Source organism: Ornithodoros turicata, chromosome 7, assembly GCF_037126465.1.
Source record: "Ornithodoros turicata isolate Travis chromosome 7, ASM3712646v1, whole genome shotgun sequence".
Classification (NCBI taxonomy): Eukaryota; Metazoa; Arthropoda; class Arachnida; order Ixodida; family Argasidae; genus Ornithodoros; species Ornithodoros turicata.
In genome coordinates, this window is record NC_088207.1 from 55,548,516 (window position 1) to 55,664,114 (window position 115,599).

The 115,599-nt window shown below is 46.9% G+C and overlaps 2 protein-coding genes across 6 annotated transcripts; one reads left to right on the forward strand and one right to left on the reverse strand.

The window, feature by feature from the left end:
• Positions 1–6,414: 6,414 nt before the first annotated feature.
• On the reverse strand, positions 6,415–70,688 carry LOC135401631 (synaptotagmin 1-like). Of its 5 annotated transcripts, XM_064634137.1 has the most exons (11): positions 43,004–43,022; positions 39,868–39,931; positions 32,104–32,293; positions 29,731–29,909; positions 28,519–28,647; positions 28,154–28,321; positions 26,305–26,478; positions 11,028–11,145; positions 10,062–10,195; positions 9,448–9,642; positions 6,415–8,230 (listed from the first exon to the last, which is right to left on the reverse strand). In XM_064634137.1, exons 3-10 carry the CDS (start codon positions 32,285–32,287, stop codon positions 9,451–9,453), a joined length of 1,278 nt encoding a protein of 425 aa, XP_064490207.1. In that variant the 5' UTR covers positions 32,288–32,293; positions 39,868–39,931; positions 43,004–43,022; the 3' UTR covers positions 6,415–8,230; positions 9,448–9,450. The 5 variants fall into 5 exon arrangements, with proteins under 5 accessions (XP_064490207.1, XP_064490208.1, XP_064490209.1 ...); XM_064634138.1 differs by lacking the exons at positions 39,868–39,931; positions 43,004–43,022 and adding an exon at positions 70,670–70,688; XM_064634139.1 differs by lacking the exons at positions 39,868–39,931; positions 43,004–43,022 and adding an exon at positions 57,542–57,718 and having other exon boundaries at positions 11,028–11,136.
• LOC135401630 (phosphatidylinositol phosphatase PTPRQ-like) lies at positions 67,909–109,370 on the forward strand. Its single transcript, XM_064634134.1, has 29 exons — positions 67,909–68,185; positions 78,367–79,354; positions 82,032–82,313; positions 83,496–83,774; positions 84,359–84,655; positions 86,949–87,254; positions 89,252–89,557; positions 91,040–91,345; positions 92,196–92,483; positions 92,717–93,004; positions 93,163–93,456; positions 94,528–94,655; positions 95,730–95,913; positions 96,018–96,176; positions 97,119–97,220; positions 97,852–97,987; positions 98,643–98,707; positions 99,489–99,609; positions 99,730–99,810; positions 99,888–99,986; positions 101,181–101,262; positions 101,321–101,411; positions 103,526–103,602; positions 104,485–104,619; positions 105,237–105,350; positions 106,638–106,804; positions 106,984–107,119; positions 107,183–107,264; positions 107,835–109,370. The coding sequence occupies exons 1-29, from the start codon at positions 68,075–68,077 to the stop codon at positions 107,882–107,884; spliced, it is 5,754 nt and encodes a 1,917-aa protein (XP_064490204.1). The 5' UTR covers positions 67,909–68,074; the 3' UTR covers positions 107,885–109,370.
• The last annotated feature ends 6,229 nt before the right edge of the window (positions 109,371–115,599 follow it).

Genomic DNA, 115,599 nt, shown 5'->3' on the forward strand with positions numbered 1-115,599 from the left:
TGCTCATGAGCATATATAGTAAAACCCCACATCATATAGGCGCCGACTGCGTGGGGTCTCTCAGCTGAGGGATACCCGAAGAATCGCATGCTTCGTACGAGCGAACTTGTAAAAATCTTGTAAAAATTTGCCTCTTGAGTCTTGACACGGAATCCCAGACATCCTGCCCGACCTCTGTGTATGGAAGGGAGCTCGAGGGGGGAGGAGTACCTCGTAACCTGAAGCGCTGGGAAAGGGGGGTGAGTGGTCGTTATTCAATAGCCCCCGCCGACAGATTGAAAACTCGCCGCCTATGCCCTATACATTATCAAATGTTACATATCCTTGTCCTCCTTTATTGGCTCCATATCAGCCGAGCTGCAGCTAGGGTTGCCACCTTTCGTAGTGAAAAATACCGGCTGAGGGAGAGGAGGTGGAATAGAGGGAAATGAGGAAATGTTCGCGGGAAAGGGAAAGTGGGTGAGGGGTGGAGAGTATACAGAGAGAGAGAGAGAAAGAACGAGCGTACTCGCTCAAGACAACAATGGTACTAATAATGAATAACTAAGAAAACGACTGGTGACTACGGAGTTGGGTCTGTGCTCCAGATTTATTCAAGCTGTAGTGGAATGTTGAAAGGAAAACCACGTAAAAGCCCCTATGAATGGTGTTGAGCCACAAATACCGGCAAAAGGCTGCCGGTATCACCCTCCTACCGGCAACCGGCAGAGCGAGCAAATAACCGGCCGTGCCGGTATAATACCGGCCTGGTGGCAACCCTAGCTGCAGCTACGCTGATGTTCTATCGAACAAACAACCAGCTGTGAGCCATTTTTTTCACCCAAGTTTATTGGCAATACAAGCTGAAATGTCAACATCGGAGCAACTTCACTCGCAGTTGTGCAACCATTCAAGAAGATATGTACAAATTACTTTACACTCCTACGACACTCTCGTCTCCATGCAAGAACAAGAACCCAGTTGAAAGAACTAGCCTTTCGTGTATGGTACAATATTTGCATTCGCATGCAACTCATGTGGTACTCTTATATCACGAAATCACAACACTGGTCCTAACGTAGTATTGGATTAATCGACACTGGTCTCCCTTCAAGGTAAGATATCGGATCCAACGTGGAAGCGAGAGTTTACAGCGAGTGGGTTATCTACACTTGACTCATGAAGGCGTTTTTTTGTTCTTTACAAAGCGTTATACATATATATATATATATCTGCAACCTCTCTTACTCGTTGGTGGATACGCCGTTGGAGGGCGTACACTCTAAAAACATAACAACTGACACACGCACTGTGATGCCAACCATCGCTTCTGATTTGAGAAGAGAGTGGCAGTTAACATATATCGAAATCAACTTCTCTTTTTAGAGCGGACAAAAAGAGAGGGAAAAGTGCTGCTGGATCACAATTTTGGGAAATTATATAGCTTTTAGGTGAACGGAAATCGTGTTTTCTACCCGAAAACCTACCCCAAAAGAACTCAACTCACTGGATCTGGATTACCTTCATTGCAATATCCAGGTTTCCAGTTACAGATCCACTCTGAATCTCACGTGACCAGTGATAAAGTAACAATACTGGGACACGCGTAAAATGTTCAGGAATAGCTTAAACGCTCAGCGGGAAAGTGGGAAAGCTAAGGTTCGGGTGAATGGATCTGGATCAAGTTGGTCTATAGATCGTTGCAGGTCATTGCTCTTCGAGCTTGAGGTGCAGAATCAGGCACGCCAATGGGCTTCCAAAAGAAAGAAAAGAAAAGATGCCTCGACGATGCTTTTAGACTTCAAAATCGCAGACGCCGCGGGAATGCACAAGAAAGCGAAAGATGTTTGCAAAGACGGAGAACTCAGTACTCTGTTATATCGAACAACACCTCAAGCAGCACACGAAGCGAATATGTATCGCGATTGCATCCTTATATCACGTTCGTTCGCGATGGTGGGGTTCACGTTCACGCATGTTCTTTTTTTTTTTCAGTTCGGAAGAAGCTTCACGAACTGTACAGGGTGTTACCCTATAAAAGTCTACCCGCGCCGGCATGCTGTGCTCGCCAATTACTCAATGCAGGCGGTACAATGTGTTGCCTACGTATAAAACTCATAAGGACATTCCATCAATCAATCAATCGAAGTGATTGAGCACCGTAACGCAAAGTTATAGCGCAAAACGTGAGGTTCCCGTAGTCAAAACAGCCAAGATGGCGCCTCTCAGTTAGCAGACGACATCCCTTTTGGGTGTCGTCTGTTTAGTATGCGTTGGCCTTTTTCGTTCCTCACGTTGCTTACTTCTGAGCAAAATACGACAGTTACACGAAAACGAAATGAAAACTGCAGTTCCATCCGGCTGGCAGGATATGCGACACGTTGTCGTGTGGGGAGCAGCATGTCAAGTGCTCTTCTCAACGCCGCCATCTTGTTTGTTTTGACTATGGGAATTGCACGTTTTGAGTTATAACTTCGTGCTGCGGCACTCAATTACTTTGAAATTTACCAAGATTAAATGTCCTTATGAGCTTTGTGTAAAGATCGCACAATGTGCCACCTGCATTGAGTAATTGGCGAATACGGCATGGCGGCACGGGTAGACTTTTATAGGGTAACACCCTGTAGTTCAAATTAGTAGTCACTGATCCGTTCCCCGTACCTTATCACTTATGGCATTCTAACACCCTTATCAATATCCAGTCTTGCAACTCCGCAGCCGTCGAGGTGTCAACCGTCAATACTACTGAGGCTGCAAAACGGACATATAGATTGAGATGCATGTGCAAAAGAAACGTGTTCCAATTCCACAAGGCAGGTACCTATAAAAGTTGTATACTTGATATGCGGCAGATACAGGAAGGCCCATTGTTGCCACCTGACGTAAATACGACGCCGGTCAGTTTTTGAGGAAAAAGTTATAGCGCAAGAATTTCTAATGGCCGTCTCTCAGAGACAACGCCGTTCCGAAGCAGAAACGCAGGAAGGCAGCAAAAAACACAACCAATTTGGCAGACACTCGCTGGCGTAAAACACCGTAAAGCGGCAGACAAAACAGATTATGTTGGCGGAGTAGTTTAACAGCTTGTTGCTTGTAAACCCAGCACAACAGGTCATACGTATGTGACAGAGAAGGCTAAATATTTTTAATCTGCTAGTAAAATTGGCGGTAAAAACGGCTCGGGGCCACGTCTGGTAGGAAATAATCCTCAATTTGTCAAGCAACAGTGATCTATGTTCCTGATTGGCTTACTGGCTGCTCACGATGACTACGTAGCTGACACGTAGCCGACTTGTTTCGTTTTAAACACAGTGTTATGCGCATGCAATGTGGTTTTGCCGCCCTACTTGGCGAGCAATCCGCAGTTGGTGGCGACTTCGACACAGTGTTGCCCGTAATTTTAAATTTCAATTTTCTAAAACAACAATGAGCGCAATTGGGACGAAAATTGGGACGTAAGAGTACTGAGTGCTCTACTGCTTTACAGCACCTTTAGGGACCTTTTTCACACAACCTGCTTTTATCATCCGAGCTTCTTTTGCTCAGCAACAAATTAATTCGACCGCGATCTTTTCTATCGGATTTGTGAGCCGCGAAAGAGCTCCCTTTTCAGTGAAGCATCCTCTTTCTGTCGGAGCGCCGAACTGTCTGTTCGGAAAAAAAAGAAAAAGAAAAAACTCAATCGTTGAGTGGCCGCTTACCGAAAAGTTTGCGACTGAGAAAGAGAGAAATAAGCACCTCAACCAGTTCCAAAACGGCAGCATCTGAGATCCACATATACAGTCAATTAGATGCATTAGTTTTATAGTAACAGCCTAGTGATATGAGGAATACATTGACGGTGGAAGGCCAGTTGCACCGAATCCAACAGAAGGCTACATGCTGAGGGGTCTTCGTTTACAAACTTGGGGACGAAGATCAGAGAGAACGCCTCGGCCAAAAGGTGGTCCAGGTCCGGAACCGGTCTTTAGAACCATGTATGAAAAGAGGCTCTACCGTGGTATGTGCAATTAGGGGAGCTCTCGTATATTCCATACAAATAGTTTGATAAAGTAGTTCTCATTTTTATACGTTTTTGTTTTTCAATTGTTGTAAGTGTGTTAACTTCTGATATACATCCTATCTTGGATGCAGAATTTCAAGGCTGCAAGCAGGAAGTGTTATTTTGCATTTTTGTTCGTTCTAGAGTTCCTGTAGACTTGCTACGCCTGATGAATCTCCCCAATGGTGGCGCCACCGTTGAGCCGAGGTGCTGCGCGTGAGCTTGCGTACTCTCGGACAATGAATGAGATCATTTGGAGCTGTGGATCGCGCTGCAGCGGCGTTGCACGAAAGATCTGCACGACTGCCGAGGCGACGTTCATTGTCTAAGAAGCTGCTATAAGCATAGCTGCTGAATGCGTCTGCTATACAGCGGGGACAAAGCGTCATTTTTGCGAAGGCTTTTCAACATGACTGAGAGGATCGTCAAAATACTTATACACCTCCACCTGGCTCACTGTTTGCTACACAGTTGTCTCAAGTCTCGGAACGCTCCGCAGGCGCCCAAGAAAAAGTGGAGACGAGGACGGTACGCAAAGTGCCGTGCCAATGAACCCTCGTCGTTCACAGCGTGCTCCGCTTTTAGTAGGCGACACGACCACCAGGGTGCGGCTCGAGATTTGGGACAAGTGTGCCGCTAGCAGTACAGAGATGCTTTGCCTAAACAAGCGTCGAGTCATTTGTGACACATCGAACCATCTAAAACGTGTTATGCTAACCATTTACCTATATTATGCGCGTAAAATTTATTTTTTTGTTTCTTTGCCCGAGAAACGACACAGTGGGCTCCTATATATTAGTCGGCATAGAATATTGACATTCTCCGAAGCAACAACAATAAAACGTGATTTCCACAATGCGTTACATAACACCTTAAAATTACGGAGTTTCCCCCCATAACGTCTTGCGCTTCGGTGCGACCACGAGAATGAAGAGCGTTTTTATTCCGAATAACTTCCAGCGTGTTATGACGAGGAAGCTCTGCCTTGTAAAGTGCGTTCCAGTCAATGTCGTGTTTCCGAACACCAAAGTGAACGAGTATGAATCACGACCTACTAGATTATAACGACCATGTCACAATCAGCAACCCGTATATGAGGAGCCTGTCCGCACGATCCGCCAGGGGCGCTCCTCATCGGGACGCCCACGATTGGACGATGGAAATTTGAATTCTGAACGCGCAGAAGCGTATGTACGACTACCGTAGCAGACGACAGCGATAGCTCCTATGAAAACGCGTAGAATGACGATGATAATCAACCTCAGAGTGAAACATCTGTGGAACATCCACCGCTTGTACAGAAATACTAAGGTAAGCTGAAGTACAAAGTATTGTAGCAGTTGAGGAAGCAATAACTGGGACGATGGGAAGCGCCACCGCTAGCTTCCAAAAATGCGGCGCTGGGAAGGGGTGCCTATAACCATGGTCGTTATAATCTAGTAGGTCGTGGTATGAAAATGCCACCAGCGCTAGCAGAACACATGCAAGCTGCACTCACTTGTCTAGTGTACAATGTGTCACAATATCGTTTAGAATCTCGGGTTACTCTGTAACTCGGGCTCGTAAAAAAAAAAAAAAGGGAAAAACTAATAGGCTTTAAAAGCAGCTTTAGGCAAACACAGCTAGGCTGTTGCAAAAGTGCCGTACATGTAATTAAACGTGTCAAATTCGCGTTTTAATTAATTTATCGGCCATAACATATATTTGTCGTCTTCAGCCGAGCCACCTAGACCAAAGTCGGCCTGCCAGATACCTCCTTTCCATCTTTCACCACGTGACCACATCTTATATCGCGGTGACGTCTGTTTCGGCGAAGCCTCGCAACAATTTCAAACACAGGAGGTCCGCGGCTACGTATTGACAGGCCCACGTGGGTAATGGCAACTCGTTTGCATGGTTACCGCCGCTAGAAGCCTGTCTGTAATTGGTGGAGCTCCTATGTCACGTGACCTTGTTTAGTCTAGGGTGCGTTGGTGTGAGACAGCGACGTTGTTGCAGCGGAAGCGTTTAAAAATCTCAGCCTAGCCTATCGCGCGCTACAGGGATTTGGTAAAATATGTTGAAAATAAACGAGTACCTAAGGCACACACTAAAAGGCGCATGACCATGCACCGTCGTCTACCACGGATTCTTTTCATCAACACTTTTATCAAAAGAAGAAAGAAAGTACCCTGCGGTACTCATCGGTCACAAAAATGTACACGCAAGACATAGATGTGTCGTTGAAGTCTTACAGCAGCCACACAAAATGTCCGCATGGTTTGTCTGAAATTCGATCTGTGGCATACGGATCAACGGCAATAACGGATTTCATTTTGAATCTATGTAAAAACTGGTAGAAAGGAGAATTCCTTGTCAAATTTTCTTTCCGATCGATGACTGGACAACTGCGCTGAAGACAAAAACGAAATTTATTTTACGAAGACAAGTTATTTGTTTTTGTTTTTTCTTTTTGTTTTTTTTCTTCGAGCGGCGAAATATCGAAAATTGCAACGATACATCCAGAATTTCAGACAAAGTGATCGGTTCCGATTTTTACGTGGAATTGTAAAAGAGAATTAAAAGCCGAAAACTAAACTAAGTAAGAAAAAAAAGAAAAGAAAAAGTAAAACAAACCCTAGAACTTAGAGTATAGTTCAGCGTACCTAGAGTAAACCTTAGTCAGTTCAAGTTTGACGTCAACCTAATTAGTACAGCTTTCCCTGTCCAATATGGCGCTCACTACAACAGTACAACGCTGAACGGAACACTTAACTGGAACTGCAAAACCTGATTATCCCTCTTGCTGTACATCATGAATGAAGCAACGGCGGTGGCTTATTACGAAAGGAGGGGGGAGGGGGCGGCCGCCATGTGACACACCACTGCTAATTTCCTGTATCGGTTTTGCAAATGTCAGCACCATGGCTTTAGAGGTTAGTTTCGGAATTCCTGGAGAAAATGTACCCGTCAAACTGACCCCCAAAAGTGGCGTGTGCAAAGCCTTCTCATTGGTCACATCATGTAACGTGACGCAAGAAAGCTCTTCCACTATTCTCTTGCTCTCTCTCTCTCCTTTTCTCTCTCCTCTCTCCTTTTCTCTCTCTCCAACAAACACCGGACGTCCACAGAAACGTGTGGCTGAACAGAAAAAGGGACGCTGTAAGCTTCAACGTGAAATTGTAATTAAGAGCGGTGAAAAAAAACTTTTTTCTTTTTTCCTTACAATGCATATTTGTTGCGCCACTTATTTCTTGTCGCCAGCGACCGCAAAGTACCTACAGGGATTTTCCTGAAATCCCACACTCAGAAATGTATACGCTAATGCATCGATAGATTGAAGAACCAAAGATGTCACCAAAAGAGATTTCGTGTCACCGTCGATGCCTCGAATAGCATGGCACAGATAGAGATTCACGGTTCTGATTTACTCACAAGGAGAGACAAGCGAAACACCGCTGAAATGCAAGCGGCCTGGATTACAATTCACGCCATGTGTCATATGGATCTCAAAAAGTCTAAGCGAAGGTGCATGGTAAGCTGCCGGTACCTCGGCTTGGCTTAGAATCCTACACATTGTACTGTACAGATCTCAAAGGTCTAAGCGAAGGCGGTAACATACCGGCATCTGTACCTTACCATGCGCTAACACATGCGCTTACCGTTACCGGTATAGCATTATTAAACTGAGTACTGCCAGTGACACGCAATTTGTCATGGCGCTTTTTTTTAGACTTCGACACTTTGTACGTAAAAAAAAAAAAGAAATAATTAAGGTTCGTCGTCGGTTTTTGTTTTTGATAAAATTCAACAAAGCGTACTTTGGTATCCTAAAAACGCAAGAAAAGAAGCGTTTAGATTATTTCGAATACTAGAGATGGTCCATAGAGTTTGCTATATCTGCGTAAACAAACTTGTTCAACCTATCAATGAGTTGCTGTGCCCGGAGGTTGCAATCAAGCAACCCCCTTTCAGGCCTTATCTGGATGAAATATTATTTATGATGCCTTTTTTTTTGTCAAAATGGGAAATTTGCCTTGAATCCTAGTTGAGGAATGGCCCTCTGGCGGTGTTTCCCGAAGAATGAAGTAGTTCCACTTTGGGTCATTCGCATTACCCAGGAGGCCCCCAAACTGAGCGGACTATTATAGTCACGTGCAATTAACATACAGGAAGAGACGGAGGAAGAAGAGCAGGTCCCTGCGACAAAGTTCTCGGCCAGAGTCGCACCTGGAAAGGACAAGGTATCACATGGTATCACCAATGGTATCACCAGGCGTACTAGTGATACTGCTCACAGCATCTAAACGCCGGGGAATGGCGACGTCTTTTGTAGCGATGATATTACCAAATGTGGCAGTATACACTCTTAAAAATGAGGTGGTGGTGGTGGTGGTGGTGGTGAACTTCACCACATAGCACGCACCTAGCCAACCATAATCTCGAATGATATCGTTATATGCCCTGATTTGTTCAAAACTGGAGGCGTACGCCTTTTTTTTGTGACACTTATGCTGTTCATAATTTCACAAAAAATGCGTACGCCTCCCGTTTTCAGCAAATCAGTGCAGATAACGATATCATTCGAGGTGATGGTTGGCTAGGAGCGTGCTGTGCGGTGAAGTTCATTTTTAAGAGTGTAGGATAGAGCCAACAACGCGCAACGCGATCACGTGAGCAAGCGTGTATTTAACCATTCCAGGGTTGTTAAAGTTACTTTTAAAAAGTATCTGAGTTACAGTCACAGATAAATGGGTTTAAATGTACCTGACTTATATAGCTAGATACCTCGCGGGAGAAAATACACCGATACAGTTACAGATACTTCCAAAAATGTACTCAATACTTTTACAGTTACTTTCTTCCATATGGGGTAATTTAGCAAGCTCTTATTAGTTGCGTTGCAATTAATAAAGCAGATTACCTTAGAGGTCACATGACATGGTAACGCATAATGTTTTTTTCGTTCTTTCTTCTCTTTCCTTATCTTATGGATTCTGCACTATGAACCACTAAATATCTCTGTTTCGAGAAAATGGACTGGACACTGACCAGATAGCACACAGACTGCACACAAACCGGCAACTTATCTCAGCCGTTGGCTTTCCTGCTTAACATTTCCCTTCACTTGCGTACCTTCTGTTTGCGCTAAGGAGCACAGTCATTTCAAAATTAATCTCCGTCATGCCGGCTCGACTATTTATGCTGACGAGACACGCTACGATCATACCTATTCAAAATCGATATTATGCTATGCAGGCAAGTACGCATGAATGCAAAAAAAAAAAAAAAGCCTGTTCTGACACTATGATCTTCCGAGACAGGGGTGCAGTGAGGTATATACGCTCGCGAATATTTAAATTGGCAAAAGTCAACGGTCAACTTTCTATCGTGAACTTCCTCTTGTAGTTTGAGAAGCGCCCTGATCGAGAGGCAAGGACAGTTACCGTTTAGTTGTCCTGACCGTCGCTGGGATCCTTAAGTGAATGCCATTGGGCGATGGGTCGCCTCGGAGATGCTAGCATGTCCATCCAATGGCGGAGCTCCGTTCCCGTGGCGTTGCACCCGAGCACAACCTTCCCGATGGGTTCCGATGTCCCGATGCGGTCATAGTCGACCACCGTCACCACCAATTGCACCTTCTGCATTCCAATACATATGCCATGTACCTCGGGGTTACGTAGGGCGGGGTACAAAACAGGAATGGAAAATGTGACCATATACCTAAAAAGTACAGGATTTTATCATTTGCGGGTGCTTACCCGTTGCTTTGAAAGCTGACGGGACAATGACGTCGTGAACTTGTATTGTTTCATTACATTATACCCAGTGACTCTAATTCTACCCAGGGCTGTCACGCGGGCAGTCGTCAATGATGCCCGCGTGTGTGTCAACTTCTCAAAGAGCACTTGATCTAATGTTACCTGACATGTTGACATGTTACACGCGTATTCCACGGCCGTTCGCTTCAATCATCATTGAGAGGGTATTGACATCTTTCTTTTCCCGTTGTTCGTTGCACTTAATTTGCTTGCGTCACGTGGATGATACAAATACGTACCTGTATTTGTTCAAAGGGCACCTCGAATGTGAAGGACTCATTGTAGTAAGGATTCAATGTGCATTTCTTGATACTTGTCTTTTTCTTTTTCAGCCTTTTGCCGTTCATCATAAGGGCAATCTTCACGTACGGATCTGAAACGGCATTATAACGATCATATTAATTGCTCAGATTAATAATTAATTAATTAATTAATAATTAAGCTTCAGAGAGCTACTACACGTGTTCCAAGGTAGGTGCTACAATGCGGTGTCCTACTCTGTTCCATACGCTAGAGATTTAGTTTATTCAATGTCGCTTCGAATACACTGGGTAGGAAGTAGCACTGCTTCAACGACGTCAAGGCAGTGACCCCCTTTGGGGAGAAACATATGTTTCCCACGATGACAACGAGAACACTATTGCATATACTACACAACCATAAAGCATTTTCTTAATTATAGTGTCTCTCCACGATTAAAGTTTACCTCCTTTCAAAATGCTTTCTGGACCCTTTGGCGTACGACACGCTTTTTTTTTCACCGTCTTTATGCATGCATTTACTGTTACAGGTTCTATTCACTGGCGTCAGCCCTGTAGAGGGAGCTATCTTCGAAAAGACGAGACCATTTAGCATCTCTTGCCCTCAGGGGAAACGAACAGACCTTACACCTTTAATCAACCCTGAGACTGAGGGACAAAAATAAACTAAAATAAAGACACGGCACGAGTCTCAACACCTTACACGCATGTCTTTCCCCGAGGTATTCTTAAGTGATGTAACAAACAGGTATAAACGGTATAAACAGGTATGAACAGGTATATACATGTATAAACAGTATTAAACGGTATAAACAGGTATGAACAGGTATATACATGTATAAACAGGTATAAACGGTATAATAGACAGGTATGAACAGGTATATACATGTATAAACAGGTATAAACGGTATAATAAACAGGTATAAACGGATAGCTTATAGTCACCTGATAGTCCGCCAACGTCCATTTTCTTGAGGTTCTTAGCTTCAAGTACGACGACTGTAAGTTTTCCAGCCGTCGGCACATAGCGCAAGGAGAAGCAGATGTCGCCCAGCTTGTTTTCCTGAGGACACAGGGGACATAGCAATTTTGATTTCACAGGTACACTCTCCAACCTTTCTCTTTCACTCTGGTTTTATGAAAGCCTCAGGACAGGAGACTGTTAGACCTTGCCTCGCCCGTCTCTGTTCTGACCTGAAGCTTCTTCCACCGAATCGCTCGACTTCCCATGTCGACACACGCTATGACGTTTTATTCTCCTTTGAAAACGTTCATTGAAACGAAAACGAAATCAAGTACTTCCAGTCAATATGCGAAGCCATTTTATTTAATACATTGTGTTGGCATGGCAGCGAACAGTGCCAGATACCTTTGACATAAGAACGCAAACTCCAGAGGCGGAATCAACAAATTATATTGTGAGACGTGTTGGAGGATGCCTATACTGACATGTTTAGGCATAATATAGCCACTGACGCCGCTTCATAGGCTTCGCTCAGACGAGGTGAGTTTGTTTCTGCATGCGTACTGCTGATACATGAGGAAGACAATGCTTAAGGGCACACCATGTTCAAAACAAATCGACACTAGGTGCAATGGTCTTGCTCATTCGAAGGCACAAGTTGTGGCAACTAGTGGCATGACTCGGCTCGATTTGGTTCGTCTTGCAGAATGCCACAACACTGCACCCTAACGGGCAACTGAAGTTGCTGTAACTGTAGCAAGGTCGCAGAATGAGGGACGTCACGGTAGCGTTTGTGATTAGGCAAACCTATCCTGTATTCCCGCATGTATGACAAACGACAACGCCATCTGGACCAATGGCCTGCACGCTACTCGCTAGCATCCTCTCCAACCACAACGGCGCTTTCAACGACCGTAGCCATGGTAACGGGCCATCAGCAGAGGCACAGGCCTCGTATAGTCGCGGGTTTCCTATGTCTGTAATCGTCTGCGACCACTATCTGAAACAGCCGCCACCGGAACTGTATGTGTCACCTGACAAGGAGGTGTTCTTTACGACCTATCATTGGAGCTTTCCACTGTATAGGTTAGTGCTTTCTAAGCGTCAGTGGCTATAGCTTGATCAGGATCATGAGCGTACAAGTAATGCATTCCATATATTTTCCACCTTGCAACAATGACATTGGGAACAGTACAAACGCATCAACACCACACACCCAATCAATATTCAACCGTCTATACAACTGGTTCATCATATAGTAGCCATACAGATATAAAACAGTATACACAATATCGAAGCCACGACGGTATCCATAACACAGCACCACTCCTCCGAGGCCTACTCCAGGTGCGCGTTGCCAAGAGGTCAATCTCTACGTATCAATCAATCACTCTCTATCAATCACTACCCGACCAAGAGGTCTTTGGCCAATGACAAACAAAATGCTAGAAAGCGATTCGTCGTGTCAACGTGCTTCCCCGACTGCGACGTCTTAAAGTCACCTTGTCGGCGGCAACCGTTTATCACACCTTGATATCGTTCTGTCTTCGTCGGGAATACAGTACCTGTTTTCTCCAACTTAATTTTCGCAGAAGGGCGTATGCCCCACTTTCGCCCCACTCCATTTGTCGAATCACGCTATACGCTCTGTCTGAGAACCGAATTGGAGGGCAATCACTGTGATCAGAAGAGAGAACGAGGCTTACACTGGTAGAGGAATTATGTCATTGTCAGCTCTGAACAAACGTATCCTGTACAGTGTAGAGCCTCTTGCTTTCGAGAGCAGTACTCTAATGCGTAACTTTTCGCTGCCCATAACACGGAAGATTCTCTATAGAGATGACTATTCCGCTCACTTATTAAGGAATAGCAAGCCCTCTATTCTGGCTGACGTTTCCTGCCAAAATAGGTAGATCCCCCATCAGTTACTATACTTACTGTCCGTTACTAACAAAGAAGCGAACGACGCGAAAATCGAGCCCAACACATTGATCCGAGCTTGAAAAGTACTTCCTGTATATGGTGTACTCCCTAAAGCAGGAACGCACAGCACGCTTACGAGATTAAGTGAAATTCAGAGCGATATTGCTTTCAATTATTGAGAGCGTACGCCTTTTTGCGACCTCACCGCATCACACGCTCTGCGCCAATCGGTGTCGTTCTGGACAGCTCCATTTTTAGAGTGTACATTATGCGGATATTGTCGCAGCAAACTGGAACGGACTGCATTTCGTACTGGGCGTACTACTTTGAGTGTGCTGGGCGGTTACTCCTTTTAAATCATCACCCGCTTCAAAGCCATAAGAGCTTCTGGCATAATCACCGCGTTGATAGATGCGTACCTCGATTAATCACTATTACCACCACTTGTAACTTGAACATCATTATTTCAGAGTAGCTGAGCAAGCTAGGCGTACGCCCTTCTGTAAACATGCTCACACGTTCAAAGTGTCACAAAAAAAAAAGAATGAAAGAAAAAAGCGTACAATCTGCATTTCCAACAATTCAGAACGGAACGACGGCTGGACCCGAGTACGGTAGAGTCCCTTTTTTTTTTATTCGTCGATCGTCACTAAAACATCAAGTCAGAAGGTCTTGACTGTGTGGTTGTTTTCTTAAAAAAAATATATATATATATGGCCATTTTCGTTGTGTAGTGTAGCAACGACGCACCTGCAGACGACTTCGAAGGCGGAGGACAGAGGAGGTATGTACAACACCACGACGTCACGACAGACAGTCCAGAGGATGTGCGCCCGGAAACCTTTGTCTCACCCGGTCTCCGGTCGGTAGGGAAGGAAGGCCGACACATTAAACTGCGGGAGGGGATGCTGTGCAAAGCGGGACATGCTGTTTGCGTATGTTACGTGTCAAAGCTTTTCTTCTTTTTTCTTTTCTTTCTTTTCTTTTTTTTTCTTTTTTTTCTTTAGTAAACCTTCATATCACCCCCTCCCCTTACCCCCGTGCAACACTCAGCTGTGTTGCCATCATTCTTTTTTTTTCTTTTTTTTTTTTAAGTGCGCTCGTCTCGCTCATACACGCTATAAAAACAGAACTTCACCTCATAGGACGCTGTGCGCCAACGATTGTCGCGAATGATATGGTTATCGCTTCTGATTCGAAGAGAGAGGAGGGCGTACGCCTTTTTGTGGCAATTTGGGTATATGAAAATTGCCACAAAAAGGCGTACGCCCCCCTCTCTCTTCGAATCAGAAGCGATAACCCTATCATTCTTGCACTCTTAAAAATGAACTTCACCACATAGCACGCTCCTAGCCAACCATCATCCCGAATGACAACGTTCTCGCCCCTGATTTGTTGAAAACGGGAGGAGGAGCCTATTTTGTGCCATTATGCATGGCACAAAATAGGCTCCTCCTCCCGTTTTCAACAAATCAGGGGCGAGAACGTTGTCATTCGGGATGATGGTTGGCTAGGAGCGTGCTATGTGGTGAAGTTCATTTTTAAGAGTGTGGCAATGGTTGGAGCACAGCGTGCTATGCGGTGAAGTTCTGTTTTTAGAGTGTACACTCTTAAACATAGCTTCACCACATTGCACGCTGAAGGTCAACTCCATTCCCCAGAATGATACCGTTATCACTCCACATTTGTGGAAAACGCGGGGCGTACCCCTTTTTGCGACAGTTAACGTAACCGCATAAGTGTCACACAAAGGCGTACTTATCCCGGTTTTCAACATATCGGAGGCAAAACGATGTCATTCCGGATGGGTTGGCTATAAGATCGTACTATGCGGTGAAGTTCTTCTTTAAGAGTGGAACCGAGGAATATGGTATATGAGACAAAATTATCTTCTTTTCCTCTTTTTCTTTTTTTTCATTATTTATAAAATTTCCGAGAAATTGGGAAAATCCGTGAAAACTTTATTGTTAGGTTTACAACGGATGCACCTGCACCTCGCTACACTCCACACTCTATAAAGACAGAACTTCACCGCATAGCACGCTGAGCGCCAACCATTGCCACAAATGATAAGGTTATCAGTTCCGACTCGAAGAGAGAATGGGGGCGTACGTGTTTTTGTGGCAATTTGGATATATGATAATTGACACGAAAGGGCGTGCGCCCCCTGTCTCTTCGAATCAGAAGTGGTAACCCTATCATTCGTGGCAATGATTGGCGTGCTATGCGGTGAAGTTCCGTCTTTAGAGTACACGCGCGTGGAAGCTTCACAGGTGCGGAAAAGTAGGCTTGTGTATACTCACGTGCAAGCTAAGAGATGCAAGGAGGAGTCTCAGATCGAACGCTCTCATTGGCTCAATCCTTCCTTCGTAACACGCTTGAGCCAACCAGGATTCTGAGTGATATCGTCCTCATTTGTTGGGGATACATGCGCCCTTTTATGACGCCCTTGTTGCTTTTCGTGTTAATGCTTGGCGCTCTATAGGGAAAACTAGGGAACTTGACCGAACCATTAATCTCTTTTGTGTTTTGTGACAAGTCATCCCTCACTGGCTCCACTCAGAGCTATACATTCTAAAAACAGAACTTCACCGCATAGCACGTAGTGCGCCAATCATTGTCGCGAACGATAGGGTTATCGCTTTCGATTCAAGGAGAAGGGGAGGCGTACGCCTTTTTGTGGCAATTATCATATACCCAAATTGTCACAAAAAGGCGTACGCCCCCCCCTCTCTCTCTTCCCGAATCAGAAGTGATAACCCTATGATTCGTGGCAATGGTCGGCGCACAGAGTGCTATGCGGTGAAGTTCTGTTTTTAGAGTGTATAGTCTTTCGGTGGGGGTGCTAATACAAACTTCCCAAAATGATTCTCGTCGTCCACTTCTCCGTGATTCGTGCGTGATAAGTCACCGAAATAAGCCTGTTTCCTGCGTGAGGAAACGCTGTTTTCTCGTTCCCTATATCCTGTGGTAAACATTATATAAGGGGGCGGGGGGGGATGATGTTCCCTTCCGACATCCTTCCCGTCTGGGGTCCAGAGATTCTTGAGACCCGTTGTTTTATTGCAAGTTCTTTCGATAACGTGAGCCAAAGACCAGTAACCCCTTCATGATGTTCAATGCGACATTTCCTATAGTTGAATGCTCACCGTGTGTGCATGTGTGTGTGCTTCGTCCCTATATACGTGTCACTTCACCTTCTGACACGTCGTAGGGCAACAACATCGATATAAGCTAGCGTGCAACTTGAATGACCATCACAACCGACTCGTCCGTGCATTCCGGAGCAGTGTTGCTGACTCTACCAGCAGTTTCGAAGCTCTCTCTCTCCCTCTTCATCTTTTCCAAGCGCCGCTAGGGAGTCTCTGCTGCAGCTACGCCTGCTGAAGCTCTCTTTGGAGCTGCACAAAACCTTTCTGGCATGACCCACTTATCCTGCCCGAAGGCCAATCTTCCTACAGCCTCAATCGTACTTGTGTGCGACCTTTGAGAACCCGGCGACTAGATGTGAAGCTAGTTTGTAGGGGTGCATCTGTTCATGTGCACTGGAGACGCTATACGAGACAAATAATAATGTCATCGGGCATGGACGTGTTATGCAGCCTCATTTTCCCCCAAGTTCCATTTACAAGTGTGCCATTATCACTCCTTTATTTGGAGAGAATGCATTACTTACGCCTTTTCCTGACAGCTTACGTGCATCTGAAGTGTCACATAAAGGTGTACGCGCTGCATTTTCATCAATTCAGTCATTTTGAACGACGGCTGGACGCGGTATATGTCCCATTATTATTTGATTGTGCCTAATCACCTCTGGTTTTGTCTGACTTTCCGATAGTCACAGTTTGGCAATTGGAGTAGATTTACGCGTAAGGGCTGTCACAAAAAGGCGTACGTGGCACGTTCTCGACAAATCAGAGGGCAGGACGATATCATGTTGAATAGCGGTGGACTCTTAGCGTGTTCTGCAGTGAAGTGCTTTAAGAACTGCAGCGGATTCATAGACTTTCATAGGTACTTCATAGCACCGGTCGACAAGAAAATTGTACGTAGATCGGACTCAAAGTGCAAGCTACACTCTAAAAACAGAACTCCACCGCATAGCACGCTCTGTGCGAACCATTGCTACGAACGATAGGGTTATCGCTCCTGATTCGATGATTCGAAAAGAGAGAGAGAGAGAGAGGAGGGGGGTGTACGCCTTTTTTGCGTCGATCTGAATATATGGTAATTAACATAAAGAGGCGTACTCCCCCTCTCCCTATGAATCAGAAGCGATAACACTCATTCGTACACTCTTAAAATACAACCTTACCACATAGCACGACGAAGGAAGGCCATTGTGCAGCGTGATACCTTTATCACTCTTGATTCGCGCCTTGGAGCACGCCTTTTTGTGACAATTAACATAACTACATACGTGTCACGAGAGAGAACCATGTCATTCGGGATTATGATTGGCGATCTGCGTGTTCTGTTGGTGAAGTTCTCAAGGGTGTAACACGGTTGGCGCAGAACGTGCTATGCGGTGAAGTTCTGGTTTTAGAGTGTAACTGCTGAAACATGACGAAATGTAACCCCGGGGTTAGTTTTCGGCAATAAAATTGTGTGGAACCCAAACGGGAACCGTGGCTGTGTTCCTCCTCTCTCAGAAATACATCCGTAACCGTGTGTTCACACTAGCGACATTTCCTCATAGCGGAAGATGCGAAAAACGTCATAGCTTTCTGCTGTCACGTGAGCACGAGCGCTCACGTGAGCACGCTGCACAGTGCGCTCACGAGCACGAGCGCGAGCGCTCGTGTCTTCACGTACATTGGTAACCGTGGGGAATATCCTGCGCCACAGCCACAAGATATTCCGTAGCAGACGACAGGAGAACACGCTGACGGCGTCGTCTGCTAAGTGTCGTCTGCTAAATGCGCAGTACGCTATACTCCCAATATTCCACACGGCGTGAATGCTCAACACGACTTCGGCTCTGTAAGCAGTGTTTTCGCTTTTTCTTCCGCTAGAATATTCCGTGAGTATGTCGCTCGTGTGAATACATCCGTAAATGCCATATCCCGTCACCATATCCGGAGCTAGGACTTGACAATGGTATATAGGTGTGATTATATACGGCGGTGTTTGGAGGAGAAGCTCCTTCTTGCATCGTGTATAGAAGACAAAGGGATTGTCTGCGGCTGCATGCTTGCAAAAGCTCTTTAAGGGCACATTCAAGGCTGCCAACAGAAAGCAGGAATGGGGGCCAAAATGGTACTTACAGGAAATGCCATGGCAGAGCGAAGGAGCCCGAGAGTAGATATGAAAAACAATTGCCAGGAACAGTGCGGGAGAGAGAAAGAGAGAAACAGAACATGACGTTCCAGAAAAAAGCACTCCTCCCCCTCATTCAACCAGCAGCAGGGGTTCACATCTTCCACATCTTCCCATTCACCTAATTCACACATTTTCATCACAGACTCTTCAATAAAGAGTTCACCGTTTCGACGCTCCGTGCTTGCTCCACATTTTATCATTGACATCCCCCTATATAAGAGTTCACCTGTCCCGTTGATCCGACGTTTCGACACTGTTCACCTTTCGTCGCGGGTCATCGGCGTTTGAAAGCGAGTTTGTGACGCGCGTGTTGCTTCATCGTGGTGCGATACACCGAGAGTGTAGAAATTAATCCGTACGCTGAAATCAAAATGGCAGCAGATCCCAAGCTCAAGGGCACCGTATAAAAGGGGGTGCGATAAGGTGGGTTGGTTGCTAAGAGATGGAGTGAAGAACGAACGAAAAATATCCACAGGAGGTGCTACGATGGGAGACCTACGGATGGCTAGTACCCATACTCAATGTCCGCGCTCTGGAAAGCTTCTGTTATAACAGGCGAGACTCTGCAAAAGCCGTCATCGCATTGTGAAGACTATAGTCTACGAGCTCTGTCGCGTCGGATCGAAAATTCCTGTATGCGAACCGAAGTGAAGCCGAAGTTACTCAACAGCGCTCGAACGCTGTTGGGGGAAAAGGAAAAGACTACAAGATAGTGCGAGAGATTAGATAAGATATGAAGATGTGACTCCAGACGGTGTATCGACATTAACTGAGAGCTTTTGCTTAAGTTACTCAAACGAAATCGAGCCTCAAAGAAAAAAAGAAATTGTCCCTGAGCATTGTGGGTATATAGCCGCCGCGCAGCAGTCACATCGCCATCGTCCGGCATTCGACCACGCGCACCGTGCCATCGTTATCGTTATTATTATTAGTTCTAGAACTTGTCCGGCGACGGGATGGTCGTGGCGATGGGACGGGATGGTGGTACTCGGATGGTGCGGCTGATGGTGACGGCGCTAATGCCACCACGCACAGCGGGGGAGGTCGTACTGTCGACGAGTCTTCGGAGGCGGGCATCAACCAATATGTCGGAAGAACTTGAAAAGTGCGCGCCATGAGGAAGGTCGGCGTCGATGAAGACCCGTCGGAAAACTCGCCCGAGACCAAAGTTGAGAGTGACTGAGCGCTGACCATAGATGGCAATCTGCGACGCGGTCTGCAACGCCGGGCTACTCGAGTCGACGGCGACGCTTCTCGCTCGGCGGTGGAGGAACGGTACTGACATCGGCACCGGTATTAACTGGAAGCGGTACCGCGGAGCCCATGATGAAGAACAGACTCTCCTCGACCTGGGCAGTTTTGTTTCTGACTCGCTGCTTGGTGGGCGGCAGCAACGGCAGGCGGTGTCAAAGGAACGGTGGTACCAGGGCCGGCGTCTACTTTTCGCCTTCAAGGGGACAAGTGGGAAATTTGCGGGTCCCCTCTGTATTCGTGGTTTTCTTCCGTCGTCCTAAAGCGTCCTCTTCCTGCACGAAAGGTGTCTTTTTGGCCCCTCTTCAGGCGGGCTCAGAGTGAGGCGGCTGACGGGAGCAGATGGTCGCCGTGGTCGCCGCGTCGCGGATGTCAGATGGTCAACCGTGGCAGACACGGCCGGCACAGCAATGGTTGGAGAACTGTTTAATGATCTCGGAAGCAAAAAACACGGTGACGCGTAGCCGAATGCCGGAAGATGGCGAAACGCTTGAGAAAGTGGCTATATGGGAAACGCTGTTTGGGTTCTCGGCATGCTAGTGACAGACCCTTATTTCTTTGGGTACACAAGCGGCTCCAGTGAAATTAGGGGTTCATACTGCGCATGCCCGGAATCGTTTAGAGGCTTTGAAAGCGCACGTTTTTTCTTTTGTCTTTCTTAAACAGCGTGGTCGCCTAAATTCGACCAGGAAAGAAGTAAAAGAAACGCATACCGTGTAGTGTAGCAAAAAGTTTAGTGGTGAATTAATACAAAATTAATACCGTGTCTAATACTTGACTGTGCCGTATGCGCAACGTTTTAGGTTGGGGGACAGAACTTTACCGCATAGCACACTTTTAGCAATCACCATCCCAAATGGCATCCTTCTGCCCCTGACTGGGGCGCACGCCTTTCTGTGACGCTTATGCAGTTAATTATCACGAAAAGGCGCACTCCCCGCACTTTTCGCAAGTCCGGAGTGATAACGGTATCATTCAGTGCAATGGTTGACCTTCAGCGTGCTTTGTGGTGAAGTTCTAACGTTGATCGATCTTTCAATTTGGTACTCTCTTAAAAATGAGTTTCATCTCATAGCACGCTCCTAGCCAACCATCATTCCGAATGACAACGTTCTCGTCCCTGATTTGTTGAAAACGTGGGGCGGAGCCTATTTTGTGACACTTATGCTGTTCATACTTGTTACAAAAAAGGCGTACGCCTCCCGTTTTCACCAAGCCAGGAAAGATAACGATATCATTCGAGATTATGGTTGGCTAGGAGCGTGCTATGCGGTGAAGTTCATTTCTAAGAGTGTACTTGAAATGCTCCTCTGAGGAAAGAAGGAAACGTTGGCCTTCGCACAGGGACCCCTTGGAAACTTGACGGTACGCTCTCGCTCTGGCGTCACAGAGTCACAAGCGGAGTCGACAGAGGACCGAACCTTGGGGTACACCGCGGACCATTACGCTAAACGATATTGCAAATAAGCTTGTCAACCTTTCCTGGTGGTATGTGGTGGGAAATACCCTTTTTTTTTCTTTCTTATTGTGTATTGGTCACGTCCTGAGTGGCCCAGGCACACGAACTGGATCGAGTTCTTAGTCGAGGTATTACTCCGATGTTGAAGAGTCATTAGACATTTACTTAGTAGGACATTAACGAAGTTCTTATTAGACACTTGATCTTACAAAACATCAATACAAACATCAGGAAATTGAGTTGACTGCGTTGAACCGGTATTGATTAGGCTTACTAACTTTGAAGGAACACAAACAAAACGTGTGGTGTAAAAAAAAAAATGAACGAGAACTAAAGAAAAAAGTAGCGTATTATTTATCCTTCTACCCTCAAGAGCTACAGAACCAAGGAACGTGCAAAACAGAGACTCCATGAGCTGGCCAGTAGTCTTAGTTTGTCCCAATGGCGAGAACCACAGGCTCTTCGAGCGACACCAAGGCCAAAACCATCAGCACTTCACAGCACAACTGCACGGACAGTGCATGCTATATGGCTTCCACAGAGCTCTTTCACAATGCTTGTTTTTCTTCCTAGCAAGGTGCCATACGTCTTGACGCAAATATTTCATAACTATTGCAGGTAAGCGTCTACAGGATGGATGATGTCCACGCCATAGGAAATGACAGGCTTCCGGCGAAACTTGAATTCGTTCACGGTTGTTCCTCGTGCTTACTTGCGTCTGTCCTACCCAAACTATAAGTTCTCTTTTTGTGTCGACATATTGTTTTGTAGCTTACGGTTGTCCTACTTCCTGAGATGACAGCTTTCCGGGTCACCGCCACCGTCACAGGAATTGATCATAAAAGCAGATCCTATACTAAATTCGACTTATTTTCACTGTTTCTTGCAGTAGTGAGTTATACCCAATTCGTGGTTTGTCTGACTGGGAGAAGCCATAGCAAGAGACTCGTAAATATGAAAGAACCCTTTCTTATCATCGAGGTATAAACAAAATGAAGAGTGCATAACTGAATAGAAACTCTCCCATGTGCCCAGACATGAAAAGCGCAAAGCACATCGGCGCCGCACCGTCTAGAAGCTTGTTCCGGAATCCCGTAAGAGGGAGTGTTCTGCTGCAGAAGTAGTTCAGAGCTGAGAGTTGTTCTGAGGGCGTTTTCCTATATTGAATTGAGCGATAATACTTTCATCGTAGCTCCTATAATAATCAATCCTACATCTATTAAGCAGTTCCCGTGTCTAAGCAACCGTTTGGACGTCCTCGATGTAACTGTGGCCTCTTCTATAGATAAGCAGTCAGGGCGGCGGGTAATAGAGCACCTTCCAACGGATTATGTAAAGGCTCCCATGGTGCAATATACAGCGCTGGTGCTGCAGACACGCACGCACACACACACACACAGTGCGCTTGACAGTATCTCAACAAGTGCAAACGACAATGACTATAAGAGTTGAGCCCGACATGCTGTTCATACGAGGACATGCAAGAAGGCAAGCAGGTGCTTCACCGCATGCACACGAGGTGCAAGCATGCAGAAAAAGTAAGACCACTGCTTTGACAGACCAGGTCGTTGTCGACACGGGGAGGGTCCTGCGCCTGAAATGCTCAAAACGAGAGCAATCTCTTTTGTGTACTTAAAGGGTTGCGTCTTCTGTTACCCAGAACACAGATAAACGTTAAAGGACGGTCATTCCCATCGATGCGAACACGTACTGCAAATTTAACAGCAAGAAGGATGATACATAGACGCGTTTTTAAAATGGACACCGCGAATACTGGAACTCCTCCGGTTCTGACGTCACTGCCGGCGTCACCTCCAGTGAGGTGGCCAAAGAGACGTCACGTGCCTATACTACTGCCAATGGGAATGGCTGTAGCTCTCACTCCTCTGACCTCACAGCTTGACGCGTACGTGTGTTCCGGAGCATATACATATCTGGCCAACACTCTTAATTTTCTTACACCCTTTAGGGTGTATAAAGGGTGTAGTCCAAGAGTGCGATAACTCACTCCCTTTAGGGTGTTATATTACACCCTAAAGAGAGTGAGTTATCGCACTTTTGGATTACACCCTTTATACACCCTAAAGGGTGTAAAAAAATTAAGAGTGAAGACGGTATTCGCTATAGAGTAGCAGACAAACTGTCGCAAGACTTCCTTTCTTTTCCCGTGTATTTCAACCTACCGAATTACCTATGATAGTACAACTGCAGACTTTGCGGTAAATATTGGTTAAATGCTCGAGCATAATATGGCGGGTGTAGTGATAATAATTTAATAAGTCGGGGCTTTACGTCGCGAGACCAATGCGATCACGAGCGACGCCACAGCAGTGGTCGGGTCTGTGGAGTAATTTTGCCTATACCTGAGGGCTGTTTAACGTGCCCCGAAGTCTCGACAGCCGGCACGCCACATTTCACGTCCCTCGCGGAAGACGGCGTGTCTGAGCAACTCGTACCCTCCCACCAAGTTGCCACCGTCATCTGCCGGGGTTGAACCCGCGATCTTGGGATCAGCAGGCGGACACGCTATACCGACTGACACCATTTAATGTAACATTCGCCTCCAATGGGCACTCGCGCATATACTCTGCGTGTAGTTTATCATTCACAGGACATCTCCCTCGCCAGGCTTGCCTCAACGGTATGGCTTGCAAGGTTTAGTGGAACGGACGTATACCTAGCGATCTCTCGCCGAAAATCAATATTTTCAATAAACTCGGAAGAAGCAACGAAATGCCTCCTATATTTATTGCTTTGGAGTTAATATGGAGGAGGAGGCGTAGCGCATTGACTCTCAGACTCCGTTTTCCCGCCATTGTCCACTGTCAATTTGCGTTACTATCTAAAAAAAAAAAAAAGTAAAAGTTGTCACCCGCCTCAGGTTTGTACAACCGTATGTGACTGTGAGAGTGCACGGAAGAAAAATGTGATATATAATGTGGCCAGAGTGAATGTGTCTTCTTGAACGAGGCGTTGGTATGTTGACGAGAACGCGGCGTTTAATAAGAGCGCTTCGGAAACCAATCTATAAGACAATCTGGGCTTTTTTTTTTTCGTGGTAGGACCTGGCATCTGTCATAGCAGTAGTCGTGGAGACACAGAAAAGTCGCATCACTTCCAGAAGGTGGTCTCTTCTGGGCGTTCCTCGACGTTCGTGGGCGTTCTTCTGACGGTTCCTTAGAAGGAATGTGCTCAGGTGTGCTAAATCCTAACATTTGACATACAGCCTACTGTTGCTGGGCATTCGCTACACAGGACCATTTGTGTAAACGGTGATGCACTACAACGACCAGTGCAAGTACACTAGGAGCTGCTGGAAGAAAAGATTTCTCATGCTTTTTGATCGCATGAAATTATACAACATGTAGGGTGTACCCGAATACTAGCTCCCTCTGCACACACAGAGGGAACTAATATTCAGGCACCCTATAATACAATGCTTTTCCGGGCGCCCACTCTTTACGGCCTTGCTTTGGCAAGAATTGTTTCTTCTTCGCCTTTTCTGCATTTACCAATTTTCCATAAAATATCATTTCACTGCGGAAGCTGGAATGATTCCCGGCGTGGTCATTACAAAAATCCCTTCAAACTTTTTTGTGTGAAATATTGAACAAAATAACACTATTTCGACTACTGTGAGAGGGACGTCTTATCGCCAACAGTAATCTGATAATAATTAATAATAATAATAATAATACTCGTCTTTACGATCACGATACAACTATGAGCATGAGCATGATGCCACAGTTGTCGACAATGCGGAGTAATTTTGCCCACCTGAAGGTTCTTAAATGTGCACCGAAATCTCAGCTCACGGCATACTGCATTTAATGTCCCTCAAAGAAGACGGACACCTAGTTGCTGGTGTCCTCGGCCGGGATCATACCCGCAACGATAGGCGGACACTTTACCCGACAGACCCACTGAGGACGGTAGGCAGTTTGACACGCGAGAGAAATTTGATGTGAGACGCTGAAACCTCCGAACAGCAAAGGAAATTATATGTTCCAATATGAATAGCCCTGTAGACGTAGCAATATATTGTTAAAAATAACGGCGGTGAACCGGGCAAGTTGGTATGAATGCATCGAGGTAAACTATAGCACTGCAAACGAGGACCGACAGGGGAGAGGACAAACACTGTTTGTTGGAAGTCTAGCACAGTGTTTGTCCTCTTTCCGTGTTTCCTCGTTTGCAGTGCTAGTTCACCTCGTTATTAAAAATAACTATTTTTAACGAAAATAGAGCATCATCGCGTAAAATGCTGAGCATCAAGCCCGTCTTCTCACATGCTACGTCTTCCAGGGTTCACGATCTCAATTCACATACAGATGGAAAGATGTGAGGCGTAACCCACAATGTCGAACAATATCGTTCTGGTATAGTTGGCCCTGAGCGCGTTGCTGCAGGAAGCTCAAGCGCCTTGCATGAACCTTCACTCTCGGAAGTCGTACGACTACTCGCCCTAATTCGGGGTCCCTGTGAATCGTGCCATTACATTGTCTCCTGCCGCGCTCGTATACTTTGCTAATTAATCTCGGTACGGATAAGAGCGTTAAAACACGTATGCACGTGTGACTCGATATATGCACACATATACTGTACGTCTCCTCTGTGTGTGAGTTGTTTTTTAGCGCTCTTATCCGCGCACCGAAGTTATGTATCAACAATAAAAAAAAAAAAGATGTTTTGGTGAGTTTGCTAATTAAATCTGAGAATTCCTTTCAAACCTCGATTTCGTATATATTCGCGAGTCACACATTTTTATAGACTGGCGATGGTTATAGCAGACCTTGCAGGAGAGTCAAGGGAAGAGAGCAAGACTCCAGCTAGCCCCCATAACGAGAAAATGTTTACTACGCGAGAATGACCATGCCGCATTCCAGCTCCGTGTAACTCGTACCGTGTGTTCACACGAGCGATATTCCCCCAGAAGTGGAAGATGCGAAAAGCGTCATAGTTTTCTGCTCGTCGTGTCTTCACGTACACTGCTAACCGTGGGGAATATCCTGCTACACAGCCACATCGTATTCCGTAGCAGACGACAGGCAAACACGCTGACGGTGTCGTCTGCTAAGTGTCGTCTGCTAAATGCGCACTACGCCATCCCCTACGTTCCGCACCGTGTGAGTGCTCAACATAACACGGGACGAAACTTCGGCTCTGTGAGCAGTGTTTCCGCTTTTTCTTCCACTAGAATATTCCGTGAGGATGTCGCTCGTGTGAATACACGGGTACGCGTTCCAACTCATGTGGACGCACGTCCGTGTGAGATTCATCCGAATGAAAAGAGAACGGCTTACCTGTCCCTGTTCCCCTTCGACTCCCGTCAAGTCCCGCCACTCTTCGATGGTTTGCGCCAGATCCACCGTATTCATGGGCACTTTCACCTCGCCGATTTGGTCGTGCTTCGAGAAGCGGTCGAAGTCGAATATGGCGAACACCAGCGTCTTTGATGTGATCTCAGCGTAGGGAACCTGCGCGTATTAAAAGCACGCTATGTAACTAGTGGCAGAATGTGTCATTTCCCGGACCACTTGACTTGGAGCTTCGCGGACGCACTCCGGTATATCTTCGGCCGACTCCATAGGTAACTTTGCCGACATTTGATCCCCGATCCTTCTCTGCGATAGTCGTGAAGCTTCCCCGCTAGGGCGTGGCCGACTACGCGGCAAGCAGTCCCATCACCATCACCACCACAACCCACCCACCGTCAGAAGGAAGGGACTTTCGTTTGTTTCTATGTTTGCATCGCAAAGCGATTGACGGTCTGGAGATGTCGAACGCGTTGCATCCTGTGGGGTCACAAGAAAGAGTTCCGTTTTCACCTTAAACGGTTTCGAGAGTTTCTTCTTCCTTTCTGATAGCAAAGTCCAAAGCGGTGTAACTATCTCCGGGATTTTCTTGGGCCATCTACTGCGCAGTGATGGACATACATGGACGCATACAGAGAGGAGATGGAAGTTGCTATATAGGCAGTACCAACCAGAGATCAACTCCAGTGCTAAAGTGTGCTCCAAGGATACTCCAGTATCTGATCGGTCACACCGGAGCGAAGACATGCATGTGGACGCCTGTGTACCGCTTCTCGCGTTCACCCACGATTTAAAACATCAAGAATAAGGAGGAGAATCTTCACCAGTGTCTCCGTCGCCCAATATTTGGTGGCGGGATATGCCCGTTAGTCGTCTACGAGGTACGGACACACATCCTGGCTTTCGCTCAATAATGACGGCACTCTGGGCATCGACGCCCCATCCCTGACTGATGTGGAGATGACGGCCACACAGACGGCAAGGGCCCCCGTCAGCTCCCAGTACCCTGATGAGCGCACGACGCCCACAGCCGTGTCCGTTCGAGCGTCGGTTTGGGACGGCGTCTGCCCAGGAAACAAGGTCCGCATTCCCGCTTCAGTGTGGTACAGCAGCAAGCATCAGCTACGTCCATTTTAGGGCGCGTTTTCTTATTCAACTCGAGTAGCCAGGGAGTTAGGTAACGACGTCAGAACCTTTATCATCACATGACTCCAGAGTAGCCACCTTTGACCGTAATTTTCGAACGGCTAGAGTTACTCTGCGCTGAAAATGGCGGACTGGCCTGACGGGCGAGATGATGTGGAAGTGGTGGCATATACGGTCTGTTTAACAACTTAACGCAGATGCGTGCACTCCGGAAGACTTTGAAAATGCTAGACAATTTTTAACCAGTCCTAAATTTCGAAATTGAACACCACCTATATTGTCTGTCAACGGGACGGTTGGTAGCAGACGACGCATCGTCGTCTGCTAGCTTGTGTGTGACGTCAGAACGACGGCTACCCTTCTTCAGAGCAGAGTAGAGGAGAGTTGTCACTCCCTGACTAATTTTCGCCGCGGAGCTATGACGTCATTTCCGCTACTCTGGCTATACTGGCTATTTTTCGCCGGCTGGGAGTAACTCGGAGTTGCCAGAAGAAGACGCACCCTCAACTTCCTTGACCAGATTATAACCACGTGGTCGGGCTTCGGTGGAAAAGACGACGAAGTCACACGTCTGTTGCCCGTACATGAAAAAATGAACCCTTCCTTCTAATGTGCACCCGAGTGTCCCACTGCCCTATGTCTTAACAATGTAGCCTGTTACATGTCTATACCTACAAAATGGCATGCTCACCTTGAAGTTAAAGGTTTCGTTGAAGACAGGATTAAGCGTTTTCCTGTGGACCTTCGTCTCGTACTTTTTCTTTTTGTCTGGTAGCAGGTAGACTTTTACGTATGGATCGGACGTTCCTGACATGTCCAGTCCTGGAAGGTCTTCCGCTTGGATAACCGTCACAGCCAGCTACGTTTAATAAGAACAGCCCGGTCACACAAACGATGAACCATATGACTACAAGGTTCCCCTTGAATGCGCAAAAGTGAAGGTTACAATGGCAAAACAGAACGGAAGTATAACCAAGGCTTGCTCTTTTGCAGTCCGCCATAGTTCATAATTCATATAGTTCACCATAATCAGGCTTGATGATCCTATTCACTCACATTGTTCGTATTGAAGTCGTAATCCAACTTGAACTGTAGACGGCCCAGCTTTTCTTCAGATTTTTTGCTTTCTCCATCGCCTTCGTTGTCTTCCATGTTCTCTTGAAGTTCTTCCATGTCTGGTTGAACCTGAAGACATAGTACACGGACATGTAATGGCACACGTTCAACGGCACACATCATATAGCACGAAGTGCCCTTCAAAACGTGTTCCTTTCTTTGGAGGAATAGTTTTGTGTAATGATTTGCAACATAACTCCTGCGGTGACGTGTAGTTCTCTTCAGGGCCGGCGAGAGAAATTACGGGCCCCGGGGACGACTCCGGATGAGCCCTGCATGGGACCCCTCCTCACGTCCCCTGCTGTGCTAGCAACCATCGGGCCTTAGGGTCTGGCTGGCCCCTGAAGAGGCCCGGGCTCCAGGGCCCCATCACCGGCTGCGCCCCCCCCCCCCCCTCTCGCCGTCCCTCTGTGTTCATACGCATTGGCGTCTGATGTGAGAGTGACACCGTCAAACATCACAGCAGCGTACAGCCAATAGCGCGGTCCCGGTTGTGATTCCTGATTTGACGAAGAGCAAGCAGTGGTAAGAACAGACGTTCTCAATGTACAAACAGATGCACAAACTCAATGTATTCGAACGTCGTACTCCACCGCCTGAAGACTATACGCACGATCCAACATGCCCTTTCTGTCCGACATCCCTCGACACAATTGAACACATCCTTCTACAATGCCCTGCCTACAGTCAGAAAAGGTCTAAGCATCTAGACCCCATCATCCGCAACGGCTCGCAAGTATACGACGTCATCTTTGGCGGCTCAACGCCGGCAGAAAGACGTTACCACGCGTCAAAACTGGCTTTCTTCCTGAGGAATACCAAGCTGATATACCGCCTCTAAGGACGCATCACAAGTGGCCCTTTCGCCGAGTACTCTTCAACACCATAGTCAAGCATTTTCATTTTCTGGCGTTCTACCGCTCATCGCTCAACGGTGCTCATCGCTCAACCCCTGATTGGACTTCACTGCAAATCCGAATCCACAGTCCTGGCTTTCCCGTTTTTTTTTCATTTCTTTTTTTTACGGATCTGCGTTAGTCGTGACGTTGCCCGCCTTGCGAGGCCGACTACGGTAAGCCGTTACACCACCACCATCACCACCACCACAACCACCACCACCAATTGGACCACAGCAATGAATGCGAGCTCTACCTTTTCTTTGTAGGCATTTCCGAGGAGCTGTACCCCTTTGAGGTCCACTGCTCCCTTGAGGCCTCCTTTCTTGCCATCCTTCTTACGGCGTCTGCACCAACGCCTGATGCAGCAGAAGCAAATGCAGAGGAACAACAGGGCGACTGCCAAGAAGATCATCACGATGCCCCATGGAGGAACTGCACACGTATAATCAATCATTTGTTTAGGACAAGACACGAAACGTTTTTCAAGTAGCAGTGCAAAGCCCTTCAATACAAAAAAAAAGAAAGAAAAGAACAGATGATTCTGGGCAGAGAGTCATACTTTTTCAGTATATAGGTCTTCCATCGGCTCGCCCGCATTTGTGTCATATAGAGGGCCCCTGCTTGTATTTTCCTACTTGATCGCGGCGGGTTGTACCATAACGATCGCATCCTGTCTTGTGCGATCCTGCACAAAATCGCTTCTTACACCATGGCGGAACGCCGGAAGTCTTCGATCTGACCCATTTCCTGCGTTTCTTGCGGGATCCCGTAGGAGAACGTTTGACTCAGTGGGACCCAGTGAGGGTTCCGATCAGTAGGGCCACTCGACCTGATCTATGCTAAATAAAACCCGATCGACAATGCCCCGCCCCAAATAACAGTCCGTCAATCAGAGCCATGGACATGAGTTACACTGAAGTCATATGTTTGATATCGTCTGCGGCGCAAGCAGTTGTCATCGCGATCCTTGTGTATGTTCACATCCCAAGCAGCACAATGTACTGAAAGTCGAGTGCAATAGGGGTGGACGGTATGCGTCTTATCAATGCGCCTTAGTTTCACGGGCCTGTTCAAGGGCCCGTTCACGGGCCTTCTACCTACCCGTCCACCCCTATTGCCCTCGACTTTCAGTACCTTGTGCTGCTTGGGATAGCGGAGAGAAAGGAAGAGGTCGCTGTTACGTCACGGTAGCATATCAGGCCGCGCCTCCAAGGTCACGCTCATTTCTCGGGGCATGCTCGTAAATTGAGTGAACTGATTATACCCATGCGCCTACGACCTTGAAGGCGCCGCGGAACATTCTGTGCACTCGACAGATGGCGTTTGACGCGGCGTTCGATGGCGTTCTGGCGGTTTCCTGAACGGTGCGTCGCGGAGTTTGTCGAGCGGCAGGTCGCAGCGCCATGGAACAACAGAGACGATTCATCACGAGATCCTCATCGAAGACGGAGACGAGTAGATCACGACGGCAAGCGGCAGAAGTGGCACGCATAAATGACAGAGAATAGCCTCAGGTTAGCATCAGCATCAGTTCTTGGGAGGCCCTGTATATGGTGACTCGCGGAATGGCTCGTGGCATCGCGTTCTGCTTCTAGAAGATATAGTCACGGATGTTAAAAAGGAAACCTTCTTTGAGCGACATGCAAAACTCAAAGGAGTATAGTCAGGAGACAAGTTCAATTTCTCCCTGGTTTTCTTTTAAATAATCAATCAATCAATCAATCAATCAATCAATCAATCAATCAATCAATCAATCAAAGGGGTAAGTGTGGAAGAGATTGTGAAGATATCAGCTGCAATGGTGCGTTCCCTGCGCGTTGTGTGGGAAGCTCAGCACTGGAACGACATCCGCAACGAATGGCACCGTGCGAGCTCATTGCAGCAGTATCTTGTTCGGTATCACAGAAATTATCATATGGTATTGCTCACCTGTGTGTGTGTGTGTGTGTGACTTTTTCACTCGTAATAGATGTGTTTATCGAGTCACGTGAAGTTCGTTTCCTTGAAAGCGTACGGAAGAGTGTCCATGCGCCGTTGCGGAAACGCCGCATGCGGTCAGCTTTGGGCGTTTCTCGACAGCATCGCTTGCCGCTGAGAGAAGCTCGGCGTGTGCCTCTCGAAAAACGCCGCACGCGGTTGGGCCTTTGGGGGAGACCCTCTACAGTCCGCTGACACAGCTCGAAAACCAGTTTTACGATTGAGTGCGATACGCGTGGGCTTATTTTAGCACGTAATAGGGAGTGGTTCGACGAGTAGATGCTACGCTGCGACGTCATTAGGAAATAGCTTCGATACTATAGCTAGGAACTAGGATGCACCCATCGCGCAGTGATTAGCGCGCTTTTCCTAGTACATATAGCCCTCGGTCATCGCGGAAAAACAAAACCTCCGGCTGACGCAGTTTATTCCATTAATGAATCGATAGAAAAAAAATATTTTGTGTATTCCGTTGCCTCGTTCTAAGAACGAGGCAGATGTTACGTACACCCTTCATGAAATGAGGGAATTCGTAAATGGAGGGTTGCTGTCCGCGCGTTGCATTCGCTTTCTAACATTCGCCCCGTTAACAGCGCCCTCTATTCGACTCAGTATTATGTCTAAATAAGTAAACACGTAATAAACTCACTGTGCGTTAGATCGGAAGCCTTGTGAATGAATACTTCTATCACTTGCTCTTCTTCTGTCGCTGATGTTACCGTAGAGTTATCCGCCGCCGCCACCGCCTGGGGCGCCTCAACCTTCGGGGGCTCCTTGATGGGAACATCTTTCTTGAGACGTTCTAGCAGAGCTTCGATGCTAGATGGCGGCATGGCTGCCTGAAAGACGATGCAATTAATGAATGTAACATAGTAGTAAGTGAAGTGACAGCTCCGACTCCACGTCAGATCAGACGGGCCCACCGGCCCTCTTCATCAACCTGAACCCCCACTGCTTTTCATCAACAGCCATTCTTTAATCAATCAATCGATGGTTAAGGATCCAAATTGAGCTGTTCACATAAAGATTGTTGTATACATGCTGACGAAACGTAGGACCATTGTGCATAAAAACGAAACATAATGTACTTTGCTTTTGTTGGTGTCGCTGTATATATTTTCAGGTTTGCTGTTGCATGTTCTGTTGCGGTTTTATTACACATTGTTGGGTCAATGCCTTGCTGCTGTACATTCTCTATTCCTTTTGTGTGAGAGGTTTTGTTGTAAATATTCTGCTGTCTTGTTGTTGCAAGTCGCTTGCGGAGATGTTGCGTGTAATGAACTGTATATAGTCTGATTTTACTGACTTGTGTTCTTTGTAGTTGTGGAGTTTTCTGTATGTATTGCTGTTTGTTTGCTGTACAAATTGTCCTATTCGCACTTGTATGCATTACCACGTTATATTAAATTTTCCTCCAACAAAAACGAAATATATTATTCTTTATCGTAAACCAACGTCATAAGGGGTTATAAATGCTGCCACCTATAAACACTATTTATACTGAGTCTTTCTCTTTTTTTCTTCTTTCCTTCTTAAGGGGGAATCACTTCTTCAGAAATCTGTGGATGATTTTCGTTCGCACAAGACAGGTGAACGCTTTAAACGATCATCATAAGATTGGTACTGCGTGTTCTCTTGTCTTTTCTCTAGTCAATGACGTATTTTTTAGAGGACAAGGTTGAGCCGTCGATAAATTAAAGTTTGGCGGGTTTGCGAATTCGGGCTCAATACAAACCAACAGATAGCTCTGGAATGGACCTTTATCACATAATCGTCGCATCCTACACTCTAAGAAAAAAAGGAGTACTTTTACTCCTTTGGGGAGTAATTGCATCGCCACAAAAAATAGTCCCTTTCGGGAGTAAATGCACGGGAGTAAATGAATGTCGCAGAGTGAAGACCGCATTTCACGCGCTGTTGTAAGAGTCCCAGGTACATAATTGGTGCGCATGCATGAAAATACTTTGAAGCAAACCGTCAACGGTGATATATCGAGTGATATAAAATCTTGCGCCATACTAGGGCACAATTTGCGAAGAAAGATGCGCTAACTGTTCCTTACTCTGTATGGCTGGAAAATTGCTACGTTGTCTGAGTTATACAGCCTTATGTCGTTCAAATTGACCAAGGGCACATATTTACCTAGACTGTTGCATTCAGGAGACCATTCGCGAAGTTTAGTGACAATTTGCAGTCCTGGGGAGTAAATGTCGGGACTAAATGTTGGGTTAGGGGACTAAAATGGGGAGTAATTGCAGACTAGGGGAGTAGAAGCTGCAATTACTCCCCGTTTTACTCCTTTTTTTCTTAGAGTGTAGGGGCTCTCCAACGAGCCATGCTCGGCGCGCGTCAAAGCAAATCAACGTGGGTAGCACAAAGGACCAAAACCGGTCAGGAGTGGGGGCCGACAAGCTCGCACAATTCGCGCGGTCTCCCCATTGGTCCCCACTTCTGTGGTCCCCATACTGCGCCATCTAGTGAAGACGGAGATAATCCTCTCCGGCGCCTCAAGGTCATACGCATGCGCATAGGCCCCCCATTTGTGAAAAAGGTCCATTCAACAAAACATGTTATTGACAAGCTCAAGGCAAGGAGAACACGCCAGTGCTCCTGTTTTGACGATACACTCCTAATTTTTTTACACCCTTTAGGGTGTATAAAGGGTGTAATCCAAACGTGCGATAACTCACTCCCTTTAGGGTGTAATATAACACCATTTTCCACTGACTACAGGGTTGGAGGGTGTAGTCAGTGGAAAAGGGTGTTATATTACACCCTAGAGGGACTGAGTTATCGCACTTTATACACCCTAAAGGGTGTAAAAAAATTAAGAGTGTATAGTTTGCGCCGTTTTCTGAGCGCTGTGCGAACAAACGTTCTCTATTGTCTTGCGCAGAAGTGATTTCTCCTTAAGAAGCGGCATGTCCTCACAAGACTTTTCCGTCTACATCACATTCAACATTGTTCACATTTTCAACGGCTTCCTCCACTCGGCAAGACAACCGCTGTGATACCGACGCCATATTGTGAAGCACATCCCTCCGGCCCTTCACTCCTGCCCGATGTTCACCGCACTACGGCGCTCTTCCACTGCCGGCTGCGACACTCGAGCCTCGCGCTCACCTGCGGGTCGCGGCAGTCACGGCAGCCAACGCCACGGCACGTTTCAGCCGGCACCTTGGCATCCGCACCACGGCTCGCACAGCCTCACTCTCACCTAACCTGGGACTCGCTGAGCTCCGGCTCCCCGTGCCGGTCGCGGCACCCCTAGAGATGCGAAGCCCCGAAAAAAAAAACGAAAATTAAAAAAAAGTCTTTTTCGTTTTTTTTTTCGTCTCCGGAAAAATTTGCCAAAATTTCCAGGCGACAAAATTCAAAAATGTAAATTTTCGTGCCTTCGATGCGTTCCAACCCGCCAGCAGTGCCTTAGGTGCCTCTAATCCCCCAACAACCACCAACTTTGAGCTCCGCCTGGCTGCTCCAAGCGATCGCCATCGCGTTGTTCCAATTACCTATCGCTGAGTAGACAGTAGTCTCATGGGATGCTCTTCTCTGCATTTATGCCTAGAGAGTGAACACTACTAAAGATTCTAGCTCATTGGATGCTGTGGCTTGGCCGGCAATGCTTCGACTCAGCAGTAACCGCGTTTGTTTCAATTTTTTCGAATTTTTTGAATAAAAAAACCCCCGAAGAAAACCGTTTTTTTTTCGAGCGATTCAAAATTTCCGGAAATTTTGCATCTCTAGGCATCCCAGGACGACGACTCCGACAGCGCCTCACTCTCTTCCCCGCTCTGCTCGGGCTAACGGACCGTCGTTCCCGTTGCTCGTCAGCTGCGGTGCTTCGCCAACGTGTGCCGTGCGGTACGGACCTGTTCAGCCGTGCACGTCATCCACGGTCACCCCCGCTCCTCCTCCAGTAAAGTCGTGGGTTTCTTCTGCTTTATCGCCACTCCGCGTATGAAGCGGGGGGGGGGAGTGATGTGGCGGACCGTGGATGACGACGACGAAGGAGACGCGCCTGGACCACACGCTCCTCAATTCTACCGGCGCCGCCCTAGCGTGAGGCCACGATTATCTGCCCGCTGGGTTCATTCCATCACCGCCGGTCAGGACTCATGTAGTTTGTAGAGAGAGTTTGGCCATTAGGAGGAGCCTAAGTTCAACCGCGTCATGCGACGTCACTGCTGAACGACGTCCCTCTCCGCGCTCTATTGTTGTCCAGTCGTCAACCTGTCGCCGACGCCATGTTGATGCAAAGCGTTGGTCACGATGCGAGGGGGAAGACACGTCCGTACCGCGTCCTTCGAGACCCCTTCGTCCTTGAATCCTTACAGTTTGATAACAAAGCCCTCATTTCACGTCAGGCGCTTGTGGGTGATAAGCCGGCGACCCTGGCCGATTACATTGAGCGCGACAAGAGTGCAAGTCGACCAGCCGGTGAACTGCATCAAGATGGCGTCTACGTGCTGGCTGATAAGCGGATTTCGCTTGGATTCAGACTTTTTTGGGCGGCGCAACACCGACTCTGACGTCAAAACAGGTTCCTCCCGTGAAGCGGCAAAAGACCAAAAGATGGCCAGACTCTCTCTATATATATACGGCTCTGAGCACAAGTACGAGACAGCGGCATCTGGTGAACACGGTAGAAAGTAACTGTTCTGAGGCGGGAACACAGAAACAGACAAACACAATTTCTCTATTTCTACTGTTCAAGTTCTAGGGCATTGAGGTTTATGTTGTGTTTGTCTGTTTATGTGTTCCATCCTCAGAGCAGTTACTGTCCACCGATGTCCTACGGTGTCCAAAAAAGTTTGAAGCCCTTTTAGGGCAGAGCGTTGGGCGAGAGTCGAGCTGACTTGGAGACGCTGGGAGTTTTGCTCTGAAAGGTTGCTAGTGCGGGCGATGGAGAATGATATGCTCCATATCCTCTAGAGCACCGCAGTGACATCGTCTTGGAGAGCCAACTTGTCTCAAGAGATGGCGCCACTGAGCTGTAAAAGCCACATTGAGTCGCATCCGGTGAATTAATGCAGAGTCCTGACGAGGGGCGTTTCGTGGCATCCGGAAAGCGAGAGTTGGATCAACTCTTGCAAGCATATATATGGAGGGAGAATTGAATCGACAATTGGCGGGAAACTGCTGGATTTCCTTTCCCCAGAAATCTAATCGAAAACTCGTATCGTCGAATAAAGTTAAAAAGCTCTTTCCAGGCTCAAGGTTATCTTGTCGCCCTTGTCTCTATACGCCAGCTTGCTTATGCACCCTGCTCCAGTTTCAAGATAAAGGGTATCTCTTGAAACGTGTACATAGAGAAAATGAATCTATCAGGCGTCGTCATTTGGGATGATACTTATATTGCGACACAAAAACTCGTTATATCAAACTGGAAACATTATGCCTCACCTATTTCGTAAGATAGTAATTTCGCGCGCTCAAGTAGCTAGACAACGCCTGTTGCCATTCCCATTTCTATTCAAATAGAAAAGAAAAGAAATATTGCGGTGGATCAGTTGGGGAACGTGTCCATTTACGATCTCAACGTTATACGATCTCAAGGCGCAGTTTCTTGGACATATGCCACGGGCGATCAGTATACAGGTCGCCGTGTGACACACATTAAAGAACTATCAGGTGGGCTAAAGTAGTCTACGCAACTATGACGTCGCTCGTCATTACAGTTGTCTGAAGACGTGCAACGCCTAATTACAAGACATAGGGGTTATACCGACGGCATTTTCTTCCGCTCGTTAGAAAATGCCGCAGAAACCGCAGAAACCTTTCGTCAGCGATGCGTTAAAATCGTCTCGGGAGTTTTTGGCTTTCAGATTCGATGCAGTAAATTATATATATAAAAAACGGCTCTTTCCGATACATTGTTAATATAGTGATTGCTATTTTTTCAATCAATCAATGCCATTTTCTTGAGTTGTCGCGGCGTGCGTGACGCTATGGGTGAGCCATACGCATTTTATAGTGATGACTGGAAATTAATTCTAGAAGCCAGCCCAAGCAGCACAATGTACTGAAAGTCGGGTGCAACAGGGGTGGACGGTATGTGTCTTATCAGTGTTCTTTAGTTTCACGAGTTTGTTCAAGGCCTTCCACCTACCCGTCCACCCCTATTGCACTCGACTTTCAGTACATTGTGCTGCTTGGGAGATAGTTCAGGATAAGGGTCGCCTTATCCCTTTTGAATCAGGGCAGAGCTATCGCGTAAGAGCTTCGCAGGCGTATAGAGACGGGAAAAGACTCCGCAAAAAATAGTTCCTCCGGAGGCCGCATCGCGACGCCACCGGTTCCCTACCTTCTTCCATTGTTCCATTACTCTCTTTTTGTTCATTTTTTTTTTAAATCTTCATCACAAACGCCGCACTTTATCACGGGTGACATATACTGCAATGAAATGCCGGAAGTAAAGCGTTTACGTCGAACCAAATCTCCCAAAATCCCGCGTGTTCACGATCTGTCTTGTCCCTCTGATGCGACAGGTGTCGTCCATCACGAAAACATGCATCGTCCATTACCCACAGGGGCCATGCCGCTTGTTCGGGAAGGAGGGCTGACCACTGAGGTAAACTAGCACCGCAAACGAGGACAGACAGGGGGAAAGGACAAGAACCGTCCTCTCCCCCCGTGTCTGTCCTCGTTTGCAGTGCCAGTTTATACCTCGATGCACTCTTACACTCTTAAAAATGAACTTCACCACATAGCACGCTTCCAGCCAGCCATCGTCCCGAATGACAATGTTCTCGTCCCTATGATTTGTTGAAAACGGGAGGCGGAGCCTATTCTGTGCCGTGCATAATGAGCACAAAATAGGCTCCGCCTCCCGTTTTCAACAAATCTAGGGCGAGACCGTTGTCATTCGGGATGATGATTGGCTACACTCTTAAAAATGAACGTCATCGCATAGCACGCTCCTAGCCAACCATCGCGTCGAATGATATCGCTATTTGCCCCGAGTTGTTGAAAACGGGAGGCGTACACCTTTTTTTTGTGACACTTATGCTGTTCATAACTGTCACAAAAAAAGGCGTACACCTCCCGTTTTCGACAAATCATGTCCGATAACGATATCATTCGAGATGATGATTGGCTAGGAGCGTGCTATGCGGCGAAGTTCATTTTTAAGAGTGTACAGCTCCGGTCAACCTTAATAATAACACTGGAAAAAATGTGGTCTCGTTCCCGAGCGCGATTACAGCAACCCTTGGGGCCATGAAGAAATCTTAATTGGACAACATTATTCTGTCAGTTTAACACCAGGATTTTTTTCACTTAACATTCTTCCAGTGCTCCAAGGGTGGCTGTTATCGCGCTGGAAAATGAGACAGAATTTTTTCCAGTGTTATTATTAAGGTTGACCGGAGCTGTACCAACTTGCATCGGTTCACCACCGTTAGGCTGACCGCTGCCAGAAAGGTTTCGCTTCGATATTCTGCAATAGCAGGCCCTGGTTATGACGAATGCTCCCCGGGGGAATGCCGACGAGTGCAACAGGTGTCTCTCCTGACGTCATCACAATCCCACATGTTTGTACTGGCTGAAGATGGCATATTGAAACTGCTGCAGGTAAAGTACACTCGGGCCAGATGTGCCACTCGAGGAACAATGGCTTTGGCAATGACGGACAAGCAACCTGACAAGGACACACTCGCTAAAAGGAAGCATCTCTCTGCATGATTGATTTATGGGTTTGAACGCAAAATTTAGTTTTCAAATTAAGAGTTTTTTTATAGTTCAATTGACGAATCCTGTGAAGCCACGTGAACGGGTTGGGGTGGGTGGGGGGATATATTTATTTGACGAAAAGGAAAAAAAAAAAAAAAACGGGGGAAGGTCAGTTAAACGGGACGTCGGCTTGCTATTCCAGAAATAAATAAACAAATAAAGAAAATTAAGAAATAAGAAATAAATACAAAGAAAAGAAGATAATTGAAGAAAGAAACGGGCTTATAGTGTTGAAAAGGCGAAATGAGTTTGCCAACAACAAGGTTGAAGAGGTAGAAGTGCAAGGGTGAAGGCGAGCTGGTACATTGTAAAACGACGATAAAACCTGAGACACGGAACAGAACAAGACAACACGACACGCTCTCGTGTTGTGTCTGTGTCGTGTTGTGTCTCGCGTTGTCTTTTTCTGTGCCGTGTCTCAAGTTTTATCGGCGTTTTACAAGGTTGAAGAGTTTCATGTGTTACGTTATAACCTGTCGTGGGCAAGTCAGTCAGAGCTATTACGAAGATGATTCCTGCTCGAAGGCTACGAGCAGAATGGACTTGCATGGTATCCTGTGCTAGACAAAATGCTCGTGAGAACACACTCGAGCTGAATTTCTGTCCTAATTTCTGTACCGCATCTGTCTCTTTCACATAACAAGTCCCAAGTACTAAAGAGAGATGAATTCAGTCTTACCCTACATTTTTTTCTACGCCTTGACCATTCCTTCAAATGTGAGCTCTTTCACTGCAACAACAACCTATTTTGGAAATATTCTTATTTAGTTAGCTACGATAGAATGGAATTCTCCGCCACATGAAGTAATTTCAGAGCGGCTACCCGAATCATTTCGTACATACCTGTCCCATTATTATGAAATTGAATAATATGGAATCACCTTGTCTAGAATTGTATATTTGTGTACTCATACTGTTGTATCTGACGTACTATCAACATATGACCTGCCAACTTCCCTTCACGTAACGCCCTCTGGGCATTTGGGGCGTATAGGGAAATAAATAAAATCAAAAACAGATGATCGCCATTGTCTTCCTTTAACAGTATCTTTTTTTTTTAATGAACTAGTTATGGCTAACAGTTATCAAGTGAAATTAACTAACTTAACTCTCCCAAAAACGGGGGCGAACGTATGATGGACAGCCATAGCTATGCTCAGAACTAGAGGTGTGCGCCGCCGCGCCGATGCGCCGCCGCCGAGTGCATAAGCCTCGCCGCCGCCGCCGATGCAGAGGGACCGGCGCGGCGCCGCCGCCGATACTGCAAGAGCTAGCCGCGGCAAGAGGCCGTACAAGAGCCCGTACACGTTCTTTGTATTGGTTAAATCCGAAATATAGCTCTGCTTTTTCAAACAGTCGTCCATTCAGAGCATGCTGTCAATAATTTGTACTTAAAAGCTTCAAAACTTCGTGCTTGAAAGACTATAAAACGACGGCATCGTGTTCACGCCGCACTTTTACATAACACTTACAGAAACGGGACGGAGGCGGAGGAGGGTCACGCCGATAGAAGCAGATCGGCGTGACGCCGCCGACGCCGCCGGCACAAAAACAGGAGGTACGCCGCCGCCGCCAAGTTTGCTCTCAGCGCACACCTCTACTCAGAACACATAAGGTAAGGTAAGAAAGACATCGAGTCCCTGCGGAATAATGACTACAGGAAATAAGCGAGCTGGCGGCTACGGTAAAAACCCGACATAGAGAGACGGCGAGGAACGGAAACGCACACACAAAGTCCCAGACTGAGACTCAATTTTTTACCGTGATGAACGAAGCTCCTACAACCAGGGAGCTGGCTATATACCCCATCTCCAGGTGTGTGTGTGCGAGAGAGAAAGAGAGAGAGAGAGAAAAGAAAAGAAATCTATTAATATGTGCAAATAAGATAATTGGAGTATATATTTTCACGTAAGGTGTGTCAGCGTATTTGTGTGGAGACATGCTGCACGTGAGTGGCGTACTGCGCACTTAGCAGACGACACTTAGCAGACGACACTTAGCAGACGACACCGTCAGCGTCTTTCGATCGCGAATACTTTCGACCACTTGGTGTTCTCTTGACGTGCGCCGATAACCCCACACGCTCGACGTTGGAAGCAATGTTTAATATCTGCAAGGGGCCACGATATCCATACGAGTTTTCACCAATCGCTTGTCACTCAATCGGCCAGTTGCCGACACTCAAGCCTAACGGACGAAGGTGTCTTCCAGCGGCTAACCATGTCTGTCCAGGCGGGAACTAGCCCACATCGGAATGTGCGCATTAAAATCACCCCATAACGGGTGACCCTGCGCTCAGAGAACCAGTCAGTAGAACTGGTGTCTTGCATGCAGCTGCTGGGACAGAAACCTATGGAGTACGGTTTGATGCGAGGGTTCAGAGAAGCCTGCAGCGTCACAACTTGAGAGGATAAGTTCTCTTTCCCATGCACTGGTGAGGAGCTGGCTTGATCGTGTCCGTTTGTATCTTTCTCTTGGTTCTGGAACAAACCTAGATGCTTTGTCATGAAAGCAATTCATTACGCCGCGCAGCCACTGCACTCATGCACTCCCCGAGGGAACGCGGTCGATCCATAGCATGCTTCGCAGAAACTTTGCCTGTGGCATGTTGTCTGCATGTCAAGAAATCTCCTGCAGTTGCGTTGGCTCAGTATATTCATCAGAGTTGCGGAGTTGCCATTCCGGAGTTGGAATGATTCCGGAATGATTCCAGATTTATCAAAGCGTGGAATGGAATTGGAATGGAATGGCAGAAACTGCCGTATACAGTGAACCCCCGTTATTATGACCATGGTCGTTCCCGAAAGATTTGGTCATAATGTGGAATTGTCATATTAACGGGGGGGATTTGCAGAGGTTTCACTGCATTGTTCCCCAGGAGTATGGTCGTAAAGCGCGTATGTCAGATTATCGGGGGTCATATTAACGAGAGTTCACTGTATAGGGATGGAATGGGAATGGAGTTAGGCATTTTTCTGCCAGGAATGGAATTGGGCTGGAATGGTCTGGGTGCCCCGGTGGTAGGTTTGGTTTCAACCCTGTGGTTTCTGTTCCCTTCTGCCCCGAAATAACTTCGTCTTCGTGCTTTTTTCCGTGCTGGGTAATGTCAGTCTCCTCTACAGCACTGCTGGGCTGGCCACCACGGTTACCGGACCTGTTTCTTTTATTGATGGAATTAAAGGAATGGAACAGGGTTGCCAAGCCATTCCAGGTGGGCACGCTATTTTTCGAAAATTGCGTTAGTACCTAAACTCGACCCAAAGCGAACAAGCGCCACCCTCACGTGGTGCAAGTTGCTGCGAGGTTGGGGGTGGGGGGTGAGGTTGGGTAGACGGGCGGTCAGCCTCCCTATAGGCTGGCGGCACGTGGCTCGGGGGAGAGGGAAAAGGGACGGAGGGAGTGGAAAGGGGAAGACCGTTAAATTATTTCCTGGTAAGCAGCATGTCTTCCCATAGCCGTCCTCGTGGATCGACGAGAGGGCCACAGAAAAGGGACATCGTTTCATGTATGATAACTTCAAACGGAGATACCTGGGGGACAAATATTTTTCCGAATTAAATCAATTCCGTCCACGAAGCGCAGCTGTATATCGCCGGGTTGTGTTTCAAGGACAACACGCTCGCGTTTTGGGTTTGCGGTGGGGAAACCCTATTCTTAAAAGTACCTCGCGTTGCCCTCGTTTTTCGTCCGCCCCCATTATTGGGTACTCTATAAAACTGCGCCCGTGATTCTAAAACTGCCTAATACCACACGAAGGTGCGACAAGAAGTTGAAAGGCCAAACCCGACAGATAGAATACATGGATCAACACTTACGTAATTGCGACATCCGCAGAGAGCAACATGCCGCCGTGCGAGCCAAGAAACATTTGACGCACACACGAAGGCTGCCATCTGGGGGGTTGCTGCCTCTAGCGCAACCTCTACACGCTTTTCTAAATTGCTTTTCCCGAAGATCGGTAAGAAGTATAAGCGTAGCATCTTGTTAATAATAACAACAACAATCCTCGATTTGGTTTGCTGCTGTGGGACTTTTGGAGCCAGCTACTCCGAATGACTTATGTAAGTTATTATAATCGTTAAGATTAGATTAGACCAGATACAAACGGGAAAGAAACATGCAGGTGTTACATCCGACGTGGCCAGGAGTGGCTAGCTCAATTTTTTGTAGCATGGGACCGAGGCATCAAGAGCAAAAAAGAAACGAAAAAAAATAAAGAAAAGAAGTTATCGACAACAAATTTCGAAAAGAAGGCAACAAAAAAAAAAAAAAAAAGAAAGAAGAAAGAGAAAGCGAAATAAATGAATGGAGAGATCAAAACCTGAAAAGAAAACACAGCAGGACACGAAAAATTACAGAAAAGAAAATGGGGAATTAAAATGTAAAAGCCGCGATGTCCATAAGTGGTGAGCTGGACACTGGACTGAAGGCGATGACGCCCCTCGCTCGTGTGGAAATTCTCCGCTGGTGTCGCTGCTGCTAACACCGATAAGGGCAGGAAATATGTGACCGCTACTTCCGTCATACGAGTGCAGTATAGTGATTACAAATTATACGGGCGGTTCCTTATGCGGTGAGACGCAAGGGGGATACTTTTTATTCAGTAGAGAAGAAGGAAACTCAAGGAAGAATTATCTTTCTTTTTCGCGGTGCGACGTTTCATCTTTCCACACGCAGCAGATCCATACTTGAAACCCCATGAGGATTTATTTTTGGCAGACACGGCTTTTGCTCTCCGTCACGGATATTCCCTAGGTTGCAGGTTCGAACCAAGGCGAGGAATTTTGTCAGTTTGGCACGTCGTCCTCTGCGAAGCACCGGTTGCGTGCATGCGCAGATGTCAGTACACTCTAAGGAGGAAAAAAAAGGAGTAAAACAGGGAGTAATTGCAGCTTCTACTCCCTTAGTCTGCCAATTGCTCCCCATTTTAGTCCCCTAACCCGACATTTAGTCCCGACATTTACTCCCCAGGACTGGAAATTGTCACTGAACTTCGCGAATGGTCTCCTGAATGCAACAGTCTACGTAAATATGTGCCCTTGGTCAATTTGAACAGCATAAGGCTGTATAACTCAGCCAACGTAGCAATTTTCCAGCCACACAGAGTAAGAAACAGTTAGCGCATCTTTCTTCGCAAATTGTGCCCTACGTATGGCGCAAGATTTTATATCACTCGATATATCACGGTTGACGGTTTGCTTCAAAGTATTTTCATGCATGCACACGAATTATGTACTTGGAACTCTTACAACAGCGCGTGAAATGCTGTCTCCACTCTGTGAGATTCATTTACTCTCGTACATTTACTCCCGAAGTGGACTATTTTTGTGGCAATGCATTTAGCCCCCAAAACGAGTAAAAGTACTCCTTTTTTTTATTAGAGTGTACAGGGATCTAAAAAAATGAACTCAGGTGGATGGTTGGTTGTATCATCGATATGGCGTCCTTGGCCGACTTCATAGGGCAACCCATATGGGCGCAGACAGAGCCGTTGTTCACCATCATATCGTTGGACGGCGGTTTAATGTTCAAAACTATTATCATTATTATTACTGCCTCGAGAAAGTTTCGTAACCCAAGCCACACACCAGCACGCGATTCTCAAAGCTTGGCTCAGCAGATCCTATAAGGGGGTGTCTTTAAAGAGCAGTGGAAGGAAAATCGATCTCAAACCTTCCTACCAGCTTTCTGAGACGTCACCTGGGCTTCCGGCAGACCTTCAAGATGGACGTCGACACAGTTCACTCTGATGTCGACCCGGGACGAGTACTATCCCCAGCTCTTCCTGCTCTTGATTGATTGATTGAAAGAAAGAAAAAAATGGGGATTGTAGCCCTCATCACGAGGGCCGGCTACCCCAGATCACCTAAGGAAAGGAATTCCAGACACATCCACCATCACCCACTGGAGATGTCGCGAAGCGGCGACGAACGCCACAGACAGGTCATAGCCCATCTAACAGCTTGGTGTCCTGGTTCTTCCTGCTCTTCATTTGGCCCCCTCTGTTCATAGCCCCAACTGATTTGCGGTGCTAAACTACAAACATGAAATAAGAAAAACCAACTCCCAGCATTTAATCCAGATCAAGATCCATCGCAATACCTATGGGGGCCTGCGACCTATTTGCAGTGGAACTCGCGGTCTTGGAAGAAACACAAAAAGAACGTCTTCCCCGGAACCTTCTCCCATCAGAGCCAGGCCCGTATTCTCCGGCGCACCGTAGCCCTCTCGAGTAAAGCCTCCGTGTCGTCATCAGTGACGACAGTCTGACGTCATCCCTGGTTACCGGGGCAATCGAAGACGCGTCCCACAGCGGGACGAGGGGAGACCAGGGGTCGATAGGGCTGAATAGCCGCATCTGGGTATACGTCAATGCTCTCCCAGATTTATATTGTTTCACTGGAACATTTTCTAGGTCAAGTTGACAACAAATCCTCGCGCAAATAAACGTTCTGGCCTTTCAATCTGAATTCTGCGAAAGATTTGGTAAGCTTTTCTGCTCCGCTTTTTAACAGTTAACCCATTTCGATAATGATAATAATAATAAAAGACTGTTCCATTTCACGTGCATCCCCGAACTGCAGTCGAGAAATCGTTTCAGCAGCTTACTGGAACAAATGCCAACTTGAATGGGATATATGGAGTAATATAAGATGGCACACAGTGCAGAATTCAATCATGTTGTTGCGCTCTTTCTTGTTACTACTTCGCAGCAAACATATGGCGAACTCTGCCGGACGTTGTAGTGCAGAAAATCTGCACTTGGCTGCACACTGGCTTGAGTGTTGCACGTTATGCTGGTTGTTTGAATGGTGGCTCTGATTGGCCGTTCCGTTCGGTCTTCTTTCGTCCCTATCTCATATAATACTCAGGACAACTTAGTCACATTCCCACTCCTTCTTTCGCACGTAACTAGGTTAGAAAACTAAATTTTAAAATGTGGAAGAAAATGCGGAATTGTTATTTACTATTATCAATATTATCGCACACACGTCTGTTAGTGCTCAACGTGGTGAAATTGCAAGTTGACGGAAGCAGATAAGGAGGAAAACGATGACGGTATTAATTAAAACGCATCTGGTGAACATAGTTCAAACAGAGATTGCCCTGCTTGTCGAATCGCGCAGTGAATTCAGTATTTGTGGACTTTTGATTACACAGAGCGCCATTCAACTTCTCTTCGAGATCTGCGCAGAAAAGAAGATAAGATTCGCAGCAAACGACATCACGGTATACGGATGGATATTTAAGGAAGGAAGAACATGGTCATACTTATTCAGTGGAAATTCTTTTTGTGAATAAACTGTTGGAAGTAGCGCTTGTCTCTCGTCGTCTCTCCGCTGTCCTTGTGTCGCGCTGTGCGCTTCTCTGCTACCGTGGATTATTCCTCTTCTGAAGAACATGAAGAACACGGAGAAGGGAGTTCCTTAAATATGATTATTCCATAACATTTAAAGCGACTACTTAAGGTGTTGGTCCCACCCAGAGTCAAAGGTTGGCCGTCCAACCACGATTATAAGTGGCTTCAGAGTAAAGTTTGAATCATTTGTTTTGTTGTCTTCGTTAGTGGACTATACCTGGTGTTTCAGTTAAATCCCCGGGCTAAATAATTCGCGAACGGGTGCACCAATCCACGAACTTTCTTTTTTACAAGTATCTGTCCGATACCACCTACAAGCTGCACACCGTGTGAATGAGTGGGAGGCGCTCATTATTAAAATAAAAATGCAAATGAGTTTCGTCAAAAAGCGCATCTTCTAAAGCAGGGCGCTGTCGGCATTAAAATGGGTACTACCCCTTTTGGGACCTTCAGTGGACACCTTTTAGAGAAAAATCTGCCACCGAAGCGGGTCATTTGTTGCAGTAATTAATTGGTTTCGGTTTACGTATTTTTGTCGCGGCTGGTCGCGGCGAAGCGCAAAAGGGCGCATTTCATTGGTGTAATTCATTGGTGTAATTCATTAATGTAAGGACGTAATTTATTGATGGATAAGGGAGTGAAAGAGCGTCCTTTTGCGCTGCGCCGCGACCAGCCGCGACAAAAATACGTAAACCGAAACCAATTAATTACTGCAACAAATGACCCGCTTCGGTGGCAGATTTTTTCTCTAAAAGGTGTCCATTGAAGGTCTCAAAAGGGGTAGTACCCATTTTAATGCCGACAGCGCCCTGCTTCAGAAGTTACGCTTTTTTTACGAAATTCATTTGCATTTTTATTTTAATAATGAGCGCCTCCCACTCATTCACACGGTGTGCAGCTTGTAGGTGGTATCGGACAGATACTTGTAAAAAAGAAAGTTCGTGGATTGGTGCACCCGTTCGCGAATTATTTAGCCCGGGGATTTAACTGAAACACCCTGTATACTGTGCTCTTATGCTTTTTCTTTCAACGCTCTTTCTGTCGCACCATTTAAGTAGGCCACGTGCTGTTTATGGGCAACTTAATAAAATGAAACGAACGTTCAGAGCGCAGTTGGAGGTTTCTAAACCTTGAACAGAAACTCTGTAGTCGGCATTCAGTCCATAAAGCCCTGCAGCAGTGTTTTCCATGGTTCCGGCGTCTGGGTCCATCCTGTAAAGCTTCCGCGCGGCTAGCATTAACCGCGACTATCGGTTTATTGCCCCTTTTGAACATTTTCGTGTCATTCAAGTATCGTTTAATAGATGCAGATGTCTGGTTGACGCATCAAATATAGCCACTAAAAGAAATGCTTTTCTTCCACTAGATGGTTATTCCACACTTCTTCTTTGAAGTAATTTCCTACTATATGCCGAATCTCCTATATCTTTCGCCTATGTGTTCCATATAACGGGGTTCGATTGTTGCACGCTCTTAGATTATTGTCCCTAACGGTCGATTCACACGATACAACTTTTGCTGCAACTTCGTTCCCGCAACGGTTGCAGACAGTAGGCTTCTTTCACAGGTGAGTAACACGCAGCGTCGTATAGTTTTGAACAAACTCGTGAGATGGCGCGAGAAAATGCAATCACCATCACCCCCGTCCAATCGCACGAGGACGAGAACTGAAAATATGGTTTCTTTGTAAGTGCAGTACTGGACAGCTGTTTCGGCCTTATTGGGCCATCGTTAGCAATACGCAGGCGTTTGAGCGGGCGGCGTCAGAAGGTCATGTAACACGTGCAGCCAAAGAGCTCCGGCTATTTTTTTTTTTCCCTCGAGAATATCGTTGACGTATTCAAGAACGCATTATTGTGAAATATTTTACACGAACCGCGCCGGGGAATATTTTATGCTGCTGACGCCGCCTTCGTAACCCGCGCTAGCTGTGCCGCGAAATTCACGTCTCCGAAATAACGCCACGACAGTCTGTCATTGCAATTGGATGCCTTCTTGGAGGAGGAGCCAAGTGATGGACAGATTTCACCTGAAGGTTGCCAGAGGAATCGTTCGTGGGGCGATACGTGCTGGCAACTCTTATCAACCGGATTGCGCAACCCGTTCACACGCCTCATCCAGTTGCTAAACTAAACTAAAACTAAATTTGCATTGTGCGAATAGACCCTAGTGATTCGTTCGTATGTGATACTTGCCGCACGTTCCGTGTAGACACATTACTACTGCGCAGCTAAAAAATGAGTACAAAAAAAATGCGTTTCAAAACACGCATTACTGCCACTCATGAACAATGCGGTACATCAACTGGAAGTTTGTAAAAAATCATAAAATAACCAGCCAAACTGTATGGCGTTTGGCAAGATCCTGCACATAGCGTGAATAAAGCATTATATGTTATCCAACATTAAATAACTGTTTATTCGCTTCCGCTGTCAAATCGGCGACCGAGAAAAAAAAAAAAAAAAAAGAAGAAGCGTTGTTTGACTTTTTGTCCAAGACGTGTTACGGGAACGATCAACCATTTGTCGAATGTTTGCCTTCTCGAGGAGAAAGAAGCACTTTCACTGAGTTGTCAGATTTATCATCCATGGATATATTGACCGTATTATCTATACAGAAAAAGCACCATTCTGTCCGTTTGTTACCACAAATGACGGACCGGACACGTATTTATTCTCTCAATGCCTTCTGGCCCTTCACCACGCTTTAGTTCGTGGCACACTTGTGTACAGCCTCCCTGACCTGAATGGCGTTTCCCAGACTCTTAGAACAGCGACTTCGGTGTATACTTGCGCGGAGCCTGAGGAGCCTGAGGTCTTGGTGTTCCGAGAGCCGCGGAAACTCGAATGGTGATAGCCAGAGCCCGCGAGTTACCGATAGAAATACTATGGCAGATGGAAATCATTCGCCATTACATGTGCCTCACCGTCGTCATCTCCTTCTAGCAAAAATCTGTCGGCGAAGCCAAAGTGCTGTCTTCAAGTGTCTCATGGAAGTCAAGCCCAATCTTCCTCCGTTCATAATCCGCCCAACCGTTCTCACAACCCCTCCGTGGTCGCTTCCGCACCCATCTAACCGTATCCCTATCCCCTATCCAGTGGCGTAGCCAGACCTCCAAGGTAGGGGGGGCTCAATAGGAAAACTCGCTTCCCCCCCCCGCTGATTATGCGTCGACAACACACACACATACTTGTGCACACTGCAAACTGAGGATTTAAAAAAGGAACGAAAATAGTTGATAAGTTCACAGTACGATTACATGTATGGGCTGTCATGACCAATGAGGTGGTGTCACGAGATTGGAAGTATTTTGAAAAGCTCATACCTTGAAAACCATTCAAGAGTGCTTCTTAGATAGACGCCATGAACTGCAAGAACTTTCGCGATCTCACACTGGTCCCCCCCACATATATTATGTTCTCGGATTTGCACGATTTGTGTGGGTCGGTCCGTGGCAGGTAGGGGGGGGCTCGAGCCCCCCCTAGCCCCCCCGTGGCTACGCCACTGCCCCTATCCCATCCCTATCTGTCCCTATCCTCAAGGTTCCAAAGCATCAAGTGCCACCTTTAGTTCTTCAACAGTTGGCAGCGGACATGATGCACCTTAAATATCCTGACCACACTGCCGTCTCCACTGATGGATCTACCACAAGGGAGTGTTCGTCGTGTGCTTTTGTCGTCCCATCTGATGGACTCCCACGTGGACATCATCTCTCACATCGTACGTCATCAACATCGGCGGAGCTGTATGCCATTCTACTCTCTCTCTGCAGCAGATATCCTAAGTTCCTCCGCGTGACTGGGTGGTCTACACCAACAACAACAACTTTATTTTCGACCTTGGAGAGTGGGGAGTTTCATCGCCACAGGCGATACTCTACCCCATTGCTGGATGGAATGGGGGGAACGAGCCCCTTCACAATAACGATCGAAGTCCGATGGTGTCCAGAAATGTCAGAAGAGCTTTGAGCGCAGAACGTTGCTGGGCTGGATTGGGCCAGGGACCAAGCAATTTCGATAGGGAGAAAGGGCGAGAGTCCAGCTGACGAAGAGACTCGGAGAGTGTGGTTCGGGAAGGGTCGTAGTGAGGGCAATGAAGAAGAATGTGCTCCAGATCCTCAAGAGCACCACAGTGGCAGCAGGTGGGAGAGTCAACTTGCCTCAAGCGGTAACGCCACTGAGCTGTAAAGGCCACATCGAGGCGCATTCGGAGGATTAATGCAGCATCTTGACGTGGTCTACACCGATTCACGGGCTGCTCTGCAATCTGTGGGAACCATGGGACTTCGTGGGTCGCTGGCCCTCATCGTAGTAGACATTCTCCACCGAGTTCAGCGTCTACATGATGAAGGTCATCATATATCTCTGCAGTGGATTCCTGGTCACTACGGCTTAACAGGCAATGAAGAGGCTGACAGAGTAGCAACGGCTGCCCATGAGTCCCCGTCAGCCGTGCCCATTGTGCTGTCGAGAGGTGACCGAAGGACCCTACTAACTGCGTGGTTTTAATCTGACTCTGCAGTAATGGTGCTGGGACATCACGGTTGAATTTCTCTCACGTATTCGGTAGGCCCAAATTTGTCGTTTTCTTTCCATGCGCGTTTATTACGCTATTTTACCTCCCTCCTTCGTAGACCCCGCCTCAAGGCGGCTTTCAGCCCACATTCAAGTGCATGATCAGATGCTGTGACACAAGCCTCTGCTCCACCTGCGGTGTCGTGGTGAACATTCAGCACATTCTTACGGAATGTGCACTCTACTGCCCGCAAAGGCGGATACTGTGTGATGAGTTTGCCCGTATCAGCAAGAGGCCGCTCAACTTAGCTGCACTCATTGGCCCCTATGAAGATCCTGTGCTCCATCGTCGGGTTCTTCACCTGTTCATGGACTTTCTGTCGTCCACTAGATTGCTCCAGACACTTTAGTTCTTTTTGTTGTATTTTCATCCTTCCTTCCTCATCTTCCACGTGCAATAGGGTAGGATACCGCACAACTGCGGTGAAACACCCCATCTCATTGTCATCATCATCTATTATTATTGTTGTTGTTCTCTCAATGCGACTATGAGTCTGTCTGCCATGCATCATATACAGGGGTCTGTACGGAAGATCCTTCTGCCTGAGTGCATCGAACTCGGACATCGAATTTCAGCGAGGGTCAACTTGCTACGGCTTCAACTTTTCCAAGCAGTTCCCACCACAAGCTTTGTATTACCAGCGGAAGATTGAAATCACTCAAAATATAGTGGCTATTTGATTTGGTATTACAAAATAACGTCAGTCCAAAACTCAATGCGCAATAAAATTAGGTGCCGTCGGGGAACGATGTGTGTTCCTAGTACGTACTTTTTTAAGGAACCGGCAAGCCTTCGCAAGTTAGGATTTCGCGAGACGTCATCTAGATCACGTGTTGTGTTCACACTCGCGATCTGTGACGTCATTTGCGCAGAAACAGGCGTTTTGTACTCCTGCGGATCCCGGCTAAATTTCGGCTTTTCTGACAACGAACGGTTGGCGACACGGTGTGAAAAGTACAGGACGGTATATGCTACTAATCCGAAACCGAAACCGCCGCCGGGTCGTCCACGACACATGACGAACACGTTAGCTGCTAACCCAGCTGACCACATATCCCACAGCCGGGAACAGCCACCGAGTAACATTAAAACTCCTGCTTGGAAATCCCAAGGAGCCTTCCGATCTGTGAGACTACAGAAAATATTTTTTTTCTTCCGGTGATCTTCATCAGTATGTTGACTGATAGTGAAAAGGAAAAAAAAAAAAAAATGAAGAGAGATAACTAGATAACCACTACTCCAGACCAGAACACAATAGTTACCATGAAGGAATATATGTAGATGCATCAATGGGTCTAATATCTTCAGTTTTTCTTCTTATTTTTTTCAATCAATAGATCAATCAATCAATCAATCTCATCAATGGGTATAGGAGATCGGAGGTCGTGCAAGTGGTTACTTCGTGGTGACAGCTGTAAAAAGATCTTGATCTCGTAGCGGGCTCCACATTTAAAACTCCCAGAACTAAAAAGTGTACGTGATTCCGAACGTTAATCCTGACGTCTGTCCTGCTGGTGTTATTCGTTCGAATCGCTTATGCGATATCGTTACGTATAGTCATGGAGCTTTCTCAATTTGAAAACCATTTGATATGAGCGTGCGACATTTAATTCGCCACCGGACGAATTCTGTTACTCTATTATGTCCCACTTCCCGGCACATACAAACACACAAAACGACTTCATAGCTACATCAACAACCCCCCCTCCCCCCCCTTCCCCATGCATATACGCTTCCCCGAACTGTATCCTGCACGGATGTACACAGAAACGCGATAACGCAACAAAACACAAAACAAGGAACAAGGAGACGCCTTGCAGACGAGCCTGTTGTGTAAGTCTCCGTAGCACAACATTACATATACCGAACTTTCTATTGTCCAAGCGCTCGAAAGCAGACTTAAGTTGGGCCTTTTGGGCTGCATGAGGATATGCTCAGTGATGAAGAAGATGAAGATGAAAGATGAAAGTCACTGAAAAGGTTAGCCAGATGTAGGACTCGAATTCTCAGTGTTTTCGACCATTGCACCCACTGAACCGTTTGCAGAATTAACCCTTCCGACTTTATCGAGAAACTGTCGACCACGCGAGACGTTCAGGCGAAAACGGTGCAAAAGAGTCTGAACATGAATTTTAAATCAAATTGGAAACAAAACAAAATATATTGTGTCATACCTGCAACATTGGCGAGGCAAGAATTGTTAAAACAGATTTCATTGCCTTCCCCGAGCTACAGGTAACATAATATGCTTGGTTGACATAAAGCAAATATCTTGTGGTTGGATTGGAGGGGGGGGGGATATTTTTAATGGAGAAAAAAACAAAAACAAAAGGAAACTCGCGGTTGGGATAAGGCTTATTCCTGCGTACAAGGTGAGCTCAGGCGGACTACTGCCGGTTGCATGATGGAATGGAAATAAGGTGAAAGACGTTTCCTGTTACAAATCAATCAATCAATCAATCCCGTTCCCTGTTTGTTGAGACGAATTCAACACCGTGTCGAATACAGTCGATAACAACCGTAGCGACCAGTCGGTATTAAACGCATTAATCTTGCGCTGTCCACACAATTAGTTTTCTTTTTTTTTAAAAAAAAACAATCAATCACTTCGCTCCATTTGTGGAAGCTATACAAGAGATACATGAGGATGATAACAATGACACGAAGCGTTTCTCAAGCGGAGTTGCACTACATATAGAATCTATTTATTTGGACAGGAAAAGTCAGCCAGAAAGGAAGGCTTGCTATTCCTTATTAAATGATGAATGCTTTTCTTGAGCAACATGTTCGAAAATCATTTGAGAAAATGATTCTTTTTAGAGGTCTCCATTTTAAACGTGTGCCACATTTGTATTTGACGATTTTCTCGCCATCGTCATTCGTGGAATTTCGCATCTATGTTTTACGGAACTCTTTTTTTTTATTATGTCGTGTTAAGTTGTTGCTATGACTGTTGAGTAGTGGACACAGGACTGCCCGCGTTTCAAGTAGTCAATACAAGTGTTTCACAATGGGGACTGTATTACGGGGTTCGCCCTCAACACCCCCGTTTCTATACGTAATTATGTGAAATTGAAAATAAAGGAATCTGAAATTGAATCCGAAAAATAGAACGGCTTTCGTCGAGGATAATCTACCGTTCTGCTATCTCACTTTTGAACGGAAGCCCTTAATTAAAGAGTTAATAACTTTTAGGTAATTAGTCGTCCAATAGTTACATACATCACTTCGAGAGGACGTCCGACTATAACTCAACTGCAGAAAATGCATCCGTGCTGTTCTCATACCTTTTTTTCTTTTTTTTTATAAAGCTGTTGCGGATAAAAAGACACCCTTTATAAGTAACAATCCCGTGCATTGTGACACATTATTAATGTTCTAGTTAATCGCAAGGTTCCGTCTCTGTTCCTATTATTATTTTTTATATTACTTTAGGAGCGTATGAACAAAAATGCCATACCACATCTTTTTTCACGTTAGGTTACGCACGTACACATGACGCGTGTTATCTTAAATATGTGTTTTATTTTTTCTTCAAAGTTCCATAAGAATCCTCATCACCAAATAGTTGTTTTTCTGTTGTGTGGACGGCAGATTCCAACGTGCTCACTGCGCCATTGCTCAAGAGAAAACTTTCGTGACCAAGACATGCACAGGACCAACATCGACATGCACCGATTCGCAGTTCTGTTTATGGCACAGGACTGGCGTTATATGCCCAACCGACTTTATGAGTGGATTGCCTCTCATCATATTGCGGCGGCCAGAATTCGGTTTTGATCCAATCCAACCCGACTTATTTTTGTGACTGTACGCAGATAAGTATCTAAAATACAAAAATAACTGTATAGATTGTTAAGGTTATTTGTTTAGGCACACAGAAAATACGAATTTGATATTTATCTTGAACAGCAACCGGAATTCCTACGAAAAGAACGGCCTCTTCACCCACTAAAGGATAAAGGCCTGGTAGTTGGCATATGTCCATGCTTATTTTGCACGACGGGTACAAAAGACGAGACGAGGACCAGTGCATTAATCACCCTGATTTAGAAAAAAAAAAGAAAGCGAAGGAGAAAAACTTTGAGCGAACAAAAGTTAGGACATCTCTCGTGCACCGCTCCTTAAAGTGGGCTTCGCCGAATGAAGACTCACACTGCGGCGAAGCGAGCTTCGTGTTTTGCCGCCGTTGCAGATATTTGCGGGGCAAAGGTGCTTACGTGGAGTACAGGCTTAAACCGTTTCTCTCAAATCTTGCCGCAAACACAGCCGATGAACAATTGCTTCCGCATTGTTATTTTCCCCGTAGGAGCATCGTCTCACAGCATCGTCTCTCAGGGGGCGGATCCCTTTGAAGTGGATGGGAGGGTCCGTTTCTAGGACATACACACTGCTTGAGATCAATCCAAGCCCTATACATGACAGATGAAAAAGAAGGGACGACCTCCCCCTGGTCAAACTTACGACCCTTCAAACTGTACGCGACATTATTTTTTTGTCTGATTGATAGAAAGCTAGAAAGACTATAACCTCACTAGTACATTGAAAGTAAGAAAAAAGGTAATAACCAAACGAGACAAAATGCAAATGAAAACGAGCTAATTGAAAGAGAGTTCACGTCGACACTTTGCGACGTCTTTCTATTGATAGCGTGCTCCGATTGAGGTCCTTCTTTCATTGGGTATACAGCAGGGTGTCGAACCGAACCCGAACCCGAACCGAAAACCGTACCCGAACCGTTATTTTTGCCGGAACCGAACCCGAACCCGAACCGAAATTTTCATGACACTGTTGAACCCGAACCGGAGCAGAACCGTAAAAAATAATAGCGGTAACCGGTTCGCAACAAAACGGTTCGGACATAAAAGAAGTCAGCATAAGAGTTCCTCTCTATCCCCGAACGAAGACACATTGGTATCATCATCACGCCCCTATATCATAAATTTCAGAAATGTTCACCTAGCAGTCAGACGACGACGTATAGTAAGTATACTTTCAGCGTCTTTTTGACATGTTGAAGCGCAGTTGTCCTTGTGAGTGCCGCGGCTAGCGCCCCACGCACGCGGTGCGGCGTCTACTCTTCAGAGACCAGGTGCCACGCGGACGAATGAAACACGAATGGAGTAGGCCAGTTATATAGCTCTACAGGACGAATATGTGATCAAATAAGCGCCCAAGATTTCCCTTTACACGTGAGCAGCACAAATTAAACAAGTCAGGAACATGAGAAGTGGAGAAGGAGCGTACGCAGAACGGTGCCTGTTTGATTGGTCGTGCTTTGAAAAGTAAATGTGGCTCTGCTTATTGGTAGCGCAGTTGTGTCGTCGTGACACATTGCCGTTGTGTTGTGGATTAACAAGTACACTGCTGTGAGGTCGGACAGAGTAAGGCTTGCAGGCTTATTTTCGACATGCTTCAGTACGGTTTCAGATCGATTCACGCTGCGAAGGCAGTGTGCCGGCAAGTACTGTCGTCTATGTTACGCTGTCCATCTTATTAGGCTTCCTTTAAGTGTATCTTGCTGGCACTGTGAGTGTGAAAAGAGATATTTTGGGAACAGAAAGTAGCAGGACTACACCGCTTCAACAGCGTGAACTATAGTTGCAATAAGTGTTCATCCATTTCTCATTTCTCTCACTAAAGGGCTACCTCACCGCTAGAGACGTCAATGCAGACAACAGCAGTATGCTATTAGCCACGCATTTCCTGATAAAAGCAGTTTTATGGAACATATATAACGGAAGCGTTGAACCGGTTCGCGAACCGGTTCGGGGCTGCGAACCGGTTTGCGAACCGGTTCGATTTCTGGCCTGGCCGAACCGGAACTGAACCGGAACGAAATCAAAACAACGCGAACCCGAACCCGAACCGAACCCGTATTTTTTGCGGTTCGACACCCTGGTATACAGAGCCGTCTGCCATGCGCAAGCCTAACTCAAACTCCGCGTAAATGGTCCGGACCCTTCACTGTGAATGGGCAATGTCTGCAAATTTGGCATGCATCTCTGCAGAATGGGGTTTTTCGTACTGGAAGCAAATATGACGTCACTTCCGTAAAGAACTCCAGCGATATACTGACTCCATATTTTGCGACTCCGTAAGATCTCTCCCTTCAAATCATCCCCGATGATCTGCGTGAAAACTCAAAAGGAACACATTGATTCTCCTGTCATCAGCGAAGTGGAGACACGCGCAAAAACGAAAGGGAGAGAAAAAAAGAAAACAATCGATCTTCCATTTTTTCCTCGTTTTCCGAAAATATCGATTATTCGAGATAATCAGCACGATTGTCATCCATGGTTTAGGTGTATGTCTCACTATAGGAACACACGGGGACGAGACGGACATACGATATAGATAGAGAAAAACATGCATCCGCAGATGGGAGAAATATGTGAAGGCAGATGAAAGCCCCTACCTTTGAGTTCGAGACGGTTTCGTTTTTGAAGGAGGGTTTCTTCTAAAGTCGAACGTTTTTCGGCGTGTGCAAATGAGCTAAGGCCGATCCTCATGCACGGAAGGTCATCTTGACGTTCGCCAAGTACACCTTAACGGCGACGCGTTTTTTGGGGTCGCAATATGGCAACACCCGAGCTTCCGCTCGATATCACTGTGGATGCCGTGGCGCATCGGTCGCCCCAAGAGAGAGAGAGTACGGACGGCGTCGGGGGATTTTAGGGAAGAAAGGCGGAGCAGCCATGTTGAGGACCTTGTCCTGGCTGCGTCGCGTTCATATTCTGTTAGCGGGTGCTGGTGGCGTTGGTAGGCGTCATGTTAGTCTACTATCTATATGACACATATCTTAAGGTACCGTAAAGCAGCAGACAGGCGGGCAGGTTGTGTTGGCGGCGTAGTTTAACAGCTTGTAAACCCAGCACAACAAGTTGTACATGTGACGAGGAACGCTAAATAATTTTTACTTTGCTAGTAAAATTGTGACAAAAGGGCTCGGGGCGACTTTTGGTCGAAAATAATCCCCAATCTGTCAAGCAACAGTGTGATCTACGTTCACTACTGGCTTGCTGCTCATGATGACTACGTAGCCGTCTTCTTTTGTCTTAGACACAGTGTTGTGCGCATGCAATGTAGTTTTGCCGTCGTACTTGACGAATAATGCGCAATTGGTGGTTCGACAGAGTGTTGCCCGTAATTTTCAATTTTATCTTTTCTAAAAAAACAATGAGCGCAATTGGGACGGAACTTGTAACGTAAGAGGACTGAGGGTTCAGGCTATCGAACAGATAAATTTTCTGAGATTACAGCTCTACTGCTTTACAGTACCTTTAAAAGTTGTTGAGCTAAAAAGCGTAAAGAGAAAGGGAGAAGCATGTGCTCTCCAATAGGCATTGTCAGTAATCTTCAACTCCGTTGCCCGTCTTGAGTGATGAGGGCCTGACTTCGCTCATGTCACACTGCTGCCGAATGTTGCACTTTACCATAGCCTTCCGAACGGCGTCTTGGACTGGTTGCGCCATCTGGGGAATGTGCTCCATATTTGCGTTCCTCATATTCTCGGTGCCTTTGGTTCAATTATTTGCACCAAGCGCTGTTCCGTGAGATAATAGAGACAGATTTTACGCCTACGAACAAAGAAAGCATTCAAACATAACACGTGACAGTTCTTCGTCGTGAGGTTGAATGAGGCATAACAAACTTAATAACGAGAGCGCGAACATGCAACGCATAGAGGCTCATAGATATTGTTATATATATCGCAAGCTCGTAAAATGACACGAGGTAATAGAAGTAAGGATAGGCCAGCGAGGACAGGAAAACCACAAATCTCAAATAGAAGAGCATAAATATCAAAAGGAAAACAGAAATGCTAGGAGTTGGAGTTAGAATCAGAAAAGAAAAACATACCAGAAATGCTAATATGAACGTGCATACGCAGCTTTTTAATCATTAAACGATCCGTTTCTTCGTCCATCTTTCCTAGTTGGAGTAAAACTATGAGTTGTTAGCATGAAATTTTCTGACTTTACAATTTTTAATGTTCTCAAAAAAGTGAGAAAGGTCGTACTACACTGGGTCGTACCGTTCGAAAATAAGCAAGAAAGGAACCATCGAATTCCTATTAGAGTAGATTAAGGAACACTCCTTAATCTTCAATATTGACAAGATCTGCGATCGAAAAAGACGCAAAAGTGGACAGTGTTATGACGCTTTACTTTTCGGCCGTGAGGTGGCGGCAGCGTCATGCCGCAGGGATGCGTTATTTTCCATCCCTCGATTTGTTCGCCGATAAAAGGAGGGTCTATTAACGGATCGCATAGAGTAAGCAAATATTGATAACCCTGTTACCGTTGGACTTTTAATAGGCGTGACGATAACACAGGAGAGAAGGTATCGGGCGGCATGAGGACTGACCTTCTGAGGTCATGTGGGCGGTTGGAAGTACGGATTGGAGGGGGGTGGGGGGGGGGCGTTGAAAAAGTGTGTGTGCGTGGGGGGGGGTGATTATTACTGTTACGTCATAGCAGCTCAACGTATCATTACAGACATGTCATTACAGGTGCAATATCAAGTGTTCCCCTGTAGGTGGTGCACAGGCAAAAAGTTAGGGGAGGGGGGGTCGCGAAACATGTGGGGGCTGCTGGGTGGGGTGTTGGGGCGATGACGTGATGACAACAAATACGTGATGACGATGTAGTGGGATGTTTCGCCGCATAGCGTATGCCACTTGCGGCGCATAATATACGAGCTCAGAAAATCCCAGAGTGCTTAGCGTCGCTTTGAACTGTGGGAGTTTACTAATACGAAAGAAACGGCTGACCTCCAAACTGTTCCGATTCCTTCCCTACCGGTCCATTGTCTGCGATGTGTCAAGGTCAGCGAAAACGAAACTTGAAGGATTATTCTTCGTTCCCCCCACTCAGTAAGCTCCCAGGATGCAATGCGTGCGCAACGAGCACTGGGATTTTCTGAACTCGTCTATTACTAGTACAAATAAGACGTACCACTCCCGTTAAAAAAAAAAAAAAAAAAAAAAACAGGGGCGAGAACGTTATACCATTCGGGATGACGGTTGAGTAAGCGCGTGCTATGTGGTGAAGTTAATTTTTTAGAGTGTATATAAGCCGCCGCTTTCTTTCACGAGGGGTCGTGTTCCGCCCACTATTGGGGTGGTCATTTCGTGGCCACCCTTTTTTTTTACCACACTTCGAGCACACTCTTAAAAATGAACTTCACCGCATAGCACGCTCCTAGCCAACCGTAATCTCGAATGATATCGTTAGCTGCCCTGATTTGTTGAAAACGGGAGGCGTACGCCTTTTTTGTGACACTTATGCTGCTCATAATTATCACAAAAAAGGCGTACGCCTCGCGTTTTCAGCAAATCAAGGCAGATAACGATATCATTCGAGATGATGGTTGGCTAGGAGCGTGCTATGCGGTGAAGTTCGTTTCTAAGAGTGTACTCGACGGAGGATTGTGGGACATTCGGCAGTTACCTTCTGGAAACTTCTGCCGCCACCGAAGAAGGCTTTGGACAATTTTCAATTGCGGGAAAGTTATTTTTTCATTGGTACTTCGAAATTGCCAAGCGAACCTCGCTTTTCTTTTTTTTTTTCCACAGAAATGTGAAGTTCTCACCGGATAACCACACACTCTAAGAACACAACTTCACCGCATAGCACGCTGTGCTCCGACCATTGCCAAGAATGATAAGGTTATCGCTTCTGATTCGAAGAGAGAGGGGGCGTACGCCTTTTTGTGGCAATTTGGATATATGAAAATTTGCCACAAAAAGGCGTACGCCCGCCTCTCTCTTCGAATCAGAAGCGATAACCTTATCATTCTTGGCAATGGTTGGAGCACAGCCTGCTATGGGGTGAAGTTCTGTTTTTAGAGTGCAGACCCAACAAAAACTATGCGCAGCATTGCAACAAATATAGTAGAAAAAAAAAAAAGTGAAAATTGAGCTTAGCCCTGCCTGCTTGATTTTCGCAAAGAAGCGCACGCGAAATGCGCGTCTAGAGGAGGAAGAGTCCCCGCCTTCATTTGTTTTTCCTTCCTCGTGATAAGACAGTTATTTAGTTTTCTTTGTGATAAGACGGTAGTCACCACACTCTTAAAAATGAGGGGGGGGGGGGGTGTCGAGGTAGCTTGCCGTTGTTGGCCGCACTCAAGTGGGCATCGTCACGACTATAGCCAAAAAAAGGAAAAGAAAATGGGAGAAAGGGGAGTTGAGGACTTCAAAGTGATGTAGAGGCAGGATGACCGGTACTGATGGGACGGAAGCACACTGTAGGTGAGAGGTGCACTAGAGTGGTCTCTCCGCTAGGCCCGTTGCTTGAAGAAAGCGCACGAGGCCGCGAGTTTTTGAAAGTCGTTCCGCACAAGAACCTTCGGGGAAGAGGACGTCCGTCAGTATACCAGGCCTGGCGTGGGGAAGATGGGTTTCCCGCATGGCATGGTATGCACGACATTCTGTCAGGATATGCGCAATTGTCTCCGGATGATTACAGTGTCCGCAACTGGAGTCCTCCCTGGAGCCGATCTTGCACAGTTGCGAGTTCGTGAACGCAGATCCTGTGCGTAATCGATGGAGCATTGTCTGCATACCACGGGGAAGATCTTTCGTGGGAAGAAGGGGTCGGTGATTCTGCATGATGTCCTGTATGCCAGGGTGACGCACCTCAACTAGCTGTTTGACGACCATGAGCCTGTCAGTGTCGGCCGGGACTGCTAAGGATGGGCTGCAGCTGTTGTGTGCTGAGGAAGCTAGCTGGTCCGCTCGTTCGTTGCCTCTGATGCCGACATGAGATGGGATCCATTGGAGCGTAAGCTCACCTCCGGTTAGCCTATGCTGGGCACACGATCTCCTTATACATCGGGCCAGAATGCTACCACACATGGGGTTTATCACGTTGTTGAGAGCACTTCTGGAGTCCGTAAGCAAGACGGCCTTAGGTATTCCGGTGACTTGAACCGCAGCAGCTGCGTGTAGCAAGGCCAGGAGTTCGGCCGTCGTAGATGAGATTGGGTAGCGAACTGATTTCCCTTGCCAGGCCTTGTTTATTGACGGGATGTAGTACGCACTGGTAGCACTTTTGGAACGGTGGTCAATGGAGCCATCCGTGAACACCAGGGTATGTGTGTGATAAACGTCGCTGATCAGGTTCTCAGCCGCCATCCTGGCCACTAGGGGGCTGGACTCGCTCTTCTTCCGTAGACCCGGGATGTGAAGCGTTGTTGCGGGCACGAACTCCCGCCACGGCGGCGAAGGTGGACTAGCTGGGAGCCGAGGAAGAGCGCCCCTGTTGGCTAGAGAGCTGGTGGCACTAGCCAGGCGTCCTAGGGATGTGTGTGTCCTCTGTTCGAGGCCGGTGAAGAGGGAATGCTTGCTGATGGATGTTGATGCATCATCCAGAAACTGGAGTCCTTTGAGCTCAGAGTGGACACTAACAGGCTTTTCCTTAGCTTCCAGGTACGTTTGGGTGACGCTAGAGAACGTTGGGAGGCCAAGCGCAGTTCTTATGCCAGCGCGATGAAGGCGCTCAAGGGCCTGCCATTGTGTGGGCGCGAGGTCTACGTATGGCGCCACGTAGAGAATGCGTGACAAGATCAGGGCTTTGTGAAGGGTGAGCAGTGACCGCGCATTGCAGCCCCATGACTTACCGCTGATTCTGCGTAGCAGGTTGAGCGTTTTCTTCCCCTTGCAGATAGTCTCGTTTACTTGCTTAGACCAGCGTAATGTGCTATCGATGGTGACACCAAGATATTTACATGACGCGCATCTTGGGATGGGAGTGTTGTTAATGCTGAGGCTTGGGAAGTCTTTGCCCACGTACTTTCCACGGGGAATGCAGACCATGCATTTTGACTTCTCTGGTGACGCTTCCAGCCCCCTCGCAAGCAGCGCTGCATTGAGCCCGTTCAAGGCAATATCAGCTGTGTCACGAACTTTCTCCTTGTCCGTTCCCACAATGCGGAGGCAGATGTCGTCCGCGTAGATGGTGAGATGAAGGGCGTACGGTGTAGGGCGAATTCCTCGGTGAATCCCTGCCATGATTAGGTTGAATAGTATAGGTGATAGAACACTGCCTTGTGGGACTCCTCGCTCAAACTTCTTCACAGAGCTGATACACCCGCGGACGGAGACGTCAAACGTTCTGTTGGACAGAAAGTCACACAGGTATCCTAGAAGGCGGCCAGTGACTCGAGCTGCTTCGAGCGCAGCGAGACATGCCGAGTGCGTTACCGAGTCGTATGCCTTCTTCACGTCAATGAAGAAAGCGAGAGCAAACTCATTGGACTCTCTCGCTTGCTTCAGGCTAGTAGCCACTTCAGCGATTGCGTCAGACGCGCTCCAGCCCTTCCGGAATGCCGTAATGTGATCTGGGAAGCAATCGCCCTGCTCCAAGACCCAAGCCAGCCTTTTGTGAATTATACGCTCCAATAATTTGCCAACGCACGAGGTTAGGGCAATGGGACGGTAGGAGGACAGCTGGCTCGGTGGCCTCCCCGGCTTTAGGACGGGTATTACTCGAGCATGTTTCCAATCAGATGGGATGCATCCAGAGGTCCAGACGTTGTTATATAGTTGGAGCAGAGCGTCGAGTTGGTCGTCGCCTAGGTTCTTGAGCGCCTGGTTAGGGATCCCGTCCGGGCCAGCTGCACTGCGCCGCTTTAAGCCTTGGATGGCGGACTTCAGCTCGGACATCGTGAGGTCGTCGTCCGCCGGGGAACCATTTGCTCCTGTGCGGCTAGGAAAAAGGCGTTGGGCACTGCAACTTGCGACGCGAGCTAGCTCACTGGCATAGTCTTCGGCTATGTTCTTGGGCTCCCTGTTTGAGGCTACCGATAAAGTGACAAGCGGGTCGACAGGCTCGGGGAGGCTTTCGATCGCTCGCAGGGTATGCCAAACCTTCGTTGTTGGAGTGTGGGCATTGAGGGACTCGCTGAACTGTCTCCATTGGGTCCGCCTTAATTTCAAGGTATACCTTCTATGGGCAGCACAGACATCGACAGCATGTCGATTGATATCATTATCTTCCCTGATTTGTTGAAAACGGGAGGCGTACGCCTTTTTTGTGACACTTATGCTGTTCATAATTGTCACAAAAAAGGCGTACGCCTCCCGTTTTCAACAAATCAAGTCAGATAACGATATCATTCGAGATGATGGTTGGCTAGGAACGTGCTATGAGGTGAAGTTCATTTTTAAGAGTGCAGCGTCATGGTCAACGCTGGGGAAAGAAAGGTAAAACAAGAGGCGGGGGGGGGGGCACTCCCTTAGACGGACATGTGGCGCGCGCCTCTTTGCGAAAATCAAGCAGGCGGCGCAAAAGCGTAATTTTCACTTTTTTTTTTCGACTATTTCCGTTGCGATACTGTGCATAGTTTTTGTATTTCAAAAGATGCGTATAGCCCACAGTGTTGCCGAAGCAATGTTGCGTGTGCTACACTGACGAAATGTCGCAGTTACATTGCTGATGTGGTGTATGGCAAGCAATTTTAATGCAATTCTGCAATAGCATCAGCAACCTTATGTTAACGTTTTAGGATTTTGTGTGAGTGCCTCGTATCAGTGTGTATCTTTGTAGTGTGTATTAGTGTGTATTTCTAGTGTGCATCTGTTTCTCTGAATGTTCTAGTGATATTTATTCACTCGCACCTAGTGTACTAACACACTAATTGTTGGGGATGCGGAACGTACTTTTGTTTGTTTTGGGTTGTTTTGTTTGTTTGTTGTTCTGTTTTGGGAGTAGCAGAACTAGTCAGGAGACAAGTTCAATTTCTCCCTGGTTTTCTTTTAAATAAGCAATCAATCAATCACGTTAACGTTGCTGGACTATCGTTTGTATCAATGTGTCCGCTGTATTTCAAAGGATGCGTAGAGCTAACATTGTAGTTCTGTTGCGGGAGCACACATGGTTCAATGAAGAAACGTCGCAGTTACAAGATGTAATAGAGATGGTACCTCTAGGCAACATCTGAAACATCATCGCAGCAACATTGAAACAAAGATGTTGCTGCAATGTTGCACTTTTTGCACGCAAGTGTTTCAGTAACACAATGGTTGCAACATCTTGCTTTATCTGTGATTCCCACTAATAAAACAAGGAAGGGGTTTTCGGACCTTCCCGTGATGTTCACCAGCGATTTATGAGTTTGTTTTTGACGATGTGTTCAAAAGCTGCATACACAAGTGGAATGTTACCGCAATGCTTCTATTTCAATATTGGTGCAGAATTTCAGATGTTGTATTTTCGAAACATTGCCATTACGATGCTGAGGCAATGTTTCACGTGCTGCAGTGAGAGAACATGACAGTTAGATTGCTGATGCAATGCTATTGAAGCAATATCGTAGCAATGCTAGGGTAACAACACAGCTTCAGTGGGAACTGAAAACTAAAAGTAAATGCAGGCAATATGGCGAAGAAAAAAGAAAATATAAGGTGTACGAGAATGTTTAGTGGTGACCATTGTGGGCAGAATTAACACGGACTGTGAGAGACATTATTTTCTGGGACAACACTGCGGACGCACGATGGGAGACGACTATACAGGGTGTCCCAGAAAACGTGTCATTGAATTATAATAAAAAAACTACACCACCTAGAGTCATGCGGTCAATGGCATTTGTTCTTACTGGGCTTTTGCCACCTCCTCATGTGAATGTCGTGTACCGTAAGTTTAATTATGTAAATTTTTGCGAGCTTAAGTTAAATTTGCCTAGTAAAGGTCACTTTTTTACCCCACCAATGTGAAGAGCGTGTCTAATTTAGTCAAATTAATGATAATTGACAGGGATATTCAGGAGCTATCCCATCGGGAAAAATAGCCGAACATCATGCTCTACGGAGGTTGCACAGAATAGCTCACGATGATTTTTTCAGCGCAATCTTTGTCAGTCCGACGAAAGGAGGTTGGAAACCCAGCCCTCCCCGACATCGCAGAAAGAGATAAGACAGGCACGGCTTATCACGTCCGACTTTCGCTGGGATAATGCTTTCCTTCTCCCAATTTTAGGAACTGTTACTTTTTCTACTATCACTCTGTGGGCTGGCTTCGGAACCTCCTTTCGTCGCACTGAGAGCGATTGCGCTCAAAAAGTCATCGCGCGCTATGGTCCGGTGCACCGAAAAGCATGATATTCGGCAATTTTTTTCCAATGGGATAGCTCGTGAATATCACTGTGAATTATCGTGAATTTGAGTGAATTCGGCACGCTCTTCATATTGGTGGGGTAAAAAAGTGACCTTTATTTGGCAAATTTCTGAGTTCAGTTAGCAAATATTTACATAATTAAACTTGGAGTACATGACATTCACATTAGGAGGTGGCAAAAACCTCATAAGAACAAATGCTGTTGACCGCATGATTCTAAGTGGCGTAGTTTTTTTTATTATAATTCAATCACACGTTTTCTGGGACACCCTGTATACCGTTTTCGAGCCGGTCTCACAGCCAGCACAAGCCAGAGAGGAAGAAAGGGATACCAGGGAGGAAGCTTTCCTTCTATCTGGCTTGTGCGGTAAACTGTCCCGCCCCCCAGTCTAGACGGCGCTGCGCTTTCAACATGGCGGCGTCCACGAGAAAACAGTGTGTATAGATAGAGACCTATACGTGAGAGCCAGGTTAAGGGTTAGTTACGGTATTGATCGCTAGAAGCGCAACTTCACATCATTGGGTGAGAGGAAATGGCATGTACATCACCATCATAAGGGGGGGATATGTTTATTGAAAAAAAAAGAAAGGGAGGGAAAGTTAGTCAGGCGTAGGCCGACTTGCTATTCCTTCAAAAAAAAAAAAAAAAGAAAGGAAAGAAAAAACACACACACCATAAGGCTAATGTCATTCGTGCTTGCTATCCACGGCTCCGCCCTTCTTCGTGATCATTGCCTACGGTCACGTGATAACAAAAACTACACTATAAAAACAGAACTTCACCGCATAGCACGTAGTGCTCCAACCATTGCAAAGTATGACAGGTTTATCGCTTCTGATTCGACGAGAGAGGGGGCGTACGCCTTTTTGTGGCAATTATCATATATCCAAATTGCCACAAAAAGGCGTACGCCCACCTCTCTCTTCGAATCACAAGCGATAACCATATCATTCGCGGCAATGGTTGGCGCACAGCGTGCTATGCGGTGAACTTCTATTCTTAGAGTGTGGGGTCAACTAGCACCAAATCTTTGACGAAGCGACGGCGCTACAGGAGCTTTGCGTATATGCAGTACACTCTTAAAAATGAACTTCATCGCATAGCACGCTCCTAGCCAACCATTATCTCGAATGATACCGTTATCTGCCCTGATTTGTTGAAAACGGAAGGCGTACGCCTTTTTTGGGACAATTATGAACAGCATAAGTGTCACAAAAAAGGCGTACGCCTCCCGTTTTCAACAAATCAGGGCAGATAACGGTATCATTCGAGATAATGGTTGGCTAGGAGCGTGCTATGCGGTGAAGTTCATTTTTAAGAGTGTAGTAGGTCGTGGCTGTACATTTCAAAATGCTGAGCAGGAAAAACAGTACAGAACGACAAACGTCACCCATACCAACTGGCACGAAATGGGTAGAGCACCCTCGTATGATACTGCGTCGTCTCATACTTCATTCACGGCAAGGTGTTTTTCTGAAACAGTTCTTGCCATTTAAGTCGGAAGAAAGTCTGTTTTGACGAGCAAAATATGCGGGAAAATAACGTCGTTTGGATGTCGTGCAAAACATGAAACTCAAGACGGAACGCTGTCGACGGAAACGGTGACGGAAGCAACAGCTATATAATCACACTTCCGGTTTCTCCGTGGGTTCCTCGTCTCGACACAATAGCGGCGCTCCGCGGCTACCGACGGCGATTATTTGCTTATCTCGTGGCCACCGCTTCGGATATCGAGGCAGCCTTATCGGAGGAAAAAATACCAGCCGAAGTACGGCGGCCACTACTCTTGTCCACAACGAGGCTCCTGCTGCTAGAAAGCAGCCATGTTATGACGTCATCTTTTAACCGAGAGTCTGGTAGCATGGTGGTGTCTTCGCTCGGATTTGTTGTTGTTCTCGTCGTTGTCTTGTGCGTCGAAGGCTATGAGGATCAAAGATCGGTGAGTGTCGCAATCTTCTCCTGACCTTTGGAGGCGAAGCCGATCAGGCTTCGACGACGGAGGCGCGAGGCTGTGCCTGCCACACGTGACTCGTGGGTGATATTTGTGATATATGGATTCAAAATTATGAGGTTATATACCCGAAAGGAACGAGAAGTCTTCGGGTCAGAGCGAAGGGAATGTGTTCGTTTGAGAGAGATGCCGAAAAGTACTAGAGGTTCACGAATGTCAGTCGCTATTTTGTATATCGTGTACTATAGTTCAATTATGTGCTTACGTTTGAAAAAAAAAAAGAAAGAAGACTTTTCGATATTCTCCTCTTCTATTAAAAAACAAATAAAAAACAAAAACACGTCCTATAGTCTTTCATATTTCGTACATCTACACTCAAGTACTTCCAAATTCCTTCTGTGTTCTATAAAGTAGATCAAAGAGTGATATTAAACGGTAGGAGCAACTTATTTATTTACACATGGTAACAAGACCTTCGTGCACGAGACTGCACTCCTTCAGGTTACAAAAATGTGAACATGGTACAGGAACATATATACAGTTGACGAAGGAGTTTTCGTATGAGAGGGTAACAAAGTGATGGAAAGGATGTAAATACAGGTGCAAATGAAAAGAACATAAATACATCCTTTCCATCACCTTGTTACCCTCTCATACGAAAACTCCTTCGTCAACTGTATATATATGTTCCTGTGCCATGTTCATATTTTTGTAACCTGAAGAAGTGCAGTCTCGTGCACGAAAGTCTTGTTACCATGTGTAAATAAACAAGTTGCTCCTACCGTTTAATATCACTTTTTGATCTGCTCATCACCGGCAACTTGACATCGCCTATTTTTCTGTCGTCGTATCTTCTATAAAGTAGTCAGAACGAAATTCAAATCGTGAGGAGCATCTAGTTTCGATGACAAGCTTTCGTACAGAATCCGCACTTCATCAGGGTCATCTTCATCCCAATTAATGTTGATGTTGGCGAAAAAAAAATAATAGGGAGAGACTAGGGATGTATACTCCCCCTCCCCCCCCAAAAAAAAGGGGGAGAAATGAAAAAGAAAAACCCGCCACTTTCACGATAACTATCGTCCAAAGGCCAAATCATTGGATTAACGTAGCGCACAATGAATCACGTGTTTCTTTCTTCATTTTTTCTTTTTTCTTTATTCACATCACATCACATCACATGGTTCTAATATACTGACTCCAGCGTTCAGCTCTGAATAAATGTCACATGCGCTGACAAGGCAGCATCCAATTAAGTGCAGATTCTGCACGAAAGCTTATCATTAAAACTATAGATGCTCCTAACCGTTTCAATTTTATTCTGACTACCTCCTTCGTGGGCTCCACGGCGTTTTTATATTTTTTGTCTATTTATATATTCTATAAACTTCGATTTCACCCCTATTCTAAGTCCTTTCCGCTGACTGAGCTCACAACATTGACAGTTTCAAATTCGATTTCCTTTTGTTATTTTAATTGTCATTTTCGTTGCCCGTTGCATTGACCAAATGAAGGTACTTATTCTTCGAATAATTAAAGTTGAATCTATTTCCTTATCGCACCACTTCGTATGCAACCTGTTAGGGTTGACCAGTAATTAATTAATTGTTGGGAGAGGGTTTGATCTCGTAAGCTGTCATCCGAGAGCAGCAGCGACGCTTGTGGGCGAAATAAATCCAACTCAAAAATGTAGCGGAACATCTCGATACAAGACACGACAGATATGGTTATCGTACTCGGAAGAAAGTTGCAGAGACCGCCACCATTCAGGTCTGGCTTTTTTTTTTTAGACAATTACTCGATTTTGCGTGAACCCCCACATAACAACTGCAAGGCAAAATCAATCAAAATAAATAAAAACATCGAAGCTTTCTACATTTTGACGTGAAAGGCTTTGTGTGTGTGTGACGGATAGATGAGAATGATGGCTATTGATATGTAGTAAATGTGTGTGGTTTAATAAGATATTTCACCAATGCTCAGCGAGCCAACCCTGAAATCTAACGGCCTAGTCGGTCCATGTGAACTATATTGAGAGCAAAGCAAGATGTGTTTTCTGCTTAACCTACCATGTACGCCTGGGCCCCTTTTTCCCCAATCTTGTAAAGAAAGACGCGTCTGAGAGTACGTCCAGTCCGGGTTAAGAAACTCACATGATGTCCATTTTGGCTAGGGCGACTCTGCCAGTACCTGAACAGGCAAGTTGTTTGTATCGAAAGAGCGCCACAAGTTGTAGTGATCTGTCAACACTCGGGTGCGTTTCGTTTTTTTTTTTTTTTCAATTACTCCCTTTTGGGAGGGGGGGGGGATGTTGAATAGAGTGAAAGAAAAAAAGAAAGAAAAAAAACGCTTTGGATTCTCTATTGTACACCCACACAACAACTGTGCCAAAAAAGTGACGCACAACTTCATTAGAATAGTGAATGGAAAGTACGGCGTAAAAACAATTATAGCGGGAAACATATGACGCACTTTTGTTACTCACTGCCTGTGAAGCACAGAAGCAAGATGCGTCTTCACGAGTTCGGGTCTGGCTTCGAACTGTCCTTTATTTACGAAGAGAAACCGCTGTGCAGAGGGAAAGAGAGCTGTAACTTTATATACATATGTGCACAATACACGGTGTTACAGTGTGGAGCGGGAATATGGGATCGCCGCCCTGAAACGGTCGGCCACAAATCCATAAATCGTCCAGTGCTGTCACTGTGACTTCCATCCGTCCATGGCGCATTCTCGGTGCACCGGTAACACGAGAGCGAAAATGGATTCAGATACGGCGAGTCAAAGGTCGTTCTACGAGGATTAGTGAATATAGAATTGATACGGGAATAGCAAGGAAATGAGCGGAAACATACATCGAGAACAACCCGCAAGTTCGGATAGGAATTTGAAATAGCAGCCTATAGGATCAGGGGCGGGACCTTCGGTTTGGGGGAGGGGGGGGGGGCGGTTTCTTTGTCGGAGCCCGTAGTGGGGGAAGGGAGAGAGGGAAATCTAATGTATAAACTGACGTTTTGGGGGCGATCTCCCCCCCTCCCCTCCCTCTAGATCCGCCACTGCCTATACACTCTTAAAAATGAACTTCACCGTATAGCATGCTCCTAGCCAACCATCAACTCGAATGATATCGCTATGTGCCCTGATTTGTTCAAAACGGTATGCGTACGCCTTTTTTGTGACACTTATGCTGTTCATAATTGTCACAAAAATGGCGTACGCCCCCCGTTTTCAGCAAATCAGGGCAGATAATGATATCATTAGAGATGAAGGTTGGCTAGGAGCGTGCTATGCGGTGAAGTTCATTTTTTAAGAGTGTAGGACTGGTCGTTACTTTTTAACACCTTTGGTAATTTGTTATATATTTTTTTAATTATTATTACGTATTCGTTTTGATATATTGGCAAACCGCGATATGCTCACGCGCTGTGATCCGGAACTTGCTAACTATGAGACTGACGACGAGGCACACACAATTCCTCAGTATCAGGGCTTCGATTATGGATGTCCGTCATCACAAACTCGCCTCAGCTTCCTTGCAATCTTGTTTGCTAACTATGTCTTCAGCAAAGTGTAAGTAATACCCCAACCACACGACAAACTTAATGCATTAAACAGAATGGCATTTACTTCACCCCCTAACCAACCATCATCTCGAATGACATCCTTCACTCCCCTGATTTGTTGAAAACAGGAGGCGTACGCCTTTTTGTGACAATTATTTAGAATATAGTTGTAACTGAAAAGGCGTACGCCACCCTGTTTTCAACAAATCGGGGGAGAGAAGGATGTCGTTCGAGATGATGGTTGGTTAGGAGGTAAAGTAAAAGCCATTCCGTTTAATGCATTAAGTTTGCCGTATGGCTACACACTTAGTTGGCAACATGTCCCTGAGCTTGAGACAAAAAGACAAAACACAAAAACGAACAGCTAGCACGAGACGGGGCTGTTCTTTATTTGTCTTTCGTTCTTCCCCTATAAGCTCAGGCAGGTGTTGCCAACGTTAAGTATACACCATCAGCTCGCTTGCATTTTACTTCCATATTCAACTGTGTGAGCACCTTGCGAAGGTGTATACACCCATCTAATGTGCATCAGGCCTCAGAAATTTAAACGAACAACTAATAATAAAAAAAAGAAAAGAATAAATGTAGAATAACACACAACCCAATGATGGGATGTCAAAAACTTGCTGTTCGATATAGCTGCCGTCGGATTGCAGAGAAACAAAAGATGGTTAGTTTCACGTGAAAAAAAAAAACAAAAAAAACGAAAACAAACAAAAGAAAACAACAACAACAAAGCACTACAGACGCGAACCGGTGGATGGGGTTAGTATGCGTCCTGGGCCGACTTCAGGATAGGCGCGCCGACGACCACCTATACGAATATGTTCACACTTTTACACTATAGTTCATATGCAGCGAAGCAATAACGTCCCTGTCCTCTCTCTCAAAACAGTAAACTTTCGGCGCTCCGCGTTTGAATTTATGATACGTCTCATCAGCCCCTAAATTAATTGATTTGCGCTCGAAATATCGAGACAAAATTTGTCCATGCCGTGCCTACCTCTATAACGTCTAAGGATTTTTTGATGATACGTATATTGCTCGTGCGGTATATATAGCGAGAACGATATCTTCGGAAGATGGCGAAAATGATTGATTGATTGATTGATTGATTTTTAAAAGAAAAAAATGGAGGTGTTAGTCTCGAGCCACTCGGGACTGGCTACTCCAGGACGCGTCATTAGGAAAAAAAAAAAGGAAATTACACAAAACTCGACGCTTTGCAACGGAATGGAAACAGAATAAATGAGAACATCACCACCTAGCTTGGCACCAAAAGCGAAATCTCAATGCACAAAAACAAAGAGCGAAAATAATGCTACACCCATTCGTATTCTTTTAGCTTCTTTCCTTTCATTAGCAAGCATGCAGCACGCAGTTGTAAGCTTTAGGGAGCAACTGGCATAGTGAGGGTAGACATCCATTTTTTCCTTCCTCCAATACTACATTACTAGTATACTATGCTGAAAATGTTCTGCGTAACGTCACCCCTAACCAAATGCCTATATCGCGTACTCTCGCATATAAAATTTCCGCGACGCGCACACGTACGGCATCCCAAGCACAAAGTTTAATCGCGGCATTCTGCTTACCTTCCGCGTTAAATGTCTTATCGATGTAATCCGTCACGCAGAATATTCGCCCTCTAAGATCGTGTTACATGTTCGCACGTTTTCGCTTCAACACTGCCCCATCAAAATGAACCACAAAAAGAAGCAAGAAAAGTCGCAACAAAGGCTTAAACTCGGGACGGCATAAGTATAGACGGGATACAACCAGGTTTAGTTTTATGCGTTTTTTTGGGGGGGTGGGGTGGGGGGGGGGGGCATACGCACGAGATTTTGTCCATCACGTTGAATGTCTTTGTCATCATCGTTGATTCTTGTTGTTGTTGTTGTTGTCGATACATTTTGAATGTGATTGGTGAGTTCGTGGTTTAACTATACTTCATCACAGTTTAATGTAAATATTGTTAAGGCAGAAACACACACACATACATTGGATGATGATGATGATGAGGCGGTGCAAAACGGATGAGGGGAAGTACCGTACTGTGCATAGTTGACCAGTGAAATTTCGTGAATCGGGAGCTGGTAAAGCAAATATTGAGGGTGAACCTCGCAGTGGTATCCGTGTGTGTGATGTGAAGCAGCGAAAGCAGGTGAAAGAATTGATACGAAGCGATCGTTGCATCACCCAACAAAGCGCAATCGCCATCCACCTAGGCATATATCCAAAGAACCAGTCATTACTGAGCCGATAATTTTGCAAAGTGTACTGGGGTAGCCAGTTCGACTTCGTCGAAACTAACATCTCCATTTTTTTTCTTTATTCACATCACATCACATCACAATTTTGCAACACGCTAGAGCTCAGGCGCACACACTGCGCGCTACGGCAGATACTCTTGCGAAGTTGAGGTTCGAACCCATACCGCGCCCTCCAGCACATGACTGGATTTTCGCCTCTTTCCGAATTTAAAGAGCGTCCATTCATTTCGCCACGGATGATGAAGTGGAGAGACGCAGTGATGTCGTGAATAAAGAAAATATCGCAGGAATTCTTCATTGACGAGAAGAGAACACACCGTTGTGAGAAATGTCCAGCTGTTAATGGTGACCACCACTCCAAAGCTGGCGATTAGCTTATTATTTTTCTGGAAGCGTTATCGTGAAACATTCTCCTAAAACATCCTACGAAAATGTATACTTTGTACCCCTTTTTGTTTCATTCGAATATATATCTTTTCGTTCGGGATCTTACATGCGACTGTGCATTGGAGTTGGAGTGAGTTGGACGGACTAAAAATAATGTGCATTACTTAAAATGCATTACATTTACTTTACTTTTAGTACGCGGCTGGTTGTGAGAGTTTCCGATACTGACAAATGACGCCACAGGTAAAACAGCGTTTCTGGCTGCTGATTCACAACCATCACTCCAGATAAGAAAAAAAAAATCAACAAAAGGAAACGGCGTAGTTCTTTATCCATCTCCAATTGTGTGGAAGTGATATTGCAACTTTTCCGAATTCCATTGCAATGACTGCCAACCTATTTGACATAGATAACGTGAGCGGTTATCTACTATAACTATCTAACACCCCATTCATTCATCATCTCAAAATAAAGTTATTGTTGCTATCTACTATATGGCCCTCTTAGGTTGAATATCAAGCCGCGTCATGCCCAGCAAACGGAATATTCCCGGGACGCTAATAAATGTGCAACTCGTATTTTGTAACACAGAGACAAGCGACCATCCGGAAACCCATCCGCATCCGGAAACTCATCTATGAGAGCGATACCACTGTGTTCAGCATCGGCCTACAATCCACTCGGCTATTTTTTTTATTTCGCCCGAAAAGAGCTTAGATATTAGATAAACGAATTTTCAAGATCTGGGCGCTGCTTTCGCGGCCGCAGAAGCTCCGACGGTGTGACGTCACTTCCTAAGCGGAGGAGTGAGGGCGCGTCGTTCAGAGGAGGAAAGGCGCCGTCCAGAAGCCCTGTAACTCTATAGGCACCGTGCGCATGGTCAGAGGGAGGTGTGATCGCTTGATCGACAGCGACACCCGTGGTGATTTCATGCGTGACGGCCTGGTACTGACGCGCCGTATCAACGCCTTCGCGTGTCGGGTTTTGGTGCGTATACGGTTGCGCGTTCCAAATTTTCTTTGTCGGTTTTTGTCCTTTTAACCAGTGGGAACACTTCTGTGGAAGTGGTGGGAAGAAAAGGCACTTCCCCCGCAGTGCATAACACGTAAAATGTCTCCGGAAAAAATTTTTCGAAGGTGGACAGATAACTGCGTAGCTTGCATAGACAACTGTCTTGTATTTGTTTGAAGCTAATCTCTCATTCGGGATTAAAGGAAGTAAGAACTCCTATCTGCATGTATTTAGTTACGGGTTTAATAGATGTAATATTGTTCTTCTACGCTTCGTAATTCTACTTACAATTTATTGTTCAATTCTTCACCTTCATAACTTGTGCAGCGTTAAGACAAAAACGCAATCTCTTTCGTATTCGGGCGAGTAGACGCACCGCCGTCCAGATACCTCTATCCATCGTTACGTCATCTGAAGAATTGTAGCACCCAATCAGAAGCCAACGCGGAGGTACACATAACGTTCTGCTTTACCCTCTTCAAGATGGGGGGGGAATGGGGGGGGGGGTGTCAACCTTAATAATAACACTGGAAAAAATTCGGTCTGTTTTTCCCAGCGCGATAACAGCGCCACCCTTGGGGTACTGGGGGAGTGTGTTAAATGGACAAAATCCTTGCGCTAAGCTGACAAAATAATTTTGTTCATTTAAGATTTCCTCATAACCCCAAGGGTTGCTGTAATCGCGCTTAAGAACAAGGCCACTTTTTTTTTTTTTTCAGCGTTATTATTAAGGTTGACCGGGGCTGTACCAGGCGTTTACGCCGCGTTTGCCCTCGACGGGGCGCTGGCATCGAAAGAAAACTCTAGTGCACGGTGGAGATGCCCGCACGGCCGCCACATTCCGTTGCTCAAGGTATAGCGCCTGCCTTGGTTCTTAGTGAGTGTTTTCCAGAGAGCGAATTCCGGCATACTCTCAACATCCGGCGTCTGCTCGTGTCACGTATTCCATCGAATAGCAGTTAAACGACGCCACTACATCGCGTGGAATTTTCGATACCGTGGTCAGTGGTCCAAGAGGAACAAAATGACACCATAGTTTCGAAATCGAATGGAACGACCATCCCTTTAAAGCCGGTTTCACGTGTTTGTCGTTCGTTTGCTTCAAAAAATGTAAAGGCAATCGAGTTCCGTAGATTGCAATGCTCGCCCCTCAGAGCCGTAGCGACGGGGGTGCGAGAAGGGCAACCCCCCCCCCCCCCCCGGGCGCACTTGCCAGAGAGGGCGCCGAACGGCAAGCCCTGGCATGTTGGTTGGACAGTATAAAGTAGGAATGAAGAAAATTTGAATTTACGGTCTCGGCAGTGTAAATGGGCGTTTTCGTTTCTTTGTTTACGAGGCTCCTGAAGGCAGTGGGGGAGGGGCCCTGGGCGGCTCTGGGCCCCCCCTCCTCATTTTTTTCTTTGCTCCGTTAAAAACACGGCCGAGAAAAAGACGTTAGTGTGCAACCGCCCTAAGAAGTACTATACCAAGTGCGAGCCTTATCAACGAGAGTGTGTGTCACTCGCAGTGATGAGTGACATGTGAGTGACTCGGAATCACGCAAGGAAGTCGTACAGCATGCCCAGAGAGGAAGGATGTTGTGAAGACGAAGGGTCTGCCTGTCTAGACTAGCCATACACGTCGCTCGGATGAGGAAATACTAGGGCAGGGAATGTCCATCAACTCATTCGCAGCTTTGTCTCTGCGTCGAGGACCTTCACGAAGCACAGCGGAGCTCCTTGGACGACACTTTAAGTAAAAAAAGTGCGGTGGAGGCAGGTCCGACGAGAGAAGTTCCCGTGTCCCGGGGACGAGACCTATACCCGGGCCCCTCCTCACGTCTCCATAACGTATAGTCTATCGGCCATATTCTTAAACGGCCCTCGACTCAACTCGCCGCCTCGACTCCAGTGTGCGGAGGAAAGAAGCGATCGTCCACTTAACGATCCTTTGAGCTTCAAGGGAACACCGGCGCTACCGGGTGGTACTCCACGAACGCACGAAAGATTCCCTCCTTTCAGGGCCCGTTCCGAGTCAAGGTCGAGTCGAGGACCGTTTAAGAATACGGCCCTAAGTATCTCGTTTTTATGGTTACGTGTGTCTGTGTGTCTATCAAGTCGCAGTAAACCGCATGTATCGGCTTAGTCCCTGGTGCCAGCAACCGCCGGACCCTTGGTCGTGCGGGCCCCTGAAGAGACCAGGCCCCGGGGCTCCATCCCCAGCTGACGCTCCACCCCTCTCGCCAGCCCTCGGTTGAAGTAAAGGTTGAAGCAAAAGCCATAGGTCAGAATATGTTCGGTAGGAGACCAGCCTCTGTTGGAAGTATTCCGACCTAAAAGCCTTTTGCTTCCCTTTTCTGATATTGGAGGCTGTCACGGAGACAGACTATCGGCCGTATTCTTAAACGGCCCTCGACTCAACTCGCCGCCTCGACTCCAGTGTGCGAAGGAAAGAAGCGATCGTCCACTTAAGGATCCTTTGAGCTTCAAGGGAACACCGGCGCTACCGGGTGGTACTCCACGAACGCACGAAAGATTCCCTCCTTTCAGGGCCCGTTCCGAGTCAAGGCCGAGTCGAGGACCGTTTAAGAATACGGCCCTATATCTCTATTCCAGTCGGTGTTGGGCTGCACGTACTGCTACAGCCTATACGCATTGCATCGGATGTGGACGCGTGTTCCTCTGTTTCTGTGTAGCCATTGTGAGAGCACCAGGGCTCGGGGTACGACTGATATTGATGACGTGGGCTTTCCTATAGGATAGAAAGAAGCTGGGAAAGGAAGCATCTGGCCTGAAGGAGAGGGTTTGGGCAGATCCGTGCCGTTTGTCGTGATGTACACATCTCGCGTGACTGCGTTCCAACAGGGGCAGCCGTGACTTTGAGCTAGAGTTTTTCCTTTTTTTGTGTGTGTGTGTAGGGTTTCTTACTTAATGACTTCTGTTTTTGTTCCAAACAGACGGAGGCGTCTCCTACGCTCAAATCTTCAAAGTGCAGAATTTCAACGAATGGTGACCGTGAGCTCATCGCAACAACGGTGGGCGTTGACCAGTGCCTATGCGTTACGGACAAGGACTCGTGTGACCCGCGGACGAAATGTGCTGCGAATCAAACGCTAGGAGTGTACCCTTCCGCAACTACCATCACGGTGTGTCTTGCGGGTACCGCGTCGACTACCGAAAGTTCGACAGCGCCTACAAGTTCTACGCCTGCGCCTATTCCTGCCCAACGTTCCTTGACCAATATAGCGGCAACAGAAAATCCCGTGGCCGCTTCTACATCTGACGCTACGACACTTCAACGTCGAAAGAATACAGTTGCAAACTTGTCTCCTGATGGAACTACGCAATATCAAACTTCCAAAGATGAAATTGGAGATATGGTTACGCTAGAGGGCACTACGAAATCTGGCGATGATGTTACGGAAGGGTCGACAGTACTTGTGGTAGAAAGCACACTTGGAAGTACAGGTCATCCCACATCAGTTACAGAAGCTCCTGGTGAAGAGGCCACAACTTCCTCCCTCCTCGACGATACCACATTGCAAAGTACGACGACTTCACGAAATTCCGAAGGTGGCAGAAGCAAAGAGCGCCATCGAACTAAGAGGGGAACAGGAGGAGGAAAGGCGCAGAGAAATAAAAGGGAAGCGACCATCACAAGTGGAGCCAGGACTACTACACCTGATGACGTTTCAGCTAACCCTAGTTCTGTGCATGGCGACCCGACCACCACGCCCGTGAGCTTGACTAGTGTTACCCCTACATCAGCTCCAGCTAAAACGACAAACCAGGGAGCTAAAAGTGGGACGTTCACAGTGAAAGATGTTACTGATCCTGGACGTATGCCCACGTCGATGACCACCGATATGTCACTACTTCCAAGAACGGATGTGACCGCGACTGCTGGTTCGGATGTGACTACTAAGAGCTGTTGGAGCCTGAGTGGTAAGATCTGTAATTCAACCTTCCCCCCCCCCCCTTCCGTATACGAGAAAGTACTTTAGGTTCTCCTTGTTAAAAGTGCGCGCTACGTGCACTAAGGGGGGACACTGTGGTCATGTGTTCCCCTACCGTAGCTGTAGTGTTAAAGTACCTTTTTTTTAAATGTCAAGCAGAAAATAAATGCGCAATAGAACCGTGACATCCCCCACCCCCTCTCCCGTAGTTACCTTTTTTTTTTGTACCAAAACGAACCCTCGTAATTGGAACTCAGCCAGGAGAACGGTCGAGGTGCGTGAGCCGAGGGGGGGGATATGTTTAATGCAAAGTAAGAAGGAAAGGGAAAGGTTAGCCACGGTGTGAGCCGAGTTGCCGTAGACGCTGTGCAAGTGCGTCTCTGCGCATGAGAGGAGGCTGTGAGAGGGAAGAGGGAGGGCGACGCCGTAGCCAATGGGGCTTCCCGAGTGGAGTAACTGGGAGAGGAGATATGCGCAGAACGCTCGGTTACTTGCATCCCAGCATGCATCCTAGTCAGAGAGGCGGGTGAACAGGATGCTGCGTAACAATTAAGCGGAGTTTCGGGTTTCCGGACTTATCCGAAATACACACCCGGGTGAAATTTAAGGCGATTCGGAACTATCAAAAAGACGTTACTTTTGAGGGTTCCAGTAACAGAGAGCCCAGCAAGAAAAGCCACTCCCTGATGACGGGGTTCGTTTCCTTTTGCGCCGTTTTTGCTTCGCCTGTCCCGACTCGGTCGGATCATTTTTTAAGATAAATCTTTCAATCAATCACTCAATCTAGGTGCTTCTAGCCAAGTCATGGAGATCATTACCAGGATGCCTAGCGCAGTGTTAAGTGAAAGGTTGCTGCAGAGTAGATTTGGGTCGAGAGATCCACCTTTCCTTGTGGTGGACCTCTCTACCCAAGCCCACTCTGCAACAACTTTTCACTTAACAATGCAAAGGACACCCGTGTAATGATCTCCATGACTTGGCTAGAGGCACCTAGATTGATTGATTGATTGATTGATTGAAAGATAACAACGGAGATTTACTGAAAACGGTGTGTGTGGTGGGGGGAGGGGGGAGCTACGCCATTTTCGTGGCATTACGCGGTTCATATAATTGCCACACAAATGGCGTACGCCCCCTTTTTCATCAAATCAAAGAAGAGAACATTGTCATTCGAGACGATGGTTGACTATAGGAGCGTGGTATGTGGTGAAGCTTTGTGTTTCGGGTGTACCACGTCGCATTGCATTCGCCATACACTGTCAAAACGGAACTTCACCACCTAGCACGTTGCTACACTCTTAAAAATGATGGTGGTGGTGGTGGTGGTGATGATAGTTGGGACACAGAATGATATCACTCGGAATTATGGTTGGCTACACTCTTAAAAATGAACTTCACCACATAGCACGCTTCTAGCCAACCATAATCCCGAACGACAACGTTCTCGGCCCTGATTTGTTGAAAACGAGAGGCGGAGCCTATTTTGTGCCCATTATGTACGGCACAAAATAGGCTCCGCCTCTCATTTTCAACAAATCGGGGGGGAGAACGTTATCGTTCGGGATGTTGGTTGGCTAGAAGCGTGCTATGCGGTGAAGTTCATTTTTAAGAGTGTAGCCAACCATAATTCCGAGTGATATCATTCTGTGTCCCAATTTGTTGGAAGTGATAAGAGGCGCCTATCTGGCACATATTATGCATGTGCCAGAAAAGCTCCACACTCTGTCGATCAGGACACAGAATGGTGGTTGGCTAGGAGCGTGCTATGTGGTCAAGCTCTATTGTAATCGGTATCGGTCATCCTGCCTATGGATCACTTTGAAGTCCTCAACTCCCCTCTCCCACTTTCTTCTTTTCTTTGGCTATAGTCGTGACGACGCCCACTTGAGTGCGGCCAACAATGGCAAGCTACCTCGCCCCCCCCCCCTCTATTGTAACAGTGTACAATTCTGCGAGGAAACCTAGACATTAGATGCGGTTACATGAACCCGAAAAAAACGGTTACAGTTCACTTACCGCACCCCCTCACGTCAATCTTCTCTAGAAGATTGGTTGACACGAATTGATGGAAGAGGATTTGCTGTGATAAACAAACTCGACAAGTTTCTGTCGCGTTCATGTAACCGTGGCTATGGGAGTCTCTGCATGGGCTATTCCAACGGGCTACCCAATATAGTGACTCCATACTCGACATGAGAGCATTTGAGGCCGCTTCGGCCACTTCTCAAGTTTACCGGAAAAATGTCCAGCACCTAAGATTTTTCTTTCCTTTTTCTGCGAATCATGCTTTCCCTTCTTCCTCAAAGTGCTCGAGGGAGCACAGGCAGATTGTCTTATTGAAAAGACAGATAGTTGTCGCAACGCAGATAGTACATGATGGTACGTAAGTGAAAGCTGCCTCGCGAATATGTCAAGGAATATCCGGATTGCGTGAAGTTTAGGTCGCCAAATGACGTCACGTTACACAAATGTCGCTGCCTGCAAGCTCTGCCGCCACATAATAGTAAGCGCTTCTGCAGTGCGGCTTCTAAGTATTTTTGTCAGTACGTTGTTTCAGAACCGTCGCTTTTTCTCCGCATTTGAACTCGGGTGTAAAAGAATCGACGACGGAAGTGACTTGGGGACTATCGCGCAGTATTCTTGAGCAGGTTTTGCTTTCATCACAGTACCGGATCCTCCAGAAGAGCCCGCTTTGCAGCAGTCAGGCAACAACTCAATTTTGGTGCGTTGGAACTGGCCCCGTAACCAGACTAACCTCTGGATGATCCTCACATGGAATGGCAGCAACGAAGACTACACTAACGATTCATCTTACAAGATCCACTTGCAGCAGCCATGGAGAAAGTGCAATCTCACTTTAGGCCTGTGCATTCAGAGAGAGGACGACCCATGCGCGAGCTTCATCTGCGGTGTCAAACGTGTTATTTCCATCTATGCCGTACCTGAAGGTGAGTAGGGCTCACACCCTAAAATTGAAGGAAAGTGATGGAATACGGAACATCGTCACCTCCTTCGAGGTAGTCCTCCGTTCATGCAAAAGACAAACGGGGTGGTGGGATCGCAATCTACCGTCTCCTGGAATAAATATCACACGTACGATATCAAGTAACTCTTCGATATATCATGAGGAACTCCCCATAAAAACGTTAAACGTTAAGCTCACTATCCTGTTTTCTGTTTCACAAATGACATACTCCTTGACGAACTACCATCAAACTGGTAAGGAAATGTTAGGGGAAGTGCTTCAGGACGAGATATTTCGGACAGAGACTGTTCTTCTTGTGGGATGATGTCGTAAGGGTTCATGGGTATTGTAGGTCATCAGCCCGGTGTACAGGAAAAATCTATCGAGTCTTTTACGACAGAGGTGAACAAACTGCGTCCGTAGGACGCTTTTTGGATGAATGCAATAAAGTTCGTATCTTTGTAACCGGCTCGTGCTGTAAAAAATGAATTATTTTCATAATCGTCTTCCGCACCCCAACAAAGCGCCTTACTCTGTATTCGCACGAGCGACATTCCCCTAGCGGAAGATGCGAAAAACGTCATAGCTTTCTGCTGTCACGTGAGCGCGAGTGCTCAACGTCGTGTCTTCACGTACACTGCTAACCGTGGGGAATATCCTGCGACGCAACTACAAGATATTCCGTAGCAGACGACAGGAAAAGACGCTGGACGGCGTCGTCTGCTAAGTGTCGTCTGCTAAATGCGCAGTACGCCAATCCCGATATCCCGCAGCGTGTGAATGCTCAACATAACACGGGACGGAACTTCGACTCTGTGAGACAGTGTTTTCGCCTTTTCTTCCACTAGAATATTCCGTGAGGATATCGCTCGTGTGAATACACGGTTACAGACGCAGTTTGTTCACCTCTGTCGTCGAAGACTGGATGGATTTTTCCTATCCACCGAGCTGGTGACCTACACAACACCCCTTAACACGTCATCCCTAACCCTTTAAATACCAGACCAACGACGAGTTCGGTGCCCAGAAGAACAGCCTCGGCTGGAAATATCGCCGGTTCTCACACTCATGCACTTCCCATACCATCAAACTGGTGCATAATGGCTAGAGTTGCTTATGTACCATAAAAATGTAAATCATCATCATAAGCCTTCTTCAAATGTAGCGCCAGGACAACTGGAATCCCTGAATCAGAGTTCGGCCACAAATTCTACTGTGGTCTTGACGTGGAACCTTCCTGAGCTGCTCTACCCTGAACTACAATATCGAGTGGAGCTCTATTGGATCAATGGAAACGGATCTACAAACGAGACCATATACGAAGTTGGCCCATTCCTTCCCGGTAGCGAGAACAACGTTGAAGCGAGGCTTTGCGTCAGCGACGACGAATGGGAAGCAATCTGTGGCCCTGCAGTCAACATAACCGTCCACACGCTTCCAGGAGGTATGGTCACACATAATGTTATAAACGCTTCATTACAAGGCCGGAGTAACCTGGCCTTGTCTTTTGATTTGTTCTTCAATGAACCGGTAAGATTGCGACTGTGATCATGAGTTCTAGTAAACGAACAGAAATCTGACTATTGTGACAGAGTATAAGAAAACTACGTGGCATTAGTGTTATTAGTGGCAAAACACGTGTGGCAAGAACACATTAGTGGCAAAAACACGTGGCATTAGTGTTATTAGTGGCAAAACACGTGCGGCAAGAACACATTAGTGGCAAAAACACGTGGCATTAGTGGGGGGGGGGTATGTTTAATAGAATGAAAAGAAAGAGAGAAAAAAGAAAATGTCAGCCAGGCTAATGCCGGCTTGCTATTCCAAAAAAGAAAGAAACTCAAAATAAACAAAAGAAAAAAGAAAGGAAAGGAAAAACAGTGATACAGGCATCCAAATGCTGGTGTCGGCTGTCCAGTTCAAGCCTGCCAGGAACGGAGTAGCCAGTTCTGACCCCGTCAGAACTAACATGTCTATCTTTTTTTTTTTGTCTTGTATATGTGTAATATTACGCTTGTAACATTGCAGCACCAAGTGCTGTCGAGGACTTAAAGGCCCTGACGGTGGGCAGCGAGTACATCGAAACAGAGTGGTCAGCGCCCTCGGAAGCCAACGGTCCACTCGACTTCTATCTGGTCGTCTGGGAAGAGAATGCCAGTGTAAAGATTGATGTCCAAGGGAAACCCAGGGTCAATTGCAACATCACGGAACTACAACCATGGACGAACTACAGCATACACGTGACCGCATGTAACAATCTGCCTGCAGAGAATGAAGACGTGTGCGGAGAACTGAGCACGCTTAACGTCCAGACGGACGCAGCTGGTAAGATTTTTCGTCTTGCGCTATAATGTCAACGTTGACTGTTCGGGTTAATTTGAATCTCGTAGAGCACTGTGCAGGGTCTAGCGGTTCAAAGTCCCCGCCGAGAAACCCGAAATGTCTCATCAGTAGTTTCCCCAGAAATCCACCTCTTGGGGATACCGAGATTCCAGGGGAGGAGGAGGGGGATATATCTCACTAAAACATTCATTAGGGCCTGTTGGTACAATTCCTTGACGATAAAAGGCAGATGCCTAAACACACGTCTAAGGGAGCACCGCAACAACAAAAACAGTGCACAAGGGAATCTCTTTTTGCATTCCAGAGATTGTGGATGCAACGGAATGTATAGCAGAACAACAGTAAAGGGGGAGAGAGAGATTTGGGAATTCCTGCTGATTGGTGAAGGTGGTGAAACATGTGTTAAAATGCCACTCCAGACTCAGAAAACAGCAATTATTTTATTTAGTTCATGAAAAGAAGGCGCCTCTAGGATTCCTATACGCGAAATTTCAATCCTGTTTACGAACGCTATGCATTTCTGTCAATTTTTGAAGATCTGCTGAGCCTCCAGAAGTTTCGATGTCGCAACGAGCGAGTGACGTAATCATAAGCCCACAAACTGCAATGATGTCACGTTCTGGAGAGTGCACTCGTCTCATAACAACGACTCCGGCGTCCGAGGAGAGTCACGTAATGGAGAAGTCACGTGAGGCTGATCGAAAGAGGGGAAAATGGGAGAGATGTCTTCTCCCTCCTTTGTGTTTTCTCCAAGGTCGGAGCGGATGGATGGTATGTCACGTGGGGCTCCGCTACGGGAGTGCAAAAAGTGAGCCCCCCCCCCCGGAAGACTTGAAGGGCAACAACGTTGCCAGATGAGAGCCGGGCGCTCCGTCGGAGCATAACATGACGTCCACAGTTCTCAAAAATAAAAATTACATTTCTCTAGCTTTCGCGTCACGTAGAGCCAAAATATTTTGCAGGAATGTAAAGTGAGACAAGGAGATTTCAATAACGTAACTTTGGTAGGTTTCTGAAGACACGAGATTTAGTCCGTAGCGGCACTTTAGCACTGGAGGCGTACGCCTTTTTGCGGCACTTATGCTGTTCATAATTGTCACAGAAAAGGCGTACGCCTCTCGTTTTCAACAAATCAGGGCAGATAACGATATCATTTGTCGCAATGTTTGGCGTAGAACGTGCTATGCGGTGAAGTTCATTTTTAAGAGTGCAGGATACAACGGAGCACAGTTTGGGCAAGAGAGACAACTGAGTGCAAAACGAGAAAAATATTGAGCAACGTCAATTGGCTTCACACTTTTAAAAATGAACTTCACCACATAGCACGCTCCTAGCCATCCATCATGCCGAATGACAACGTTCTCGCCCCTGATTTGTTGAAAACGGGAGGCGGAGCCTATTGTGTGCCGTGCATAATGAGCACAAAATAGGCTCCGCCTCAACAAATCTAGGGCGAGAACGTTGTCGTTCGTGATGATGGTTGGCTAGGAGCGTGCTATGTCCCGCGCTATGCCCCTCGACAAGAATAGCGTGGTTAAGCAACTTGTACCACGCAACTGTGTCTTTAGGGGGGTTTGAACCCGCAACCCTGTGATCCTAAAGAGGACACCTTCCCAACGGACACACAGAGGTCGTTCACTCGCCGGTTTCGCGTGCACGCCGCGTCCGACGTCCGGGATAGAACAACCGCTGGCGACACGAACTTCCTGAATTCAGTCGATCTGAGCGCGACCAGAGTAGGACAGGACAGGACGCAGGTTCCGTCTTAGCTTTTTGCAGTTCTGTCCCATACGGCGTCCTGGATGGACTTTTTTTGGCGATTATATATGCTGTTCCATATCTCTGATGTCCGGTTAGGGGCCCCTGATCTACAATGACGCATCAGCTGTTCGATCGCAAAGCCTCGTTGACGTACCATTAAGTTCTCCTGTGGGACCACTAAGCTCACCTGATGGGCAGTTAGATACCCTTTATTGGGCCGTCAGGAGCCCTGTGGTACCACCAGGTCTGGGGCCATTTGGCCCACCTGACGGGCTGTGGGACAACATTTGTCGGACAGCCCCGTTGGACCACTAGGAGTTGTTAACGTGCCGACAAGTTGCTTTGATAGTCCATCAACATATTCTAATGGACCATTAGAATTTCTGATGGAGTCTTGATGGATTTTTTGATCGGGCGCGTATATTTGCAGCTCGGTATAGCCTGGTTTCGTTGATCGCCAATTTTATTACAAGTTCGTTGCACACATTCATGCGCAAGTCGTCTCATTTTTCAGCACCAAGTTCCGTGTCAGCGTTGAACGTCACTTCAACGGGATCCACGTTCGTCGATGTCGAGTGGGACGAGCCGATGGTTAAGAACGGTCCAGTCTCTTTCTACTTGATCAAATGGGCGAGGTTCACCTACGACGACAGCGAGGAAGTGAAGGTGGACGGTGGCTACAGCTCCACCACGTACAACATATCTCGTCTGAAGCCCTGGTTGATGTACACTATCAGTGTCAAGGCATGCAACGAGGACTTTGACAAAAATGTGTTGTGTGGCGAAGAGGAGTTTCTGGACGTGAAGACCGCAGTTGATGGTGAGTGAGTTTCCATCGCACATATCTCGGAAAGCGATGGGGTGGGAAAGAGTGAAAGCGCCTGATTTATAAGGAGGCAACGGCAAGCTGCTTCGACCCCCCCCCCCTTCTTATAAGGAGGCGGTGTACTTTCCCTACGAACTAGTTTGTAGGTGATCCGCGATACATAAGAACATCACCGTGTTATGTGGTGAAGTTTTGTTTTGAGAGTGCCTACACTTTTCAAAAGTGGTGGTGGTGGTGGTGGTGGTGGTGAACGAGCTCGCCGTTGGCGACTTCACAGAGGTGGGCAAAGTCACGACTGACGCCCTGCATTATATAAACTAACTGAAATACACCCTTATGGGTGCAAATGGCTTGTCCTATAACTCACACCACTTTTTACACAGTATGGCCCGGAACACCCTTTTTAGAGGGTGTATTCCTTGTTAAACACCATTTGAAAGGGTGCTTTTCTTAGAAAATGCCTTCTTTTGCACCCTTTAAGCACCCTTTTAGGAGGGTGTAAGATTGTTAAACGCCTTCCTAAAAGGCTGTATAAAGGGTGCAAAAGACGGCATTTTTCAAGGAAAAGCACCCTTTCAAAGGGTGTTTTACACAGAATACACCCTCTCAAAAGGGTGTTACACACCATACGGTGTAAAAAGGGGTGTGAGTTATAGGACAAGCCATTTACACCCATAAGGGTGCTTTTCAGTTTGCAGAGATGGGGGAATGTGCGTCCTGGGCCGACTTAAATCCGCCCCTGAAAACAAGCTATTTGTAGCCAAAAAAATAATAATAAACAAGGTGACACAATATGAAATGCACAAAATCTCAAGTGCAAAAATCAAATGATAAAAGAAAGTTCATAAATGTAAAAAAACAACAACAACAACAACAACAACAACAACAAAGCATTTGTAGCCGAGAAACAAACTGTCAAAACAAAACACGGTTTATGTCATATGAAGAAAACGGTCCCTAACGGCCTGTTTGAACTTCCCGGGGTTTGAAGTGGAGCGTAATTGAAGTGGCAGCTCGTTCCACAGTTGCCCACCGAAGGAAAAAAAAAATAGAGAAGAAGCCGTAGTTGGTACGACTAGTAGGATATTGTATAGAGTGTACATTGCATGCCTAAGTGGGTAAGAGGTGTCGTAGTTCTGTACGGGCATTTGGTGCCTATTAGAAGGCGAGTAGAATAAGTTGCGCATGATGCTTGCTAGTTTACATCTGAGAAGTTTATATAGATGTTGAGTATCCGCATGTAGGGGAACGCAAAAGAAACAGAGTCACGAGGCCCCAACGAGAAGATTAGCCGAAGTGCCCGCTTCCGTGCTAGGAGCAACGGATGCAAGTTACTGGAATATGTGAGCCCGTATACCTCGAGGGCGTATAGGCAAGATGAGAATGAATGAGGGCATAGTATACAACACGCAAGATATGAATGGGAACCAGGTTTTTGATACGAGCAAGGGCGTAGAGTCCTGGAGTAATTTTGCCTCTAACAGAGTCAATGTGTGGCTGCCAATTAAGGGTTTCTTGCAGAGTGACTCCCAAAAAACGAACACATGAGGAGCGGGTTAGAGCTTGGTTTCCAAGAAAGAGGACGTCATTTGGTAGGGTGAGGATTTTCTGAGGAGGACGGAACACGACATAAGTCGACTTTCGAACATTGGCGACTAATCTATTACTGAGCAGCCAGGTATGAAGTTTTTGTAGCGCTGCAGTAATGACGGAACGTCGACATCTTCACCAAATATATTGATATCGTCGGCAAATCGTATTGATATCGTCGTCAGCGTCGGCATGTTCTTCCCCTTTTCCTCTCTTCCTTTCCTTTTCTTCGCTTTCCTCTTTTTCTTCCCTCATTTACCTTTTTTTTTGGAATAGCAAGCCGACCTCCGTCTCGCTGACATTTCCTTTCTTTTTTTTCTTAATAAACATATTCCACACCCCATTTTGATTACTATTTCGTCGTACATATTCACACGCAAGTCGATGGTCTCATTTTTCAGCACCAAGTTCCGTGACAGCGTTGAACGTCACTTCAACGGGATCCACATTCATCGATATCATGTGGGAGGAGCCGACAGATGAGAACGGTCCCATCACTTTCTACTTGATCAAATGGGCGAGGTTGACCTCCGACGTCAGCAAGGAAGTGAAGGTGACCGGTGGCAAAAGATACACCACGTACAACATATCTCGCTTGGAGCCCTGGTCAAACTACACTATCAGTGTCAAGGCATGCAACGAGGACTTGGACAAGAATGTGTTTTGTGGCGACGAGGAGTCGCTGACCGTGGCGACCGCAGTTGGTGGTAAGCGAGTTTCCATCGCAGAAATCTGTGTGGGAGAGAGTGAAAGCACCGGATTTATAAGGAGGCGCGGTGTCCTTTCCCCGCAAACAAGTTTGAAGCCGCTCTGACAGATACACTCTAAAAGCAAGCAGAACTTGACCGCATAGCACGTTGTGCGCCAACCGTTGCCACGAATGATAGGGTTATCGCTTCCGATTCGAAGGGAGAGGTGGGCGTACGCCTTTTTGTGGCAATTTGGATATATGAAAATTGCCACAAAAAGGCGTACGCCCCCTCTCTCTTGTGAAAAATAGAGTCTGAGAAAAATAGAGCCTGTGTAAAATAGAGTCATACATCACTCTTAAAAATGAACTTCACCACATAGCACGGTCCTAGCCAACCATCATTCCGAGCGACAAGGTTCTCGGCCCTGATTCGCTGAAAACGGGAGGCGGAGCCTATTTTGCGCCATTATGCACGGCACAGAATACGCTCCGCCTCCCGGTTTCAACAAATAAGGGGCGAGAACGTTGTCATTCGGGATGATGGTTGGCTACATTCTTAAAAATGAACTTCACCGCATAGCACGCTCCTAGCCAACTATAATCTCGAATGATATCGTTATCTGCCCTGATTTGTTGAAAACGGGGGCGTACGCCTTTTTTGTGACACTTATGCTGTTCATAATTGTCACAAAAAAGGCGTACGCCTCCCGTTTTCAACAAATCAGAGACGATAACGATATCATACAAGATAATGGTTGGCTAGGAGCGTGCTATGCGGTGAAGTTCATTTTTAAGAGTGTAGGAGCGTGCTACGTGGTGAAGTTCATTTTTAAGAGTGTTCTTGTGGCAATGTTCATATATTCAAATTGCCACAATACGCCCCGCGTCTCTCACCGAATCAGAAGCGATAACCCTATCGTTCGTGCAGTCTTGGGTAGTAACTAAGTTACTTTTAACTTGTAACTGTAACTAGTTACTTTTGGGGTTAACTAGTTACAGTAACTAGTTACATTTCCAGAAAAGTAGCTTTCAACTGTAACTAGTTACTATTTCTGTGAATGTAACTGCAAAATGTAACTAGTTACTCGAATAAATGTCGATCATTTTTTACGTACGTACACATGTCGTATTTTTCCCTGTGGGAGAGCCCCATATTGACTTCTGGTAAGTGCAATAATACTTTTATCGCACTTAATAACATACATTTATTTACATTTACTTAACAATTGTATCACCCTCTAATTGTCATTTCATAAAAAGTAACTGTAATGTAACTAAGTTACTTTCTCTCAGTCACTGTAACTGTAACTAGTTACTTCACCAAGAAAGTAACTATAACTGTAACTCAGTTACTTTTTAGAAGTAATTTTCCCAAGACTGTATTCGTGACAATGGTTGTCTCACAGCGTGCTATGCGGAAAAGTTCTGTTTTTAGAGTCCATGTTTATTACCGTTCGTTGTACATACTCACACGCAAGGTAATGGTCTCATTTTTCAGCACCAAGTTCCGTGCCAGCGTTGACCGTCACTTCAACGGGATCCACATTCATGGATGTCATGTGGGACGAGCCGACGGTTAAGCACGGTCCCGTCTCTTTCTACTTGATCAAATGGGCGAGGTCGACCTCCGACGACAGCAGGGCAGTGGAAGTGGCCGGTGGCGACAGCCCCACCACGTACAACATATCTCGTCTGAAGCCCTGGTCCAACTACACTATCAGTGTCAAGGCATGCAACGAAGACTTAGACGAGAATGTGCTGTGTGGAGAAGACGCGTCTGTGACTGTGGCGACCGCAGCTGGTGGTAAGTGGGAAAGCCGCCTTGTGAGTTTCAATCGCAGACGTCGTAAACAGATAGGCTTTAGAGAGAGAGAGTGAAAGCACCGGATTCACATCACCACCAGCAGCGGTAGAGCCCCGGCCCTGGCGATGAAATTCCCCGTTCATCATCTCGAAATAAAGTTAACGTGGTTGCTGTTGTTAAAGCACAAGCCGCTCCGATATGTATATCAACGTTACAGTTGCAACGCTACACTTTAAAAACAGCACTTCACCGCATAGCACGCCGTGTGCCAACCGTTGCGAAGAATGATAGGGTTATCGCTTCTGATTCGAAGAGAGACAGGGGCGTACGCCTTTTTGTGGCAATTTCATATATCCAAATTGCCACAAAAAGGCGTACGCCCACCTCTCTCTTTCAATCAGTAGCGATAACCCTATCGTTAGTGGCAATAGTTGGCTCACAACGTGCTATGCGGTGTAGTTCTCTTTTTTGAAGTGTACGTACTGCCAGTGCCGGTGATGGGGTGGGGGTGAGGGACTCGAGAATGGAGCCCTGGGTCTCGGGCGTCTCTGGGGCCCGCCTGTACCAAGGCCCGACGGTTGCTAGCACCAGGAGACGTGAGGAGAAGGGCCCGAGATACTCATTCAGAATAATCCGCGGGGCACGTAATTTCTCTCGTCGGCCCTGGGTACTGCAGCAGAAATTAGCGGGGTTAGTTGAGATAACGACGACATGGCTTGCTCTACGAGATTATCTACAAATCGAGATCATCGACAAAACTGGCCCAATGATAGTGGTATGCGCTCCTCCAACAAACTATGACCTTTTCTTTCACTTTACCAATGAACTAACTGATGGCTATTCCCCTTAGCTCCAAGCGCACCGAGAAACCTTCGTCTGACGAACATCCTTGACACCAGCATGACAATCGCGTGGGAGCGACCCGGTCAGGCCAACGGCCCCTTGGACGGCTACGAGGTCTCCTCTAGTATTGACGGCAGTAGTCTGTCGTTTTCAAACAGTACGGACACGTCCGCAACTCTGACACATCTGAAGCCCTACACGACGTACAAGGTTGTAGTGCGTGCGTTCAACGTTCAAGACGGCAAGCGACTCCTGGGAACGTCTTCATCGTTAAATGGAACAACGCAAATTGGAAGTGAGCAATTTTTTTTTCAATAATTTTTTGTTATAGATTTGCGCAGGCTCCGGCTGCCTAGAGCGTAGGTGTATTACAAAGTTTAAAAATGAGAAAACATTATGCAGTGTTTGTCCATCGGCGTGCTATAGCTTCGGACTGGTTGTCCAAACTCGGTGTAATGACAGAGACATGTCACAGCCGTTTCAACGGAACAATAATCTGATTTGTAAATAGTTCCTGGTACATTATAGCTCCTGGTTTACCGACCAGTATCTTGGGCGAAGCAACCGCCAGCAGCTTGACCTTGTCCTGGAGAGCACCGCGAGAGCCGAACGGTCCCCTGGACGGCTACAACGTCACGTGGGCTGCCAAGGGCAAAGAAGAAAACCATACCGTCACCAGTATCGCCGAGATAATCATCGATAACCTAAAAGCGTACACCGTATACCAAGTCAACGTGCGTGCCTTCAACAGGCTTCCCTCGGGAGAAGTTCTTGCAGGTGAAGAAGCCACTTGGGAGCATACCACCTGCCCCGACGGTGAGTGAACGCCTTATCTAACTCTGAACCGTAGAACCAGACCCGACAGCATAACCTTTCTTATACCATACGGGCTGAACCATACTGAAGGCTACGACTGCAAAGAACAATCAGTTGCTTTCACTCCCATTTTAAAATCTGGTTATGTACGTCTACAGCCCCGTCAGCACCAACGAGCGTTTCTGCTAGTCCTGGAACGCGGACCATTTCCCTGGAGTGGAGGGTTCCAGAAGTACTCAATGGTGCCCTCAACGGGTACACCGTGCGCCTCGTCGATGCTGATGGTACTCACGTACAGCGTGAAGTGGACGTGCAAGGCACGCGGACTGTCCTGACGGGATTGAAACCCTATAGCCGGTACAACGTCAGCGTCGCTGCTTACAATCTCTACAACTCCACGACCAAACTTATTGGAGACGAATACCGTACTCAAGTTCTCACATTTCCAGAACGTAAGTACGTTGCAATATCTTCAGGGACAGTCATTAAGAAATATTCAGACTAGAGCAGTTGGGTTCCCCTTGTGCACCAACCGCGAGTGCAGGATCAACTATACTTTCACGGTACCGCGCATATATGCCATTCCTTGCAATATCCGCTTCGAGAGAAATCTACCATTTAGCCTTGGTTGATTGATTGATTATTTAAAAGAGAACCGGGGAGAAAACCTTGGTTGCTGGAGCTGATGCCCGCTCAATGTGCTGCGTTAGAGCGCACCAGTCGTTATATGAAGCATCTGACTTCATAGTCCCCTTGGGCAAACCTGAAGCATCGCAAAGGCTTGGCAGTGTCTTTATTTCCAAGCCGTTTGATTCTCTGCCATAGTGGTCTCCTGCTCGAGGGAGATAGCGCGTTCTTCATAAGTCCTGGAGGGAGCAGACACCCCTCCGAGCGTTGGCGTCGTAAGACCTGGACGCATCTACGTGCGATGGCCAATTAGAGGCTCGTTGAGTTGTATTGCCGAGTGTTGTTCCCGTGTGTGTTCGTTTTGAACCATGCGTAACCCATTACGCTGTTCAATCGATGACGAGGAGACTAACAGGGCACTGGTAGCAATGTCGTAACCTATCCGGTGGTTGGCTCCTCTAGTTCATAGTGCGGCTGCCCAATATCCTGCCATAGTTGTGTGGAAATGTCTTCGGTTAGCGTTGGAGGCCACCGTCTGAGACACCTCAAAGTACTCATGGTTCAGATAGACAGCATAAATAAATGTACGGTAAATGAGTTTTCTGCGCATTTCTAAAGCCCGAGAACGGATTTCGTCTTCAGGAAAGAAACTCCAGTGTGGGAGAGATAATTGGTGACTAATCCAACGTGGCAAGGAGGTATTTTTGCCGTTCAGAGGTACGGAGATAGCTGTGGCTCTCCAAAAATGTGGGCTCTTTCTTGCTATTTTCGTTTCGTCATCACTCCATCCGTCCTCTACCAATGAAATGTTCATTCCCACTTGAAGACGAAACCCGCCCTGGAGTTTTAGCGTCCGCAAATACCCCGGCCAATGAAACAACCATGTGTCGTTTCAGCTCCCGGCCCCATGAAAGACGTTCAAGTGACGGCTTATAGAAACAACTCCGTGAGACTTTCCTGGAAGCTTCCTTCTGAAACCCGTGGGAAGCTCACCTCCTTTCTCCTAGATGTTAACGACACAAAGGTAAGCTTCGCCGAGTAATCTTTGTATTTGGTCTCGATAATATAGAGCGTTTCACAAGGGTCCCTCAAGGTTGACCGACACTTACTTCTTTAAATACAATGAAAAATTCGGCAAGCACCACGTCAGTTTTTCAACGTATTCACCGTACGTGCGCATCTCGACACCGCTACCATCGCTGTGGCAACTCTTTGATGCCTTTAGCGTAGAAAGAAGTGGGCTGCTGTCGTAGCCACTACAGGACATCTTTCTGAAGGACTTATTTCATCTGTGTAGAACATCTTTCCTCCGTGGTTCGCTCTATAAGGGGCCCCCCAAACAAAGACAGGAAGCCCCGGAAAAAAAAACCCGGAAATTTTTGGGGAAAAAAACAGTTTTTTTCGCTTTTTTCCTCGTCTCCGGAAAAATAGCTCAAAATTTCCAGGCGATAAAATTCGCCTGCCGCAAGGCTTCTACCATGGCGCACCTAACTAACCTACCTACCATCGTACTCTCGTTCTCAGTGGCAGGGTCCGATATGGGAACTGTTCTTTTTCGTGGTCGGAGTGGACAGGTTGTTCTAATTACCTACTGCTGAGTAGACAACAGTCTGCTCCGCATTTATGCCTAGAGGATGAGCACTACTACAGCTTCTAGCTCATTGTATGCTGTGGTTTGGCCAGCAATGCTTCGACTCAGCAGTAACCGCATTTGTTTCCATTTTTCCCAATTTTTCGGGAAATAAACCCCGAAAAAAACGTTTTTTTCGAGCGATTTAAAATTTCCGGAAATTTTGCATCTCTACTTGGGACTAAATCTGGGCTGCAAGGTGCGTGTAGGGGCAGCGCATTTCGGCCGCCAAATTCGCGTGTGAGACCGGGCACTGTCATGAGAAGATGGATGACCCTTTCGGACAGCATCCAATGATTTTTCCATGATTTTTCTCCAGCAAAAGTATCCATCAACCGTGAACGACCCTTGTAGAATAGGGTGCACGAGCGCGTTGGGTCCCCAATGAAATTGGGGGTAGTATTCGTAAACTGTCGGGCCTTTAATCGAATCGTTCCACTTGATGAGTCGAAATTTTCCTATACCCAGGGCGATGGCGTAACGGAACAGTACAATTACTCGCTGCTCAAACTTTGTAAGGAAGGACATTGCGAACACCTCTTCACTCGACTTCACGCCGAGTGTGAGTACCTATTCGGTGTCCGAGCCATCAATGAAGGTGTACGACAGCCTGGAGCTCTGAATGCACTCACCGTCACTATTCCTCCGGGTGGTAAGTATTGCAAGAAAACAGTTACGCCCCATTCATTCGCCATTTACATAATTCATCATCATCATCAACATCATGATAACGATGATGGTCGCCCGACACCGCAGATCCGCCCCAAGCGAAAAACATCAGCAGCAGTGTGGAAGGTGGCATCGCTTACCAGCCATACAGTCAGTTCCTGTTTTCCATGGCTCCAGACACATTCAACGACTTCAACGGAGCCATCGTCGCTTATGAAGTGATCGCCTCAGAGTCATCTTGCATCGGTGAGACATTGTTAAGAAGGCTGATCGAAGAAGTGAAGGGGTTGCGGAACATGATGCACGTATTGCAATGCGCGCCAAAGTGTCGAGGAAAAATTTTTACGCGCCGCACTTGGCGAGATACGGTTCCTTCAAGACTTAGACGTCGAGCTCTGACGTCAGGAAGCATCGTCCGTTCCTACTGGTTCTCGTAAGCACGTGGTTCCCACTGCGGCCATCTAAATGGCGGATATGCCTCCCGTGATATGACGATAAGTCGAAAATCACCGAAATTTCAAAACTTTCGTTTTCAGGCGTCGCTACCACAAGGGGTACTGCGCATAGAAACACAAAACTTTAGTTTGTTTGATGAGGAACTGAGATTATTTTATAGGCCGAATCGTCAGGGGAAGGCTCTAAAAATGGCGAACAAGGCTGAAATCGCCTCTTTTGCCTGGAGCATTAGAGGGGTGAAGGAGAGACCTGTTTTGCATGAGGTATGCATGATACAATATCGCATCTTCGAATAACGTAACAACCACTGGTAGGCGATGGGATTAAACATGAGCCAATAAATAGGTGAAATGTGGGGTACACTTTTCCGAATTGACGCCGCCCATTAAGCCCTCCCAAACATTGAAGAGAATATAGTTTGAGCTGGAACTCGTAGAACTCTTCTTCTACGTCGACATGTGCATTTTTTTTTCAAATATTGGTGGTGGTGGTGGTGGTGAAGTGCCCTGCTTGGATCACCTGCCATGGAATGACCCAGCTAAATGAGTTTCGGTATTCGTCGATGACCCCCTTTGCTGTAGAACTTTAATTGCAGATTCACATCGACTAGATCGATAGACGATACCATAAATGAAATCAAAGATGATCCACTTGAAATGATTTATCATGTACGCGTCCCTAATAACTCGTACTTGATACACTTTGACTCAGTGCGCGCTTGGCTATGTGCAGGACAGAGTGTTGCCGGGAACCTAACATGGGGTGACGTGACATCGAAGGATGCGGTACCTCCTTACCTAGCGTCTCCCAAAGGATGGAATCCGTTTCAACCAGGTATGCCACCTCTTTGTCCTTCAACAGTAGTAGCGACTCTACAATAGAAAGAGCTTCATTATTTTCACCATATGTGAACCAACGGCTTGCACTATGGCAGATGAGTCTTCTAGCTGTGTAAAGAAGCATAATGCGCCTCATGACTTCCAATGTGCTCGAACGTTGCCTAGCTTTACAGAGGTCCATACAGAAATAAATCAGTAAAGTGCCCTATCGGGAATGCTGTACTCCGTGGCTGCTTAATAGACCTCTACCTGTTTGTAAACAAATGATGTCATAATGTTCGACAGCGCCACGAGTTTGGTAGTGTTGAACCACGTTCAATGCTAGTGGCGAACAAGGTCGCGTCCGAAAGCCACGTCCTTGAGGGGATTACGATGGTCTCTGAAAAGAACGCGACCTTGGGTCCTACTTTTCTTTCAATAGGAGGCAGCAAACAATTGGCCATTCGTGGAACCCAGCTCACCCCTTCCCATCTGTTTTGGTTTTGGTGTGTCTACCAACGTCATGATGACGTTTCTCGGGTAGAGGTCTATTTTCTGTGTGTGCCAGTACCGTCTGTGCCTTGCTCATTGAATATTTGGGTACACTTTTTTATATTACGTATTAACGTACGGCTTTTCCTCCAAAGGTCCTTCCAGAAGTTATGATCCGATGGCTTGCAGTGTATCCAACAGCAGAGCAGTCTGTATCCTTGGTGCCCAGCACTGTCCTTCTAATGCCCCGATGCCCTGCAATGGTCCACTGAAATCAGGGAAAAGCTACGCGTGAGTGGTTGCTCTTGATCCCATACTACTCAAGAAGGATTGCTACATATGTTCTTTCCCTCATTGTGCACTCGCTAGAATCACAGTGCCGTCGATTAAGGCGCGTCGCCCGAGCCAAACGCAGAAAGCTTGTGGATGCTGACATGGCCTCAACAAGCGTGCTTGTAATTGGAAGGGCTCCTAGGGGCTCTGTTGTGCACAAGGTGTTGTAATAACACTTGAGCGCCAGGGTTGGTAAATTCATGCCCCCAACGCGTAGAGCGGGTACCCGCCAACAGGGGTGTACCCGCACAAAATTTTCTCAGGTATGTCACCCAATGGTGCTGATGTCTGTGGGTAACTGCGAGTGTATACTCGCACTCATAATAAAAAAAAAAGAATAGCGTCTCTTCTTGGATGCTATGCCAAGCTATCGATTTGTTGATATTGTGATTGTGAAAAAGAAGTACACTGATGTTAAAACAGCTGTGAGAAAAATTCCACAGAGTTATATGCCTTCCAACTGATAGATGTAGAACATCTCATACAAAAGAGCTTCTACTGAATTCATTTTGCGTGAGACGAGAATCGTTACGAGTTCCTGCCATGCACACATGGTAGTTTTGACCGTCATTGCGAACACAACAGTGTTTTAGGATACGTCCTTTTGTTACAGGATGTATGTGCGAGGCTACACCGCCGGCGGGTCGAGGGCCACGGCTCCGCTACATTTCTCCACGGGTGAGTTGAGTGCAGCAAACTTTTCTCTTAATGGTAACCTCAATTAAGGAACTAGTGAAAGCCTCCCCATTTAAATTTTTTCGGTTTTGGCTGCGGTTGGTCGCCTCTACCACGCGCGCGTAATTTCTTGCGTGCAACTGTTCAAGATCAGCCCCAGGGAGGACTCCAGTTGCGGACACTGTAATCATCCGGAGACTATCGCGCATATCCTGACAGAATGCCGAGCATACCATACTATGCGGGAAACTCATCTTCCCCACGCCAGGCCTGGCATACTGACGGACGTCCTCTTCCCCGAAGGTTCTTGTGCGGAACGACTTTCAAAAACTCGCGGCCTCGTGCGCTTGCTTCATGAACGGGCCTAGCGGAGAGACCACTCTAGTGCACCTCTCACCTACAGTGTGCCTCCGTCCCTACAGTGTCGGTCATCCTGCCTATGCATCACTTTGAAGTCCTCAACTCCCCTCTACCACTTTCCTTTTTTTTTCGCTATAGTCGTGACGATGCCCACTTGAGTGCGGCCAACAACGGCAAGCTACCTCGACCCCCCCCCCCCCGCCTCTTGCGTGCAAATTCTTACCCCCACCCCAAGTCATTTAGAGATCCCGTAAGTAGGGCCGCACCGTGCCCGTAGAGGGCAAATTGTCGTGGCTGCTTTTGGTACGCTGACGCCACGTGACGTTGATTTGATTACGTCACGCCAGGAGATCGCGTTATGCGATCAGGTTTCGTTCTTATAGTGCAGTCTCTCTTCTAATGATTTCCACATTATGCCATGCAGAGCCACTGCCAGAAAAGAGTGATGCTGGTGCCATTGCTGGCGGTGTAATCGGAGGTCTTATTATTGGACTCATCATCTTGGCTGCAGGCGTATACTCCAAGCGGTTTCGCATCACCATTGGGTATTTACGATTGTCAGTCGTCACCGATAATTAAACGCTTAGCCAGAAGGGTTATTTTGAAATAACTGTGAATGTACCGTAATAACGTTACGTAACTCATACTTACCCTGTACCTTGCAGAAGACAAAAGTCGCAATCCAACGGCAATATAAAAGCTGCACAGATCACGGACTCCAGCGTCGAACTAGTCCACGTTTCAAGGTGAATAACGTGCAACTACTAATAACAAATATGAGCGTTGTGGAACCGTCGTTTTTCTTTTTGCATTTTCCTCGCAGCTCCAATGGCTTACCGAAGAAGGGAGAGCAGGCCGTTGCGGAGAATGTAGCCATGAGCCCGGAGGAGAGCACCATCCCAATCGTTCACATACCCAAAGGGTATACCACCCTGCCTACTCGTCTTTTTCTTGGAAAGCTGTTGGCATACTCCTACGATACCTCCAAGAAGTTTTTGTCGCGGAAACTCCCATTATACCGTGTATTCACACGAGCGACATCCCCAAGGAATATTCTAGTAGAAGAAGTATCAAAAACTGCTCAAGGGGCAGAAGTTCCGTTTTACGTTGAGCATTCGCACGGTGCCGGAGTATCGGACTTGGCGTTCTGCACACTTAGCAGACAACACCGTTTTTTCCTGTCGTCTGCTACGGTACTACGTATTTCGTGCGGCAGCACAAAATTCAGCACGCTCCTTCATCAGCAACCCTTCGCACGTAGGCATATAGAGTTCGCCAATCGCAGCAGCCGGCTAAGATGTCAGCCAACCACCGCAGACGATTTTGAAACCCATGCTTTCTGTGGCTAACAGCGGCTGCCCATGTGGCTGATGGCGGCTCATTTCCATAGCTACTGCCACTGAAAGCAACGTCGTGATTGTTTGACTCTTATGGCGAATTCGGGTGGTCATTTCATGGCAACACGGCCTAGCGCGCGGAAATTACTAGGTTGGCGCGTGGGCTGGACCACATGACCATTGCCATCCGAACATGAGTGCAAGGAATCTAGCAGTTTTAGTCGATTGAATCACGCTAGCGGCATCGCGGGCGCCCGTCTTCGGGATCCGTCGTCTGCTAAATCACGTGAACTTCGACGTGCGGGCCAATGGGGGCACTCCCCACGTTGCAGTGCGGATGTGACGACACCGGATATAGTTGGGCAATCCGCTGCTCGGTCGTTTGGAGACTTGGCGAAAAATTTGCTAGCTAGCAAATTCCGGGCGCTCGGAAAGCGCCACGCGAACATGCGAGATTGCTTCGCTTTGACCTAGCGAACATGACTGCTCGGGATCTGGCAAAAGAAGTTGCCCCCGAAATGACCACACGAGTTCGCCATTAATTGTTATGTCACGTCGCTCAAGCGACCAGGCTTTGTCTCTAGGTGGTGTTGGCAGTGTTCGATATGACACGACGTTTAGCGCTCGTGCTTACGTCACAGCAAAAAGCAATCTCTTTTTTCGCCTCTTTCGTCGGAGTACTCCACAGAGTAGTCACTCTTGTGAATACACGGGTACAGTCAAGTTATGCTTTCACCCTGCCGTCATGCGGGAGCAAAAACCTAACAATTGCATTTCAGACCCATAAAAAAAAGCGAGTTCTCAGCGTACGTGGACGACATGATGAAAGACTGCGGCTACAAGTTCATGGATGAGTACGAGGTAAGGTTGGCCTTGTGCCTCATTGAACAGCCGACCAATCCGCGTGCATCTCTTACAGAGGCTGGTAGAGTTGAGTCCTCACTACCGGTGTGATGCGGCGCGAGAACCTGAAAACAGCAAAAAGAACAGATTCACCAATATACACCCCTGTGAGTGTTTGTTTAGGTGAAGCTCACCAGTGGTGGCATTGATGTTATATCCCAAACAGTACCCAAACATACCCAAGGTTCGGGTGTACGGGGGTGTCCTATCAGAGCGGTGCTTCGTTTCGGAGAGCTGCAGACAAGAATAGAACCGTCAATTACGTGCCCATCTGTATGTACTTTCCATACACTACAGGTCTCCTGGACTTAGCTCATTCACTGCTCCGGCTCAAGCACCTTCGTATTCGTTTTGTAAAAGTGCGCACCTAGTTATGGGCGAGTTCGCCGTCTGCCTGCCATCACTGGATAGGCTGTGCAACCAGATTGCAACTACATCCACCAGACCACAATGCGAGTTCACGTCGGTGGCATTGAAATCGACGTCACGGTCGCATGTAAAATGTTTGCACAAGTTTAGTGAAGGACAGACGAGCGCTTAATAACGAAAACCAACAGCGCGAGCACAGCGGAGTTCCTCTCTACTCACTCATTCGTTTTGGAAGCGACCGAAGTGTCAAAACTGCATTTGAACTGTCTAAACGCTCACGGCTAAGCCTTCTGGAACTAGCACGGCGAGCGGAGCCAAACCAAAGAGACCCGGTGTAGTATTAGCTGAAGTAATGAAACTTAGACAACCTCACAGCGCTCAGACGCATACTTCTAATAAATTATGGCAGTTGATAAAAAGGCACTGTTGGTGCCATTATTTGATTGTACCTTATGCTGCATAGGACAGTGCTAAATATAACGTGATTTTTATTTAGTTAGTTAGTTATTTCATAGTGCCCCAAAGGTCCTTGTGGAAGTTACGTGGGGGTACAACATATACATAGACATTGTAGAGTATTAAAGTATGCTTAAACAGTACATACAGTGTTTACAATAAACAATACAATAACACAATAGGTACAATAGAAATATATACAATAAAAATTGAAGAACGATTAATGTAATTAATGCGGCGCGGAAATGCGTTAGGATTCAGCCGACCCACCCACTACCACTATCCACCCATAACTATCACTAACTGTTACTAACTACACAGCCACAACAGCGGCACAAGCCTTCTTCCACGCCGGCGGCTTATTTTGAAACGCTGCAGCTTTCGCTCTTCCTCCGTCTCGTTCGCTCGCTCTCGGCGCCGAGCAGCGGCATCCGTTGCCTGACATTGCTTGCGTTGTTCCTCAGTTTCGGCAGCTCGTCGCCTTCGTTGCATTCAGCTGCACACTGCACGCTGCACACTGCATTCAGCCTTCACACTTGAATTCAACCCATACGCGCCTTGCACACCCGCAAGTTCGGACTCGCCTTCGTATCTGGCGCGCCGCCAAGACCGCTTCTGCAGACGTGCTCCTCTTCCAGACGTCACCCGCCGCGGCGCGCGTACATTGGCTTCCGCTCCGTGACCTACTTTCCCTTGCTCTCAACTGTTCACCACCCTCCTCCTCTATCACGCAGCGTTCTTCCCTCTTCACGTTTTGACCATACACTGACACTTTTCCTTGAAACGCAGCTTCTAATGCTAACGCATTAATAAAAAATCACGGTACAAGAGTAAATAGCAAGTTTTAGTACATCGGAAGGTACTTACAGTAACGTTTCCGAAGATATGATAAGCCAATTGTCTGATTTCTTCGAAGGGGCTGACATCACATCTGTGATCTTTGATTTGACAGCATCCTTTATCGTATTGTTTTCGTAGAATGCTTCCGATGCACTAAAAATCCCTAGTGGATGGTACAGTTTTCGTCAATATGATATACGACTATGATAACTTGAGAAGTCCGTTAGACGAGATCATGACATTAAATTAACCTTTCACACGTACTTAACCTTCCCTGGGAAATGTACTATAATAAAATAAGATTACTTTTACCTTCGTAAAATGCAAATATTTGATCGAGAACGTATATGTCGCTTTGGAGTGCTGAGAACCGTCGGGAAGCTACTGTGGGAGGTGAACGACGACTACCTTTGCCTTCCGGTCGTCTGTGGTGTTAAATGCACTTTTCGCTTATTTTGTGCTTGCAAGCCATACTGTGAGCGTGATAATATTTTCTGTACAAAGAACACACAAACATGTGTAAGACCATTCTAGCGTATTTTTCCCTTCATTGCAGTCGACAAGAATCGCGTTCCCCTGTCGGAGATCAACGGCGACCCGCACTCTTCCTACATCAATGCAAGTTTTATCCAGGTATGAAACCCTTCAATCTCGTCCTCGTCAATCTTTCGGCGGAGGAGGGGGGGAGGAGGAGTGTCGTTGGGAGGAACCCGAGAGGTCTGCCTGCCTGATTAGGCGGCATGTTTCTCGGGAAGGGAAAGGTGGTGGAGAGGAGGAAAGGGTGAAGTGGAAGACCGAGCGGAATCCGCTCGGGGGGAGGATAGCTGCGTCCATGGGCCGACTTCAGGGGAACTGTGCCGGCATACGCCTATTACACATCTGAGGGAAACCCAGGAAAAACCCCAGACGGCACAGCCGGCCCGCGGATTCGAACCGCGGACCTCCCAGTCTCCAAGCGCACGCGTTACCGCTGCGCCACCGGAGCTGGTAATATTTCGGCAATATCTGCAAAGGAAGCATTCGCTTAGCACACGTGATATGGGTCCCGTGCATATGCTACGGAACACCATACTACTGAGGTTCGTCTCTCGGCCGCGTCATACGATCATTGTCAGTCCTAGTGCTGTGTGAGCGTGTCACACGCTCCTGCTGTCATTTCGGCAACACCATTTAACAACCCTTTCCTTCCTTCCATTCCCTTAACTTCCTTTTTTTTTCGATTCCCCTTTTTTCTTTTTCCTTCCTTTTCTTTTTGATTTCCTTTTTGTTTTCCCCTTTTCTCCTTCCTTTTCTCTTTCGTTTTCCCCTTTTCTTTTCCTTTTTTTTCCGGAATAGCAAGCCGGCTCTTTGCCTGGCTAACCTTTCCTTTCTTTTTCTTAATAACCATATACCCCCCACCCCCATGAATGCAGAATAGCGGGTCCTATAGTTTTCACTGCAGAATTTTTTTACGTACCCCTATCCTGATGGATTAGCAAGAAGCCCAACCTAATGTTCTGGCGCATCCCCTTTTAGGGCTTCAACGGTACCAGGGAGTACGTGGCAGCGCAGGGGCCCAACGTGACCACCATAAACGACTTCTGGAGGATGGTCTGGGAACACGATGTTCGTTGCATCGTCATGCTGACGCAATGCGTTGAAGGAAACAAGGTCAGAAGAACTCATTCCTTCAGCTCATAAAATGTCATGGATGAATGCTATAGCGGCACAGAATCCTCTTATGCGGTCAAGTTCCGTTTTTAGAGCGCAGACTACTCTCGCGACCAAAACAATGGTAAGGTGATGCAGTGATGGGTCATAGTATGCTCACGGTGAAACATGAAACACTATAATGTTAGGAAGTTAGACGTGGCGCAAGCGCAGACATAGGACAGGAAAAAAATATCGACGAGCGCCTCTTGTCTCGCACCTGCGTTCCTGCCACGTCTGTTCCAGTTCACACTAACTGGAAGATTTTCTTTCTTTAAACCAACCGATTAGAAGAAGAGTTCTGAGCTTCGAAGATACACAGACATATAGGAAAAGGCGACAAAACATTCAGTTTAAAACCAGCAAATTCCTTTGTGCAGTGTCGTCCTTTTCAGTGTATTTGTATTCCTCAAGCTAAAAAGTTCTTCGGGTATATAAACATTCACCAGTTAGCCGCCATTTCATTCATCAAGTTCTCTTTTGGAGATACGCTTTTCAGTGACCGATTAAGTAACATGACGGTTGCGGCAGAATGTTTGACCGTTTATGCGTGAGAGAGTTTTTTTGTTTTTCAACAGAAAAAGTGCGAGCGTTATTGGCCAGATGAGGAACAAAGTTACGGGGACGTTAACGTCAAGAAGGCCAGTGTCACGACGCACGAGGACTACACCGTCACTTTGTTCTCCATAAAGGTAATTCCTTCGTTACCATAGAAATCATAAGAAGAGAGGCTAGAAGAAAACCTGAGAGAGAGAGAGAGAGAGTACTGGGGGAGAAGAAGGGACTTGTACGCAGGGAGGCTCCATGATAGAGATCAATGCGGTGGATTCGATCATGGCCTTTTCGTGGGCCTTTCAATGCGTGAAAGCCAGTTCGCTTCACCATCCCCGTTATCCAATCCAATCCAAGTCGTGCTTCCTTTCGCTGTGCTCTGTGCATGGGTGTATACCCAGGGGCAAAAGCGTGAAACCTCCTCACCGCTTTTCCTGGAGACGGACACTGCGGACTGCGCGGGTTTTCAGTGTATCGTATATATGAGACACTGAAAACCCGCTCCATCTGAGAAACCTTTGAGAAAAATCAAGACGACCTACGAATAAAAAGTGAACAATTTTCACGAGTGACCTCGAAGCTCCAACTACGACCTCCTTTGCTCCCCTCTCGGTACATCCGTCACTCCGTGTGCCATCCCGTGTGCGAAGTGAGTTTGTTCTGCTATCATCGTGTGTGCTTGGATTGTTTCCCATTTCGTAATGAACGGTTATTATGTAAACCTTGTGCTGCGACATACGAGAACGGCGCACGGAGCTCGTAGGAGATATCGTTCGCGTAACACGTTAGGTTCTGCAGTTCCTACAGTATCTGTCATGGCGGCCCACTTGTTGAGATGCCCCTCTTCACTGGCTTTCTATATTTTGAGAGTTCTATGTTCGTCACTTGGCTCGTACAATAATGACGCGTTCCTACCACGGGACGCCAGGTCAATTGGTGATCGCTTCTTTTGTACTAAAGGGCATCCCAGCTTAACGATACCTTCTATGTAGCACGACCAATTTTTCAACCTTTCAAGAATTCTGCGTGGGAGCTCTCCTGGCACAGCCGCGATAGGCGGACATCGTCTTCTGCTTTGGTAGAGAGCGTAGTCTCTCTGTGGTTAGCGTGCTAGCCATGTCACGTCGAGACTGGGAGGTAGCCGGGTTCGAATCCCGGTGCCGGCTGTGCTGTCTGGGGTTTTTCCTGGGTTTTCCTCAGACGCTTTCAGACATATGTCGGCACAGTTCCCCTAGAAGCCGGCCCAGGACGCACATTTCCCCAGGGCGTGAGTCGTGACGTTGCCCACATACGTGAGACCGACAACGGCAAGCCCTTTCACCACCACCACCACCACCATCTCTCATGCGGGTCTCTCTCTCTCTCTAATCTCATCTGGCTCTCCTTAACGTGTTCAGTCATCTAAATGCGGCTCATTCTCTTTGCAGTCGGATGACTCGAGCCACTGGAGGGACCTCAATCACGTGTTTTTCACTGGCTGGCCAGACCACGGGGTTCCGGAGACGCCTGACAAATTGATCGAATTCGTTCGCGCATGCCAGAAGTTCTTTGGCCCAAGGACTGGCAACCAACCACCCATAGTTGTACACTGCAGGTGAGCATCCATTGACCTCGAAGGGTAGTCCATCGCGTGCTTACCTCTGTGATTTTGACTGCATTGTAGACCATTTGTACCAATACGATATCGAGATGTGTTACATGACTGACAGCCTCAAGTACCGCTTTATCTCTGACACTATCTCTCGGAATGACTGCAACTAATGCTTCTTGCAGCGCTGGCGTCGGTCGCACGGGAACCTTCATCGCTCTCGACTATCTTCTGCAGCTCCTGCAAGTGCAGGAGACGGTGCATATCTTCAGCCTGGTCCTGCAGCTCCGCGAGGGCAGGAGGTGTATGGTTCAAAACGAGGTATAACCCATCGCGCCCTTGGTAACCATGCGGCTTGTGTCACACTTACCATTGGCGTTTCAGAGTCAGTACATTTACTTGCATAAATGCGTCAAGGCTGTCCTTCAAGAGGATGAAAATGATACGCCCAGCAGCAGCTCGCCAGGTACGACTCTATCACGCAGTATAAGCGGTCTTATGAGCTTTCCGATTATATACGTATCTAAAGTATTTAAGTCCCCATATTTGTCCTCCTTCATACCTGTCACAGTCATCATCTATCCGTTGTTGTTGACCAGTCGGGCATATTTTTTTTTCTTTTTTAGAATACTGATTGATATGATATCAACGTCTCCTCTAAAAATTGCAGCACAAAAAATTCTGCTAGAAGGGACGCTAGGTCCTTAAGGATGACTTGAAAGGATGCGTTGTGAGCGGGCGGAACTGGCCACGTATTGTTTTTTTTTTAATGATGGGGCAAGTACAGCGTTACGGGTTCGAACAAGGACGCCAGCGCATGGTACAAATTACTTAGATATGTCTTCCTCGCACACAGGAAGAAAATGAGAACACAGTAGTCTGGTCGCATCCACGAGCTGGCTATGTATGAGCGCTGAGCACTCTCTACGTGTCTGATTATCCTATGACAAACATTTTCGATGCCTCTTTCCTTCATGCCTGCTCACCCACCCATGCAGCATGGACCCCTTGTAACCAGAATGCTGTCTTCTTTCAGACGAGCCAATCTACGAAAACGTGGATTCACTGCGAGACGTGAGAGCATGACGACGCTTCGTGGACACACACACCTAGGATGCTTTTTTTTTTTAAACTGTGTGTGAGCTCGGGCTGACATGACGGTCTGCTGCGCGTCTTCAAGACAATAGTGGTGGCTACTGACACTAATCTGATATAGCGGCCGCGTAAGACTGAAAGTTCACGTGTTACTGACGCTCCAAGTACAACGGACTATTCACACGCTTTTCAGCAACATACGTTGATCATTCAGGAGTTGCGATGCAGCATATAAGAGTACCCTTACGTGATCTTACAGCCCAAACTGCTGGCCTGCACTATTGCGTTTCAATGCGTGCGACACTGATCCGTCCGTCCGTCCGTCCGTTCGCGAACTTGGTTGGTTCAACAAGTTCAGCTTTTGGGCATAGCGACGCAAGCACAAGCCAACGAGAAGACAGGCGATGCCAGGATATATCAATTGGTTGTGCGACAGGAGTGCGTGTGATTGGCTCCGTAGTCCGGTGTTATGGGATTACGAAGGACTTCTAGCAAACTGGCTTTGCAATGGTGCGAACATCAATGTGAAAGGAATGCGCGGACGCGGATCTGTTCGAACGCAATAGTGTGGAACAGCCTTAAACTGAGAGCCAGACGCGAGCCAGTTGAAGTGATCTTGAAGTAATCATGAACGTGACAAAAAGTTTCAAACTGGCGCCATGGTTTGACCCTGATGGTAAATTTTAAAGTTGCTTATTATAAGCAAGCTGACTGGAATGTCAGCGTCAGCGGCTGTGACGCGCGAGTGCTGTTGAAGCAGATGGCTGTGATGGGCAAGGAGGACACTACGAGGATGAGCGCACATTAGTCAAAAGCGTCCAAGTATAGATACCGTATGATACACTGGTCGGAGTTGCACAAAGGGTCCCGCAAATATAGAGAAAATTGTATCTCCAAAGATCTGACGCTATTCTGTGACACGCTCGTCAATTCCTGTTGCGTTAAATTTCACCTTTTATTATTTTATACGACTATGAATCAATTAAGGAAAGACAGGAAAGATTTCTCGTTTCCGGCTGTGGCGTGTTGTACGAGAAATACCATAAGTTCTTGCACAAGAACGGTGATCATAGGTGACCTGTAGCACGCGACCTTAGACTTGCAGAATCCTACTTACGGGACCTCGTAAGAGAATGAGTGAGGTTGAACCCATCGGCGGGAGGAGGCTCCACTCATGGCTGCTCACTACGTGGGACGTCAGGCGGCAGATTGATTGATTGGAAAATACGTCGTATAACACTGGTTGCCAAGAATCAGTGAACAATCACCATGATGTCTTAGGGAGTCTTCGAAATTTGGATTTGCACCGAAGCTACGAAAGAGTGTGCGCCCCACTGGGAGGTGGAATAGATGTATTTTATATATTCGTGGAGTGCAGCTTCGATTCCTTCGATGATTTCGATATGTTAGCTGCTTTCTATTGACCATATCTGTGATGCTCTAGTCTGATCTGTGTAAATAAAAGCGATGCCTCATATGAACCTGTGTCATTAGTCGAGAGTGTCTCAGTCTACGTCGTAGGCCTGTCGTAGACCTCCGTTAGTGATCCTCGGCTCGGGCGACTTTTCTTCTAATGGGTGCACGCTAGAGGAACAGTCTCTCCCAAACTTACGCTTTTGTTGGTGATATCATTCCTTGAGCTTGAGTGCAGTGGCGTCCTTCCAGTGTCTTAGGTCCCCTGAGCGTCTGAATCAGCGTTCAGCTTTTCTGCGCTGGGTCCTGAGTTGCTGGAACTTAGCATTTGTATATGCACTAGGCACTGTAACTGTCTTGCTTACTTCCCCGCATTTCTGCTGCAAAGTCTCTCGGAGATCAACAGAGAGAGAGAGGTATGCCGTGTCTTTCTGCCGGAAATATGCCAGTTGTAGACTATAAGAGACCTTCTGGGTTTTTGCTGCATGCAGCTTTCGTCAATAATATAGATTGGAATGTGGTCACTTCCTCCTGTATCAAGATCCACAGCCCATGTAAGGTCTTGTGCAATATCATTTGTGCACAGCGTGACATCAGTGCAGCTGCTGTAGGTTGGGCCGCGCAAAAACGACGGAGAGCCATCGTTTAGAACCGCAAGATCGAAGCCCATAACCAGGTCTTCTAGCTGTCGTCCTGTTGCGTCCGTTTTCCTGCTTCCCCCGTAGAGGGGAATGAGCATTTACGTCAGCACATATTATTGCCAGTTGAGGTGGCAAGGGGATAAATGTCTGTAATTGCTTAGTGTCAACCGAGTTTTTCGGAGGTATATATGCTGCACCAATGGTAACTGTCTTTGTAGGTAGGCATGCTTTTGCAATAACGTATTCCACAGAACCGACACTAGATGACTGCACAAAATCCGTCCCCCAAGTTCCAACTCCCGCCCAGTTAGCTAAGAAGAAGAAGAAGAATTCCTTGAGCTTGAGGTGATGGTGGGGACGGGAACACAAAACACAAGTACCTGTCCCTACCACCACCTCAAGCTCATCAACGTCGTTACACTTTTACCTTCATCTGCCTTCACCGAAAGTTTCCCTCTTCTCGTCTGTGTGCAGTCGTTGTCCCTCTTATGTGGTGCACTTTAGACGCGGTGCTGAATCTCGGAGCCGTCCCTGTTCCACGTGTCACCCTTCTTTCTCCACTACACGCATCGACGCGGACCTCAACCGCTAGCTCTACAGCTCCGCGTCTGAGGGGGGAGTGATGTGGCGGGTAGTGGACGACGACCAAGACGTGCCTCTGTTGCCGCGCGCTACTGCGCCTGGCAGTCAGTTCTACAGGCACCGCCCTAGCGGGAGGCCACGACCATCTACCCGCTGGGACATTCCATCATCGCCGGTCTGGACTTACGTAGGGGAACACCACCTCCTCTACACGGTATTGCAAAATCCAGCAGTGCGCATCATTCCGCGCATATACGGAACACTACGATCGGACCCGTTCCACATCCACACGTCCACGATAGGTATGCCCGCGCATCTCCTGCTGTTTCATTGGATGCCGCCAATCTTTGCCTCCTGGGGATCCTATTCCTTGCCGCCAAAGACGGCTCTGTTTTCATTGCGTTTTTTTTCTGAACGGTAGCGTTGTGTGAACTAATTTTGTTTTAGCTTCACTAATTGAAACACGAACTTTCATTTGAGAGCAAGTTGTTTTTGCATTTTAGTGCTCCTTTAAGATTCAAACCCGGTCCAGGAGTAAAGCGACTGAAGCACCACCTACTACCGGACAAATAGAGAATTGGCATAGGGTAATGGTTAGTTACGATAGTAGCCTGTAAAAGCGACATGAAAATGACGTGTCAGCTTCATCGTCACGGCAACTGATCTGCCGCATGATGTGCACCCTCTTCATCGCAAACTTTGCCACGGTTTCGATTAGCAAATCACGCGATGATGAACTGATGTAAACTAGCGCCAAATACTTCGCGAGGCGGCGATCGCCGCAAGTACTATCCCGGTGCTTGGAGCTTCCCCTACGTACCTATATATGTATTTCAGTTTCAGTTTCAGTTTATTTCTCCTTTGCGGATGGAAGTCGGGATAAAAAGCCATTAGGCTTGACAGAAATCCCGCTCCCATAACATATATTTCACATATTTGTATATATATATATATATATATATATTTCATTTCTATATATGTATTTCATATGTATGCCTGAATTGACGCGCCCGTGGAGAACTGAACTGAAACCCTCACTTCTCGGACTAATTAACTTGTGAAATGTTCTTCTTGCGTTTCATGACTCCGTTATCGGGCTGTGATGCTCCACTCACTTCAAGTATTTGCGCACCCATCCCTTATTCCTGCGCGGTACTTTTGCTTCCGGACAGGTGGCGCCGCTTGCGTTAACTGCATCTTGGAAGGAAGATAGTGGTGGCTGGTGGAGCGCCCCGAGGAGAAAAAAAAGCGTGGGGAAACTGACGTAAGAAACTGGGAGATCCTTAGGAGCTTCGTAGGAGTCATCTAACATACACAGACAACTCTTTTGAGAGCTCTCTTCGCGTACTCTATTGTTGGGGAAAGCTCTACAGACTCATGTGTCCGAAAGTTCCGAAGTTATATGGCACTTAAACGTCTATAGAGACATTTTCCTAGCAGAGGCAACATGACCTTGAGTCTGAGGGCAACGACGAGAGAGGACGGACGAAGCAACACACACAAACGACTCGTTCGTATGTGCTGTCTCGTCGTTGCCCTCAGACTCAAGGTCATGTTGCCTCTGCCAAGACACCAGCTCGTTGCATCTAGAGTTCCATCCTGCAATCTAGTTGCGTCCTGCTATGGACTTCAATATTTACCTAAGCCCGTGTCAGGACCGCGGAACACCTATGGTTAAGATCCATGACGAAAACCCGAGACTGGGAAAAAGACGAAAAACAGACGACACAGTCTCGGGGGACTTTCCCAGTCTCGGGTTTTCGTCATGGATCTTAGCCACCAGCTCGCTTGCTTTTTAACCATTTTACCTATGGTTACGCATGGCATACTCAAGAGGACAAAAGAAGAATAAGAAGGCCGGCGGCGGCGGATCTAGAACCTCACGCTTTGAGGGGAGGGGGGGGGAGGGTTCTTACCCGAAGCGCGTAGTGAGGCAAGGGAGAAGGAGAAATCCAATGTTTAAGCTAATGTTTTTTTTTTTGGGGGGGGGGCGATCGCCTACACACCCCCCGATCCGCCACCGAAGGAGGCTGACACCGGTCTAGAGAGCTCCTTCTGGAAATCCCGTAACAGGAAAACGGTACATCTGAGCAACCGCAGCAACTATAGCGCCGATGTCTGCACCATCGTACGATTACAGCTTGACGTCTCCTATGAACAGAGCTCCTGTTTTTATAGACTGTGGCGATTTTGGAATTTGAACGTCTGGAATTTTAAACACATGGGGGGGGGGGGATATGTTTATTAAGAAAAAAGAAACACATGGATTCTTGACTGTGGGATATCGGAGTAACCCCGGTCCGTTTATGTAAGCGACACCAAGGCGGATATTGTAGACAACCCATCCGATACGGCTCACTACAAGGGCAGCTGCGTCACAACAAGCGTGGAACAATGGCTGGCGTTACATCACGGCAGTTCTATTGGGTTTACCAAAACCTATGTGTCGTCTGCTACTAAAATAAGCTTAGAGGTGCCCACTGTTACGTAGACGCATATGCGACAAAATATGACAATGAACGGGACATGTTTATTGTCTAATAACAATTATAGGGATCAGTGGGCAACAATTACTTAAGCTGCGAGACATGCATGGATGGATGTTCTGGACACCGTGTCAGCGTTTGTAATGCACGCCAGAACGTGAAATAATTATTTTCCTAGCTGCGTAGTTGGCGAGATCTTTAACACGCTTCGTCATCCAGCTCTGACGTCACAAGAGTGACAGCCATTACCATTGGCTACCATGGACATGTAACCCCTACCACAGTGGCATCACTTTTATTTCTGTGTGTGTGTGTGTGTGTGTGTGTGTGTGTGTGTGTTCCGCGTTAATGGCTTCTTTCGTTCTAAAATGTGAAACGCAGATCACATCGACGCAGAAAACCGGGTTTCACATTTATCCCGGATAACTTGGGGCCTCACAAGCCCTTTCATGTTGAATACCGTCATCAAGGGTAAGACCAATGAGATTGCTCTGCACACGCCACTTTGGGGATTATTTTGAGATGCTACGAGCACGTCTATGCAGGGATTTCAAATCTAACCTTGAATCGGCAATTCTTTGCGAAGCACCAGTGGACCGATGTGCAGATATGGACAGATGGTTTCGCATCCTGGACGTTGGGGGGAGGGGGGGGGGAAGCGTTGCTAACATCTGTCTGGAAAGTCCGCTGGGAACTAGGGCCAACTTCATAGGGCACGGCAGGATTCAATCCTCCCTTGGAGAGGAAACTGGACAATTAAAAAGACTTCTGGTAGCCATATTCCTGCGAAGGACGTTTATTCTAAACACTTTGTGTTTCAAGCGATTTGTACGACATTATAATGAGTGGAGCTGCTTTGATCCTTGAGTGGAGCTGGGGTTCGATCTTGGTCGTGATATACCGTTCCAATCTGGGGCGGATTTAGGGGGGAGGGTCAGGATGTTCTGACCCCCTCAATTTCTGTCGTTACATAGATTTTCAATTGACCTTTGCAGTGTAATAGCACGCTGTCCAAGACAGTACCCCCCCCCCCCTTGAAGAATCCTGAATCCCCCTCTGGTTGCAATATTCACAGTCCTGTCGACGTGATGCCCCACTAGACAACCATCTAGTATGAGGAAACTGTTAAAGAATCTTGCGATTTCTTTCGTGCTCCGTTACGTGACGAAGGTCACTTGATGTCATTCTTCGTCCTAGGACGGATTTCTTTAAAGGGAAGGTCGCATTCGGAAATCCATCTATGAAACCGATACCACTATGTTCGGCATAACAGTCTACCTGGCTAATTTGTTTCGTTCCAAAAGTGCTTAGATATTAACTGAACAAATTTTACAGATCATCATACATCACTGCCTCCGCGAAGAGGCAGATTTGGCGGCTGCTGCGGCCCACCGTATCTCCAGAGCCGTGCCCATTATCCTCTCCAACGGGGATAGGCGCTCCTACTTGTCTGCGCTGGTGTCACCCTTGGCCCGCCAGCAATGGCTGCATGACATTACTCAATGGTCGCTCCTCCATGCAGTGGACCCGTCATTATCATTTAGGATGCCGGGTGGCTTCCCTCGCAGCTTTACGACACTCCTGCGGCGTCTACGACTCAACGTCGCCTTCACCCCTGTGTTCCGTGTTAAGCTGGGTTACAGTAACACGGCGCTCTGCCTAGCTTGCCGCACCCCAGCTATGATCCCCCATATCATCGAGGACTGTGAGCGGTACACGTGTGAACGCCGGGTACTTCGACGCCAACTTGAACTCCTCGACCATAGACCATTCAGCCTGTCCAAAGTACTTGGCCCATGGAGCTCCACTGCGCATCAGTGCCGGGCTCTTTGCTCCCTTTTTGCTTTCATGCAAGCCACTGGACTCCTCGAAGAGCTTTAAACAGAACTCCGACCTGTCGTCGCTTCAATCCCACCATAATTCATCCTCTCATATTAACCACTGTGAAGTGGGGTAGGGCCCTGTGGCTACCACGGGGAAACATCCCATGTCATCATCACTTCCTCATTTATTGTTGTTGTTGTTGTTGCCTCCGCGGCTTCAGAAGCTCCATCGGCGTGACGTCACTCCGTTAGCGAAGGAGTGAGAGGGCGGCGTGACGTCACTCCATTAGCGAAGGAGTGAGGAGGAGCAGAGGAGGAAAGGCGCCGTCCAGATGCCCCATAACTCTACGAGACGGCGCGCCAGTCCTTTTCTCAAAGGCGTGACATCATTGGCCCCGGTTACAGAATGACGTTTTTTCTCGTTTTTCCAGAGGGAATTCCGGCATACCCTCAACATCCGGCGTCTGCTCTTGTCATGTATTCCATCGAATTACAGTGCAACTACAACACTATTCCGTGCGGGATTTCCGATAGGGTGGTGAGTGGTCCGCGAGGAATAAAATGACACTACCGTTTCGAAATCGACTGGAACTGATGCGACCGTCCCTTTAACAGCTTCGACGTAGCCGGTCAGTGAAAAATGGCGAGAAGGCTGCTACTATCTGGCGGATACTTTTAACAAAGGTAACGCGTGACGTAATTTTGTAATGTATTATTACTACCGAAGCTTATCTAACTAGACTCTACGTAACTAGCACAGA

Excerpts from the sequence above, each read along its gene's own strand:
- LOC135401631 (XM_064634138.1), bottom strand. The coding sequence starts at position 32,287 with ATGCCGCCATCTAGCATCGAAGCTCTGCTAGAACGTCTCAAGAAAGAT. Across the intron at positions 28,322-28,518 it reads ACGACTTCAATACGAACAAT|CTGGCTGTGACGGTTATCCA; the intron begins GTGAGTGAATAG and ends TATTAAACGTAG. Across the intron at positions 11,146-26,304 it reads TCGAAGGGGAACAGGGACAG|GAAAACAAGCTGGGCGACAT; the intron begins GTAAGCCGTTCT and ends CTGTGTCCTCAG.
- LOC135401630 (XM_064634134.1), top strand. The coding sequence starts at position 68,075 with ATGACGTCATCTTTTAACCGAGAGTCTGGTAGCATGGTGGTGTCTTCG. Across the intron at positions 99,987-101,180 it reads ATCGTTCACATACCCAAAGG|ACCCATAAAAAAAAGCGAGT; the intron begins GTATACCACCCT and ends ATTGCATTTCAG. Across the intron at positions 107,265-107,834 it reads GCCCAGCAGCAGCTCGCCAG|ACGAGCCAATCTACGAAAAC; the intron begins GTACGACTCTAT and ends GTCTTCTTTCAG.